This window comes from Melampsora larici-populina (genome assembly GCF_000204055.1).
Source record: "Melampsora larici-populina 98AG31 unplaced genomic scaffold MELLAscaffold_60, whole genome shotgun sequence".
Taxonomy (NCBI): Eukaryota; Fungi; Basidiomycota; class Pucciniomycetes; order Pucciniales; family Melampsoraceae; genus Melampsora; species Melampsora laricis-populina.
The window spans coordinates 22,137-164,353 of NW_006768824.1; the positions used below are offsets into that span (position 1 = coordinate 22,137).

At 40.2% G+C, this 142,217-nt stretch overlaps 27 protein-coding genes across 27 annotated transcripts in view; 11 read left to right on the top strand and 16 right to left on the bottom strand.

The window, feature by feature from the left end:
- Positions 1-7,257: 7,257 nt before the first annotated feature.
- On the top strand, positions 7,258-9,655 carry MELLADRAFT_111950 (uncharacterized protein; the record flags this gene model as incomplete). Its single annotated transcript, XM_007416355.1, has 5 exons — positions 7,258-7,303; positions 7,485-7,691; positions 8,105-8,196; positions 8,350-8,641; positions 8,949-9,655. The coding sequence occupies 5 exons, from the start codon at positions 7,258-7,260 to the stop codon at positions 9,653-9,655; spliced, it is 1,344 nt and encodes a 447-aa protein (XP_007416417.1).
- Positions 9,656-10,231: 576 nt separating this feature from the next.
- Positions 10,232-11,762, bottom strand: MELLADRAFT_111951 (uncharacterized protein; the record flags this gene model as incomplete). Its single annotated transcript, XM_007416449.1, has 4 exons — positions 10,232-10,249; positions 10,360-10,457; positions 10,544-11,106; positions 11,248-11,762. The coding sequence occupies 4 exons, from the start codon at positions 11,760-11,762 to the stop codon at positions 10,232-10,234; spliced, it is 1,194 nt and encodes a 397-aa protein (XP_007416511.1).
- Positions 11,763-13,929: 2,167 nt separating this feature from the next.
- On the bottom strand, positions 13,930-14,664 carry MELLADRAFT_111952 (uncharacterized protein; the record flags this gene model as incomplete). Its single annotated transcript, XM_007416448.1, has 1 exon — positions 13,930-14,664. One exon carries the CDS (start codon positions 14,662-14,664, stop codon positions 13,930-13,932), a length of 735 nt encoding a protein of 244 aa, XP_007416510.1.
- Positions 14,665-18,309: 3,645 nt separating this feature from the next.
- On the bottom strand, positions 18,310-20,904 carry MELLADRAFT_39835 (uncharacterized protein; the record flags this gene model as incomplete). The annotated part of the gene is made up of 8 exons (XM_007416447.1): positions 18,310-18,451; positions 18,561-18,711; positions 18,815-18,908; positions 18,990-19,099; positions 19,179-19,267; positions 19,351-20,607; positions 20,692-20,704; positions 20,784-20,904. 8 exons carry the CDS (start codon positions 20,902-20,904, stop codon positions 18,310-18,312), a joined length of 1,977 nt encoding a protein of 658 aa, XP_007416509.1.
- A 2,417-nt stretch (positions 20,905-23,321) lies between these two features.
- MELLADRAFT_75787 (uncharacterized protein) lies at positions 23,322-24,312 on the top strand (the record flags this gene model as incomplete). Its single annotated transcript, XM_007416356.1, has 3 exons — positions 23,322-23,646; positions 23,759-23,897; positions 23,996-24,312. 3 exons carry the CDS (start codon positions 23,365-23,367, stop codon positions 24,052-24,054), a joined length of 480 nt encoding a protein of 159 aa, XP_007416418.1.
- Positions 24,313-26,022: 1,710 nt separating this feature from the next.
- MELLADRAFT_111955 (uncharacterized protein) lies at positions 26,023-28,017 on the bottom strand (the record flags this gene model as incomplete). The annotated part of the gene is made up of 6 exons (XM_007416446.1): positions 26,023-26,432; positions 26,752-26,790; positions 26,861-26,899; positions 26,983-27,021; positions 27,095-27,431; positions 27,508-28,017. The coding sequence occupies 6 exons, from the start codon at positions 28,015-28,017 to the stop codon at positions 26,023-26,025; spliced, it is 1,374 nt and encodes a 457-aa protein (XP_007416508.1).
- A 1,614-nt stretch (positions 28,018-29,631) lies between these two features.
- MELLADRAFT_93689 (uncharacterized protein) lies at positions 29,632-34,272 on the bottom strand (the record flags this gene model as incomplete). The annotated part of the gene is made up of 24 exons (XM_007416445.1): positions 29,632-30,044; positions 30,131-30,169; positions 30,248-30,499; positions 30,574-30,612; positions 30,682-30,720; positions 30,800-30,838; positions 30,913-30,945; positions 31,024-31,059; positions 31,142-31,180; positions 31,259-31,297; positions 31,374-31,409; positions 31,485-31,520; positions 31,604-31,615; positions 31,721-31,759; positions 31,839-31,874; positions 31,951-31,986; positions 32,070-32,081; positions 32,187-32,225; positions 32,303-32,323; positions 32,415-32,450; positions 32,534-32,572; positions 32,662-32,700; positions 32,776-33,700; positions 33,778-34,272. 24 exons carry the CDS (start codon positions 34,270-34,272, stop codon positions 29,632-29,634), a joined length of 2,769 nt encoding a protein of 922 aa, XP_007416507.1.
- A 1,023-nt stretch (positions 34,273-35,295) lies between these two features.
- MELLADRAFT_79269 (uncharacterized protein) lies at positions 35,296-38,266 on the bottom strand (the record flags this gene model as incomplete). Its single annotated transcript, XM_007416444.1, has 7 exons — positions 35,296-36,009; positions 36,068-36,249; positions 36,323-36,718; positions 36,805-37,162; positions 37,270-37,658; positions 37,743-38,122; positions 38,193-38,266. Coding segments are annotated over 7 exons (2,074 nt in total), but the record flags the coding sequence as incomplete, so codon positions are not given.
- A 3,045-nt stretch (positions 38,267-41,311) lies between these two features.
- Positions 41,312-44,185, top strand: MELLADRAFT_67914 (uncharacterized protein; the record flags this gene model as incomplete). The annotated part of the gene is made up of 1 exon (XM_007416357.1): positions 41,312-44,185. One exon carries the CDS (start codon positions 41,312-41,314, stop codon positions 44,183-44,185), a length of 2,874 nt encoding a protein of 957 aa, XP_007416419.1.
- A 1,775-nt stretch (positions 44,186-45,960) lies between these two features.
- On the bottom strand, positions 45,961-46,511 carry MELLADRAFT_111959 (uncharacterized protein; the record flags this gene model as incomplete). The annotated part of the gene is made up of 2 exons (XM_007416443.1): positions 45,961-46,222; positions 46,285-46,511. 2 exons carry the CDS (start codon positions 46,509-46,511, stop codon positions 45,961-45,963), a joined length of 489 nt encoding a protein of 162 aa, XP_007416505.1.
- Positions 46,512-49,304: 2,793 nt separating this feature from the next.
- MELLADRAFT_67915 (uncharacterized protein) lies at positions 49,305-52,295 on the top strand (the record flags this gene model as incomplete). The annotated part of the gene is made up of 1 exon (XM_007416358.1): positions 49,305-52,295. One exon carries the CDS (start codon positions 49,305-49,307, stop codon positions 52,293-52,295), a length of 2,991 nt encoding a protein of 996 aa, XP_007416420.1.
- A 584-nt stretch (positions 52,296-52,879) lies between these two features.
- MELLADRAFT_111961 (uncharacterized protein) lies at positions 52,880-55,263 on the bottom strand (the record flags this gene model as incomplete). Its single annotated transcript, XM_007416442.1, has 7 exons — positions 52,880-52,936; positions 53,019-53,485; positions 53,709-54,215; positions 54,285-54,431; positions 54,505-54,555; positions 54,863-55,027; positions 55,113-55,263. The coding sequence occupies 7 exons, from the start codon at positions 55,261-55,263 to the stop codon at positions 52,880-52,882; spliced, it is 1,545 nt and encodes a 514-aa protein (XP_007416504.1).
- A 1,692-nt stretch (positions 55,264-56,955) lies between these two features.
- MELLADRAFT_111962 (uncharacterized protein) lies at positions 56,956-58,458 on the top strand (the record flags this gene model as incomplete). The annotated part of the gene is made up of 2 exons (XM_007416359.1): positions 56,956-57,409; positions 57,521-58,458. The coding sequence occupies 2 exons, from the start codon at positions 56,956-56,958 to the stop codon at positions 58,456-58,458; spliced, it is 1,392 nt and encodes a 463-aa protein (XP_007416421.1).
- A 1,038-nt stretch (positions 58,459-59,496) lies between these two features.
- MELLADRAFT_73209 (uncharacterized protein) lies at positions 59,497-62,615 on the bottom strand (the record flags this gene model as incomplete). The annotated part of the gene is made up of 7 exons (XM_007416441.1): positions 59,497-60,227; positions 60,301-60,481; positions 60,560-61,273; positions 61,445-61,789; positions 61,903-61,965; positions 62,057-62,180; positions 62,240-62,615. The coding sequence occupies 4 exons, from the start codon at positions 61,669-61,671 to the stop codon at positions 59,919-59,921; spliced, it is 1,431 nt and encodes a 476-aa protein (XP_007416503.1).
- A 1,314-nt stretch (positions 62,616-63,929) lies between these two features.
- On the top strand, positions 63,930-65,530 carry MELLADRAFT_111964 (uncharacterized protein; the record flags this gene model as incomplete). The annotated part of the gene is made up of 4 exons (XM_007416360.1): positions 63,930-64,005; positions 64,091-64,548; positions 64,791-65,171; positions 65,513-65,530. 4 exons carry the CDS (start codon positions 63,930-63,932, stop codon positions 65,528-65,530), a joined length of 933 nt encoding a protein of 310 aa, XP_007416422.1.
- A 2,786-nt stretch (positions 65,531-68,316) lies between these two features.
- On the bottom strand, positions 68,317-69,893 carry MELLADRAFT_79270 (uncharacterized protein; the record flags this gene model as incomplete). Its single annotated transcript, XM_007416440.1, has 2 exons — positions 68,317-69,648; positions 69,751-69,893. One exon carries the CDS (start codon positions 69,622-69,624, stop codon positions 68,791-68,793), a length of 834 nt encoding a protein of 277 aa, XP_007416502.1.
- A 1,224-nt stretch (positions 69,894-71,117) lies between these two features.
- On the bottom strand, positions 71,118-72,265 carry MELLADRAFT_93694 (uncharacterized protein; the record flags this gene model as incomplete). The annotated part of the gene is made up of 4 exons (XM_007416439.1): positions 71,118-71,150; positions 71,240-72,080; positions 72,165-72,199; positions 72,263-72,265. The coding sequence occupies 4 exons, from the start codon at positions 72,263-72,265 to the stop codon at positions 71,118-71,120; spliced, it is 912 nt and encodes a 303-aa protein (XP_007416501.1).
- A 1,634-nt stretch (positions 72,266-73,899) lies between these two features.
- Positions 73,900-77,080, bottom strand: MELLADRAFT_67920 (uncharacterized protein; the record flags this gene model as incomplete). Its single annotated transcript, XM_007416438.1, has 8 exons — positions 73,900-73,939; positions 74,035-74,190; positions 74,272-74,524; positions 74,617-75,983; positions 76,010-76,212; positions 76,303-76,381; positions 76,432-76,787; positions 76,868-77,080. The coding sequence occupies 8 exons, from the start codon at positions 77,078-77,080 to the stop codon at positions 73,900-73,902; spliced, it is 2,667 nt and encodes an 888-aa protein (XP_007416500.1).
- Positions 77,081-80,108: 3,028 nt separating this feature from the next.
- On the top strand, positions 80,109-80,921 carry MELLADRAFT_73211 (uncharacterized protein; the record flags this gene model as incomplete). Its single annotated transcript, XM_007416361.1, has 2 exons — positions 80,109-80,276; positions 80,359-80,921. One exon carries the CDS (start codon positions 80,460-80,462, stop codon positions 80,724-80,726), a length of 267 nt encoding a protein of 88 aa, XP_007416423.1.
- A 1,377-nt stretch (positions 80,922-82,298) lies between these two features.
- Positions 82,299-84,750, top strand: MELLADRAFT_93697 (family 27 glycoside hydrolase; the record flags this gene model as incomplete). Its single annotated transcript, XM_007416362.1, has 12 exons — positions 82,299-82,466; positions 82,557-82,648; positions 82,769-82,888; positions 82,987-83,044; positions 83,113-83,171; positions 83,238-83,348; positions 83,419-83,562; positions 83,612-83,723; positions 83,801-83,897; positions 83,975-84,095; positions 84,175-84,538; positions 84,619-84,750. The coding sequence occupies 12 exons, from the start codon at positions 82,299-82,301 to the stop codon at positions 84,748-84,750; spliced, it is 1,578 nt and encodes a 525-aa protein (XP_007416424.1).
- Positions 84,751-85,080: 330 nt separating this feature from the next.
- MELLADRAFT_73213 (uncharacterized protein) lies at positions 85,081-87,140 on the bottom strand (the record flags this gene model as incomplete). Its single annotated transcript, XM_007416437.1, has 9 exons — positions 85,081-85,397; positions 85,548-85,614; positions 85,700-85,714; positions 85,875-85,885; positions 85,986-86,050; positions 86,124-86,180; positions 86,259-86,391; positions 86,508-86,574; positions 86,666-87,140. The coding sequence occupies 8 exons, from the start codon at positions 87,005-87,007 to the stop codon at positions 85,570-85,572; spliced, it is 735 nt and encodes a 244-aa protein (XP_007416499.1).
- A 20,230-nt stretch (positions 87,141-107,370) lies between these two features.
- On the top strand, positions 107,371-109,157 carry MELLADRAFT_67924 (uncharacterized protein; the record flags this gene model as incomplete). The annotated part of the gene is made up of 5 exons (XM_007416363.1): positions 107,371-107,765; positions 107,838-107,917; positions 108,052-108,413; positions 108,472-108,751; positions 108,838-109,157. 5 exons carry the CDS (start codon positions 107,371-107,373, stop codon positions 109,155-109,157), a joined length of 1,437 nt encoding a protein of 478 aa, XP_007416425.1.
- Positions 109,158-113,127: 3,970 nt separating this feature from the next.
- Positions 113,128-116,559, top strand: MELLADRAFT_111972 (uncharacterized protein; the record flags this gene model as incomplete). Its single annotated transcript, XM_007416364.1, has 4 exons — positions 113,128-113,671; positions 115,210-115,438; positions 115,527-115,690; positions 116,333-116,559. 4 exons carry the CDS (start codon positions 113,128-113,130, stop codon positions 116,557-116,559), a joined length of 1,164 nt encoding a protein of 387 aa, XP_007416426.1.
- Positions 116,560-116,716: 157 nt separating this feature from the next.
- Positions 116,717-117,955, bottom strand: MELLADRAFT_67926 (uncharacterized protein; the record flags this gene model as incomplete). Its single annotated transcript, XM_007416436.1, has 2 exons — positions 116,717-117,061; positions 117,290-117,955. The coding sequence occupies 2 exons, from the start codon at positions 117,953-117,955 to the stop codon at positions 116,717-116,719; spliced, it is 1,011 nt and encodes a 336-aa protein (XP_007416498.1).
- Positions 117,956-134,748: 16,793 nt separating this feature from the next.
- Positions 134,749-135,513, bottom strand: MELLADRAFT_73214 (uncharacterized protein; the record flags this gene model as incomplete). Its single annotated transcript, XM_007416435.1, has 2 exons — positions 134,749-135,055; positions 135,135-135,513. The coding sequence occupies one exon, from the start codon at positions 135,422-135,424 to the stop codon at positions 135,197-135,199; it is 228 nt and encodes a 75-aa protein (XP_007416497.1).
- Positions 135,514-138,136: 2,623 nt separating this feature from the next.
- On the bottom strand, positions 138,137-139,972 carry MELLADRAFT_67928 (uncharacterized protein; the record flags this gene model as incomplete). Its single annotated transcript, XM_007416434.1, has 2 exons — positions 138,137-138,267; positions 138,373-139,972. The coding sequence occupies 2 exons, from the start codon at positions 139,970-139,972 to the stop codon at positions 138,137-138,139; spliced, it is 1,731 nt and encodes a 576-aa protein (XP_007416496.1).
- Positions 139,973-140,341: 369 nt separating this feature from the next.
- The window catches only part of MELLADRAFT_93702 (uncharacterized protein), a gene marked incomplete at both ends in the record, with an annotated part of 2,250 nt that continues 374 nt past the window's right edge, over positions 140,342-142,217 (top strand). The window contains 9 exons of the mRNA XM_007416365.1: positions 140,342-140,569; positions 140,661-140,774; positions 140,861-140,942; positions 141,031-141,168; positions 141,258-141,334; positions 141,440-141,555; positions 141,646-141,722; positions 141,771-142,075; positions 142,154-142,217. The exon at positions 142,154-142,217 is cut by the window's right edge and continues 374 nt beyond it. Of these exons, the coding sequence (XP_007416427.1) occupies positions 140,342-140,569; positions 140,661-140,774; positions 140,861-140,942; positions 141,031-141,168; positions 141,258-141,334; positions 141,440-141,555; positions 141,646-141,722; positions 141,771-142,075; positions 142,154-142,217 (1,201 nt within the window). The remainder of the gene's footprint in view (positions 140,570-140,660; positions 140,775-140,860; positions 140,943-141,030; positions 141,169-141,257; positions 141,335-141,439; positions 141,556-141,645; positions 141,723-141,770; positions 142,076-142,153) is intronic.

Below are 142,217 nucleotides of genomic sequence, written 5' to 3' on the forward strand. Positions count from 1 at the left end.
AAAAGAGAAGACGGATGGGGTGGAAAACGGTTAGGATAATAGAGTGGATGACTACTTGCGCAGTCACGGAGGGGGTCACGTGACAAATTACAAAAATTTGGTACGAGACGAGTTCCTCCAAGGATTACACATGTAACCTCTCTCTTGAGTCCAAATTTGCTGCTAAGACCAATCTTTGAAGCACATTTTTGGCAAGAAGGGATTAACTCCCTCGGGGAAAAAAAATTGTAGTCTCAGCGCAAGATATCAGTGCACAAGTCCTCTAGTTGGACTATATCCAAATCCTCGGCGTGGAAAAAGGTATAAGGACTTGAAGCAAGCTCCCTGCCAAACCCAAATCTCTGAGGTTATGGAGCGTACACATTTGGCGTAAGTCCCTTGCTCGACGCCTCGCGAGGATGCGCGAGTGTGGGACTTTGTTAAGTTTATGACCCAATTGTTGCAATCGCCAACCGCCTGATTTCCAAGAACAAATTCTTACCTTGCGTGTCAAGATTTTGAACAAAGTGAAGCAGATAGTTGAGCGGGAGCCAACAGTGACTGGGCTAAGCTAACTTAGCGCTTAGAGACACCCTAACTTAGTGATTTTTGCACACTATATTAGCGCCTGAACTGTGATGATAATAGGGACTGGGCAAAGCCCTGCAAAATTGCAATTCAACCGTAGTTGAAAGCAAGTTGCAAACAGTTAAGCCACTGTTCAATCAATATGAATTTTCCTTATTTTTGTTAGTAAGCTTTATGGCACTAAAAAAAATAGGGTGGCACACAGCCATGACCCGCCCTAAGACAAGCTGTCTATTCAAATTTGCCCCCCCACCTCAGGCAAAAGCCTATGGCAGAACACTTCTGGATAGCCCAATATACCTTTCACAGGTTGCTCTGGCTTTGGTTTTGATGAAATCATCAAACGGTTGGGGCTCTTGGGCTTGCAGGAGAAATTGTGACACCCCCTGTTTGTATAAATGACTTCGGTCAACGTCCAGGCAATTCATGCGCTTATTGAGGTGGCTAAATCCTCTGTCCGTCAAAACCTTGCCCAGTCCCTAATATATATCAACATACATCATACATACATACTCAAATATTAAAGTTGAAAAAAATGTTGTGTTGAAAGTGGGTTGTACAACACTACATGGACCTTGGCAGTCCCCTGCTCAGTGCTAAGCTAAGGCTGTTCCGAATTTCCCTTGACAAGTCAAGCTTGACAAAGTCATGATTTTGCAGGAGCAATTCTTGTGATGTATGTAGCCAAGTCCCTATTGAAGATTACAAAAAACACCTTTTTTTCTCCAGGAAGTTCAATGCCTCTTGCATCAAAAGAAAGAGTGATTCTCTGAGTCAAATTTGTGCTTGAGAAGGACATCACATGTGTAATTGACAGTCATATCAAGATCTTTGAGACAGTTTTTAGGCAAGATTGTGGGGTCAACTTCATTGGGACAAAAATAGTGTACTCCAAGTGCAAGAGGAGTGTGCACATCTTTGATCTTTCAACCATATAGGAATCATTGGTAGGGAGATAGGTAGAAGGATTGCAAGGAAGCTCCTGAAAAAAATCTTACAGTGACCAATGAGTTTGTGCAAGTTTGGCATAAGTCCCTCACTGGCTTCGCTTCACCCTTGCAAGGCAAGCATGGCACTTTGTTAAGTTTATTGATGGGTCTGTGCTAAGAGCACCCACTATGGTTGCAGTAAAGAGGTGATTTAATGTAACTTTACCACTAAATTACACACAGGTACACTATGGGCTTGTTTTACACCTGCGGTCCCTACAACTGCGTCTAATTTTGAATCACACTTGTTCAAATCTACAAAAGCTTAAAACTTGATTTATCGTAAGATGTGACACTTCCAATTGGTCAACTGCCATCCAATGATCCATCTGCATCCATCCAAGCTTGTTAAGAGTAGCTGTTTACTCTGAACTTGCTAAAGAAGCATTTTTTTTGAAAAAAAAAGTGCTCTTGCACGATTGATTTCACCAAGATCACACAAGAGGCAAGAAAGCTTGTTGGCTCAGTTCTCATTGTCACCAACTGAATACTTCATTTTGGTTCTTCCTGGTCACCAAAGTGATCATCAGCATAGAAGTGAGCTGGGTGAGGTGTGGTAAGATACTATAAGTCAACTCATGGTTTTGCCATAGTGTGTAGAGTGTCTTAAGAATGCATTATTGTAGCTGAATCCTATGTTACATCATCCCATAGTGGATTTCATGTGGTTAACAACTTAGCTATAACACACATGATCAATTTTTGCACTCAGGAACACAAAATTTTTGATGAATCACCCTCATGATAGTGGGTCACCTAAGCTTCTTAGCTTTAGCACAGCTATGCACATAATGAGAGTTCCAAAAGCCTGTAAAAGTACACCCCAGTGCCATACACATGTAGGTTGCTAAGGATGTGAGGTGTCAAAAAGACTCAGAGGGTGACAGCTCAAATTTGAGTAGAGTGGGTGGTACAAACAGAAGGAATCTTTTTCCTTCTGTATTCATACTACCACACCATCTCACCCCACATTCTCCTCTCTCAGCACCCTTCTCCATCTTTTCACCCTCATAGGACTTTTTTAACCTTAACAAAGTCCCACACTGTTGCTTGCAACCCAAGCCCTAGCAAGCAACTTACACCAAACTTACACATAGACCAAGGTCAGGAATGAGGGTTTGACTGTGGATGTCCTCACAAGCTTTCTGTACCTTTTGTTTACCAAGCAGTCCTGCTAGACCCATAATGAACATTGTGTGTGGAGGTCTTGCACACAATGTACACTATTCTTCTCCCAAGGAAGTTGATTTCTGCTTGCAAAAAAATCCTTCAAAGATTGGGTCTCAAAAACTCATCTAGGGTTCAAGAGAAAGATTACATGTGCTATCTGTGGTTGAGATGTCCTTGTGTTCTTTCTTATGCTTATTGGCTGGTTACTGAACTTTAGCATGTTTGTCCTCCGACTCTTTGGGAAAGTTGACCACCAAGGGTGTTCTTTACTTGAAAGACAATCTCTAAGACTGATGTGGACATACATACCATGGTAGTTGGTAATGCAAGTGTGTATTTATGTGATTCTGTGTACTTACTTTATGATTGTTGGAATCTTTCAGAGCTACCACTTGTTTTTGTTTTTCAAATTCATCCTTGGATTTAGTTTCTGCTTGACAACACTTAAAATCCTTTTGGTTCCTGAGTGCCTGGATTTTGAACTGGTACTTGTATTTTCTTGAAACAGCCTTTTGAGAATCAGTGGGAGGTATGATCATTGAATACTGACAGCTGAGTGGGTTTGGGGACTTTGACAAGGATTTGGGGGTATTGGCTTGGGGCAAGAACTTGGAGCCTGAGGGGTAACAAAAACAAAAACTAGAAGAAAGAGAAAGATGGTGTCAAGTACTGTCGGTGCTTGAAGAAAAGGCTTCATAGGATCAAAGTTAAATTCACCATACTATAGTTATCAAAGCTATCCAACCATACTCTGGCTCATTCAGGAAGGTAGGGGAGGATCTGGTTGTTCCATGTGTTTGCTGGTCACATTTCATACAAAAAATGACAGTTGTCAGAAGAGTAGGTGTGTCAGAGGAGTGAGAAATGATTATAAAGGATACAAAAGGATGCTATAGAATGGGATTGAGTGCAGATAACATCACTGTGCCAAGACAAAGGCACTTAGACCTGATGTTGGAGTTCAATTGATACTTGCACAATACTCAATACTACATGGGGCCCATGATGGTATTGTACTTGGGCCCCAACTGTCAGCCCTGGGTACATATGTATGTACCCAAAGACTAACTTGTAACATAGATAACCACCTTTAAGACAACTAATTGCATGTACATAGGCCTTACAAAACATATGTAACTTGTAATAAATCATACATACATCCTAATTACATATACATATACATTTAAAAACAATATGTAATATGTAATAAAACACTAATGACACCTCATAACTCAGTGTCAAGAGTTAAAATGCTTATACTAAATAAATTACATAACACGTATATGTAATTATGTAGTATTAATAATAATCATAACTAACAGTAATAATTAAGCCCTAAACCACTGTAGTGATACAAACAAATATCACTACAGTTAGGTTTGGAGAGGAGAGTATATAAGCTCCTCCTCTCTCAGCCTTCAGAGATTCCACCCCAAGATTTTTATTACACACTACTTTTAAGAACAATTAAAGTTCTACTGAAGAAACATCAAGAGTCTTATAAATATAAGACTAGTGATATCTTCATTTCTTTAATCAGTTCCTTGATTAAAAGTAAGGAATTCCTTCACCCCCCTGGATCCTCTACTTTCCCCAAGTAGAAACTATTTTAGGTTGGTGACCTTCCAACAACCCAAGGCTAGTGACCTACATACAAGTACTTTCAGGCTGGTGACTTTAAGAACAACCAGAGTAGTGACCTTCATCTCACTCTTTAATCTGTTATATAAAGATTAAAGGAAGGTCTTGGATCCAACCTTCAATAATTATAACTTTTACATATTATAATTATAAACCTCCTTTTAAGGAGTCAACTAACTGTAGTCTGTCTGGATTCATCCAAACAGACCAGTCTTCTTTTCCCCTCTTCTTCTTTTTCTATATTTCTAGTTGTACTTACATTATATTTGAAATATAATTAATCAATTACAAACTATAAATCCCTACATTGCCCAATTTAGTGAGCCTTGAGTACTCATCAGAGCACCCAACCCTCACACCAACACAATACCTGGTAAAGTACCTGCTTAGACATCAACATACATGTGGATCAGATACTGATACTGAGGCTACAGCACCCACTGAAAACTATGATACAGGTACAATACCAATACTGGTAGTGTATTTGTGGCAGCATTGATCCCAATTAGCTTCCCAAAGAGGCTTATCATAGTGACTCAGAAGAAGCACATGATAATAATTTGGATGAAAATGAAAATACACAAAGGATTTGCATATCTTTTGCTGCAACAATTAGGGATTTGGCTCCCAGAAAGAACACAATAGCCACTCTGTACAGTCCCCTCTATTACTAAGTGATTTATGTAGTCATTCAAGTTCTGCAGTTGTGGGGCTAGGGTTTGTCCCTGACCCAATGATTACAATTCCTGGGTGTGGGGGCGTGTACAAGAATGTAAGTTATTTGGTTCTTCTTGTTTATCATATACATACATTGTTAATATTTTTGTTCAACTTCAAAAGTGTCTTACTGTGTGTTAACTTGTAGCATGACCCAAAGTGCATCTTGGATAAATTGATTGTCAGACCTGAGTATTCTATATATTTGGATTCTCTCAAAAAACAGAAGACTATGGTAGACAAGGACAAACTCCCATCTCCTATGACCACAGAATTGGTTGTCTGGATGTTACAGTATTGGACTGAAGCATTTAAGTGCAAGAGTCTCACTATTGCTACTAGTACCAACTTAAACCCACTTCTTTGACACTGCTTCTTTGAAAAAACATTTGGTCCTCAAGATCACAATACGGTGGAGACCCTTACAGCGTTTACCAAGGCGTATGAATCTTACAAGACCAAGCATTCCAAGCTTGATTCCAAATGATGGTATCAATTTCAAGCAGTAAGGTGCCATCTGTATGTCAACTCTTCAGCCATGAACCTCATACTGAGTGTACAGAGGAGCTGAAGGGGTGTCTGGATTGAAACTGTTCTTCAACAAGGAGAGGATAATCAGGCTATTGATCCAGAATGTGTATTGCAATAGTGGAAAGTAAGTCATTGTATATCTAACTCATTGTAGGACCCCAAACATCATTATCCAGTCCTTGTCTGAATGGCACATGACTACTTAGCAATCCCAGCTTTGTCAACTGCTGTGGAGAGGTCCTGTTCAGCGGCTGCTGATGTTTTCTCAGCAAATTGAGGTCAGTTTGCACCACAGACCATTGAGCAAAACACTGGTTGCCTCTAGTGGCTTTATGAAAAAGTGGAAATGACCGGTGATTGGATTATTGTGGCTAGTGTGCTAGCTGAGAATGCGGCAAAGGGAATTATACAATGAAGATATAAAATGAAGAGCTTTGTAGTACCAGTAATTTGCAGACTGTTTATGATGGACTGATAGAAATTGAAATTTTGATTGTTGATGCAGAAAAGTGCTGCTGCCGCTTCTAGTGGTTTTGTGTATTTTTTTGCAAGCTAATTGACTTAGCTTAGCGGGTTACACATTTGAGAGCTAAGCATTTCTCTTAGTGTTAGTGGGGCGCGCTAAAAATTAGTGTTAGCAGCTTTTGTTTTAGTGGAGCCTGGCTAAACTAAGGTAAGGTCAAAAACATTTCTCAGCTTAAAGCAATTGAGAGTCATGGAATGATGTCTCGTTAGAATGCAGGACACGTATTACTGTTTGTGCATAACACTTGAGGTTTCTCTTATTTCTTTCTAACATCATGACATCATAATGTGTTTGGTTGATTCATATAGATACAACAGTACTCTTCTTACTTTGTTGTTCTTTTTCTCATCAAACTCATCATCAGATTTTCACAATCTTTGTTTACTTTAGATTGTGATTTCTTTTTGATCATATCAGTCTCTTGCGTAGACTGACATTAGATCATCAATCTTCTCAGATTAAGAAATCTCTACCTGTAGATCTCATTAAAGCCTTAGCAAGCCACCACTGGTTGAGCTTGCAAGAAATTTATGTCCTTCTGCTGCTGCAATATTGAAGAATTCATCAATCAAAATTGCACCAATTTCCCCAAATGATAAAGGATTGGTGGGAGGAAGGTGAATATTGATGCAAAATAGGCAATAATGATTGACTTATCATCTTTTTAATCCACAGCATCACACTGGACAGGCATCAGTCAAGAATCACAAGTCTCAAGAGACTCTTGTAGATTATTATCCATTGCAAATTGTGCAAACCTTTTGAAGGTTGCGTACTTCAAGAATAAGCGTAGTAATATCCGGATCTCTCATATGGAATTATATTCATCTTGCAACTTCATCGGAAAACTTACTGTCACCTGCTTGACCAATTTTGCCTGCAAAACTCGAGCCAATTGGTGGGGAATTTGCAACAAGCTTTTCTGAATTGACTGTAGAAGAACACATTGGATATCAATAGGTCAAAATATCTAGTAGCTGGCTTCCCTGAGCCAGACCCCTAGGTTGAGTCAAGGTGAAAAAAGGTCTGCTCTACGGCTGATGGGAAGTAAATCACAGTGGATGGGTGTTCAACAGGATGTCTTTGCATATGAATTTTCCTTCATAAGTTTACTCCATGCCAGATCAAGGGCGTATTCCATACCATTTAGCTTCTCTCGACTGTGAGTCTTGACCATTGGTGGGCTAGCCATGCAAGAATTGTGTTGGGTGTCTAGACGGGCATGCACTCGTGCGGGATAGTGCAGACTGCGGGCTCGAGATATGTGTATGACAAGAAATGTTTTTTGTGGGAGTTTTTTCATCGATACCTTGAGATGACTAGTCTCGTTCTTCTTAATCAAGCCTTTTCTCAACTCAAGCCTAAAGCTCGACCCAATCGCTTCCTCTCGCGGCCACTTGATCGTTACAAACTAAGCCCTACGCAAGTTGACTATCTTAATCGACATCGATATCTACCTCGAACTGAGAAACGACCAAGACCTGCCAACATGAGTCGCGCTAACAGTCCACCTGACCAGCTCGAGGTCAATTTTCTTGGTACATCTGCTGGTACGCCTACTCTTACGGCCTGTGATGAAGACCGCAGTATTTAAAGGCTCAGATTAGCGTCGCGTTCTTTGTCGCAGGAAAGCCAACGACGTTCAGGAACCCTTCTTCTTTGGCTGTGCGCATGGATGGTGACATGTGATTTTTCAACTTCAACTTCCGAACACACGTGGAGTAAAAGACAAGTCGCGTTATTGATCGCCCCATCATCCTTACAGTTGGATGTTCGATTGTGGAGAGGCCACGACACACCAGATGATGCGTACAACTCTCAAGGCTAGCAACGTCAAAAAAATATTTATTACACACCTCCACGGTTCGCATTTCGCTTCAGTATCAATGATGTGCACCAGTGATTGTGCTGATCTTGACTACGGCTCGCTTTCTTGCGTAACTCTCGCCAAATACCTCAACAGGTGATCATGTTTTAGGGTTGATCAGCTTTTTGGCTCATATTAGTGATCGAATTGATGCAGACCTGATGAGCGAAAACCAGCATCCTTTTTCAGTGAGGTGTTGTGGCCCTTCCTTTTTCTCATTCTCCACTAGCCCATTACCAACACTTACAAGAGACCTGCTTCGCCAAGCTGCATTTAAGTGCATTGTCCCCCTTTTTTGCACACACAGCTAACAAGTCTTTATCTGTGTATGCCTTGCACAGAACCCGAGTGCATCAATCGAGATTTTTGGCCCTTCTGGTATCCGTGAATTCGTTCGCACCAATCTCCGTCTTACACAAACTCATGCCGCTCTCAAAGTAAAAATCAACGAGCTTCTACGTCCATCGCGAGATCGTGTTTATGGTCCCTCTCAGAGCAAGCCCGACGGTCGACTGTGGCACACTGAAATTCTCGGAGAAGATATCTGGGCTGATGAGGACGGGGTTTGGAGAGATATTGTGGGAATGGATGAAGCAGGAGTGAGCGTGGGTGCAGCACCAATCGCACACCGGAGTGCGTCCACCAATACATCCATACTGACAACTTTTCCATGGCATCATGAAGCGCCAGAAAATGTGTCCTGATCGATTTTTTCTTGCTTCTGTTTTATATTAGTTGATTGTGTAGGGTATATGCTGGTCGAAGCCAATCGAAGAGAAAAATTCGATATGTCAAAGTTGAACCCGATTATTCGGGAGCATGCTGATGAAATCAAGCAGATGGGCTTCAAAGGCAAGCCATTTCATTGATTGCCTGACCAACTATCGAAACCGCTACACGATAGAGTCTGATAACAATCTGGAACATGATTTATCTATAGCTCCCCAAGCGATCTTGAGCAAGCTTGAGCAAGATCGTAAGCCCATTACATTCTCCAGCGGTGTAACTCTTGATCCTCCTAAGCTTTCCATTCAGGGCCGCAAGGTGGTGATCCTGGGTGATACTTCGGATCCCACCCCAATACTCGCTCTCACGTCCAAAGATCCTGATCAAAAGATTGATCTCCTGGTTCACGAATCTACCGGCACCTCTGTGGTTGATCTTAACCCAAGTATCATCTCAGCTTCAGATACAAATGAGGCTAGTGTGGCACAAAAGATGAGGGATAGAGGACATTCGACTTCCTTCATGGCCGGTCAGTTTGCCCGTCAGATCAATGCCAAACGGATGGTGATGAACCATGTTGGCGGCAAGTTTCCCAGTCCTTTGGGATGTGTTTGCCCCAGCCCGGAACTCGCTAAGATTTCGGAATTTCCTCGGGTTGATCGGGGTGAAAGAGAGTCATTGACAATATACGATACTTGCTTAAAATCAACGGCTTCGGGTCTTTGGAAGACATATGAAGAGATGGATGACGAACGTCAGGGCAAAGTATTCCAGGAGGTCAAGTGGATTGAATCGGTGGCAGCGGATGCCGTGAATGGGTGGAAAGCAGGATGTGGGAAGGAAAAAGATGAAGTAGACCTTGAAGTGGTGGTTGCACATGATTTCTTGCAGGTGAAAGTACCTAGGTCTGATCTGATCTGAATCAATTTGAATACCTTACATTTTGATTTCCTCCTTGTTGAGTTCATTTGTGGCATATGTAATAAATAATGCGCTTCAAGAGAAACAGACTTGCAACATCGATGCTTATCCTTTGTCTGTTGGTGAGACTTGAGGTAAATCTTGACGATCATGACCTTCAAATAAATTTTTGAATCGAGTAAGAACGCGGCAATCTTCAAGACTCCCCTCAATTTTTTTTGCTACAGACAAAAAATAAACTTTGTTATCCGGTCTTGAGCCTGTATCTCTTGAAGTTGATCATTTATTGTGTATATGGCATATTCATAAAAATGATCAACCTCATATCCAGACTTGAAACTGAATCAACTTTCAAAGATTCCTTATGCTAAGACTATCGATCAGAAGATATGTACAGGCAGAAATAATCAATGTGCAATTCCAAACATATCAAAAGAAAAGGATATCAAAGCTCATAAACAACCAGACCCATAAGCAACTAAAGATACAATACACTAAAACTACCTAAATTTCATCATTCCAAGAGGTACCAAAAATGAAACATAATTCCATTCAGCTAGAGGAGGATAAACATCATCAAGTAACCTGTTTTGACTAAAATATTGATTTTTAAAAGGAGTTGCAGTAATTAGGGTGAACACATATACCCAAATGATAGGATTTGGAATGTATTTTAATATCATTGACTCTATAATCATACCAACAGGTTGTAACATGAAATATAATAATGAACCAGGAAATCCTGAGCTGTTAAAGAAATAGTGAGGGTTTGAATGAGGTGATCTAGCCACAAAATGAATAGCTAGCAAAAAAAATGCAATCAATATTGGTTTTTTATTGAGTTGTTCTGAGTCCTGAAAGTCTTTATGAGAAATGAATTTGACTTACCAAGTTCATGCATAATTCCAGAAACCAAAAAACAACCAAGAAGTCCAGCAATTTTTTGAAGTTGCTTATTAAATCCCAGAAATTTAAATAATTTTGAAAACTGAATTCCACCTATAAAAATAAAACTTCTTCTAAATAATTGATGCCAATGTAAACTCCATAAATCATTTAAAGAATTAGTTAAATGAGGTGAATTATAAAGAGGTAAAAATAATTTTAAATTATAAGAAGTTTTGATCCAATTTGGTAATGATTGATTAAAAGATGAAATCAAATAAGCCAAAAGTGTATAATAATTATATGATATATCTGTTATTGAAACTATATAAAGTCCAAAGGCGAATGTAGAAATCGAGTCTGTAAGAATTCTAAATACTAAATGATTTGGTAATCCGATAGAGTCTAGAACTTTGCTGATTGAACCGATATCTCTGATATATACCGAGTACGCTACTACAGCGACATGAACAATGTGAACTTTCACCAAGCGCTTGAAGACTTCCATGGCGCTACGTGTGTTGGGTTGAACATGGCTACCCCAACCGTATTGGAATCCCCGAGCGCTATATCAGAATGCAAGGAAAGATAGTATCATGGTATCAGAGCCCACCCATCCGCATTCGATATATATACGGACCACGGTAGGGAACAAAGTATAGAAATTTGAATGAGACTAGAAGATGATGATGAGAAAAATGACGAACGAGAGAAATTGATCAACTGTCCAGATATACCAACTTTCTAAAGTGAGTTGATCAGAAGATTTCTTATCATTTTCAATCGATTCATCAGCATCATCATTCTTTTTCAATTTTTTAGAATCATCATCATCTAAATCAAATTCATGACGGATTTGATGAATTTTTTTAAGTTGATGATCATCTGCTAAACCCCATTCTAAACTTTTAAGTGATAAATGAATTCCAAAACAACTAAAGAAAAAATTAAAAATTCCACTCTGATCCAATGGTTTAAAACAATAATCTATTGAAATTTTTAAAGATGACCAGAAATTGATAGGAGTAAGAATTAATCTTATTAAACGTAAGTTTTGATTAAATGCAAGTTGAGGATGTAATAATGAACATTGAAAAAAGAGTAAGAGTAAAATGGGTATGATCGAAAGTGATGGAGTTTGACAAGTGATAGGTTGTTGAGGATTTAAGAATGTTTGAAAGACTGAGTCATTCATGATAGCTGATTTTAAGCGTTCTATCATCTCGATGCCTAAGGAAAGATAGAAAAGATGAAGAAGTTTGATAGCTGTGTTTGAGCTTTCTATGGCGTGTTCGAAGTGATCACAACTTCACAAAAGATTGGATCCAGTTAAAATGCTGGATGTTGATTGTCTATCAAATTGCAATCAAGGGAAGCTATATCAACCTTTGAGATTCAAAACATGGCCAAGGACGAAAGAGGAGGGATACTCCTGTTTGATTTCTTCAAAGTGATCTTATCATCTTGAATAATCTAGACTAACCCTGTTTGTGGATGTGATTGTCGATTGATATCTTCATTGTTCGCCAATCTTTATTTCTTCAATGATCAAGGAGAGTCGAGTCACAAATTTTAAAAAAGGGGTGAACATCTTGAAATCAAAATACGATCTCTCCTGGCCGATCCTTGCCTATGAGGAAATGCTTTCAAGTTCCGGGTGGGAACCAGGATGAGATGCATGTCAACTTGCATAAAGCATTCATTTCTGATTTTCCAATGGTTGTACATCAATCACCAGAAGATGAACACCAAAGCTGCTTTCTCAAGTGATTGGTCAGATCAGAGTATGTACATCAAAGTGTTTGTGGCCATCAGTCATCACCTCAGCGATCACCTTTTATTAATCATCATTTCGACTAACATAAAAATCGACCAGCGTAAAACAACTTGTGTGTATGAAAGCATATGCTTGGAGCATCCACAGCGGTCACCCGATTATGCGAGCTCTGAAACAGACCCCGATCCTAATTTTTCGATGTAGAGTGAAAAAACACCTCACACAGCGGTGTACCTAAAGTAGGGGGGCGAAACTCGATTGAGTGATATGAGAATGATTATGGATTCCATGATTATACCCAATCATTCCTTGAAACTTCTCCGGTCAGCCCAGAGGAAACAAAAGACATTTGAATTCAACACATCATGGATCCTAACTAGCTCATTGCTTTTCTTCACAAAAAGAAAACAATCGGTTTTAGGATGAATAGATGAATAATTTGAGATTTTCTCAAGTTGTGAAAGATTCCAATGAAATTCATCCATTTTACAATACGAATAAGAATAAAAACCAATCTTAAAAGTATACAATCTGTGCATAGATATTCAGGAAGAATGATCAAAAGATTGGGTGAAAGGTTTGAAGAGAGTTAAATCAGATCGATTTAGTGATAAAAATATATATCATAATTGAAAGTTTGTTCAATGTTTTGATTTTTTTGTTGAATATTTGATAAGTTTTATAATATTTTGTCTGTGAATTTCAAATCTTATATATCAAGTTTGAAGAAATCTTTACAAGAATAGATGTGTAAAAGTATAGAACCAGAGGTGATTTACATAAATGTTTATAGGAATGATATGATTTTTGATTGGGAGGTATCAAATCTTGGGTAGATTAAATATGACTATCTCTTCAAAAGGAAATCATGACCAAGTCCAGAAGTCTTGAAATGTACATATTGAAAGCAAATGGGTTTAAGAAGATCAGATTTGCAAGAACAGATTCGATAAGTGCGATGCCTATCTAGTGTTTAGCATATCATCTCAAGGGGGGATGGTCCTACTTCAACAACACTAAAGTGACGTTTTCCTAGGTTTGAGCCAAAAAGGCGCGATAAGCTCATTTATTTCCAGGTAAATGGTAGGTCAATTTCAAGGTCCATTCATTCTTTGACATCTCATCTCAATAGACAACATTTCATATAAAAAGACACTAATCAATAAACCAAACCCAATCCGTTTGGAAGATGTTTTTTTTCTTGGTCAAATCAAAGAATCAAAAATATTTATTCGCAAGTATCAAAGAGTTATATGAGCTCTAAAGGAAAAGGCTTTGAAAATGAGCCACAAAAGGAATGTATCAAAAATGCATCTCTGAAATATTTAGATCTTTTTTGTACTTTTTGAATGTCCTTCTACAAACAGATTTCATCTACATCTTAACTTCCTTCGATAGGGGTTACAATTGACGCTTCAATCGCTGTTCGAATGGAAGAAGAGTCAGTAAGACGAAATGTTCAGAAGATCAATTATAGATTGACTTACTTTTTCTTGTTAATCAACATCGATCCACATTTATACCTCCAAGTAAATCATCAAAACCCAAAGAAACACCCCAAAAATAAAGTCTTATTTGAACTTTTCAAAAACACAAGCAGACTACTCACCAGCTACGCCTCAACTCCAGATTTAGTACCCAGATCAACGTCTTCATCAGAATGAAAAGCACTCAAGTCCCATTCGGAACTTTCATCAGCAAGGGCCAGCTCTTGATCTCTAAATTTTAGTAAAGCTTGAGCGATTTGAGAAGCAGAGAAATCAGAGTCTTTGGGTTGAGAACTTGGAGTGTTTTGAATGAAATGTTGATGATGAGTAGGAATGTAACCGTTCTCAAAGATCACCGCATTACGTCTTCGTCGAGTGGGAGATGTACCACGAACAACTGAAGGAAGTCCGTCTTCCACAAAGATAGCATTGCGATTCCCAATCAAGGCCTCATTACGTCTTCTTTTAGCAGGAGATGAAGCAGAAGGAACGGAAGGAACGGAAGGAGAGGAAGGAACGGAAGGAGCAGAAGGAACTGAAGGAACGGAAGGAGCAGAAGGAACGGAAGGAGCAGAAGGAATAGAAGGAGCAGAAGGAAGACCATGTTCTAATAAGACGGCATTGCGTTTTCGAGAACGTCGAATGAAAATTTGGTCAAATTCTAGAGGAGGATGTTCAGGAGAGATAGGAGTGCTCTGAAGAACATTGTTATAGTTGAGGTCTCCAGGAGCAGAAGCGGAAGGAATTTGAACATAATCAATATAGAGAGAATTGGAGGATACCTCTGAAATCGGAGAGAGAGGTATTTGAGACGAAGGATCAACACGACGAGAGCGACTAGGGAGATTAGGATGAGTCATACTGAGGTTGATGGAAAAGTGGGATAGAAAGGGATTTGAAGGTCGGATTGGAGAAGTATGGAAATGGGTTGTTTTCGAGTATGATGAAGGATATGGTTTGAGTGGAAAAGGATGATCACTTTTGGGTTCAGGAGTGAACCAACCTCATGTCTTTGTACAGTCATATGATCAGCATCTTGGAAAAAATATGCTAATGAAGAATATGATACATTTTGATTCGCTTTTTTGAAAATGCGCGACCAAATACAATACACGAGAAAAAATTTCGAGTTTCTTCTGTTGAGTATTTTCTTAAAGATGCCGCGGGCAGTTTGAATTTTTCTCTCCGTACTGGTTTTTTTTGTTCTGCTTTGATACATTCGCAATGAAACGTAACCAGATACTTGAAATCTTTCCGACATTATCTCTCTACTGATCGCTGATACGCGCCAAGTCAACATATCTGGAATAGATTGATGTTCAGTAGCCTCATGAGCTCCTTGATACAATGCACAAGAAGAAAAGTTTAAATTTCTTCTATTGAGCATTTTTCTAATAAGATGCCGCGGGAAGTCTGTAATTTGCTCTCCGTACTGGGTTTGCTTATTTTGTTTTAATTCATTCGCGATGGAAAAATCAAACAAATACTTTAAATCTTTCAAATTTATTTCTTTAGTGATCGCCGAGACGCCCCAAGTCAACATATTTGGAGTAGATTAATGTTCAGCGGCTTCATGAGCTCTTTAGATTTTTCAATCAAACAGATTTGCTATACAAAACCACAAATTGGTAAGTTCCTTCCATTACTTCAAACGACCTTTTTATGCCATACCACCCCCCGGAAGACGCGTCACTGTATGACCTATGTTGGCGCCTGAACACTTTTGTGCTTCATCCCGTCTTTCTAACAATGGCGATAAATGTTTTATCACAATCGCAACTTTGTGTTGAAGACTTGGTCTGGCATTGATCCCCATTATTGTCATTTTCTCTACGGTTTTTGGTTGGAACGTACAACACATTGGGCCTATCCAGTATTCAGTCTACTTACCAGTGGTCTACTGAAGGAAATATTCTCTGCTATGGCACTGTCTAATGACAAAGTCTCTGGTCGATGCAAAGTGAATGTTTATTGCATATTTTTGTGGATTACGTACGGCCCCGGGCTCTACCTGAACATCTTTAACAAGAATAGCTTTTCTTCAAGCTATCCAAATGGTGGGATTTTTTTCTTTTCATCATGTGCAAAAGGTTTGCAGCTTCCCCTCTTCACACCAAAGTGCTTCAATGGGATGGATAATTTATGGATTCTTGGCCTCTCACCTCCAATGTATCTGGAGAATATCAATCTTCGGTTCTTTTTTGGGTGTGGCCTCCTTCTGATCATTCAAGTATAGCATGCATCCGCCAGCTGTGGTGGCTTCATAGAGATGAGAGCGCTGAGTAGCTTTGTCTGCGATGTTTAAAGATTGGACTCGATGGCACATCACGACTGAATGACCCCAGTAACCTGCATCTCATCACACTATCACCTTCTGATAAAGCACACCGAGCTACTGGGACATAGTGAGGGTCGTGCCTTCAAGCTCCACGACTAAGTACTGCTGACGTTTTTTTTGTTATCGTAGATAGACGTGTTCATGATTTGTGAGATCCAAGTTCCTTATGACAACCATATTGTCTTTTGAAGATTCTCAATAACCTTGGAAATTCCCAACATCTTGACAAGCCAGAAGATAAAAGCAAACATTTGTACCTTTAATTTCCTGGTATGATGTTACATATCTCTTGTGAAATTGTACATTTCGATGTGAATTGTATGACCTCTCCGGATGCTCTTCTTGGTCATCCATTTATTTCAGTGCGGTAGTTGAAGCGCTCGATCGAGCAGTACGAAGTGACAGTTGTCATGTTGGTTGAAAAACCCTTTCATCCAGTGCTCTGGGAATTCCAGTGCAGGCCTCTTCGTTCAAGTGGACAAAATTTGGATCTCCACTTGTACCTCTGTGTGCAACAATCCCTTGCTCGACAACCCGCGAGGAGAGAGCGACTCTGTTGAGTTGAGCGGAATCCCGAGCCGATCCAGGCTAACGCGCAAACAATACATATCAGGAAATGGACGCGGATTCATGTGGGTAATTCATCCCAAGCTCATTGATCTGATAAGCAACGCTTGACATTAGCTCATCTGTGGATGATGGATGCCGGTGAACTCCTGAGTCCTGGAGTAGTCAAACGGCTGAGAAGGGCATTCAGTCCTGGCAGCTGCAGGTTCAAGATCAAAAGAGCGTTCCGCGGGTCCGATGATAGCGATATAAAGGAGATTCTCGGTTTCGTCGTGTCTTATCAATCGCGTTGTACCACGAGGTGATCTTCGCGGTTTCTTTGATTGATTGGTTTCCTTATGCTCAGGGTCGAGGTGGTTTTAAAAAGTTGAAGGAAACCGAGGAAAACTTAAGTGAGCGAGGTAGGAAATCAAGAAATCACCCGGGTCATCCTAGATCATCACTTTGGTCAACAGGGTGACTTAATTTTTGACGCAAAGATCAATCAACTCAATTGAAATCAAAACTGCTCAATAGTTCATGCAAGACTACAATTGGAAATTCTACCTACATTTTTATCATTGAGATCCTTTATGTAAGCCCCTCTTCTAACATGGCCACATGTGCTTTCTTGAGGAGGAGCTTTTGACTAATACCCTGGCTTTGGATTGAGCACAGCAGAATTTCCAAGTACTTTGAATTGAAATCCAATATGAGGGCTCTACATAGACATCATCTAACCTCACAAAAAAAATCAACAGAGATTCTTATAAATTACCTTGTACACATGCTTGTGCTGGTACCATTAACACCACTTTACTTGAGAAAACTGACACAGCCAAGCAGTTGTGTTTTGCAAAACCTGGCTCTTCTTCAATACAGGATCTACTGGCATGCTTGATCTGTTCAAAATCACTTGCTCTTGAAGTACAATTTACTTGCAATCCTCAATTGTTGACATGATCAAAGTGGTACAAGGAAACAAAGAAGCCCTTGAGCAAGCTCTTCTAGTGTATTTGTGAGGTTTCATGATGTTTGGAGCCCTCATACGACTGATTCAACCCGATGTACATGAAAATCTTACTGTGCTCAGGCCAAACCCAAGGTTTGAGTCATAAGCCCTTCCTCAAGAGATCAGACATGACCACATCAGAAGAGGCAACTCAAACTTAATGAAACCAAGAGACATTCTTAATCAACTTGTGTATCCATAAAACCATCTTTTTCCAATTCCTCAATGAGGATTGAAAAAAATTGTATACTAAATTCATAGGAATGGAGAAAATCAATCGGGTTAAGGATTTTATCAAGACATTTTCAAGTCTTGAACTTTAAATTGGTATAAAAGAGCCTCAACATTTCATAAATCTAATGACTTCTTTGAAAAAAAAAATCAAAAATCAAAATCCAATTCCATATAATCTAAATCCAATTCCAAAATCCCTCTATCTCAACCACCACCACCACCACCACCACCACCACAAAAAAACTTTTCTTTTCTTTTTTCAATTACAGAAAGAAGAACAAAAAAACCACATCAAAAACCCAATGGGGAAAAAAAAACCGTCCGCCCGCCCGTCCGCTCGATTGATTTTTTCTTGCTTTCTTCTTTTGATTTTGTTTAATCAAGATCTTGAGTTCCACTATATTCTTTTAATCTTTCACAAGCTTCTTCCCATTGAATCTTACAAAAACATAAATCTTCTAAAACCTTTAAAACCTCATCAATCGAACCAATCAATTGTTTAGTAGAATCTCTTTCTCTATTATAAACCAAAAAAAAACCCAAAATTCATCATCATCAAAAACTAACTCCATTTTTGTTTTGGAAAGAGAAAAGATTTCTTTTTTTTGGTTCTCTTTCTCACTTACCTTAGAGTAACGGTTTGATTTTTAACTGAACCGAAATCAACAGTGATCCCAAAAGGTGTACCTAATTCATCATTTCTTGCATACCGTTTACCAATCGATGCATTCGAATCATCTACCCGATTAGCCAATCCCACTTTCCTAAGTTTGTCAGCTTAAAAATTCCCCAAAGCCCCAGACCAAAAAATATCACATCAACTTAAACCAATGTGATTTTGTCTTTCAATCACTCAATTCAATTCATCCTGGCCACTTACAAATGATCTTTATGATCGGTCTAAAGACTTCTGTACCACTTAATGGAACAATCAAAACTTTAATAGGTGAAATCGATGGTGGTAAAGAAAGCACCTATTGTTGGGTCAATCAAATCAAACCAGACCAAAATCAGTTTTCCAAACCTAGAAACTCATCAATCCCACATCAACTGACTCCTCTATTAATATCTTCTTCTCTAGTCCAAAAGGTATGTTCTAGAAGTGAGTATAAGATCCTTCCGATCCCAAACGAAGGTTCAATCACATTTGGTGTAAATTCTCTTGCTATTCGAAACCGTTGATGAAAAAGAAAATCATTAATTGAATCGGTTTTAAAACCAGAAAGAGACTCTGATTCACTTACTTGTTTCTTTGAATGTCCTTTTTTCAATCTTCAACACATCAGATGTTAATTCATATTCCTTTCCATTTGATACTTTGACTTTGGATGAACTAAATCCAAAATCCAGAACCAAACCAAACCCGTCAAATTAGTTTCTCAAGAAATCATCTCCTTTAAAAAATGAATCACCTACCCAGTCGAACTTAATTCATTTCCAATACATTCTAATCTTTCTTGATCCATTTCCATCATACTCTCTTCAATCGGTTTAGCATCCTTCTTAAACCTAGGTCCAAACAATTTCTTATCAAACACCGGTACGTTCTTTTCAAACTCAATGCCTTCTTTCAAAGGTTCTCTAACGACTAATTTCGTTCCGGTCCTAATCGAATGTACCGTTAGATCATAAGCCGATCGATCTGCACATCCAACACATTCTATCCATCCATACGAAGAAAGGATTTCAGCATCCCAACAATCGGTAGCATAATGTGCCATCTCATTATCCATATGTTGTCGAAACCTCAATCGAGAATCATCAATTCCAATCTTAATTAAAAATTCATAAATCCTAACTAAAAAATAACCAAGTGTTTGATTATCTATAATCTTTTGTTCGACTGCTTTACCCACTTGGATTTCTAAAATTTCAGATTGACCATTTGATTGAATTCCTTTAGTTAATAATTTAAGTTTTGTGTTGGCAATCGATGAAAACTTTTCATGATCTTTTGATTTCGGATCTAAGAAATGTTCCACTTCGGCCATTGTAAATTCACGTACTCTTAATAAACCTTGTTTAGGTGAGATTTCATTTCGAAACGATCGTCCAATCTGAGCTGATGCAAATGGTAATTTTCCATTATTAAAATCTAATAATCGATTGAAATTTAAAAAATGTCCTTGAGCTGTTTCAGGTCTTAGATATCCTTTTAATTGACCAGTCGGACCGATTTGAGATTCAAACATTAAATTAAATTCAATAGGTGTTGAAAGCTTATTACCCGTCTCTGGTGAAGTGATCTGTTCTGACTCGATCAAGTGACCTAATTCAGGACCCGTAAAATTATCAAGTTGTGCTAAAAGTGAATGATATTTCTGTACGATCTCATCGGTTAATTTCACCGGTGCTAATGATTTTAACTTTTTCTTCTTGTTTAAGGTTTGTTCGGTTACATCGAGTTTCGAACCACGTGCTTGTAAATCAGAATCTAATCTAGACTTAATGACAGCTTCTATCAAATGATCAGCTCTAAAGATATCCCCTGTAACAGTATCTCTGACCATCCAATCCGAAAACTTATCAACATGTCCTGATGTCTTGAGCACTTCTGCTGGAGTGATACACGTGGTATCTAATTCTAACATATCTTCTTCTATAATAAAATGACGTCGCCATTCATTTAAGATATTAGATTGTAAAGCTGAACCTGGTGGACCATAATCATAACTAGAATCAATCGATCAAAAGATGTCAAGGTAAGTTGAATAGAGTTTTTGTTTGAGAAAAAAGCTTTGGTTTTGAAAAACTTACAAACCTGCTACACCTGTTTAAATGAAAAGACATCAGATTGGTTAGCGAATTTGAATCTAGATGAATGAATGTGTAAGATGAAGAAGATTGACCTCCATAGTTTTCAAAAGCAGGAGCATAAAAGAAACGTTTGATGAGTAAACCTTCGATTTGAGTACGATCGAATGGATGAGCATCTTTTTTAATGATGTGTTGTTTTGATTGAGTTGTCATTTTGGACTTGAAATGGTTTCTTTTGATGGTTAGTCTTGGTTGAGAATGAAGAGTGGATGGAATGGATTTGATGATCGAATTGAAATTTCGATTCATTGACTTGTTGACCGATTTGATTAAAAAAATCAAAAATCAAATTACAAATCACTTTAACTAAAACACAGTTTGCAATCGAAAACTGTAGTTTGATCGAAATTCATCTCAATCCAACTTGACTGATGGTCGTGATGGTCAACAAAACCAACATCAACAACGACAATTCAAGATGAGTTTTTGGAAACCAGGAACAGTAGCACCAGGTAAAGCAAATCTCTCTCAACTTCAAACCATCATCATACTAACCATCAATCCTATCAATCCAGGTAGCTCAATCGATAGAACCAACGATACTCATTCATTCATCCTAACATCTTCCATCAAATCAAATCTTTCATTACCAATTCATTCAAATCGAACTTCGATCTTATATTCCATAGAAAAATATCCCATCAACATCATTATTGGTCAAACAGGATCTGGTAAATCAACTCAACTCACTCAATTCTTATACCAAGCTGGTTGGTCTTCTCAAAACCAAAAGATTGCTTGTACTCAACCTCGTAGAGTAGCGGTGATTAATTTGGCTCAGAGAGTGGCTCAGGAGATGGGTGAGGGGTTAGGTGATTTGGTGGGTTATACCGTTCGATTTGAAGATCTTTCGAGTCCGACCAGAACTAAAATCAAATGTAAGAAATTCCAAAATCGAGATTTGATGGGATGAGTTGTGAATTGAAAATTCATCTGATGCTTGTTTTTTTTCCCTCTTATATTAGATTTAACTGATGGGGTGCTCTTTCGTGAAGTTTTGATGGATCCACTCTTAAGCTCTTATAGTGTGATCATTATAGATGAAGCACATGAAAGATCAACTTATACTGATTTATTATTAGGAGTCTTGAAAAAGTCAGTTCTCAGAATTTCCTTCTCAAAAAAGAAAAAAAAATCACATTTGAAAACTGATGGGTTTTTTGAAAAAAACAAAATAGAATTCAACTCGTCAGACCTGAATTAAGGATCATCATTTGTTCTGCAACTATAGATGCAGAACATTTTCGAGATTATTTTAATTATAATCCTACACTTAATCTTCAAGAAGATAAATCCAATATCATTAGTATAGAAGGTAGAATGTTTCCAGTCGAGATCGTTTATAAAGATCAACCTGTAGAAGATTATCTTTCGGCTGTGGTTTCGACGACTATGGAAATTCATTTAACAGTAAGTCACTTTTGAAACACAATCAGTGGGTTTAAGACTTGAATTTGACTTATAATAAACTTGACTCTCTGATCTTGATCAAAGCAACCAAAGGGTGATATTTTGATTTTCTTAACGGGTAGAGAAGAGATAGATGAAGTTTGTTCAAGGTTATTAGAAGAATCAGATCGAATTCCAAGCTTAGGTTTGAAATTGAGATCGATTCCGTTTCATGCTGGTTTGAGTTCAGAAGAACAAGCATATGCATTCGAACCACAAAGATCAGAGATTCGTAAAGTCATTGTGGCTACGAATGTGGCAGAAGCTAGTGTGACCATTGATGGGATTGTTTATGTGATCGATTCAGGTTTGGTTAAAGTTCAGCGGTTTGTCTAATCTCATCAATTCATGGTTTTTTTTCTTACAAATCTTGATTAATTGTTGAAAACTTTTTCAACTTTTTGATTTGATTTGATTTTTTTTAGGTAAGGATGTATGATCCTTTAAAAGAAATGGATGTTTTAACCATTGTACCGATTTCAAAAGCTTCAGCCATTCAAAGATCAGGAAGAGCAGGACGAACCAAAGCAGGCAAATGTTTTAGATTATATACCGAAGAAACCTTTCAAAGTTTACAATCTCAATCTTCACCTGAGATTTGTAGAATCGAATTGAGTAAAATGATCTTAGAACTTAAAGCTTTAGGGATCAAGAATGTCGTTAGAGGATTTGATTTTGTCGATTCTCCTAGTAGTTTCTTCATCGAACGTGGTTTAGAGTTCTTGGTCGCTATTGGAGCTTTGGATCTTGAGGGAAACTTGACTGAGGAAATCGGTTTGAAGATGGCTGAGATGCCGATTGATCCTATGATGGCTAAGATTGTAAGTGGGCTTTTTTCTTGATGAAACGTTTGAGCGGTCGGATTCATCTTTCGAGATATGTGATTGATATTTCTCTGTTTTTTACAAAAAAAAAGTTATTGAATTCCGAAAAATTCGGTTGTTCTGAAGAAATTTTAACAATTGCTGCTATGACTTCAGTTCAGGTAATTAGGTTCAATCGATTGATCTATTTTCCTGTTCCAAATCATAACCTGATTCTCAATTCTTAAACACTAATGTTGATCTCCACATTTCTGGCGGGGGCGGGGTGATCCAGAATGTATTCATGATCGGAGGAGAATATGATGTTGAAGGAGAATTAAGTAAAAGGAAGTTTACAGTGATGGAAGGAGACCATCTAACCTACCTAAACGTTTATAATGCGTTTTTGAAAGTAGGTAAATCGACGGCTAAATGGTGTCAAAGGTATAGATTGAATTTTAAAGCGTTGAGTAGAGTGATCAGTATTCGAAACCAACTTGGGCAATATTTAAAAAAGTTTGGAATTAAGTTGGTGAGCAGTGAAGATCAGCTCATGGTTAGGAAAGCTTTGGTGAGTGGGTATTTTAGGAACTTGGCTAGGTTTAATTTGGATGGCAGTTACTCTAGTGTTCGAGATGGGACTGTAAGTTTTTGTTTTGATTATGTTTCACTTGTTTTGGATTGGATTGGATTGGATTGAACTGATTGGAGGTTTGGTTTTTTTGGGGATGTTTTGGGCGGGTGTTTGGATTCAGATCTTACATGTTCATCCTTCTTCTGTGATGTTTAATCGGAAACCTGAAACTGGTTGGGTTATCTTTCATGAAGTCATGGAAACTAAAAAAAGATTTATAAGAGATTTAACTGTGATTGAACCGGATTGGTTAACTGAACGTAAGTGAAATGGATGATTTGGTTGAAAAGATCTAGTTGAAATTAAATTGAAATTTGTTTTCTTTTTTTATGAATGGATGAATGAATGAATGAATTAGTTGCTGGACATTATTATCAGGTTTTGGATAAGAAGGCTCGGGTTGATGGTTCGAAATGAAGATTTGTTTTGGGGGTTTAAAGAGTTTAAGATAAGTATTGATGTGTACATATATACCTCAAGCTCAAGTTATATATATATGGTTTGTATATGATTGGAATTAGTGTTAATATATATATATATATTTAGTTGGGTATAAGATTTGATCTTTTCAAAAAAATGAGATGGTATGGAGATTTAATTAAAGAAATCAAAAAAAAAGAAATCAATCAGTTTTGGGTAAAGAAAAAATGGGAAATGAAGTTGAAGTTGAATATGATTTGTAGACTAGGAGAGAATTATGAAGATTTATGAAGGCTTGAAGGCTTGAAGAGGAACTAGAATTTTGGGATATGTGAGGTGATCTTGAGAAGGTGATTAACCATAGTTGGTCATCAAGAGGATGGTTAAACTTGAAAGAAATTGAAACTTTCAAATCAGGTTAAGAATTTGATTTCAATGGCTTAAGGGCACGTTCACTTAGGGCGCGTTCACTTAAGCAATTTCTGGTGAGAAATCACATTCTGCAAAATTTAAAGTGTCTATTTGGGGGTGTATGTTTCATTTTTGCATTAAAAATTTTACAGAATGTGATTTCTGGTCAGAAATTCCTTAAGTGAACGTGCCCTTAAGCAATTTCTGGGGAGAAATCATATTCTGCAAAATTTAAAGTGTGTACATATTTGGTGAAGCATGTTTCTTTTTTGGATTAAAAAATTCACAGAATGTGATTTCTGGAAGTGAACATGCCCTTAAAGTCAACCCATATATGTACAACATCAATTTACACTACCTGGAGGTAGCCTGCCTTGAAGCTTGCCAATGGTGGCTTGATGAATGTTTTAGGGAAAACCCTATTTAACTAGAGAAGATGATTGTAAAACATAAGCTACCTATGATGTAAGGGTTCCAGTAGAGGTAGCTTTAAATCTATAACACTTTATAAAAGGCTATACCACACACAGACACTGTACTTGCTCAGTCCAGCCATAATGGAGATGAGGTTTAGGTCTCAGAGTGGGATTTTTGGTGAGACATGTTTTGATTGATTTCTGGTCAGAAATTGCATTCTGCAAATGTCTTGCAGTATGGTTCATTTTTGCATTTTAAAATTTACAGAATGCATTTACTGTCCAGAAATTGTTTAAGTGAAGGTGCCCTTAATCTGTTGAATGATTTGATTCTTCCTAAATACAGAACATTTTATCCATGGTCCTCAAACCTATGCAAAAATTTGTGCAAGTTTTGTACAAGACATCAATAGTTCTTGCACTGATCTTGCATGTTGGTCTCATATGGTTTTTGTAAACACAATATGTAGTTGGGGTTGTCAAAAAATTCAATGCACAAGATTGGTGCATGAAATCTTGCACGGATCTTGCACATTGATTTTGCATGGTTTTTGCACAGGTTTGAGGACCTCAATTGAAACAGGTTAATGAACTTCAGGGCCTGATCAGTGTCAATCAACTCAATTGGCTGTATGAATGTGATAAAGATGATATGAGTAAAGACCATCTGGTATCATTAGATCAAGAGTGAAATGTTTGTAACATGAGGAATGAGTTTAATAAAGAATAAATTACAGATGATGAGATGAAAGGAATTTTATACATGATTAATCAATCAAATACTACGTCATTGAGAAAGTATCTCCAATGAGTAGTAAGTAAATGATTATGAGATGGACAGATGAGTTTCATATCTAGACACAGGCAATGCAGGGATGTAATTGAGGACATAGGAAACAAGTAAAGGCATATGTGGTGTTCTCTTGATTCTTGTCTAGTATGTAGAACAATTGGCAATCTAATGATGATGATGATGATGATGATGATGATGATGCAAAAATTTATGTTAAGCAAGGCACCAATTTTCTGTGAGGTCTTCCCTTGTGATAAGTTGATACACAAGATGTTTGAAGAGATTGGAGTGATATAAAGAAAAAGTTGAGTAGAGTTTGATCAAAATCTTTTGAATTGGTCATTTCTATCTTAAGTTTTGATCCCACATCTTAAGCTGTTGAGCAACATTAACTTGTAGGTCTTTCATCTTTTCCTCGTGAACGTAATTTTTGACTATAGGTACATCAAGCTTGTTCTTCAAAGTAGCCAAGAAACGATCATAGCCCTCTCTGGTGGCTGTCTCCAATGGGTTATCAAGTGCTTCCCTAAGAGTTTTATAATTATGAAGATGATCTATTCCAGATTTTCTTTTTTCAATATCATAAAGGATTTCCCAATGATTAGTAAATTTTTGTAAATGTTTTTTGACTTTTCCTGCCAATAAAAAATTCAACTTGAAAACTTTATTAAAGATTGTGTTCCAATTTTCTCCCCTTTGAATTAATTTCCAAGCAAGCTCAGTGATGGCTAATTGACTTTGATCTAAAGAAACACCTGCATAGATGTATTGGATTTAAATCATTCTCAGATTTTCTTTGATGTTGGGAAGTTGAACTTGAATGTAGACCTAACATTCACATACCTATCGGTTCTGCCGAAGTTTGAGATGTTATTATTGATTCTTTTTTTGTGCGAATAGAAAAAATAAAGAGGAAACTTGTTGAGTATTAAAACATGATAGCGCCTTGGAGGGATAGCAAACATACCACGAAATGTTGGCCGAGGAACTTGCTCAAGAGTAGTGGATATAGGAGATCAAATTCAGTAACACCGCTCTAAAGGATAAAACTTGAGAAATGTTTAATGAGCTCACTTTCTACCTGAGATTGTAATTCAACAGGAGGATGGTAATCTGATGAATAAAGATGATCAATTCAATAAAATCATTTGTTGCACTTCAAGGATGTTTCTAGATTTCTCACCTTTTGATGAAGCTTGTACTCCTTTGAGCGAAAGGTTTTCTGATCAACGAATAAATCAGATTAGATTGAGGGCTTTCTGATGATAGGTCTTTGAAAAGTTATCCACAATCCAAAGGACCCACCTTTCAGCGCAGCTTGTGCCTTCGTAGGAACATGGTTTTCTGATCAATGCACATCCAAGTTAGTTGGCCGCATAAAATTATTGCGCTTCGGTACGGTCTGTAGAGCCCTCACCTTTGAGCGAGGGTTGCGCTTCCTTAGTGAGAGAGGTCAGATGTTTAACTAGTGGATTGTCTTGAAAATCAATCAAAGCATCGTGATAGATTTCGTCATCCTCATTTGAATTGTGGTGCGGAATCTTTGTCGCCTGATTAGCCATCGATTCATCAAGATTGCTTGTCATCATATCAGGTATTGATCTATGAGTCGTTTTCGTCGCTTGATCGGCTGTCGATTCATTCCCTTGATCAGCTATTGATTTATCACTGGGTGAAATACCATTTGAGCTCGAAGACTTTGACACACCAGTATGCGATCTGCTTTGAACAATATTACGAAAGCTTCTTATGGTCTATTAGACATGGCATATGAGTTTCACCTCAGCGGTCGTCGCATGGTTATTTCATGGATCAAAGAGAATTACTAACAGATTTTTGGAGCGAAGAGAAGCCTTTCATTATTCTCTTCCACCAAGATTTCAAACTCGTACATAAGTGAATTGACCACCATGAAGTCTTCACTTTATCTAATTCTTTTCCTTTTCCACCAATTGGGGTGGTAGTTGACGCGCCAAACCTTTCTAGCTGCTCATCGCCTAGTGGAACCTCACGATTCAATCCTGACACGAAGTCTCCCTCTGAAGGTGTGATTTTCTTTCTCCCAAGTTCATCAGATAATGAACCTTTAACTTGCAATGGTGAAGTACTTGGAGATGAGTGAGACTTGAGCGTAGTCCGTAAAGATCCAACAGAAGCCATTTCCTTGGATTCAGGTATTGATGATTCTAGTGCCAAGTGTGTGACAGCAAGAGCTCGTCTCCCAAATTGGGCGCTGGTATTGTACTTCGCATCTTCTGTAGGTATACATAATGAGCTGGCGAAATATAGGTTCCAGAAAATGAGAAAAGTTCTCAGATGCAGATGTCTTCGATGATGCATTGCTGATGATGGGAACTGGATGACCACCCGCGAGCTTGGTATGTATATTTCGTAAAGGCAAATAGATAAAAGCAACTAAAGAGTGAACTTTGACAAAAACTTATCCCATCCTGAGTCCGAGAATCCGTATGGCAGTTTTGCGGAGGAGATCATGCATGTATCCCAAGGCTTTTCACGCAGTCCCAATCCTCAACGCAGGGAAGACAAAAGTGATTCCAGCGTAAGTTGAGCACATGTATATAGGAATTCAATCACCTCGATGAAGCTCAGTAGGTGTTGTATATACACTGCGTTGACATCTTTAACAATGCACCATGAAACGTTTGGACCGGTGATACCCACATCCATCGAGATTCCCGTTCAGATTTCGCGCTTGCGTGTATTATACCATATGAATGCTCACTACCACTATGACAGCCATCGGCTTGCGTATCCGCCCGCAATGAATAATCGTCCCATCGTCAGGTGATCAAACGAGATGAGGACTGTGTTCTTGACTGGAGATCTCAGGCATGATGATTTCTGCGTGAACTAAATCATGAGTACAGTCACGCAGACAAGGAGGATATATTACAGGTGATGAAGATTTTGAGGAGTGAAGTGTACAAAATGAATTTGTGAAAAGCGAATGAGATCAAGATTTGACTTTAAATGTAGAGCAGAGAGATTCAACAGACGATTCTCACGAGGGCCATTGCCGTCCTAAAACCTAAAACCAATCATTGACAAAGAAATGGCTGGCCCTCAACAATGTCTGGAACTTGATGCCAAGGGCGGTCAGCAATATATCCAGATATGCCATCAATTGCACAGCGTTGGGACAGACTGTGAGGAAGCCTTGATATGTCTTTTACAATTCAAGGCTTATAAAACTGTTTATTTTTGATGTATGCCTTGCAGTCAAATACAGGGAGCGATATGGAATAACTTTTATGGTTTGTTTTGGGTATCTTCCAGGCCTATGAGCCAATAAGTCCCAGGCTGATATTTCTAGTCAGGCATCTTTTGATTGTCTGTCTGTAATCATTTAAAAATTGTGAGTTTTTTGAATATCTGATAGCTCCTAGCTATGTACACCATATGCTTTAAAATATGTGGAAGATCTCATCAGGTCAATCAGCTACAACATATGATAAAGCCGATCTGGCCAAATACAATCTGAATTCTACTGGAATAAATATGAAATATAGTAACGACAGTTTTGGGTTCCATAAGAGAATTCTATACATGATCAATCAAACAACTGCTAGGTCATCGACAAAACTTTACCAATGAGTAGAAAGGGAATGATTATGGGATAAGAGACTAATGAGTGTGCTATCATAACACAGCAGATGCTATCAATGAGTATATAGAAACCGAGCAAAGGGACATATATTTTCTGTTCTCTCGATTAGTATTCAGTAGAACAATGGAAGATGTGATGCTGAGATTGCAAAACTACCGAATGACAGTCCTTCAAAGATAGCATGTTTTATTGGATAAAGGTACAATTTTTCGGTCTTCAGGCGTAGTTTTCGTGAGGGTTTTTCTTAGTTTGTGTGATACACTAGATTTCGCATGAGATTGGAGTGATTTAGACTTGAAGTTGAGCGGGGTTTCTTCAAGTTTTTTCTATATTTTACTTTTGTCCCAGTCCTGAAGCTGTTTGGCGATGTTTTTCTGAAGCTTTGTCATCTTGTCCGCTGTTGTGATGGTTTTGACGAAAGTTTCATCCATCTTACCCTGCAAGGTAGCTATGAATATATCGTATCCTTTACGGGTTGCCGCGTCCGAAGGTTTATCAAGAGCTTCCCTGAGAGTTTTAGAATTTTTAAGATGGTCCACCCCAGATGTTCTTTTCGCAATTTCATATTGAAGCTCCCAGAGGTCCGTGTACTTTTGCAAGTGCTTCGACCCCCTTCCCGCCAATCCCAATGTCCAACCAGGATATAGTTTTTCAAACACAGTGTCCCATTGCTCTCCTCTTCGCATCAGTTCCCAAGAAATCTCAGCGATTGCTAATTGACTCTGTTTTACAAGATAAGCTGTATGGGCATTGACGTTGAGTCATCGTTAGATTTTCTCAAATGATGGTAAGATCAACTTCAATTTGGATACACCTATCACATACCTTTTGGTTTTGCCAAACTTTTAGCTGTCAATTCTGTGTCTTTGTGGGCAAAGAGAAGAAAACGTGAAGATATGAGTGCTAACATAACACAGAGCGTTGGAGAGATAGGAAACATACCACGAAACGTAGGCCTAAACACGTTATCAACAGCAGTCGATATGGGCGGGGTGCGAGTTGATGTTTTGGTGGCAGCTGATGATGGGTTGGATGCGCGGACATTCGAAAATGGCTCGGCTGTAGATGGCAATGGCTTGGCGGAGATGGCATGCAATGATGCTTCGGGGGTATCCGAGATTGATTTGGAGACGGGGGCAGCCAAAACTGGTGCAAGGCTAGCTGGTGATGCGTCGGGATTTGGGGAATGGGTTCCTGATCAAGCAAGATATCATAATCAGTAAAACCATTCCCACCAGAAGAACCAGGAAAACCTTCCAATGACTCACCTTCTAGCGGAACTTGTGGTACAGTGGGAGGATGGTTCTCTGATCAATAAAAAATGACATTTAGTTAAATGATTCTTCGCTCATGGAAGCTGTTTGCAGGTCTCTCACCTTTTGGAGATGCTTGTGCTTCTTTGGGCGAGAAGTTTTCTAATCAAGAAATATAAATCAGCTCGGCTGGAAGGGATTCAGATTCGTGCATTTGGAAATGAAGTTTCAGAGTAGCCACCTTTTAGCGCAGCTTGTGCTTGGGCAGGATTCTGGGTTGCTGATGAATGAGCCAATCAAATCCAGTTAGGTCAGTCGAATTGATTGCGCTTAAAAAAGTTCTCGAGCCCTCACCTTCAAGTGAAGCTTGTTCTTTCGTGGAAAGGACTTCTGATCGATAGAAGGATCAAAATCCGTCAGATGGCTTCAGATTCTTGTGCTTGAAAAGGTCCTCAGATCACTCACCTTTTGAAGCAGCTTGTTCTTGGACAGGGCGGGTGTCTGATGAATCATCAATAAATGGATTCGATTCAGTATGATCATTGAAAGGGTACGCAACAAAAATTCATTCTAAGGCCCTCACCTTTCGGAAGGACTTGCGCTTTTTCAGGGGAAAGTTTTTCTAAATAACGAAGAAATGAAATTTGATCGAGAAGGATTCAATTTCCTGCAATTGAAATTGGAGATTTGAAGTGTCCACCTTTTAGCACAGCTTGTGCTTCGGTAGGTATGTGGTTTTCTGAAAAATAAGCAAATCAAAATTAGTTAAATCAGTCGAAATGATCGCGCTTGAAAAAAGGCTCTTGAGCCCTCACCTTCAAGTGAAGTGTGTTCTTTTGTGGAGAGGTTCTCTACGCAATGCATAGATCAAATTCCGTCAGAGTTCCAGTTTAGTATGCTTGAAAAAAAATCTTCAGATCACCCACCTTTTGAGGCAGCTTGTTTTTCGGCAGGGAGGGTTTCTGATCAATCATCGAGAAATGAAGACAATTCAGTATGATAATTCAAAGTGTATGCAATTCAAAATCGATTATGGAGACCTTACCTTCGGGAACAACTTGTGCGTCTTCAGGGGAAAATTTTTCTGAACAACGAAGAAATCGAATTGAATGGAAAGTGGTTCAAATTCCTGCATTTAGAAATGGACTTTCAAAGTGCTCACCTTTCAGCGCAGCTTGTGCTTTGGTAGGGACATGGTTTTCTAATTGATAAGCACATCAAACTTAGTTGAGTCAGTCGAAAGGATCGCGCTTCATCATAAAGGGTTCTCGAGCCCTTACCGTCAAGTAGAGCTTGCTCTTCTGTGAAAAGGTTTCCTAATCAGTAGATATATCAAATTCCGTCAGAGGGTTTCCGATTGTTGTGGTTCAAAGGTATATTGAAATCACTGACCTTTTGAGGCAGCTTGTGCTTCGGCAGGTAGGGTTTCTGATGAATCATCAAGAGATGGATAGAATTCAGTATGATCATTCAAAGTGAACGCAGTCGCCAAATGCTTCTGAAGCCCTCACCTTTCGGAAGAACTTGTGCTTTCTCAGGGGATTTTTTTTCTAGACAGCGAAGAAATCAAATTCGATCGAAAAAGATTTAATTTTCTGCAACTGAAATTGTAGTTTTAAAGTGCCCACCTTTTAGCGAAGATTGTGCTTGGGCGGGTGCATGGTCTTCTGATCCGCAAGCAAATCAAATTTAGTTAGGTCACTCGAAATCATCGCGCTTGAAAAAAGGGTTCTTGAGCCCTCACCTTCAAGTAAAGATTGTTTTTCTGTGACGAGGTTTTCCAATAAGTAGATACATCAAATTCTGTTAGAGGGTCACATATTCTTGTACTTGTGAAATGTATTCAAATCACCCACCTTTTGGGGCAGCTTGTTCTTCAGCAGGGAGAGTTGCTGATCAGTCATGAAGAAATGAATACAATTCAGTATGAATGTTCAAAGTGTACACAATTAGAAATTCCCTATAGAGCGCTCACCTTTCGGAAGACCTTGTGCTTTTTCAGGGGAAAGTTTTTCTAAAAAACGAAGAAATAATATTCAATCGAGAATGGTTCAGGTTCCTGCACTTGAAAATGAAAATAAAAATTGATCTGTAAGAGCGCACCTTTTAGGGCAGCTTCTGCTCCGGCGGGTACATGGTTTTCTTATCAATAAGCAAATCAAATTCAGTTGAATCAGTCGAAATGATCACTCTCGATAAAATTTTTTGAGCCCTAACCTTTGAGATGAGGTTGCGGTTCCGTACTAAGAAAGGTCTCATGTTCATCCGGTATATTATCTTGGAATTCACTCAAAGCATCGTGGAATATTTCGTCATCCTCATGTGAATGATCATGCGGAATTTTTGTCTCCTGTTTAGCTATTGATTCATCGTGGCTTCTTGTCGCTTGGTCAATTGTGGGTTCGTGAGCAGTGGTTGTCCCTTGATCAGCTATGGTGTCGAGAGGAGCTTTTGTTCCTTCTTCAACTGCGGATTCATGAGGAATTTGTGTCGCCTGATTAGCTATCGATCCATCATGGCTTCTTGTCGCTTGCTCGATTGTGAGTTCGGGAGGAGTGGTTTTCCCTTGATCAGCTATGGTGTCGAGAGGAGTTTTTGTCGCTTTTTCAACCGCGGATTCATGAGGAGTTGTTATCGCCTGATTTGCTATCGATTCATCATGATTTTTTGTCACTTGTTCAACTATGGGTTCATGGGGAGCTGCTGTCCCTTGATCAGCGATGGTGTCAAGAGGAGTTTTTGTCGCTCCTTGAACTGCGGATTCATGAGGAGGAGTTGTCGCCTGATTTGGTATTGATTCATCATGATTTCTTGTCACTTGTTCAACTGTGGGTTCATGAGGAGTTGTTGTTGTTTGATCAGCTATGGCGTCGAAAGGAATCTTTGTCGCTTGTTCAACTGTGGATTCATGAGGAGTCTTTTTACCTTCATCAACTGTGGAGTCATGAGGGGTTCTTGTAGCTGGATCATCGATAGATCCATGAGGAATTTTTGTCACGTCATTCGCTATTGTGCCATCGAGAACTTTCGTTCCTTCATCGATTGTTGATCTATCACTGGGTGAGATCACATGTGAGCTGGGAGACTTCGATAAAACAGTATATGGTCTGCTTGGTATAATTTTACCAAAGCCTCTTTTGATCTATCAGACCAGGGGATGCGAGGTTCACGTTAGCGGCTGAACATGAATATTCCTTAGAACAAATGCAAATTACTAACCGATTTTTGAAACGAGCTGAGATGATTTATCACTGTCTTCCACCAAGATTTGAGAATTCTGGGTAATTGATTTTTCCACCACGAAGAGTTCAATTTATCTAATTCCTTTCCTTTTCCACCAATTGAGGTGGTTGACGCGGACTTTTCCAGCTGTTCTTCGCTTCGTAAGCCCCAAGGATTTAATAGTGGGACCGAATCTCCTTCCAAGAGTGTGATCTTGTTTCTCCCGAGTGAACTGGATGATAGAGCACTGTTCCTCAGTGATGAAGTAGTTGGCAATGACTGAGACTTGAGCATAGTCGGTAACAAAGAGACCGCTTCTTTGGAATCAGATGATGATTCGATTGCCAAGTGTGTGGCAGAAATTCCTCGTCTGCCGAATTGAGTGCTGGTACTGTGTTTGCCATTGTCTGTTGGTATAACTAATGAGCTGGTAAAATATATGTTCCAGAAGATGAGAAAGTTTCTCAGATGTAAATGTCTTCGATGATTCATTGATATTATTGCAAAGGATTGAGTCTATGAAAGAGCGTAAAGTCGGTGCGGGTCACTGGATGTGTAAGATTGAATATTTTGAAAGATCAGAGAAAAGGAACTAAAGAGGTAACTTGGACAAAAACTTATCCCATCGTAAGTCAAACAAGTCTTGTGATATTGTGGAGTATGTCATGTTGTATTCGAAGCTTCTTGACGCGTCCCAATCCTCAACCCGGGGAAGACAAATGTGATTCCAGACTATTCGGGACGTATGTAGGAATCCAGTCTGGATGAAACTGATGAAACTCGGCAGGTGTTGTATTGACACCGCGTTGGTATCGTCAGCAATGTGCACCATGAAACGTGGCGACCGGTGCTACCCACATCCAGATGTCCATCCATCCAGTTCCAGTGTATAAGATATAAGACCGCTCACCGCCACAGTCGTCGCGCACCCGCCCACACTACATGATTTTCGCATCGCTTGGTGATCGAACGATTACGAAACGAGTACAGAATTCTCGAGGATTCCCAGAAGTGATCAGGAATAATGATTTCTACGTGAACTATCCAAGGAGGACCAGCTTTGAGGAGTTTCCTGGAGTTTCACAACCGTAGTGTCATATCCTGTTCAGGCACTTGGTGGTTTGTGGTAAGTCGGCGAGATAGATGCGGGATTTTACGTCCCACCGTTGGAGTCTAGACGTCACAAATTTTGGGATAATCGCGAATGATACTGGAAGTTGTTGTGAGGATTTTATAGCTTTCGACACTTTGAATGCACCGGTTTGTCTGTCAGATTTTGTTGTATTATCCATCTTGTATTCCAAAGCTGACATACCTCCGTTTGGCGCGCATGGTCCTCTTGGTCTCAAGCAGGTCTTCCCCATGTATTTACAACTGAGGGGAAATGGAACAGATCATGCTTGGTTCTTGTTCACCTGATCAATTGGAACAGCTTGAGGTGGCCTTGAAGTTGCGCTTTGCACTTAAGATGTAGAGGTTTATGCGTGGTTTAATATGAAGGGCTTATGAATGTTTGTGTAATTTTATTGATAATTACTGCAAGTAGATCTCAGTGTTTCCCATGAAATCACAATTCAAAGTCTTTTCCTGAAGAAATAGATTCAATAGAAAACTGGCTGTCAATGAACTAGTAGAACAGTGTGATTTCCTTCAATCACTTCCAAAGCAAGTAAAATCATGATTAGGAAGCCTAATGCTCAAAGGCAACTACACCAGGTGTTGTTGGCGAATTTGCTACACACTAATTTCATGTTTTTCAAAAACTTCTATTTAATATATCACTTGAATACATTCAAGATAAGGTGTATCTTGTTTTCCTGCCCGCTGATAAGGAATGGGGATAGTAGTATGATTGGGGTAGTAGATCAGTATAACTTGCTTTTGATGTTATAGACCATAGATGTGATCAGATTGAGGAAACCAAAACCGATTCTCTAAGGATCTTCAACAATATCTGATTTTTTAGGCTTTGGCTCTTCCTTGTTAGTAACCCCGGACTCAGACTTAGATCTTGCATCACGAGACTTTGACTGTAGCTTCAAGTTTTTGTGTCCATCATGTCGTAGTTTCTGACCTTCTGAAACAATCGCATTCGAACTTGAATCTTCGTCTACTACAATCCCTAAGCCTTCCTCAGCGGCTAGAGATACAACATGCTCGAGAGGTACGAATCCATCGTGATCGACATCGAGTTTATCGATGAGGACTTCGATCGCTTCATCCGATGGTCTGTTTTAAACACATCAGTTACTTTTTCTGCTGATGCGAGAGGCTGGGTACCACTTACCGATGTTTGATTACACCAAGTCCTTTCCGTAGATCATCGACACTGATGTTTCCGTCTTTCCCGATATTGATCTGATGCATCCTGTTTCCAACTTGAGTGTCGTACTCTTCTAGTTGAGTGTCAATTTCGTGAATCATTTTCTGGATACTCTTGACCAGTCCTGCGGATGCGGTGTTCTCGGGCTATAATGGATAGTTGCAAAATCAAACGTATGAAGACGACAACAGTCTGCTCAATTTCAAAGATCAAACTTACATCCTGTGCTGCCTCTTGATTCTCTTCAACCAATTTCTTCAGTTCAGTTTTCTCATGTAAGACACTCGATTTCGCACTCAAGATTGATAGAGCTTCTCCAAGCTCATGAAGCTGTTCAGATGTCATTCTGACGTTGTCAGGATCGACTGCTTCGGCTTCTGATTTACTTTCAGGTATCTTATCTAAAGCAACCTCGACCACTTTTTCCATCTTCTCCAATTCTTCAGCCTCTGCCTTTTGACTTCTTTCAAGTTCACGTTGAGCCTTTCGTGCCTCTTCTTCTCTTAACTCTTGTTCGCTTTCATCTGCAATAAGTTCTTCCTGTTCTTCCAAGACCGCGAGACGTTGCTTGTTGGTCACCGTGTCATGCGAAACTTCCAGTTCAGCTTCGTTAAGCTAGATAAAGTCAAATGATTAGCCTCCGGTTAGTTTCGCGCGGTGACACATTTGACTCAAATGACGAAGATAGCTAGAGCACCCACCAAAGTGTCTGGAAGACTACTCAAGGCATCCTTGAGGCTCTCAAGAGTACTATCACCCTTTTCACTATCACCGCCTCGGTTGAAAGCAAAGGCTCGACCAAGGATCAAAAGAGTTGCACTAAGTCCACGGTGAAGATGTAAATCGATCCACTGTTCTAATTCCTTTCGAAGTTCAGCTTCATCTACGCCCATTGATCTTATGCCACGGGATTGACATGCATGTCGCAGCTCAGTTCCCGAGAGCGATTCGATTCCTTCGGCATCGATCAAGGCGTCATCTGCTGCTAAATGTCGCATTCGGTTACGGATCGTATAACGTAGGAAATTATCAGTTCCGAAAGCATTGATGTTCATATACCTAATTCCAAAGCAAAGAGTGATTCGAAAGATTCGGGTTTAGCTTAGATGACCGTGAAGATGAACCGAGCGAGTGGAATGACATGAGATTTGAAACAATCGACTCACCTGCACATACTAACGAGTTGAGGACGCGAAAGATTATCAAGGGTGAGATCGTCCTCAAACAATCGAGCCACTTTAACCACATCATCCATACTGGGTTTTTCTCCTGTACTACGAACTTTTCTAAAGAATTCTTTAAATTCTTCAGTTTCTTTGACTCTTTTACTCATTCCACTCTCTCGTAAAGTTTCTTGTAAGAACTTGGCCATCTCGAGTCTGACTTTTAACAACTTGCGCTTCTTCTCTAGTTCTTTAGATTCATCTCGGAATGTTGACGGTAGCATGTTGGGGAACAGTTTGAGTGCAACTGGTAGTAAAAGTTCCATGAAAGGAACGATGAGGAAGACAGAGAACGGGATCAGCCGTAATAAGTCGGTTGTAGTCCGTTTAAGCTGTTCGAAGGGGCATAGACGATATAATCAGTGATCTGCTGAGCTGCTGACTCAGGTTTGGAAGCCTGATGAAAAAATACACACTTGTCGTTTCTCTCTACGTGTCAATTTTTTGCCTCTTAATAATTTCATTTGATATTTTGCACTCAGTCGGATTTCCTTTCCTAAAAGCTTCGTACCATGCCAATAATGTGAAGCTTCTGTTTTAACTTTCACCCATATCTTTTGCATTCGAGTTTGATCGGAGGCAGAAGGACGAGAGACAGCTTTCTGAGATGAACTTTCATCTTTCTCTTGATTCGCCGGTGAAGAATTGAAACGAGATGGAAAGACGAATGAGTCGATTTTTTGAAATCGATGTTGAAGAAGGGGGGAATGAGAGGAGGCGAAAAGGAGAGATCGAGACGAAATGGGGGATTGGGTGTGAACCCAGTTTCGTGGTTGAAAGGTTGAAAGTGACTGATCTAAGATGAGAAGTTCATTGCTTGTGAGTATCAGGTCAACAGACTTCATCGCCAGGCCAATCTCACTTACGCCGATTTAGCAAGAGACTTCCATTACGATGGATTGCGAGAGGTGGTAGCCGTCGACAGTAGATCGCACTCATGTTGGTACGAATGAGGTGAGTTGTACAGTCACAGTCAGAAGAATGTCTGATGTTATCGAAAAAGTTTTGGCCTGAGAAGCCCTACATGCAGCCTGTAGGGTGCAGTTTCTGACTCGGATCGCTTATATCGCCAACCTCAATTTGCAATCCTGCAGGATTGCACCACAATTTGAGCAGCATTCAAAACTGCGATCGATATTGCAAGCTGTTCAGTTTGACAAAAAAATGCTGCGGCCACAGACTTTTCTCGATCACAAGCAAGCCTTCGTGGTTCCCGGCATCAGGCATAATTTTAGAATTGCGGATTATAGCCTTGCAACCCTTGCTCACAGCTTTCAACTTGAACCTCCATAAAGTCCCAAAGGTTTGCTGTTGATTCTTGCTATCAGGCAAGGAAAGAGTCAAGACTTCCGTAGTGCAATGAACACATCTCAGTGTACTGGGGCCCAAATTGCCTTGGTCCTACAGCTGAATACTCAATGGAGTCCATCAATCATATTTGACCACTCACTCCATCCAGGGCATATTCACCATTCTCTAAACATCCGATCAATTCACCTGACCACCAATCGTGACAGGAAACATGATTGCAACTTGACTACCTAAAATAAAAGTGTGAGCCAGATCCTTGAATGATAATCCTTGTGACCACAAACACACTCCCCTAGATAGCTAGATGATAGAGAGAGTGGACACCTCAACTTATGGAAGTTGAAAGCATATGCGATGCGTCTCACGGGCCAGTGGCGCTGACCCTGTTTTAGCGTTGCGCTACTCTCTTTGTTAAACTTATCAAAGTCCCCCCCGCCCAAGTAGTCAACGGCTAATGTCCTACTTTTCAACGCACAACAGCAGAATTTTTGTTCATTTTTTGTTTTTGCCCATTATGAGGGTCACAGACCTCATCAAATCTTGCTTCCAGCCGCAAGGGTCTTCATTTGCACCTTGTACATGTCCTCATGTGTTTTTAGCATCCATTGTATTGATTGAGCTCACTCATAAGAGTTTTGAAAAGTTGTAGCGGGACCACCAAATTTCATACAGGACCCCTAAAGCGTGCTGATGTCTCCAAAAACCCGGTGTCCAATAACCTCAATAGCAGCAAGTCTATGCACAATGAAGATCTGAAACCGGAACCAGAAGATGAGATTTCAAGGAAGCTGTGCGCTGCAGGAGGTAAGATCTTATGCGGTGTGGGATCCTCAAAATGGGCCACAACAAAAAGTGAAAATATTGCTGTTGTGAGTTGAAAACCATGACATTAGCCGTAAGTCCCTCCCTTGACTACTTGGGTGGGGGGGACTTTGATAAGTTTATCTCTTTGTGCACCTATGTGAAACCGCTCCAGCCAAAGGCTGGGCCCATGAGACATTTGCATTGGGAGTCACCCCTTGGGGAGGACCAACAACAAATGAAAGGGAAAAACAAAGCAAAAAGCAGGAATAGAAACAATGTCTTTTGTGGACATCACTTGAAAACCACATGGAACCAAACAGACAAATTGAGAGGGAGAGGGAGGATACTCATAACATGCTGGAGAAAATTATGGGCTTATCATAAAAAATATTGAAGAGAATTTGAATAAGAGATTGTTTTTTCATTATCATTCTGTGTAAAGGGATTTTTTTAAGAGACTTGGAGATAGATGAAGCATAGAGAACTAGAAATTGAAGATGGAACAGAACAACTGGCTACATGCCTTCTTTTAGGGTTTTGTGAAATTACGTAGGTATGTGGGTGGGTCGGTTTTTGACAAATCTACACCTGGAGAGATGTAACAAGGTGGAGGGTTTTACTTGCAAGGAAAAAACTGCCAATGATTCAATGCCTGAAGGATGAAACAAAAGGCAACACAAGTGAGAGGTTTGTCTGCTTAGCAGTGGTAGGACCACAAAGTTAGACAGGGACTTACGGCTAACCTCAAAATTCACATGTGAGATCTTTTGGGCAGATAGCCCAAAACACTCTTGTATTATGAAGCCCATTTTCCTTATTAGAAACTCCCTTCTCCCTTAGTCCAATGGTACTCACACAGGTGACTTATAATTTATCTTGTACCACTTAAAACAACAGTTTGAATGTTTGCAAGGGAGAGGGACAGGTTAAGTTCGTAGGATCATGCTGGGTGGACAACCAATACCTTTCAAGCCCCCAAACCTAACTCGTACACAACCTGTGGTTGTCCAGTTTCAAGTTTGGTTTTTTTGTGTAATTTTTATAAATTTGGACAAGTTGTTTGTAAAAAAAATCTTTGTAAAACCAACATATTGTTAATTTGGGACACCTAAATAGTAAAAACCTTCAACTTGAAACCCCCTAATCTAAGAGGGAGGCAATATTAGCATATCCTTCTAGCATTGCATAATCAAGAGCGCGCCTGTGACACCCTTCTTGCCATATCCCACTTGATTAATGACACCCATCACAATTACATATTTCCAACAGATAGAGGCATTTTTGTGTCAAAAAGAACTCTTGAGCTCTTTTGTTTTTTTGAGTTGATCAATTCATTATATCAGGGGGTTTAAACTTGAAAATCCTTACATATTTTCACTCTACAACAACTTGCCTGTTGTGGTAAAATATGTGTAAATTGTTCAAAGCAGGACACCTTTTTAGGTGTCCTGAATTGAAAATACATCTGTTTGACAAAGATAATCTTTATGAACAACTTGTTGGAATTTTTAAAAAATATGCAAAACAAATCCAAACTTGAAACCCCCTATTGGCTTAGAAGTTAGAGCCAAATGGTCTGGGTGACACATTTGAGACATGCTTTAACTAATCTTCCAATTAATTTGTGAAATGATTTCACTTCATCTGTGTGTTGGATCCAGGCACTTGAAACCACCCCTGTATCAAACTGACACATGTAGTAAGCTGCAAGATTATGCATCTCAGCCTCTACACCAGGCTTTTTTGATACTCAAATAACACAAGGTGCATTCACTTCCATATATATTGGCCAGAGTCTCATCTGTTTCTGATAAGAAACACTTTCAACTTGAGTGCACCAACTGGACTACCAACCATCACCCTTCCAAAGATGACTAAGCCTTGGTTTCTTACTCTATTGTTGAAAGTGTTTCCATTGAGCTCTGCTTTCCAGGCTGGGCCCACAAGATCAATCATCACACATGGAGTTGAAGACAGAAGTAAGGCATTGACCTTTGAAATACCACCAGGGGACAATATTTTTCATGATGGTGAAGTTTTGAACTTTGATGAAGGGAAAAAAATTCAATACCTTCCTCACCCTAGTCCAGGTTTTTTGGAAGGAAATGGCATCAAATTTCTTCAAGGGAACCAGTACTGGGATACAAACATCATGGCAAACCTTGGATCAGCTACAATTCCACCAATCCAGCCCCATTTGGGAGACCAGTTTGATTTGTTTGGTGGAAAAGAACTTCCTATGGGGGACAACCCAGATTTCTTTTCTGAAATTGAACATGATGTTCTTTTGCATGGTAATGGACAAAGTAGGGGAATTCATCAAGATGAGCTTATTGAGACAGCACAAAATCCATCTCTTCCCAACCTTATTCAGCCTACATTCCAAGATCACTGCCAAACCAAATCTCATTCTTCAGAGCAGTTCAATCTGGTTAGTGGAATTGAGATTCCAACATGGAATTGGTATCACCCACAAGTATTTCCTGAAACAGAAGATGGAAGCTGTTTGAATGGCAGTGGGAAACTTATAGGAGTCCATCAAGATGATCCAATTGAAATAAGAAAAGATCTGATTATTCTTCACCATGATCAGCCTACTCCTCATGATCACTCAATCTCAACCCGAGAGTTTGAAAATTTCATCAGAAATCATGATCACTCAATCTCAACCCCACAGTTTGAAAATTTCATCAGAAATGATCATCACACATCATTGGGTCAAAAAACCCATCTACCACTACTGGGAGCAACACCTGCATCAGTAGAAAACTTTTATCCAATTATTGACTCTAACCCCTTTTTTAAAAAAGAAAGAATCCTTGAAACATCATCACCAGCTATGCACCACAGTCACACACACAGTTTAGACACACTGGATAATGCTTTGGTTACTGCTCCAGCTAATTGCATCCAACCCACTAAAGACCTGATGGACAACAATACCCAAGGGGATGAATATGACTGGATGAATCTGGAAGATCCCCAGACAGATCAATCGATATCACACCATATACATAACTGTGGTTTGCCTAAAGAGAATCAATCCCCCCTCCAAGCACAATATAATACTGATAAGAATGACAATATTTTGAATGGGGCCTCTGGCTTGGGTGACCATGCATATATAGGTAAAAACCATCAATATGAACCTGTTGGCTTCCATGAAAGGCAATTGTCTTCTAGAAAGAGAAAGTTGTTGGATATGCAGATTAATCCCCATGATATACACAGTGGAGTTCAGGTGAATTCAGCCGTCAACACTCAAATCAAAACTTCAGCACTAAATCCAAGGAATATATACCAATTCAAGATCTCAGACCCATTGCCAGAATTCAAAAGCCCTTTGAAAAAAGACAGAAAGGGAGTTTTAACAAGATTACCCATCAATCACAGTAAATTAGGTACCAAAAGATATTTCAAATCAAATATCTCATTCAAGAAGCTGGGAATGAATGCAATCCACCTTTTCCAGAAGATGGGTAGTTTCAAAGTAGATAATGATCCAATTCTGTGTTATGAAATCCCTTTTTGGTTTCAAAATCTGAGTGAAAATCTGAAGAAAAACCTTCCTGGAGATCATATTTTGAATGTGAAAATTGCTCAGGCATTGAGAAGTGGTCAATCAAATGTTACAATGAGTTTCTTGGGGCTGCTGATGAGTTATGTTCGCCATGGTGTAGACATTGCTGTCCAGAGAGATATACTGAGATATGGATGGGAGTTCATAAAGTGGTTGTTTTCCAAGTGGGAAAAAATACATCTAAAAGAAATCAGCTTTCAAGGAAAGATCAAGGATGACAAAGCATTTGATTGTCTCAAACCTCAGTTGTTATTTGAATACTTGGCATCCAGCTCTTCACTTGGAAGTATCAAGCTCCAATTGTTTACCTCTTTGGTCAAAGAATGGAACAGTAATCGCCCTACATTGAAGCTTCCAAGTACAGATATAGGCTACATGAATCAATGGGCTCTGGGTGTTTATGATCCAGATCTTATCATGCAGGGTGGATTTTATTCAAGAGCTGGGATAGGAAACCTTGCCTGGGAGGAATTGCAATTTCCACCTCAAGAACAAATATACAAGGAAACATTCCAAGAAATATCTTGGCATTCAAAGTTTCTCTCACCTGCAGGATTTCAGCTGTGTCAAGATGTCCATATATTCTTTAGCCCCTTGCTTCGAAGACTATTAGAAATTTATGATACAGTTTACCACATTCAGCTTGATACATGTGGAAGTATAAGGGAAGAAGTTCTCAAGTCTAGAAAGCAACCTGACCTGCATCAATCAAACATGTTAAAGATTGCCAAGGCTGTGAGTATGGCAGAGTATAGAGTGACTGTGGGAGTTATAGGGATAGTCAGATTACTGTACAAAGATGTTGAATCAGAAGATGAGCTCAAGACCATCACTTCTAGTGCATGGAGTTTTTTGCAGCAAGAATTCAGTAAGTGGAGACAGCTGGACTTTGGCAGCCAGAACCTTGGGAAGTTATTTGCAGACCCAACACCATCATTGAAATGTGGAAAGTATTGGTCAGATATGGAATTAACTTTCAAGCAACTCTGGTCATGGCCAAAGTATTCTAACGACCCTATTCCTCTCCAATATGTAAGATACCTTCTACAATCCTGGACTGCTATGTTGAAATATAAGTCAGCCATAAGTCCCAGTGGAGTAACTTTCTCATTGAAAGAAATAACTGATAGAGGATTTTCAGAGTTGATCAAGGTGATTACATAAGGCACACTCAATTTGTGTGCACTGACCTGTCATCCTACAATCCTATGAATTCCAGAAGACATAATCATAGCAAGGAGATACAATCAGTTTCACAATTATTCCATGTAAATTCAACTTATGCAGTCTTTCAAACCTTTTTGCTAGAATATTTATCATCAAAGGAGGTCTGGAGAATTCACATCACTCATTGATTTTTAATCATCCCTGACTACTTAAAAGCTCCAGTGAATCACCCCAAAGCTCAAATTCACAGCTATATGTGTTGTACATTCAAAAGTTCTGTTAATCAAACCAAGATCATATATTATATGTATCACTGCATAAACTATCTCAACTTTCTCATCTTTGAACAAATATGCTTTGAAAATTATTGATGTCTTTTCTCCTTTTTTTCAATGCACTTGCCTTTTGGAAAGCTCAGAGCTCTTCCTATGCCAATTAATAAAGTCTTACTTTGGTCCTATTCTGTGTTGGTGAGTTATTCTAGAAATTATATATTACTTTGCTTCAAAATTTGTGTGTATAGTTTCATGTTAAACTTGTGTGATCCATCCTTCTCATGTCTCACATATGTCTGCTACTAACCTATAATATGCATACTAAGCTATAATCTGCATAAACATACTTATCACTTGACCAATTCATCTACATAAATACCACATGACACAATATGGAACCCCCATTTTTCCTTTCTTGCTATCCAAAACCTTGGAAAGTTGTCAAATACAGAGAACTCTTGTGGTCTGAATTTTCACCTGTGATACCAATGGTCTCAAACCTGTCCCTATATTGAGCTGGATCATGTACCAGGCTCTTGCAAGCATCATCAAGAACACACTGTCAAATTGATTCAACATAATCTCCAGAGGTATGGGTCTGGAATCTCCCCAGGCAAACCAATTCATGTCGCAGTTAACACCAAGATACATTAAGGTCTCTGGAATCTGTTCCTCCCAGAATCTGTTATCCAGTCAAATAAAGATACAATTTTGTCCACCAATTTGGTATCCCAGCAGGGACTGTAGCTCTGCAATCCGGTACAAAAGGTGTCCACAAAGTGCACTGTTTTTCAGAGCTATAAAGCATTAATAAACAAATGAAGATATCCTGTGAAATATCTTACCATCTATTCTTAAACTTTTATCTGTACCAAACCTGGCTTGCAGCACTGCCAAACTTATTTTGAGCAGTGCAGCTCAAATCTGGCTCTCCCAAATTGAGTAACTTTGAGGGTAGTGATGAAAAAAATCAAGAAATTTAAGCAAGTGACAGCAGAACTTGTTTTCAGCAGTGCTCTACAGCGCTGCAGGCAAAAAATGAGTAACTTTTTTTGAAAGTGATTTCTTTCTTGATAAATTGTTTATAAAAGAGTGTAAAGAAACATTAAAATAATCTAGTATGGTAAAAGGATGTGAAAGACTGTAAAGGGAACAAAGGAAAATAAACTCAATTGAAATAAAAAATTGACAAGTGAGACAAGACAATATTAAAAACAAGACTGTCTAGGTTACTCTTTGATGGCTTTTAAAAACTTCCAAAAAGAAAAAAAAGCTGTTTGATTTCATAGAATCAAAGAATTATAAGTCAATCAAGATCAAACAATAATGACTCTTAGCTCCTTTATTACTTTTTCCAACAATCTAGCCTATGTTCATGTGCAATACCAACCCCAATACCAACCACACCCACTTGTTCATTCATATTTCAATTTTTTGACCTCTCAAATACCATATCTAACCTATTAATCATTCCAATTCCAATTGACATTTCTTTAATCAATCCAGTTTTTTGATTTCATATTTACCTTGACCACCTTTAATTAGTTTCCACGTCTTGAAGTTGCTATCCCAAGAACCAGAACAAAATAAATTACTAAACAATAAACCTGAAATCAATGTAATCCTTCTTGCTTTTATAATACTGTCTTGTGTCAGTTCATTGATGCTCTCTTTTTCAGTCCCATGTGCTAATGGTTGGGGAAAGATTGCTTTCTTTTCATATTTACTCCAAAGTGACATTGAATTACATATGCACAAACTAATCTGCAATCAGTTTTGGTTTTAAGAAGATTCATTTTTTGAAAATGGGTTTTCACTTACCCACTATCACTTCTACTTAAGAATAAAGTATTATTGATCATACAAACACAATCAATAGAACCTTCCACAAAACATCTAGATGGATATTTGGTTTTCTTTTTCTTTTGTTTAATCAAATCAACATTCTCATTCTCATCATCACGTTGTGGATCCAAACCAGCTCCATCAATTATATCTTTTAATTTACTATTTCCACCACCACAAGAGACTGATTGAGATTGATCCATGATTTTCCAATTGCTACAAGTTTGATCTCTACCACCCTTCTGAGACTGATGTTTCTTGACTTAATGATGATGTTGATTGGATTTGATATGGCCTGCAATTGGTATGTGAAATTATTGTAAGCTTGAGGCTAAAACACTTTGCACAACACTTTCTAGGGAGATGTGATGCATGCCTGGATCCAATCCTTGATTTTTGCAATTTCATACATGTGTTTCAGCTTGAGTTTGCCCCCTGATATATATTGCACTTTTCCTATGTCACCAGCTCCTTTGGCAATTCCGAGTGTCTTGAAAAAGAAGTGGGCTGTAGGAGGTGAAGGTACAATTGGGTGTGATCAATATCTTGACTTGCATGGGAGTCAAAGGTCCATTAGGGGGTTTCAAGTTGGCCAAAAAGTGCCTAAAAATGTTTGTACTTTTGCCTCCCAACCCTTGAATTTTCATTCATTTTTTATAGAATAAAAACTAGAATGCGCTTCTTGGGAAGGGCTTTCTAGAAGTTTTTTAAAAATTTGAATATTATAAGCTATGTTTTTATGTGGGGCATTTGAATTTTAGGCATTTTTTAACTTGAAACCCAAGTGGTCAGCAGAAAGCACTGCACCCAGATATGTTGGGGCCAGATTGTTGACGGAATGCAAAACCACCAGGGCCCCAGCTCCTGGGGCAATGGAGCGGCTGCGCCAAGCGGTGCAAGCCAGATTTGTCTGTACACAGTAAATCTCACTCTAAGCCGTTTGATCTTGTTCCTTGGTCCTTTGTTGAGCATTGAAATTTGTTTTTGTGCATGGCTTATGTTCATTCTCAATTTGGTTGATGAACTGGACTTGCTGAGTAATACTTCAGCTACTATAGTCTTCAAAAACAATCTTTTTGTCCTCTTCACTTTGTACATGTGGTGGTATTTTCTGATTGACAAGCACACTTAATTCCCCTTTCTTCATCAAAGGGAGCTGCACCTCAATATTGATACAGATTCAATACTTAAGCCTGGCCTAACCTTTCCCACCATCCAACCTGTTGCATAGACTGTGAACTTGGAATCAAACTATTCCCTGGAATGTATGCCATGAAACAGGTGCCTATTAAAACTGCCTATGCATTGAAAGATTTCCCTGATATTGCAGAGTTGTCTCTGTAGTCCATTTTATAGAGTGAGTAGAGTTAAAGATGCAACCATGCAAGTAGTGCAGTGATCACTATTATTTGTAGGAGAGTGGGGTGGAGGACTGAATTTCATAGCTCACTGTCAATCCTTACATCCTTTCTCTAAAGGCACCCTGTGAGTCTGCCAAATGGTATCCCTCTCTCTCTATTCTGAAAATTTCCATATGTTGTATTCATTGGTCATTGATATATTCAATGGAATTCCCAATGCAAGTGACCCTCGTTTGCAATATCTTCCTATCTTTCCTATTAACTTCTACCTGTATACATATAGTAATCTATGCCTTGACCCATGATGTTATTCTCTCCCCCTAACGGTTTCAACACTGTTTATCATTCAACATAAGCTCAATCCATTTAAACTATGCTTTGGGGCTAATACAAGAACTTTGCCAGACATATTCTCAAAGATTCTTAGTTCAGTTAAGGCACTCAAAGTAAGTATGTTGTGCTACAAATGCTACCAAACATAGATTCCAAGGGGTAATATCATTTAAATCTCATCTTTGGCAGGGAAAGTGACATTTTGAATGATGTTTGGCAAATTAGGTACTTCAAAATGTCATCTTCCCTGCAAAGAAAGAAAATCGAACTCTATGTCCTGCTACATATGGAGCACAACACACTTACTTTAAGTACCCTTGCAATGAATGCTGTGACCTACTTGGCACAATACGTACTTAGTCACTTATGTACATAGTCATCTACATTATACTTTTCTCCATGCAGAGGCTTGTATCCCCGTTTAGCAATCTATCTGCATCACAGGAACATCTTCAGCACTTGTCTCTTGCATTTCCATGTACGCCAGTCATAACAATGACCAATTCAAGAAAACCAAAAGATCCTTATAACAAATATGAGACATATTATAACAGGACCCAGGAATGCTTCTAATGAAGTTTGTGACAAAAAATTTGGAACTTAACCTTGAATTTGAGTGTTTTTGTCAATATCAGGCAAAGCTTATGTCAAAATAAAGCATTTGTACCTTCATTGTTTGTGTGGTGACACAGGATTGAAAGCATGATTGCACATATTGTTTTCTTGTTTCCCAACACTAGTATTGGTCCTGGTACCACAAGAATTGGCCACCATTGTAGTCCAGATTCAAGTTTTGTGATTAATCTATCAAAAAGTGTCTCCATACTTGATTTTCCCAAGAACCAGCCAACAGTCAACATGGCTGTGTATTAACCCAGCCCTGTGCCTGCACGTGAAAGGGGCCAGATCTTTTGTTTTGAGGCCTGCACAAAAAAAAATTGTCTGGATGTGGTTTGTGACAACAAACATTGCAATCAAGATTTTTTGATTTAGCCTGATTCAAGGTCTCAAACATTGGAAATTTTGTCATAAATCTCAATAGGCCCATTCCTGGGTCCTATCATAAATAACATTTCAATTCATTTACAATACTCATTTGTTTACTGAATTCAGATACTTAAAACCTGTCCCAGTATCTAGGCAAAATGTGTAGAATTGCCTCAACAACAGACACAAAATATCTCAAGTGACACATGTAAGGTGTATTCAATTCCATGTTTCTCTAGATTCTTGTTTAAGTCTTATCAAAACCCTTTTCAGTTCTTTGTCTTCAAAAGGGCCAAGTATTCACCGGCATCAAAGATGAAAAATTCTTGGTTTCTTCTTATATGTTTAAGTCTGCTTCCATCAAGCTTTGCATTCCAGCCCATCCCCATTACATCACTCATCACACATGATGTTTCAGAGAGCAATAAACTTTTGAACCTGGATGTCTCATTGGGAAAGAACCTTTTGCACAATGATGAACTCCTAAACACCAATATGGGAGACAATTTTCACAACCTTCCACCCATAAACCCCAAATTATTCAAAGGACATGATATAAACTGGCTACCAGGAGACAGTGACTGGAATTCAAGGATCTTGGAACCTCATGAATTGGCTACAATTGCAAGTGTTGAGTGTCATTCTGGAGACCAATACAATTGTGAAAGTACACAAGAGTTCCCCACTTGGCAAGCAACACAATCATTTACTGCATTTGATAACGGATATCTTATGTGTGTTAATGGACAAAGTACGGAAAACCATCAAGCTAATCTTATTGGAACCACAGATAGACCTTTTCCCCTTTATTTGAATCATCATACATCTCAATATGACTCAATTTCACAACTAGAGTTTGAGAACTTCATGACCAATGAATTGCAGATATATGATCATCACACATTATTAGGTCAGCAAACACAGGCCCCTCATGTGAGGATCACACCAACATGGGGTGACAGCTTCCAACCAATGATGCTAAAACAGAGGCCTTTAATGAACCAAGAATCAATACTTGCAACACAATCACCAGCTGTGCACCAGAGTCACACATATGATGTAGACTCACTGGCAAATTCCTTTAGCTTTGATCCAGTGCATCATCTACAAAACTCAAACAACCTGATGGAAGATGATTTCAATCAGTATGGATGTGGCTGGAAGGGTCTGGGATATCCTCAGATAAGCCAATTCATCACACATCCAGAAAGATTGGCAGCAGACATGAACCATGTTCATACAGCTTATTGGAATAAGCCATGGAATCCTTCGATGTCTGAATCCATCAATCAACTGGAACATACTAGTACTACTAACCCAGCGGAGGATAATATTCAAAGTTACAGATCTGCTTTGATAAATATGGAAGATCCTCAGCCTGGTCAATACACACCACAAATCACTCAAAACTATATTTCAACACCAGAAGATTTGCAATCATGCCACAATCAATATCCCCTCCAGGCAAAAATGAGCACTGATACACCACTTTGGAATGAATTGTCCCAGGTAGTGGAACAGGGATTTGAAAGCATGAGCAATCAATCTGAACCAGATCTAACCAATGAAAAGAAATTGTCTTCTGGAAAGAAGAAAGCTTTGGATTTGAATAATGGAAAAAATGATATAATCTGTGGAGGCCTGAGCAATCAATCTGAACCAAATCTAACCAATCAAAAGAAATTGTCTTCTGGAAAGAGGAAAGCTTTGGATTTGCATAATGAAAAACATGATATAATCTGTGGAGACCAAAATACCTTGGAAAGCTCTTTGGCACACCCCAATGATAGACTTCAGGCCTCAACATCAGGAAGTATCTCAAGGCTTTTGGCAAATGTAAATTCTAAAAATCAAGGCGCCAGTATCAATCATTCAGTTGATGAAGAAAAATTTAATGCTAGGATAGCTAAACAGTCACGCAGGCAGGAATCAAGAGATGCAATGCAAACTTTACAGAAGATTGGTACCTTCCAGGTGTCCAGAACTCCTAGCCTTTGTTATGAAATTCCCCTTTGGTTTTATAATATGAATACCAATCTACTCAAAGACCTGCCTCAAGATCACATTGCAATTAAAAATGTTTGTCAAGCTTTGAAATGTGCCCAAATCCATGTCACAGCAATTTTCTTGGGTATCCTGTCTGTCCATCATCATCATGGAGATGATATGGCTTTGCAGACAGATATTATGTGGCATGGATGGGAGTTTTTGAAAAGGTTTTTTTCACAATGGTACACAATAAGTCTCAAAGATATAAACTTTCAAAGCAGTCCTGGGGATAGAACATCTCGAACAACACTTCACACCAATGAGGCAACATATCTGTTGGAACCTAATTTTTTATTAAAATACTTGGCAGATACCTATGGACTCACAACTATAGCAATCCAAATATTCACATGTTTGATATATGAATGGACCAAGTATGAGCCAGTGTCACATGATCTTCCCATTGATCTAGAGAAGGTGAAGCAAAAATCTCTGCATGTTTATGATCCAGATTTTATATATAGACAAGGTGGATTTTACTCAAGAGCTGGGATAAATAACCCAGCATGGGAGGTATTGCAATCCAAAAGCAGAACAAGAAAGTCCATGTCCCAAAATCACAAACACAAGACAATGGAAGACCTCTTCCAGCAGGCAGAGTTTCTGTCCCCTCAAGGTTTTGATATGTGTCATGATATCCACAAATTCTTTGGATCCTTACTTGACAGATTATTAAATTCCTACAGAACTCTTTACCACTGTAATATACCTATAGTCACAAATGAAATGCAAAGGATGTCACAGTCCAATGACATACATTCAAATATACATAAGTCAAATCTGGAAAAGATTGTTCAGGCTTTAAGTATGGTAGAGTATAGAGTGACTGTAGGATTCATAGGGCTTGTCAGGGCACTTCACCAAGATCATGTTACAGAAGATCAACTCAAGATGATCAGTTCCAATGCATGGAAATTTTTGAAGGGAGAATTCAACAAGTGGAACCAACTAGATTTTGAGGGAAACTTAAATGTCTTATTCACTGCACCAGAAGTAGGATACAAATCTGATAAAGATTGGCTGGATACCCAAAAATCTTTTCGAAGACTTTGGGAATTGGCAGGATTGGCAAGAAAGCAAATCCCAATTAAATATGTGAAATATCTTCTAAAATCATGGACCTCCACACTCTCAAAGGGAGTGCTTGGAAATTCAACTGAGCTAGGCTTCTTGGCAACAGAGGTTTTTGATAGAAATTTATCATTGCTGAGTAAGAAGATTGGAGGGATAGGATTGCCAAGAACCTGGTACATCTGATACTACAAATTCAATGCAGTGAAGCTGAGGAGAGATGAAACACCACTTTATAGAACTCATTGCTATGAAATTCTAGCTGTACTAGTAGTGATGTGTGCTCCAACTTACAATTTACTTTCTAATTGTCTACTTTGCTACATTGTATCTCCTTTTGTGAGTGCTTTAGGAGTATTTCATGCTTCTTTGTTTTTTTGTTTTGACCTACCAGTGTCATTAGACAAGATTTTATAGATTCACAGTCTAGCGCTTCATTCTTGTATTCAAATTCAAGCAAATTGCTATTGTTTTTGTAATTCATGAGGGGGTTTCAAGTTGGGCTTCTTTGGGAGATCATAGTACACACTATCTTGCGAAAACTCTTCAAGTAGTCTGAATGTAAAACCAGGCAACTAAATGAATTTTCTGTTGAACTTGTCATACAAACCTTCTCCAGTTTTTCAAAACAATCATGAAGCCATTTTTACTCACACTCTGGCTGACACTATCTCCACAAACATAGTAGATACAAACAAAAGACAGTAATCATATTTTTTAAACAATCAGTGCATTCACTAAAACTTTGAAAGCCAAAGTTGACTTGAGCATTAAAATTCATTGGTTTCAGCCAATTTACATCCCGCTTCAATAGACATTACTTCAATCTGAAAACAAGCAGCGACGCAAGTCAGAAATTGGTCAGCTCTAACAAAAGAACCACAAAAGAAGCGAAAAAGCATCACGTACCCCGCTGAATCTCGTATGATCTGGTTTCTTGAGAAGAGGTGAAGAATTGTCAACAAGTAAAATAAACCTACGAAAATGATTTCTTAATTTTTTTCCAATCACCAACAAAGCCTTTACAATTTCTTTAATTTCAGAATTCACATCATCAAAATAATCATCTTCATCCATATCATCTTTTCCAAAAGTTTCATTAAGTAATTGAAATCCGATTTCAGTAGATAAAACAAATTCTTCTAAAGGAAGATGAATTGAATCATTCATTGAACGAAAACTATCTAATAATTCCATCGAATCTTCTATTGGAATTTTGTCTAATTCATGCGATTCTGGTGCTTCCATTCTTGGTAAAAAGATTCGTAAAAATGGATTGATCTTATTTGCATCACGTAATCGATAATAAATTTTGTCTTGTTCTGTTTGTTCTGCTGATTTGATTAAACTGCACAAGGTTGGGATCATAATTGCACCTGAATTCACAGTAGGAGACATGGCTCAATCAGTTTAACTTCATAAAATCTTGAATCAATTTGATTTGATGTTCAAATACTTGCCTGCCTTTAAAATGGGCTCTACCCTTGGAGAGGGACTAGAAGCGCCATTTCCAAATTCTGTATATCAAGACATTGACAAGCATTAAGAGCAAAGTCAGTACGGTATCCAACAAAAATTTGTGCTAGTGGAATTACTGACCAAGGAATTGAATTCTAGGTCGTCGTTGAGAAGTCATCTTGTATAGCGAGGACTTGGCTTCATCAAAGATTTCTTCAACGCAGGCTCTATGAAAGAACACACAAGTGAACTCCTCTGAAGCATAACTTTCAAGCCATTCAGATGATCGGGTCGGAGGATCACCATTACTATTCAAAATGCATAATTCTAAGGCGTCCATCTCACATTTTACCGACCAATCCATTTGACCTAAAGACTTTTTCTTCCCTTTCTTACCTTCGGATTTACTTAAGGTGCTAACCGGGCCCAATATTAACACTTTTGTAGTTTGTTTAAAGTAACCAAGCCAATACTCCATGTTCCATTTGAATCGATCAGCACATACACTTTGAACATCTCGTGATCGATTTCCCATATCAAGCAATTCCGCCATCAATTGATGTCCTATTTTATCTCTGTGCTTTATACGTTGTGCTACTTTGGCTTCTTCTATACATCGTTGTTGGGCTGCATTTGGCTTGCGTGGGGCTGTTGAAAGAACGTCGTCTAATTAGAACAGGTGAAAAATATTTGAATCTCGGTTTTGGAAATCCTGACCTATGGCCGCTTTACCAAGCTCGTTTGCTCTTGGCGTATTTTTAAATCGATCTGTTGATAACTTGTCGGCGGGACGGGGTGTTACTTTAGCATTTTGTGATCCTAGATAGTTTGATGGTGGTTGGATTGCTGTGAATTTGACCGGTGCTGTTGCAAGGAATTCCTCACATCAGAACAGACAAATAACAAAGGCTAGATCTCGAGTTGTGTAAAAACGGACCGTGAATCTCTTTAAGCTTGTTCGATGGTGTCGTATCCTTAGTTTGTCCTACTGATCAATTTTTATTATACCCAAAATCAATGAAAACTATAAGATCTTATCTTTAAATCTATGAATGTAAGATAATCAAATATATTATCATCCTTACCGAAGCTCTTTCTTGGGGCTTCCCGTCCATTGTTGTCTCGAAGCATACGACTACTTGAGCCATTCGGACCGCATATAATTTTTTTGATCTTCTTAGCCATCGGAGACACCGTGTCTTACGAGTCCGAATGGAAAAATTCAATTTCATCAATAATTAATCTCAAAAGTCAGATTTTAGAAGATGAAAAGTTGAGTATAGAGAACCACATACCTGGACTTGATATCGAGACACTAGACGCGGAAGCCGCCGAGGAGACTACTTCGGTTCGATTTCTGGCCCACTCTGGCTCTAATTCATGAAGAGGAGTAGGTATCCAAGTTCGACCCGATCTGAGGGTCTTTTGATGTCGATTATCACTTCCCTGAGGTGAGAAAGCTGATCAAAATATTGTAGCCAGGAAACATGATTTTTGATCAGTGATCCAATCCACTTTGTGTTGCTGAAAAGCAGGGCGACCTACCAGGGGGTGACTCAGAACCAGGGTCGAGTTCTTGGGCATGATGCCCGTCGTTCAATTTCGCCCTTTTATGATGCCTACTGTCTTCTGGAGCTTGGGGAGTATATGGTATCATGACCGATTGGAACACAGCAGATTTTTGTTTACCATTCATGATATCAAGTTGAGAGCTTTGGTGCGTATGAAAAGTCAGTTATCGAGACTCAGACTGTAGATGAAAAAGTTCGTATAGTAGGATGTGGGTTGAATAAATAGAAATCAGAAAATCCTCTGTTACGAATACGATCGACTCAGAAATGAAGATATCATCGATTGAATACTACTTATGGATGTTATGGGCTCAGACTCAGTTTGAGAAGCCTTTCTTGGGTAAACTCAAAGACAATCGATTGTTGATACGTTGATGTTCAAGTTTACAAAGTGAAAATGAGTCAAAGTTGATGACAACTTGATGAACACATTCAGACTCATGCTCGGACCATTTCTCCACAATCTCCCATATACCATGAATCTTATTCAGATCTTAAACTCGTCACCCAATCAAAGGGTCTTTAGGCTGGGTCTGGCTCATCCTCATCACCTCATCATGCTTTCTGTTCAGTGTTCATCATCCTCAAACTTCTACCCTTTTTGTGACTTTCTCTATCACCCAAGCAAATCGAGTTCGATTTGTGCAAAACAAATCGATAGACACTCATAAACCGGGTACATGGTGAAATTATAAATATACCGTCAGCATTTCATCACAACAAACAAGATCGCACCCTTATGTGACATTTCCAGTTCAAGGGTCGAGCACGGGTTGGGCTTCTGCATGATTTCGAATTCCGGCTTCTGACCTGGTCGAACCCTCTTTGATATAACCTCATTGTGAACCCATTGAGCATTACCATAGATGGCTTCAAGAGCTCGACATGTGTTTTCGTGTCTGCCTCTATCCTAAACAATCGATACAGCCTGCTTCGAGTCCATCGGATGCAAATTCCAAGTTATGTGATCTCAGAGTCAGATGTGCTTAGAATGAAAGAATATTGCATGACTCCGGTTATGTGCAGTTTGTGATTATGGGCTTCGACGGCATGGATAAGATTTGGAGATGGTAAGGTAAAGAATGTGGCTTTGGGTTGGGTTTGGTGACCCAGATTCCTAATCGGATCTGAAACTCCATCCAATGTTGTTCAGGAAGGTTGGCCAGACGACGGGCTCCGTTTGATAGTTTTGACAACAACTTCAATTCACCTTTGCAATGAAATTCGTACTGGTGGGAGTTTGTCATGTGGACGGTAATTCTATTTCCTCTCTTACAGTCACGGATTGATCCGAAGGGTTTCTCAACTTCTCAAACATCGCACAATTGTAGCTGAGTGACTCGAACCCTTCGAAGAACCTTCTTCATCATGGTCGAGAAGGTTTTTGTAACAAGTGATACATCAACTTTTGTGGCGCATGGTGATCATTGACACAATATTCTTCACCAAGAGCGAGATCGCGTTGGAGAACAATTCCCAATCCGCATCATCTTGTTTTTTTGTTTGCGCGACCTCCAAGTGACGGATCACCACGATTTGGGATTTCGACTTCAGTCTGGTGTCGTTTCACTCACTCTAATCCGCTCGACGAGGTCACTTGACAATACCCCCTCAAAATCATTAAGAAAAAGAGGTTTGGAAAGCAAAGTTCGTCTCTTGGACCCATCACTAATTTCTTTCCTCTTTTTCAATAATTTTTATCAACATCAGCTACCGATTGCACCGCATGATATGGCTCAATGCTCACGTTAGATATGCAACTTCACAGGTTTCTAGACTCAATTCACTCATTCAGACCCCGCAGCACCCATACCATCATGAAATATGCTCAGATTGGCCAAAATATCCAACCAGTGGATCTCACTCACCAGCTACAAAACATAAATCTGGCTCGGCAAAGGTACCCAGATGTTGCGTCGATGTTGCCTGATCTTTTTCGTCGGCAAACACCTCCTAGACCCATCACCACTACTGCATCTCCTACCACAGCCGCCACACGCCCAACGAATTCCCAATCTGCCCCTCCCAATTCCCAACCTTCCCCTTCAAGTCCAACAAATCCAACTTCATCACGTCCTTCTCAATCGGCTCCCCCTCCTCGTGCTAGCGCTTCTCCAGCCTCTACTCCAGCTTCGGCAAACAATAGAAATGGTGCTCAGCAAAACCCAGCAACTGCCGCCCGTCCTGCTCAAGTTGCTGCACCCTCACCACCTCAAAGCTCTCAAACCAGCCAGCCAGCCAATCCTCCTGCAGTAACAACGCCTTCAAATTGTAAGCATAGATATTCTTATGTGTATTGAGTTCGGTTCAGAGCTGTCTGACTAGATCATGATGTTTTGTCTGTCACTGATCACATGTGATTACCCTGCATTACTCAAATAGCTTCTACGCGTGCTAGTCCTTTGGCTCCTAGACCGTCCAATAAACCTGGGAGTCCGCTAAAGCCAGGTTCAACTGCCAAAACACGTAAACCACCAGCACAAGCTGACAGCAAGAAGAATTTGATGATCATTGGTATCGCGTGTGGGGTTGGAGTTTTACTCGTGATCATCGGGGTGATTATCTTCAAGATGAAATCTAGTAAGCGCCAACAGCGGTCTTCAGTCGAAGGAAGTCAACAAGCCTCCTCCCAATTTCAAACATCTGAAGGTCCATATTCAATGGATTACATTCGGCCGCCTGGAGAAGCTCATCCTTCCTTCACGAGACCGCCACCAACGTCCAACATGACTTATCCTCCTTTGCCGCCGCCGGGGAAAGTTTATCCAACCCAACCGAATCATAACATCTACGCTCGAGAATCTATGGAATTCTACAATCCGCGACCTCCTCCACCCATTCTGCCAAGACACGAGTACAATCCACATACGACCGAAAAGCAGTGGCGTAGGGAGCCATCGACATACGATATTGATGGTTACTATCATGCGCCGACATCAATTGCCAGTCCAACCGGCCAACATATTGATGCAAGATACACAATAAATGAACCGGAGTATGATGTGATGCATCCAGATGAAAGGCCCTATGATCCACGGTACACGCTTGATCGCAGAGGCAAGTTGAAGTATGCAATTGAAGAAGACTCTTCTGTAGCACCAAGATCAAGATATGACTCAAACTACTTTGGAAGAGAATATCGACAAGAGCTAGAGGGATCAGATATAGATGCTCAGTCAAGGTACTCGTACTATCCGCCTGAGCACCTAGAAGTACCTCATTATACCCAACCTCGTGGTCAGGCTCCATTAGACCCACCAGGATCATCAAATTATTACAACAACTCGTTTCGAAATCAGACGAGACTTCCATATGAATGAGGTTAGATTATTCATAGGGCGTAGTATTCTTATTTAACACTTTTGATTAGGAAATCACTCCGAAGCAATAGAACACCTCCAGCCATCTTGATTATCACACAGAGGTTTCAATCTACTTCAAACTCTGCGAATCTTCCAAATTTCCCCCAAAAAGAGACCTTCGAAGTGGCAAAAAGCGAGACCGGAAAGTCGTATGCAACAAACGACCCCTGATTTCCCCTCAACTTTGGCTCTGCTCAGTTGACGACCACTCATAGAATCGGACAAAATCATTCAAGAGAAAAAGTTGCCTAAATTGGGATCTCGAAAGCTTGAGATCTATCGGGAATCACTAGATTCGCGTCAAACTGATCATTCATACTCGAATGTATCCGAAGTAAGATCTAGTCTCTATACCTTGTTGTTTTTACATGAGCACTGACCAAGCTATTTTTCATTTGTTTGACTACTGAATGATTGGATAAAGTGATGTAGAAGCTTGTTGAAGACTTTAATCCCTTCACCAACTCGGATATTGCGCCTCTAAAACCTTCCAGAAGACTCGGTTTCAAGATGCCCCTTACCATGCCTTACGGACAGGAGGGGATTTTTTAGACTTTCCCAATATTTCCACTTCTCTTCACATCTTTGTAAGTGGTATAAATCTGAAGTGACTGCAGTATTCTGCGCGCGAGATCCCAATGAGTTCCTTCGCAATCTTCAACAATATCTTACAATCATATAAACATGAAATAAAAACCTCATGAAATCTTCATTCTCTTTGATCATCATCATCATATAACATTTCAATATATCCTATTTTTATTATCTTTTCATCCTTTCATATCACTTTGGATTGTTTATATCTCCGGATTACTACAAGAGACTCATTCTTTTTTGATTATTATCATGACATTTTTTTTCTCAAATGAGAACAGTCCCTATTGAAATATGCTAGATCGTTTCTACTTTTGAGACTCATCTGGATAATCTTGGAAATTCTTTTGCGGATTTTCAACACAGAGAAAGAAAAGCTTAAAAAACAACTTCCCAGCTTATAAAAAGCTCCTACCTGCAACTTTGCTTTACATGAATATGGATAACAATTAATATGGACGGCAGGATCGAACAAGAGTATGGTGATTGAAGCCAAACACGGCTTCCTTGACCTATGACGTGGTCTGATAAAATCGTGGTCGATAAGTATTGTAAACGATTCAAGGTAGAATGATACATGCTAATGATGGATGGTAAAGTAAACATATTTACAATGAAGAGAGACTGAAATGAAGATATGAAATCAATGAAAAGAACTCATGTGCTACGCGACGTTCAGAATTGAGACATATAGACCCCCCAATGTGATTGCAATCCGATACATTTGACAAGATCCAGATTAAGTTGATGCAGTTTCCAAAAATTGATTGTAGTACATAGACAATGAAGATGAGTCTCTCAATCGCATAAGAAGCTTAGTGTTTCTATGAAAAACTAGACCTCTGTGAGCTGGAATTTATGTGATGCAGTGATGATGTTAATGATTTTAGCTTCAACCAGATGTCTTTCCTTCCATTCTCGTCACTAGGCCACGCTAGCCCTGCCCGACATAGTGCACGTCCAAGGTTTCCAACTTCAACAGTGTGTTTGATGGGTATGATGCCCCATCCTTCGTAACCGTGAACATGTGAGTTGTGCCATATGTTTAGCCCTTTCAGCTGCTGCATGTCACTTAAAATTCCCTCTCCCGTTGAGCCTATCCTCAAATTCAACTGCTTCAAATTCTTGCCAACCTGTATCAGATCAATAACACCGCCGTCATAAGTGAATTGTGCATCTCGGTAAATTATGAAGTTTGATGCAGACCTTTAAAATATCTTCGCACTCCCACCAGTCCATTTCCGGATTAGGAAGTGACTGGCGGCCAATAAGACTGAATTTTGATAGGCTTGGAAGTGCTCCGACGAGCTTCAGAATATTCCATCTGTCCACGCCTCCAGTAACATTTTGTTCGTCTATGATCCGACAGCCAGCATCTACGTGTAATCTAAATTCAATGATGCAAGGTTAGATTTCATCAGCTCGACAAAACTATGCGCTTCCACCGTAGTCACAAAAACTCAACTGTTCTAAAAACGGTGTCGCACTTGGAAGACGCTTTAGTAGCTCAAGATCCAAGACACAATCCAGTCCGAAATGAAGTGATCGAAGACCTGAAAATTCTAACGCTGAGGTATTTAGATGATCAACTAGAGGAACAGATAACAAGCTCGAGCGGAGTATATCGATGAAGCGAGAAGAGTCTAATCGAAAGCCCCGGCAAGAAAGTCTTTGTAAAAGCGGATGATGATTCACAAGGCTAAGGAAGCTTTCCTCGACTGCGATTGGCGACGGGCCATTCATATGGCGACAAAAGGTAGCCGAAGGGGTCGGGATCGTTACTGCGCTGAGCTCACTTAAAGAATTCAATCGGGGAAACACGACTGCAGGACTGAGTAAGCTCGGTAGCTGACTAAGACGCAGCGAGGATAATTGGACGACGTGTGGGACAAGTTGATGGATGGAAAGAAGAAGATCTGAGATTGCACAAGGATTGGTGATCTTGATGATTATTTCTCGAACGTGTTGGCCATAAGGGATATCTTTGTGCCCTCTTGGAACGCGTGGCGGCGGTGAAGCGGCTAACAAATGCGTTAGGCGAAGAATATATGCCGAGTAGACTTCATCATTCCGGTTCGGGACCAAAAGCTTTTGAAAGTACAGCGGGGTACTGAGATGAAGCCAATGACGGGATACAAGGCGAATAGGGGCAAGGGCTTTCGACCTTTCTTCTACATCGCTGCAAAGAAGAAAATCACGGCGAGCCAGAAGGATACACGCGGAGTGCGTGACATTAACATGGCGCAATTTTTGCCATTTGATACCAGTCCAATAATCATAATCAGCATCTATCGGTTTTGTGTAGAGACCAAGTGGTCTGTCCAATTTTCAAGACGAAAATTATACGAACATCAGCGTTTCTACTTCATCCCTCCAACCCAAGTGGAAGTGGTCGACTTCCTCGTGCCGGCAAGCAGATTCAATCACAAAGGAGAATATCCGAAACCATACTTCAGTAGGTATCCGTTCAGACTCAAATTTACCTGACAATTTGCTACTGCTGGCCGGTGACGTCAGTAAGGATTTCTCCCGCTTCTGATCGCATGATCGGGATCTGTTGGAAATCTTGGTCGTCATTTTGGCAGAGGTCTAAAACTACAGCTCAAAGTCTAATCAGAGAATATAGAAGAGGTACTCGAAATCCAATTCAAACGAAGTGATCCAGGAGTATGAACCGCCTATCGCTATTGACGCGCTAGTGGTAGGAATCGGATGTTGGTGTCAGAAGCTTGGTAAGGTACAACTACTAGGTAATCTCTTGACGAGCTCCAGGAAGACTGGCCAAAACAAATAGGTGCGCAGACTCACGAAGTGCAAATGAACGGACGAAGTGGCTTATGATCGGGAAAGGCCACGAGCTTTAGTGGCGTTCTGCATCCAGAAGTCAGAGATAACAACAAACTCCATGCATTAGTCACACGAAGCATAAGGATGAGTCGTAATCAAATCCTTTTTCACGCACATCGCGTTTTAAAACTTGGTTGAGAAGCAAAGTCAACTCTGCAGTGATGATGTGCTGACAGGTTTTTTCTTCTTTCCAATACGAGGGGACGTGTCACAGAAATTCAGGCTAAAGGCAAAGGTGTCTGTGATATCTTGAGTTATAGGACGATGATGAAGAGCAAGAGATCAAAAGGCTGCTCACGAAAAAACTTGTTGGCTGAGACCGCAAGTCTGGGCAGGTAGAAAAACTACTTTCAATAAACCTTTCTTGATGTGGCCTTAGGTCAATGGTAGTGATTTCGAAGACTGGAAAAGCGCGTGCGTTTAATCAGATTATTGGACTCTGATTAGAAAACAGAAGGGTAAGATGAGACGATAGTTGTCGGATATTATACTATGATGAAAGGAAGATACAAAATATGAACAACGATCAATTGCTGAGTGATTCCAACGAAAAGAGTGAAATAGAGTGAGACGTTGTGCATTCAAACTGTAAACTGAAAAGTTCTTCGACTATATAAACGGAAACACTATCATCTTCCAAATGGAAAGATAAAACTTGCCCTGTCAAAGTTGGGAGGTGTGGTTCGTAATTTACTCAGGAATTCCACCTCAGCCTCCATCTTGGCTCGGCTTTCCATCTAAGGAATATTTTCACTTGGATTTTCAGCTCAAAGATTACCTATCCGCCTTACTTTGATTGTTCATGATCTTTTGCTTCACTTTTTGAAGGTCCAACCCGTACCTGCCAGCTCGGAAATTCATAGTTCACACCAATGTTCCGTCTGGTGGCACACAGATTAATTGTTGTTATGTGTCCAAACATTCCGAATCAAGTTGGTTTTCCCCTCAAGGCTGTTGATGTCCTCAAGTGCCAAGTAGGGTTGAGCCTGGTGCCCCGGGCGATTCACGGGCGATTCAAGGACAGAGCCCATGACTTCATCCCGCCTGTCACACAGACTCAAGTGCTCCGAGAAAACCCCATCGACTGTCAGGAAATGACTTGTGAGATCGCAATTTGCAGAAGAAGTTTCATCAAAAGCTCAAAGCTATTCAATTCCCCACGTATCACCGATTCCCGTCGCAGCCAAGCCACGGTTTTCAATTACGAACTCACAAGCGCGTTCGTTCTCTGAGTTGCCTCCTCCGGATTTTGAGCGCCGTAAGCTCTCGCCGATTGTCCTTAGAGTGAATTTCTGGATTGATGTCATCATCATTCAATTCTAACCACGCGCCAGAATAACCCGCATCCCATGGTAAAGTGTCTGCCGATCTGAGTGCGTCATGGGCTGTTTTGAGTGCAAGAAAACTCAGCCGTGTTCCGGCAACTTGAAGCTATGTATGTATGTATGTATACGAGGTGCGAAACGACTCATGGTTGAGGATGTTTTATGCCCATTATACCTCACGTCCCGTCCGGCGCGACGAGACATGGTCTACACGAAGCGATGTTTGCTTGATTCACTGGATCAAGAATCAAGAACAGTCGATTTTTTGACTCTTTGAACATAAATCTTATCCTAGTGTGTTATGCGGTCGTTGAAACTCCAAGACTTGTTGCTTTCTCTCATCACTCGTTCCTATGAAATACATACAAAAGAACTCCACAGACGTCACAAATCTACATCGGCTCTTTAATTTTCTTGTGATACTCTTCGTGTGGCTTTACAAGTCAATACTACCAGACGGGAACCCACAGCGTACATGACTTACGCAATCCTCAGCCTTTCTTTTAATTTTTACTATCATTTAACCGGCTTTACGTACGAAGGGCATAGACGATCATTCCATTTTATTTCTATTTTAATTTATTTGGTAAATTGCCGCGGGTGCATACCTATGCATACGTCTTCTTTAGTCTAATTGAAACTTGGGCATCTCATATATGCGCAATGTTGAAGCAACCGAACCCGAATCCGAATCAAAAGACGAGGGTCAACATTTTTAAACCCCAGACATTTACCTCAGGTATGTGCACACTTGTTTGGCTTGCAAAATTTCGACTTCGAGGAATGACATCTTATTATTGCAATCTTTTCGTTTTTGGGGTCAGCCCCTACAGCCCCTACGTTTCCCCATAATGAAACCAATCCCCAGCAAAACAGAGGGAACCGGGCCTTGCCTTTAACCCCAAATTCTAGCACTTCTCCAGTTGAACCAAACCATGAGGCAACTACCAAATTTCAGGGAGAAGAACACTTGGAAGTCCAAGCACCACCGCCCGTCTCAACTCTCCCGGTCAAAGTAGTGGCTGCAATTGGCGTCATCTTGCTACTTTTGTCCTGCAGTCTTCTAGTCTATAAGCTTATTCAAGATTGGAGAAGACAGGAACCATCATCAAGGGACAAAACATCAATGGATATGGATCAAAATGGAACTCAAGGAGCAAAAGGCAAAATTTTGAGTCAACAAGGTGGCACCCAAGATTCAATATCTAGGCCCAAGGTGATACATCTTGGGAGTCGTGTACTCAAAAGAGATACTTATAGATCCCAAGATAGCTTTGGCTATGTAGGTTTGTTTTTGCAAGAATAAAGGTTGTAAAAAGAACTCGAGCTCAAACTTACCAACTTTTCATCTTATTCCATACCTTTCAAAAGCCTGATGAAAGACTATTTCTAAGTCAACATCTCTCACAAAGCAGGTCTGACTGGCATGATAATATGAAGTATTATATACACCCTCCAAGATATGAGGAAACACAGGAAACTATTGAATCATATCACAAAAACCACAACCCTGATGTCATACAGATTCCACAAATCCCAATCAACTTGGACACACCTGGATTTCCTGGTACTAGACTTAGAAGGAGTTTTGTCCTAAATTTCAATCCATACCACCATTGGGAAAGAGCAATGAATCTCCAGCACAAAGAGATGAATTACTTTACTCAAGCTATGGCCTCAAGTTCAACCAACAACCAATTCTACAATGAAAAAGCCCTTCCACCCATCCAAACCAAAACATTAGCAAGTCACCAATGCATCAGCATGAATGAAAATCAAGTAATTAGAGATGACTTGCTTCTAATACCACAAAACCAAGAATTAGAAATCAGAACCCAAAACTTGCACAATGAACAACAGGCACTCAATGAAGATATATTTTTTCTTGAAAATGTTGAGCAGAAGGTTGACTATGTTGACAGCAATCACAAATTTCTTTCTATGCATTCAAAATATGATGTCATACTCAATACATGTGATCAAAGCAGGAAAACATCAAAACACAAGTCAGTTGGCTCAATATAATGGTACATAGCAAAATCAAACCTTCTTGAAGGCTCTTCCTTTTCAATTAAACCTTAACAGAACCTCTCAAATCAATGAAATTCAAATACTTGAACATAGTGGGTTCATCAAAGATAATGTATTTTTGAGATAAATCATATAACTCATTGCTGCATGTTCTGTGTATTCACTTGCTAAATTAGAAAACACACTCTTTGGTTTGTTTGGATCATCTTCCACAGATAAGTGAAGCTCTATAGAAATAAAGTCCCAATCAGTGACCTTGTGATATCCCAAAAGTTGAGAGCACAAATGTCTGCAAAACTTCATGCATCACATCAACCAAATTTTGAGTTTGTGGCTTATTGTATCTGGTCCATCTTAGGTAATGTCTAGAACATAACTCAACAAAGACTGCCCACAGTCAAATTGACCCCTTTTGGCTTAACTAAGTCCCTTGCTGACCCTAGTTTGAGCTGGCCAGTACAGGTCAGCAAGGGACTTAGTTAAGTTTGCCTTTTGGTCACCATGGCTTTAACATCTTGACAAACATTGATTGTGGATTTGTGGAACTGTTGAGACTTTTATGAGATGAAGCTTTTTACCCAATCCAGGTTTTTAATTTGTTTTGAATGAGGTGGGAGAATTTTGCACCAAAATGTTTACACCAAGTTGGTTGGAAGTAGCTGGTGAAAAATTCAAAAATACCCAGCCTATTATTGGATTTTATACCAATTTTGCTTTTTTCAATTTGGTGTGAAATAATCGGGTGTGAATAATTTGATGTAAAATTCAGGTGCCCGGCCGGACTTGTAATTTTACAGCTTATCTTTTACACTGCATTGCCTGGTGTGAGAAATTTGGGTGTAAAAATCTCAGACCCCAGGCAATTCTGATTTTTACGCTGAGCTCTTTACATGTATTTGACTCAGTGTAATTGTACCTGGTGCAATTATACCACTCAGTGGGGGGTAATGTGTACTTCTTGTAAGATGTAGAACAAAGCTTTAGCTCTTTACATGTATTTGACTCAGTGTAATTGTACCTGGTGCAATTATACCACTCAGTGGGGGGTAATGTGTACTTCTTGTAAGATGTAGAACAAAGCTTTAATTTACCATCTCCAAATATCAATCAACCTAATCCTGATACATCTAATACTTCCCAATTTGAACCAAAAGAAGTTTGAATTCAAGAACAACTTCAAAGGTAGGCATGTTGTATAAACACCAGGTTAAGTTGAGAATGAGAATGATTGGTATAAGTTGGGTTAAGGATGCTGTCAATTGAGGATGGTGATGAAGGATGGATGGTGAGTCAGAGAAAGGTGGTGGGATGGATTTTCAAGTGACCTGTACAGCGATTTACACAGGGGTTGATTGGCAGGAAAGTTTGAAAAAGAAATCACAGAATGCAAACAAAATGTGATATTATTGCATTCTTGGAAATCAATGAAAAAAGACTTCTTATAAGCATTATGTGATTTACAGAATGCTTGTGAATAAGAAATCAAACATACTTCACAGAATTTGGTTTCTTGACTTTCCAGAATGTGAATTTTCACAAAAAAGCACTTGAGTGAACATAGCCTTAGGGTTTTCAGTCTAGTTTGCCCTTGGACTGGCCACATAATGCAGTCACCAGACTCACAGTGTGCACTGCAATTATGTACCTACTGATGAAGCTGGATAATGCAGGCCAGAAGACAAGGTATCAGATTTGGCTTCAATCACTCCTGTCCCCACATCACCTTCTGTTCCAATTCAATCTCATCTGAAAAAACTGGTTCCAGCAATGTTGGACATTGTAAGAGAAAAAGTACCGCCAGTCAAGACTGTCCCAACTCATCACAACCTCAATCAGCACCTGTGAAGAACAAGAAACAGAGTACAGTTATGGTTCTTGATGAAAGTTATTTGATCTATCTCACCCCTTTTTTAATACTAGAGACTATGTGAGCATGCCTGAACCAGTTCAATTGTCATATCACTTCAATTTTCAACTCTATTTTTGATCATTCAATTCAAATGCAACAACCAAAAACAACATGTAGTTCACCACCCTCATTACCCCTACTTAAAACCTCAGTACTCAGGTCTACCCTATTTCAAAGCTTTTGACTCTAACTTGAAACATATTGAAATAGTGTATTCATAACACACTGAAGGATGTAATAAGTGGCAGTCTTACTTATAGGAGAATGTAAAATATTCCCTTGTACTTGGATCCCTTGCTTGTGACCATCTCGCAGTATCAGGCACATCTTGCCTGTGCAAATGCACCTTTTCATCTGTGGCAGATCTTATGGTGCCTAGTTGTGCATCATTAACAGGCAAGATGATTCAGAAGCTTGTAGGAGCACACAAGTGGTTGAAGTCAAAGAGATCACTATCCATTACTTTTTCTGAACCTGAAGCTTATATCCTAGCTTACAAATCTTCTAACACCGAGGCTAAGAAGTAGTTTATGCTTTCTTCAACTTATTTCCTTTTTCTATGTCCCTTGATAATTTCTATTCATTTTTGATTTTCTCACTTTCTGTTGTCTGCTAATCCACTATACTATCCCCTCTCTGCCTCAGATCATGTGGTAGATACAGCTATGTAATCAGAAATAGCTCACAAAATAAAATAACAACTGTCTTTCCTTTTTCAAAAGTTTATGTGTGTTCTCTCTTTTATCCATTGGACATCATCACTCTGCCATCCATGGTATAAGTGATCAAACTGGTGTTTTAAAAAATTGACCATGCTTCTATGTGCTACCCAAGCCAATGTTGACCATAGCAAAGCAATATGACATGTCACTTTAGGAGGTCATAGCAACCAGAAAATGATAACAAAGTGGTTTGGTCTCTAATAATAGTGCAAGTTTTCTGCACTTGTAAAAATATCATTTATAGTGCAGCAGAGGAGAGTGTGGTGGTATTGTGGCTGTACTGTACTCAGTATATGCTTGGAGAAATACACTTCAGAAGTATGTAGAACACATGATTGATGCAGAGAAACATGAAGAAATACAACAGTGGAAGAACCAACACAATTTTGCTGATGACAAAATGACAATTTTGCAGATCAAAAGAACTTTGCATGGAAAGATGCAAATGTATTGAGAGTTTTTGAGTTAAATACACTTGAAATAATATACTTCATAAGCTGGCCACACAAGTGATTCAGAATGATAAAAAGTTGAAACAAGAGTAAGCTGCCACATGGTAAGATGAGAGTTTCATAGGTAGAAGGATCAGATAAAGAGGAATGCTAGAGGCAGTTTTAGGGTGAAATGTAGACACAAACTTGACACAGTGGTTAATATGTTGTGACTTTTGATGAATTTTGATGCATTTGTAAACCCAAAGTGAAGGTGTTCATGGTAGGATTGGCTTCAAAGCTATAGGTGATTTCTAAAATTGGTTTAGGTGAGATGAATAAAGCTGTAGTATGTTTTACATTGAAGACCCATTGATGAAATTTTTATCACTCTTGCTTAAGTCTTTAGATGACACTGATATGTAGATGTATTATTTTGACGTTGACAAATGTGATTTCATGATCTTCTCCAACTTGTCTACCCGTTTGACAAGTATTTCGTGATCTGACTTCATCTTGTTGTCCATTCTATTTGAATTTTGATTAGATGATTCGTTGTTGGAACGGCGTCCTTTTTCAGATCGCCTTGGTGTAGTAACATTTGACTTAGGAAAAGAGTTTGGTGTGAGTTGTCTTCTATCGGCCTCAAAACCCATGCTTTTATATACGACGTCGTAGTTGAATGGTTCCGAATTGTATAAGGACCCAATAAGAGGTTGTAAACTTTGGTCTTGGTTAAAAGAGTTTAAGAATATGCAGGCTGCCATACCGGTTGAGATTGTACCAAAGTCAGGTAAATCAGTCATATAATCTTTGACCAGATAAAGAAGATTATTAAATTTGTTCATATGTTCTCTGATTGAAGTTCCAGGATGATATCTAAGTTGATGTAACTCTTGATGCTTCATAGAGAATGTTACGACACATGATACACCACAACTTTTACCAAGTTCATGAAAAGTTTCTAAAAAACTTTTATCAGCATTGAATCTCAATACGCTATGGAGTTCAGATGATACTATCCTCCGAAGTAAGTGGGATGCCCAAGCGTTGCGTTGACGAAATTCGGCAGTTGATAGATTGCTCTTCGTCCATTCTTCATCTAGTAAACCTTCATAACCCTTGCTAGCAAGATACATCTCAAGCCTGAACTTCCAATCATACCAGTTAGTCCTTTTGAGTCTCATTGACGGAGTTCCAAAATCATCATCATCATCTGAGCCTGAGAGGTTGATTTGTGGGTGATTTCTTTGTGATCCGGACATCGCTCTAGTTTGTCTTCCTTGAGTCTGAACGTCATTGTAATATGGATGGAGTGAAAACATGCAAAAATAAAACGCCTCATCAGATTCGAAACAAACTGGAGGGACGGAAAGCAATTGACTATATACCTACGCTTTGCGGTTCAAGGAGCACCTCCTAATCCAATATCAACGAGCGTTTAACGCCGGGGTGACCTGATTTCTTTGTATTTATATCTTCTCGTTTGTCGTTTTCTTGGCTAGATAAGTATGCTTCAGATCCTGATAATGAAGTTGGAGAGTGATTATGTAGTGTAGATGAAAATTCAAATTGGCCTCTTTTGCAGAATAAGGCATGAATTCGGTCCTGGCCACATGGGACAACCCCAAAGAGGGCTGGGCCCGAGCTTTCACAGCCCACTAAGAGATCAAACAGAGACTCTACCTTCCATCTGAGATTGGGGAAGAGTTTACGCTGATGGAATTGTCATTGAATACCCTCTTCCTTGCTCATTCAAGGATAGAACGGAGTCACAATTGCAGTCACAGTGTCACTGATGTTCTTATCTCTTACCAAATGAAAGAGCTTTTGAAACAAAGTGGTTATTGCACAAAAAAACAGAAAGAGGTTACGTCGGATGATGAGTGCTTCGATATTGACTTATTCAGAATATTTTGCCAATGAGACTAATTTATCCTCAATTTCTTGATAATAGTTGCAGGTCACTTGTTACTTACTTTTTGGAATATTGGGAATGATAGGTACTCAGAGTAAATGATGTAATTGTTGGGGTTGTGTTTGTGAAGGCAACATCATCTTATAAAATAGTAATCTCACATCATCTGGTAGCACGTCAACGTGCACACACCAAAAACATTTCATAGAGGAAGGATAGATGCTTTGAAGAGGTCTTTGGATGCAAAGACCCATTCCCTTTGTCTAGGTGCTCAGAAAGCAAGTTCAACAAAGGGGTGCTGAGCCTGTCACTGAAATTCAACAAAACTAGAGAAACTGTTCTTCGCTTGTTTTTTCGAATCCCTTCGTGTGTGCACATCGACGTGCTACCGGAAATTATACACGGTGATAGTAATCTCACATCATCCTGTTGACCATTCAATCCAATTACCATTTCTTTCTCTTTACCTCATTTCATAAAAAAAGAATAAGTAGAGAAAAACAAACCAAGATAATAAGTTAGCAAAGAAAAAATCTATGACCAAAGAAATCTTTTTCTTATTTATAAATATAATTTAGAGATGATCAACTTACAAAAACTCCAACATAAAACCCTAAGGTGCCCTCATTAAAGAGATCAAAATAAATATTAAAACAATGCAAAAAAAAATCTCCCAAGAATTACAATACTGAATGATCAAAACATCATACAACATAACAAAAAACACAAAACATGAAGCATAGAGGAATGCATTCAAAAAGGGTATGAAATCATCATTTTCTGAAACACCTTGCATTGAGTCAGACACGCATGCAAAGATAGTATTGAGAATTATCAGAATCATTGGATGTCTTCTGTAGCTGCCTGATAAGCCTAAGTGTGCAAACCAAAGGAAACAAGAAGACAGATCAGTATTTTTGATCATGATAACTTGCAAAACATAAACCTCAAGTTGGACTAACCTCTTTATCACCTCTGAACCCAAGATAAGCCAAAGCAACAGTGATCCAGAAACAAACAGGCATCCCATACTGAGACAAAGCCTCAAATCGAACTTTAAGTTGACCTTTAGTGCTCAAGTTAAACATAGACGTTTCATCCTCATAACTCAAGACGTTTTCAACTACTGATGATGATCCAGGTCTTGTACAACAAAACGATCGATCGGTTTCACCAAAAAAGGAAATCAGACGTCCAAATGTGCTTAGAGGGATTGAGGGTGTTAAAGGTTGTAGTAAGAAATCGATTTCCAGAGTGGCTTCGTCTGAATTTGTTGAATCAGGAGTAGGATGTGTGTCTAAACTAATTGAATCTTCTAGGTTTGATAATTCTGATGGAAGTCGTAAGGCTATATGACTACGAGCCGTTGTAGGTTCATCCTCAGATGTTGGATCGCCACGAGAATCGGGTCGGTCAGCAAACGTTGAGGATGAGACGACGATTTGGGGTGCGTCGAGATCATGAGTGGTCGTCGAGGTACGCTTTTGGCTGTGACGGTTATTCGGACGACTCGTTGATCCAGAGTTGATGAAAGGATCAGAGGTTCGTAATGGACTATTGGAAGTGGTTTGTGAGCTACTAGAGGCTCTTGGTGACATGTTGGAAGCAGTCGGAGGCCTATTGACGTCTGTTGTAGGTGGTGAACCAGATGTTGAAGTAGATGGAAGGTGAATCGGACTGAGTCGAAATATAAATCGGTCTTCATGAGTAGGTCCACGTAGTTTCAAAGGTTGCAATGCAATATGAGTACGCGGATTGGTGTAAGATGGTGAACGGATAACGAGGTACCATCCTCGAATCGGTCTGAAGGCGATCACGAGATTTGTATCAGCTTCCAATGTGTTTTGGATTCGTATTTGTAAAGGTGTAAAACATCCTCAGACACACTTGTGAATCGTCCAGAGCACTTGGCCTGTAGAGTCCTGTGAGAAGACGTTACTTCAGCTGAATTTTCTAGTTTTCGGTTATTATAAAAGCTTACGTACCATCACACTCTCCACGATTTCATCATCAGACAGGGTCCGTGTCTGAAGGCAACACAAAGAACATCATCAGTCCAAAAACCCACATCCACACATTTCAAATCAAGTGTGAAAAAAAAAGTCTACTGCGTGTTTAAGAATCCATATGAGAACATCACACGAAGGCGCACTCGTTGAAGATTACCAAGTCGCTTGATAAATAAATTGAGATTAGATGGCTACTCAACAGTTCTCCATAAGATTTGTCCTGATAAATCAGTTACCAATAATAATCTTCTACCTAGATCCAGTTCAGAGCTATCTTTTGGGATGGGTGTTGCAGAGAGGTATCATAGAAAGAAAAGCGTTTGTGATTGATAAAGGAGACCGATCTCGGTAAGTAAGTGGGATAAGATGGTTAAGAGGATGACGAGAGAGAGTGACTGACGTTGAGACCTGATACTGGACCACTTGGACTGAAGGATGTGAAAGCATATAGTGAGATTTGATGCTTGATTGAGTTTCTTGAAGGACTTGTTTCTTGGTTCGATTGGTTTTGATGAGAAATTGAGAAGAAGTCAAGTCAGAATGAAGAGTGACTCAGTGGTTAACCGTTCCAGCGAGAAACCGAAAACAAAAAAATAATCGAAAAATGAAATTACTCGTGACCGGGTTTCTTCAGAAGACAATTATCCGTCTACGAGGATACAAATTCAATTCAACACCAAGATTCCCTTTCACTCAAGATCTCATTGAATCCCAGACTATTCCAGGATATCAAACTCACACAGCCCAACAGAGCTAACAGAGCCCAATAGTGAACACCGCCTTTATGCATGTACACAGAAACCCAGTGAGCTCCTGTCAAGGCTCTGTGTTGCAAGTGAAAACAGTTGAGTTCTTTGATCTTCATAGTTTTTATACCTACATATCATTTGAGGGGCTAGGGAGTAAAGGTCCCCATTTCATACCTTGAACAGACCCATATAAATCATAATCCTGGAGAGTGGATGTTTCAGAGAACAACATTGGGAGAGAGTTAACTCAAGGCAAGGGAGATTGTAGAGCAGAAGAAGCGCTTCAATTTGGCTTGTTTGTGGATATTTCAGGTATACTTACTATGAGTCAATACCAGAGCCTGAATTCTCGTGGTATCTACCTCTTGCTATTCGAAAAAACTGGAGTCAAATTCAACGTGGAGAAAAGTAAGGAAACCATCTTGTATCTCCAGAACTTATCTTTACTATACAGATTGTGATTGCTGCATCATGATCTATTGTATGTTCTAAAGCTTACACAAATTCTTACCAAAGACCATGAAGATGTGATTATGTCATTTGGTTTTATAAAAATTGTTGGCAGAGACAAGGTGGGTGATGATGACTTGAATCTGATCTTTCTTGGTTTCTGTTATGGTGAAATCATCGTTTTATGTACAGATATACTTGAGCCCATGATGATCTTCAATATGTACTCAAGAAAAACTATTCAGACCAAATTTGATTTCAATTCCTCGGAACAAAATTATGATTTTTATGCTTGGATGTCTGGTGTACATATATGATATAAGTTATTAATTTTTCAAGACGAAAAAGAAGAAGATTTTTTATAGATTACAAAATACGTATGATGATGAACTCAATAAGTTTTTTTAAGTGAATTCAATCTAATCTCTTTCCCATAAAATCACCAAAATACATCCTAGAAAGTATTATCAAAGAAGAAGAAGATTAAATTTGGTGATCATGTTTTTTAGTTTACAAAAAGAAAGAGAAAATAAAATAAAGTTAACTTACGTTGCTGGTCCCATTTCAGGATTAGCTCTTCTATAAAGACCGAATTTAATCGAAGTAGAAAGATTTCCCATGAATCCAGTAGCATTATAAGTTAATAAATTAATACCCGAAAGTGCATCAAAAGCTTGATATTCAATTCTACCTTCATTACCATACCTAATCAAACAAAAAAAAGAAACCAATAAGCATAAGTCATAAGATTGTTTTTTTAAAAAGATAGTCAAGATTTCAATTTACTTTACTATCATTTGATGTTGAATTAATCGATGAGAAAATTGATCAATATCAACATCAGTACAGCCACTTGAACATCTAACCGAATCTTTCACAATCGCTTTTCCATTCAAAGCTTCCAGTGTGACTACCGGTCCACTTAATCCTCCACCTCCGCGTGTTAAAAGTTGCCATAGATGAAAGAAAGTAGTCGTGGTAGTAGAAGTAGCCAGGAATGCCTTCCAGCTGTATTCCCATGTACTTGAATCTACTACTCCTATATATTCAAAAGACCAGCAAAGATTTATCATCAGCTTACAATCATTTCGATAGGAAGAAACAAAAGATATATGAAAAAAAGAAACAAACCTGCTACATAGACTTCGATTCTTTGTCTAGCAGTAGCATAAGAACCATCACCTAAATGTTTATCTACATCACCAGATAAACTCATCCTATAACAATCTTGAATTAAATTCACACCAATCAAAGAAAGATCACAACCACCATGACTAAATTCACCAGAAGATTGCCATTTGGTCATCAAACCACCTTTACCAAACGATTTATCAAAAGAACCACTGGTAGAGTTTGTTTCAAATCCATTCGTATATTCGGTTTTGATTTGGGTGATTTTGTTGGATAGGTTTATACGACTTGGGATAAAGTTTGTTGATGAGGCTGAGAAACTTCCGGGGTTTATGTAGGGACTTATTGATCCTCTTTTACGTGATGCACTGGTGTTGTCGTATCTGGTGATGATATCTGATGGGATTGTAGGTTTTGATGAAGGGGTTGGGATAGTAGATGTCAGAGATCCACTACTGGTCTTGGGTAAAGATGCACTTGAGGATGAGGATGATTGGGATGCACTCTTGCTCGTATTAGAAGGTAAAGGTAGGATAGATGATGTTGGTCTGGGTATACTTTTGCTCGTGGTAGAAGGTAAAGGTGAGAGGGAAGACGACGCTTTGGGTATACTCTTACTTGCACTATAAGGCAAAGGTAGGACAGAAGATGTCGCTTTAGGTATCCCAGTGGAAGGTAAAGTTGACGAGGAGACCTTATTGATAGAACTCTTCGACGGTGTTGGTACGGTTGGCCGGGGTTGAGTGGACGTACTTGGAGAGGGAGCTAATGAGGCACTAAGACGAGATGGAGTATTTGTAGCTTTCGAAGATGATACAGTCGAAGGGGCAATCTTACTCGAGCTCACTCGAACTGGTGAGCTCGAAACTGGACGCAAAGAAGTAGTCGGCTGCGTCGGAGATCGACTTGAGGACATGACAGACTTGATAGCAGAGCTTGGTGTTGGCCTCGGAATCAAAGAAGTGGAAGTCAAAGAAGTGCTAGTTACACGTCGGGAACTTGAAGAAGTGATCGGAGGGGTTTGCTTATTGGATGAGACAGAAATGGGTGCTTTAGAAGGCTGTAAGAAATCCCGAGTCAGAGAAGGGTGACGAGAATACGTTGAAGGCAACACTTTAGTTGATGTCTGCGATGATGGAGACTTTAAAGGTCCTGGCGCTGATATAGTAGCAGGTGGCTTGGGGGAAGAAGTAGTACGAGTAGCTGCAGACGAAGTAGAAGAACGAGACGGCCTCGCAGGTGACGATGACGTCGAGATCACACTGGATTTGCTTGATACCGGTGATTTAGAAGACACTGCTCCGGTTGGGCTCGTAGGCTTTACGTGTTGAAACAAAGGGATTTTGGTCGGACTCGCAGTGCTCAAACTCGAAGAAGTTACGGAAGAACTGACAAAATATAAAGAATGTCAATCATATGGAGCATTGTTTTATTTGAAAAATCAAGTAAAGCAATACTCAACCCTCCCTTCAATCTTGTTGTCGAATTCTCATTCGAAGTAGTTGTGGCTTTCTTTTCAGTAGATGAGCTGGCAGCAGGTTTCGGTGTAGACGCTTTTCCAGTCGCCGCGTTGGGTAGCTGGCGGGGTTTGAGCCCCTGTGAAGGCATTACCGACGCCCATATTTGAGCAAGTACTTTTTAGATAGGAGTGACTGGAGAAGACGCGAAGGAAAGATATGCACTTACATTCGATTTCGGGGTGATGTTAGATTTGGAAGCTGTCTTCGCTGATGATTGCGGTTTGGAAGACACTTCGCCATTTGGTCTTGCAGACTTGCCATATCGAAATAGAGGAATTTTGTTCGCAGCACTTACACTAAGCGACGACACCAGCGGATTAAAAAAACGCAGAGAATGTTAATCATATGAAGCAATATCAAATTTAATTCAATGAAAACAATACTCAACCCGTTCTTTGATTCTGTTGTTGAGTTTGATTGAAAGTTGTTTGCTGAGGTGATTTGACCAACTGAGGGTACACGCTCTGTGTTAATGTTATAGCGCATGCGATTCTGAGCAGGCGGATTTGAAGAAGTTGCAGGGTTCTTGTCACCAGATGAGTTGACAGCAGTAGATTTGGCTTTTTCGGTCGCCGTACTGCGTTTGTTGAGAGTGATTTGATCGAGACTGCCAGACTCGCTGTGATTGGCTGCAGATGAGGCGGATCCGATCTGAAGAGGTTTTATATCGAGTTGCCATTAGTATATGTTATCTTCCTGAGACTAAAACTTTTCACGAAATAACAACAAACGTTGAGTGGAAAAAAATCTGGCATTTGACCTTCCATCCGGTCAAACTCTGCATCTGAAATTGAACAAGGCTCAGGCTCTGCGCCCAAGACTTTATCACCATCAGAAATAGTCTCATTAGCAGAGAGTATCGCGTTTGCTGAAGCCCGAAGTAGAGCTAATGTTAAGAGAGCTGGAGCCCAAGGGAAGTATGATTGTCCTTTTCGAGTCCACATTGAATTTGTAAAGAAGGATGAAAGTGTCGAGAAAATAAAAGAGTCAACGAAGTGGGAGTCAAGATGTTCAGTATACCTAGGAAAAAATGTGTTCCAAAGAAGCCTCTAACGAGCTGATTTCATGAATCCATTCATCGTCCAAATCTGCTCTCCATTGACAGAAACAAAAGGATATGATCGACTTGGGCTCCATAGGCAGAGCGTGCACTGAATAGACAAAAGAATTCTGATTTATCTGACGCCAGATTCGTCATACGAAGAGCGCAGTTATTGTAAAGATTGACCAATTGTAGACTCCTTCACATTTTATCGTAAACTATATCCGTATGTCGGTCAAGATCTCTCGAAGATCTCAGTGAAGGAGTTTTTGAAGGCTCAATTGAACAAAAGATAACCGGTTTTGTGTGGATTGATTGTGACAATGGAACTTTTTCAGTGTTCATGAACAAATTGGTATAGCGTCAAGATACACACATTGAACTTGGCAAATCAATGCCATGGAAGCTGCTCAAGAATGTCATAGAGTCTTCTTTTCGACGATGTAAAGATATATCTTTCCACCGGAAAAGGGAGTTGAATTATGATTTGTCCGCTTCAGCCTGAAACATGCCCGTGAAAGGGAAAGATAGCATGCATTCGGGTCCTCGAACGCATTGAGCGCAGCTTCGAGAGTAGATTAACAATCTGGATCCCCTCAGCATCCATTGACGTAGAATCCGGGATCAAGCAAAGTTTCAAATAATCTTTCCAGTATGTCGATCCCGGTACCGACGATCGACCCGGAAGATGCTCCGAAATCAAATCAAGTTCAGTTTGGATTCGGAATGGAGTATTTAAAATGGAACTAACAGGAACTACTTGACTTTTCACAAGAAAGGGTCATCATCAGCTCAGCATTTAACAAATCAACACTTCAGATATCAAAATTGTCAAATTTATCAAAACATCAAACTATCAATCTAACATTCAACAAGATGACTTCTTCATCCGACTCATTACCATTTGTCTTGAAAACCAATTTACATCCAGTCTATCATCATCCAATCTTACCACCTATCTCAGCTGATTCAATCTTAACTAGTCTTCAAGGTAAGTCTTTTCAAAATATATATATGCCCTCTATACCAATGATCTCATTCAATGTGATATCATCTCAAGATATACCTTGAAGTTGAGGGTCTGTAGCATCGACAAATTGCTGCCATTCCAATATATCAAGGTTCAATTCTAATCCTCATTTTGCTTTACTTCTGCATTCACAGCTTCGACTAGATCTTCTTCTTCTAAAAGACCACGTTCACCTTCACCCTCACCTTCACCTTCGAGCCCTTCAACCCCTCAAACTAAAATTCAAAAATTATCATCATCATCATCATCAATACACTCACCGCATCATCTCAATATTAAATCAGATACCCTTTCTCCATCTCCTCAACTCTCAACCTTAATTGATCAATCTAACCCGCATACCCTTTCCAGTGAATTACAACTGTCTACTTCAATCCCAATAGACTCACCTAATCTTTCTAATGTCAATCAGCTCAACTTCAAACCCGCTGTCTCTTCCATCGATTCGATTCCTCAAAATGAATGCTCACTCTCAAACCTTATACCACATCACAGTACCGATCAACCCCTCCTCTCTCCTTCAAGAAACCTCATCGAACCTGAAAACATACAATCAGACCCACATTCTCTTTTACCTACACTTGACTGTTCTAATCCACTCCCATCTTCCGAATCCTTAAATCCTCATACCATCAGTCTTGCGGTAGAAATGTCCATGGAGCCGGCTATAACACCCTCATCTTCACCTCTGTCGTCACCTCTCTCATCACCTCCTTCCATCGGACCTACCCACACCCCTCAAGCCGCACTCTCTCCAACAGGTCATCTGGCGAATCATCAGCAACCTTTAGATCCTCAGGAACATCAGATCCAATCATCATCCTCGCCACAAAAGCTCTCATCACATACTTTCCAAATGCCTACCTTCTTGAAGCTCACACCAAGTAAACCGGCATCACCTCTTACAATCCCATACTCGCCATCATCAACTCAAGTTGTACGGGATATACCTCCATCGACATTACCAGGTCTCTCAGCCTGCCCTATAACATACCCTACCTCCCTATCATTCCCATCTCTCGACCCATCTGTTGAACATTTTCCAAACAAGTCTACAATCCTACAACAAGAGGACGTACCCAAATCACCCGACGTACAAAGCTCATTGCCCGAAAACCCTCCCCAAGAAACTCTTCAGACTACTACATCTACTTCAATCAATGAAACCACACCTCCAAATCTCAAAAACTTTAATTCTACTATCAAATCTTCACCTGGATCCATCAATCGGAGCAAAGGATTCTTCTCACGCGCAACAATGAATGAACGACCAGATGAGATGAAAAATGTCTTACCTAACTCTATTGAACTTGGATATCTCTTTAAATCTGGATCATCTCACTTATGTCCTCCTGATAGATCACCTCCTTTGAGAACTTCTCCAACTAAACCATTGATCATGGAGTCTACTACATCTGCACTAAATGTGAGTTCGATGTTCTTTGAATCTGACTAAATGAAAACTGGAAAGTAAGATCAGAGTGCTGATGATATATTCTCTTTATACTATTCTATCCTTTCTTTTTTATAGTTATCTGAAGCTTTGGTAGAATTACAGTCAGAGAAAGAAAATGGAGAAGGATTCTTGACAAAGAGACCGACCAGAGGATCAAAAATCAGTCAAAGATTAGAAGCGATGAAAAAACAAACCAAACGAAAAGCTGGAAGAGTGGAAAGTAGTATCCCCATTTCGAATCCAACTGCTCCATTAACGATCTTTAGAGAAAGTAATCCAAGACATTTGAAAAACGATTCTAATCTTAAATTATTAAGTGTGACTAAACGATTTACTTCTTTGAATGAGAATAGAGTATGTGTTGTGAAAGTGGAAGATTGGGAAATGAAAAAACCTAGACCGACTTCTCCAGTTAGTTTTAGTAAAACTTGTCGAAAGTATATCAAAGATCATGATGAGGATGAAGATGAGGATTGTGGGGTTAAAGATTTAGGGATGAATGAGAAACCTGCATTGAGGTTTAGGAAAGTGAAATGGAAGAAACCTTTGGCTGAAGATGTTGAGATTGTTGGAAAGTTAATGGAGGTACCTAAAAAAGGAATCTTAGTTAAGGTTTGTGTTTTCATACGTTGGTTCGGTTTGAACTCGTGTTTGATAACTGATCTCATGAGGTTTTCTTTGATTTCTTGATTAGAAAAATGAAATGAAATTAGATTCAGATGGGAATTTAATAGGTGAATCCAAGATGAAAATCTTACCTGAATTTGTAATTGTAAAAAGAAAAGTTTGGTCAAGATGAAATCAATCTTAAGGATTGAAAATGATGATTGGTTCTTTTTTGGTTTTTTTTTTCATATTTTGGGGTTTTCTTTTCTCGTTTTTTTTTCTTGTATTATCATTGTGTTTTTTTGTGTTTTCTGTAGAAGGAAAGTAGTGGTTTTGGTCTTGGTGGTGGTAGAAATGTATTGGGTACTTATTGTATACTTTAGTATCTCTTTGGTTGATCTTCTTTTTGTGTGTGTGGGTGTGTATGAAAAGATTGGAGTTGGATATCTACATTGATCAATGGGTTCATGGTTATTCTTTTTTTTTCAAGTTTGTCTTTCTTACTTGGATATTTTTGGTTTTCTGTTTTTCTTTGTTTTCTTTTTCTTTTTCTTTTCTTTGGTTTTCTTTGGAGTTATATACATGTGATCAAGAGGATTCTTGTTATAAAGTTTGTTGTTTTGAAAGATTCTTTTGCAAAATGATACTGATATATACACATCAACAATAATTGATTCAAGTCTCATGGTATGAAGAATGCTTTGGTCTTTGCAATATTCTCTTATCATGATTGTGATTATAGATTATTCTGGTTGTTTATTTGTGATTTAGAGGTGAAAGGAATCACACGCTTGAAAGGTTTTTCAGTTTTCTTTACTTTTTTAAGGTGCTGTGAGATCATAAATAAAAAAAAAAAACAAGAGAATAAGTTTTTTTTGTGAATGAAGTAAGAATGTTTATTGGTCAATTTTCACTGTGACTCTTATCAACCATCAGAGCAAAACTTCCTCAAATGGTTTATCAAAACAGTTTAGTCACGTCAGATGTGAAGATAGAGAATTCAAAATTGGAAAGTGATTGTGATCTTGAAGAAGTTGGCCACTTACCTTTGTGGCTCTGCCAAATTAAAGGCTTTGGTCAAGAAGGGCAGTCACACTCCTGCTGGAAACAAGTGCTATGACATCTATTCTCATAGTCCATTCCCATGTTATTCGATCCCTTACAAATCGGCATACATCCAGACTCATCATTCCTGGGTTCTGCACAGTGGGGTCTCACAGCAGCGATAAGCTAAATGACACGGCGGGTGGACATATTTAAGGGAAGATTGATTCTTTCCATGTGGTCAAAGCCATGGGAGTAGAAGGTTTTCTCTTTTTTCTATCCCTGTCTGAGCTCATTCGTGTCCCCATGCCAACAAGGCATCCATTTCTCAAATTTAGCAGACGCGATACATACATGCGCCACGATGAACCTGGTTGTGAGGTTGTTTTCAGGATATAACAACCCATCAGCGTTCCAGATGTCATTGGGATGATATTGAGAATCATTGTCAGATGACAGTAGAGGGTTATTGACTACTCGCTATTCCACTCGGTTTTCCAATCTTGCGACTCACTTTGGTTTACAGTTTTTTCTTCCCATTTTTGTATTGACCTCGTAACTTGTGAATAAACCATACCTTTTCTCTTTTTGATTAGAAGAACAATCTCTTTACCTACACCAACAACGCTAGGAATCTATCCACATCAAGATCGATCAGTGGCCCGAGGAACGGGTTAACAAAGACGAAACCTCAAAATCAAGAACATCGACCTTGAATTTGATTAGGCTTGACGTTTTGAAGAGTTTTCCTTCAGCTTGTTGAATTCCTTCGAATTTCAAAACTCTCGTTATATTTTTTATACCTCACGGGCTCGACCAGTACACCGTTCTTGAAGGAAATGCTGAAATCATTATTAGCGTTAGCATTTTTGGCAAATTCCAGTTATGGACTTAAAAATAAGAGGGGCATAACTCGTGAGTAGCTCACCCCAATTACCATGGATGTAGAAACTGAAGGTGTTGTAACTCTTCATCTTAGCTACCATGGGGTGGAACTCAGCAGTAGCATTTGGTTGCGGAATTGATGAAAAATCGATGCGACAGCAAGTTGACCTCATGGAATCAAGTGGATTACGAGATTCGGGTTACGTGACTTTCATTCTGGGATGTGGCTGGCAAGCTATTGACAGAGCCAAAGATGGAACATTCGCAGTGAGTGACCTTCGTACCTCACCCATTATCCTATGCTAACTTTACAATCTCGTATTTCTTCGTCTTTGATCTGTTCTTCCTGGCAATAAGGCAAATCAACAAGCTTTTCCGAGCGGAATGAATGGGATGGCTAAATACGTTCATGGTAAAAAGATGCAGTTTGGACTGACATCAACTGCGGGGTTAGCAGATTTCACTTGTCTTGTTTATTAAATTCTATGAGGTCTGGAGTAGATCCCCAGAGGGGTTCCTTTTACATTGTGTCTCTCAAATATTCAATATTTTGCATGACTGTCTTTTAGGGATCATCCTTGCGGGACCAGAGCAAAAGCTCATAGTAAGATGATAGGTTCACGGAATCATGAAGTAGCGGATGTCAAGACATTTGTTGGTTGGGGAATTGATTTCTTGAAGATGGAATTGTTCGTGCACACTTTCTTTAGTTTTTCGGTGGTTTTGAAACTACTTCCTGTTCATAAGCTAACTTGCCATCCTAAATCTATATTACCCTTTGGATCAGCTGTTGGGCAGACAACCCTCATACCCCGGTGGATTACAATCCCAATTTTAGTGTCAAGGTGCAATTCTTCCACCATCTCATTGGTTCTATTTGTTCAATCAATCTTACATTCCATCTTCCCCATAGGACCGCTTCAAAGTGACACGAGATGCTTTGATTGCTAGTGGTGCACCTGTTACTTATGCGTAAGCTCTGCATTGGTCGTCTTAGGTGATGAGGAACTGATCAGTATCTCCTTTGTCTATAATCAGCATATCTGCCTGGGGAATCCAAAACCCATTATCGTGGCCGGTGAAAGATTATGCTAATTTGTGGCGGATAGGAGACGATGTCGCTGGGGCGTCAGATACGTGGAGTCGCGTGTTGAGTGAAACTTGAAATATTCTTTGCAGTTCTGAAAACTCGAACTTAACTTCTCGCTTACTTGTTCAGCGTACGCACAATCAATCAATTCGCTTCCGAAGCTTGGGCCAACGAACCTGGAACGTTTGCAGACCTTGATTTATTAGAAGTTGGACAAGGTGGTTTGACAAGGATTGAGGTTATCACTCAGTTTACTTTTTGGGCAGCAGCGAAGTGAGCTTCCATTGTTTTCAGCACATGATATTTCATCTTCGTCTTCAAGCTCATCTCGTCATCGGAAACACAGATCACCTTTGATCATTTCCACAGATCTCACTCGTCTAGATCCAAGCCTGATAGGACACTTCAAGAACCCCAAACTGATTGCTGTCAATGTATGTACTTCTTGATGATCTGCGTATCATCAGTCGATTTGACGGTACCATTATTCATATGACTTTGCGATCAATAGCAAGACCCCCTTGGAGCAAGCATCAGATTAAGACGACGATACACTGATCAACATGACGTATGGAGTGGACCACTCAAAGACGGAAGCGTCGTAGTCGGTGAGTCATGAGATCAACTTCATCAATAATTCATTTGACTTGCCGGAGCTTTGAAATCTGACTTGATCTATCTCTAGTGATTGTCAACTTTTTGGCCGATACGCTTTTGATCGATTTCAACCTCGCGGATCTGGGCCTGTTGAGTGCCAATATAGTCGACCTATGGACAGAGGACGCCCTTGACGTATGGAACACGACGTAAGATACTCTTTGATAATTGATGAATCTTTTCAGACTCAGCGGTGCACCAACTGAACTTCTCTATCAACACCATCAGTATTCCATTACAAACCTCTACTCATGGTGTCCAGCTGTTGAAGCTTACTGAAATGGTTCCCAAGCCACCCGTGAAATATCAAAAATATCCTGCCATTGGTCCAAACTGTGACCTATACGGGATGGCCGCAAAACGTGTGACAGGGACCGGATTAGCAGTAGCCGGAAATGTTGGAAAGGGAGCATATGTTCAATGGCACGACGTCGATGGAGGAGACCAAGGAGGAAGAAAATACGTTACCATTGATTATATCATGGCCGATAGTGAACTCGTTATCAAATCAGATTGCCCGCGTTGTCGGGAAGCCTATATCACTGTGAATGGCGGACCTGATGTCAAGTTGAACTTCCCAGCAAGCGGAAACGTAAGTTGATTTTGATACTACCTCACTTGAAAGAAGAGGAACTGACAAATGACTTTTTCTTCGCATGGCCATATCATCAGTCTTGGGATGATGTGTATAGAGACTATCTTCTAGAAATGGATGGCTTCACACCAGGACCTACTAACAAGATCAAGATCTCCAATGGAAATGCCTTGACTCCGGACTTGGTCAACATAGGAGTTCAAATATGATTTCATTTGATTAGATACAAGATTTATTGATACATTACACATGGACGTAGATAGATTCAATTATTGCTTCACGAGAGCTGGTTAATCATCAGATTCATTTCTCTCTTTTTTCTTTCAGTGTATAGCTTACAATTTATCAATTTGAATCTTTTTGTGTACACAATCACCAAGAGAGATTTCTGTGAGCATTTTAGTTTCTTTGTGATCCTGGCTGATCCAAGTACAAAGGCTGAGCGGATGAGATTTTTGAAACCTCCACTCTGATAATAGAGTTTTGCCAGTATGACGATTCTAGCTATGCAGTCTACATGCCATGGCATATCTGAAAATATTCTGAGCCAAATTTGAATTGCGAGATCGATGGCATTCTTGCTTAAATCCTTCTTACAACTTAGATCTCCACAGTTAATCTGGGGTCAATACAAAGATACTTTCAACATTCTATTAAGAGAAAACACTTGATGAAGATCACTAGTCATACTTTGCATCCGATAAAATGAAACATGTGAGAGATAGTGTTGCAAGTTAAACACAAAAAGAACGAGTGTAAAAAGTAAATGAATGCAAAGATTTATGAACCCAGAAAAAAACAGAGTGGAAACACCAAGGAACAGGTCTTCCGTCAATATCAGTAACCCACATGAACCCTATCAAGAACATTTTAATCACAAAAAAAAATCGATGAAATCAACACAAAAAACTCGATGAATCAACAAAGTATGAAATTGATGATAATGATGTGCAGCTTGAAGGGTATATCGTGCTAGATTCCTTTTGAACATTGCTGTGCGGCTTACCCCTATCTTTTATTCGCATCAATCACATTAAAACTGCGGTGTAAACAACACATTTATCGTTCTTTGTCTGCAATGAGGTGCCAAACAATCCGAATTCAGTCAGTTTTTTATCAATTAAGAATTTGACTCGCATACGATGAACAAATACTAACCCAGAGTGGCGCGAACTGCAAAAGGATATCGAATTATAAGTGTTGACAAATTAACATGTCCAAAAAAATGTAAACAATAAGTTTTTTCAAAGGAATGTCGTTCATCAGCGACTGTCTCACAAAAGATGTACTAGTACGAATAAAGACATGATAAGATGTGAGATTTATGACTTACGTAAATTGAACCTGATCGATAGAAGAACGATCAAAATTGCAAAGGAAAGCAGGTAGGTTCTATTAGGAACATATACAAGAATGACGATTTGTATAAACAGATTGGACAAACAAGAGTATGTGCTCATATGGGCAGTTTTGGTGACTCGAGCAAAGGTCTGTCTATCTGAGTTCGGTCTGGAAACGGAGACGGTGAGACATTAGAATCACATTGGTAAAGACCAGGCCTGACTATTGAAAGTGAACTTACTGTACTTTGACACCGAGGTCCCATTTGACAAAGCAATCACACGAAACCGGCTGTCCACTACGTGTTTAGTGGATAAGATCATAAATGATGAGCTTCCCTGAGTCTTACAAGCATACATCACTACAAAAGGCTGACCTTGTAATCGCATTCGTAACATGCTGTCTGATTTCTTTAGTTTTCTTTCCATTCTCGCCATAAATAGTGTCAAGAAAGTTATGGTGTAAGATGGCTGGAGCTAATACATCCTCTTCTGAGTCTATTGGCAAACCTATTGCCATGAAAACAAAAAATAAAACAAGATGCCAATCAGCTTCTAATCTTGTTTTACCTACCCACAGCCTTCTCAAAGCTCCGAGAATGGTAGAAGATGAGATGAAGGCTAACCAAAAAATCTCAGGCATTCTGGTCCAGTGTAAACTACCTTATGGGTATGCCTTTCAAAGATCAAAAACTAACAGCGTTCATATAATTTCAGCTCACGTTACAATATGTATGATTTAGCTGTCCCAAAGACCAGCAAGCGAAAGATGAAAGAAACGAACCTGTGAGTAAGTTAAACTGAACAAAGATAGTTGTTCCTGGAATGGTCCCATTGCAGATCCCAAAGCTTCAGATACCGATGTAGCTGGTGTCTTCCCAGTACTTCCAGCTTGAACCATGTTGGGCGGAGACCCCGTCATAGTAGTACTACCCATTGATGACTCCTTCCTCAATGCGCTTTTGAGCTGTCCTACTATTGAACGTGAATGCTCAAGACCATGTTCGACTGCTGTTCGACTCAAAGTCTGACTGGACCCCGAGGCTCTGCTATTACGGCCTAGCAGACTAGAGAACGAACTACTGTGTCGAGTGGAATGAAAGAGTTGATCCTCGTGCGCACGCATTCGTGGAGACTCATTGGGGAGAGAGTCGCGCGGAAGGCCACGCTGTACTTGTCGCTTGACGGCCAAAGCAGAAGAAGGAGATACACGAGGTTCAAAAAACTCATTCGAACCCAAGATTTCGCCTGTCACGTCCTGCATTTATATTCCAGATGAAGCGAGTCACAATGATAACAGTATTTGTCGAAGATTTCAAGTCAACCTTCGTACTCGCATATCATTTAGAGAAAGATCAAAAGCGTACCATCTGACCTCCAAACCAAACTGCAATTCAATAAATCACGTATATGTGTTAGCAAAGGGTCACAAGACATCTTTACCCCGTAGAAAGGTGCTTGTACTCACACATTAACTCTCCCCTCGAATCAAAGAGCGGGACAATGTTAAGGAGACAATAAAACGGACTACCGTCTTTGTGATAGTTGAGTATAAGCTCACAGCATGCTTTGCTAGTAGCAACTGCATCACGAAGATAGGGTAAGCCTCTACGAGAGTTTTGTTGAAAGAATCGGGGGTTTCGACCGATCACTTCATGTGGCTGGTAACCAGTCAACTCACTATATGTAAGGACAATTTTGAAGGATAGAGTGGTTAGTTCGTCAACCCCAGAACAGGAGAATGGAGTGAAAAAAATCTTGTACGTACACAAAACCGCGGGAGACCATGACAATTGGGTTATCACTAATGAAAATCAGACCAGTGATGTCAGCCAGTTGACAATCAGCGTAAGAAAAATCATACATTCTATAGTGCAAGTGACTAGTAGAACATGAAAAGGTTTGATAACGAACTTCAGCCTTGGGTTACATAAGCAGAACGAGTCGCTTGATTCAGAACCAGGTTCACGGCCGATTGAGATCTGAGTTTGTTCAATGAGCTTAGCATGAATAAATCCCTGAATCAAAGACCAAAAATATTCAATCAAATATACCAATTCAATAAAAAACGCAAATGGATGCTGACTTGGAATTCATTGCAATAGAGTGATTTCAAAAGGTAAGCTGAAGTTTGACCTAACCCACTCTCCAGAGTAGCGAGATGCGATAAGTTCATAAGGGCGCTCTCGTTGACATGCTTAGGGACCACGATACTGGTCTCTGTTCGTTGAGTATGGTATAAGCCTATATATGATGATAGAAGAGTTTCATTTAGCTAACAATTGCCCGGACGCCTTCAGCATCGCAAACTACGAGACTCAACTATAGAGAGACATGCTATAGTCCCGTACGGTCTTCACCAACGCGTCAGCTATTCAAGATGAGTCAGCTTTCTACACATCCGACCAACAAGCTCTGATCAAATAATCGGGCATACCCCGTGTTTCATCCAGATATCTATCCAGTTTAGCTAGACCAAGTCTGTTGAGATCGGCATCGGCAGAGAGCCATGCTCTAAAACAATCTCGACCAGCTTCCATTGTGACAAGTGATTGGAAGGCACGAAAGTCGAGGACGGAAGCAATGAGACGATGCGCATCTGCTGTGATGTGATTCTTTTCCGGGGATATATAAGTTGGTGTAGGGGGTATACTAGAAGAAAACGAGGAAGAGACAGTGGATATGGACAATGATGATTCGGTATCCGGTAATGAAGGGGGTGAAGTGAATGGAACGACAGGGATCTCTTGTGTGGTTTGGAGATAATTTGGTTCGCCAAGCAACTCAGGTGATTGGCTATCGAATCGCATAAGAGTTGCAGATCATAGAGGTCATGACCAGAAGGATCCATTGTCGCAATGCAAAATGTGAAGTTTACGCCATGGAATTCGAGAGAAGATATCAGCGATTGATTTTCACTCGAATATAAATTACAAAGATTTCAAAGGATTCAAGCAAAGGTACGAACGTCATGTACTTGTCCTCATCCGAATGGACAAGCTCTGCCGCCCTGTCGGATCGAATGGTAGGGAAGGGTTGAAGTGAGGAGATTTCCATTTCTTGAACAGATCGACTGGGCTTATCAAGGCCACCGGCCCAATTGGAGTCGTGTTTAGACATTGAAAGGGCAGATGATTTGCGTGATATGTTCAGTGGAGCGGTGGTGTCGGATGGCATGGTGATAGCGCGGGTACGAGCTTGATGTGGGTCAGAGCTGTCAGAGAGCATGCCAGGAACTAAATGAACTTTGACACCAGAGTAGGAAGTTCGGGTAAGCTCCCGACTGAAATCTTCCTCCGAGGCGTGAATCGAGCTCGGGTTGGAGCAGCTACGAAAGCCAGAGTCGCAAGGGGAACCAGATTCAGTGGAAGGCGATGATGGAACTGGGAAGAGGAGTGCTGGAGGTGGTCTGAAGCAAGAGTTGGAGCTCATGCTATTAAATAAAATAACAAATTTGAATGAATGATGAAGGATAAACAGTCTTAAAGTGTGATCAACATGTACCCCGGCGTTGACGTAAGGGTGAGGGGGGAGCGAAGAAGTAGAAAAAAACGAAATAAATAAAAAAGGAACGCTTTAGGTGTGGGAAAGTATAGAAAGCACACAAGAAAACAAATCGCCCAGCACTGAGCAGGTGTCGCCCAATGGAGTGAGAATATTTGTATTTATTAATTGCTCGGTGAAATTTTTCGACCGGAATCCGCTTTCAAGATAGTACACAAGCTTTGAATGGATAATGAACGTGAGAATGATATCAAAGCTTATATGTAAAAGGCTTGCAATTTATATCTTCTTTGTTGTTCGCCTATAACTTGCTACTTTGATAGATTTGTGTCGCTACCAAGAGGTGTGGGACCAACATAAGTTGTGGTACAATATCAGACCGGAGCAGAGGTGGATTGACCAGTTGAACGATGAGGGAGCACGTAACTATAGTGGGTAGTGCCTAAAAGCGTGAAATCGGGTATTTTGAGAAAAACGTTTATAAAACCCACAAAATCGATCCAATTTTGATGCCGAGGGCAGATTTGGAATCCTCACATCAATAGCAATCCAAAATTGTATTGAACATATTGTTTGTAACAATTTTTACAGTACTAGAGAAAGTTATTTTCACACAATGGAGTTTTTGATAAATCAGCTTTTTGGCCGGCCCGACATTACACGCTTTTAGACACTAGTACCCACTATATATTTAGAAAAAACAACGGAGTTGAACCAAAGGTTTGTAGAGCGAAGATGATGTGAAAATTCTCAGATTCGTGATGTGTCCTGAACAATTCTCGACCGGACTTCATCCGTGAATTTTGGCGAGCTCAAGCTGCAAGAAGAGACTTGAAAAATATTCTTCATGCCCACGCCTTTTCCAACCTCGACTAGGAGAGATTATGTAACTTCATGGAGCTTGCTGATGTTATCCCTTCGTTCACACTACGGGTCAACAAGTTGACAGGTGTGATATCCCTTGATCATCCTCCTAGAGGTCATCGCGCGGATGACTTGCATCACCATGTCTTTTGGGAGAGTAAAAGGACATTCATAAACTCTTAGCTTGAACAAGCCCTCTCTGCGCGGCCACGTCCGCGCGCCTCGCAGAGGGGCTTGGGACTAATCGTGAGTTCCTGGCACGGAGACTCCACGAGTTAAGTCCACTTATGTAGTTTTTTGCTTTTTCCTGCTTTCCTCACTGATAAAAACAACTTTACCTTGCAGGAAAAGTTGTTCATATTTTTGTTCTACACATCCTCATAGCCTCATTGTAGACAACTATCTGATGCGGCCAGAGATGTGGCTTTAACATTCTTACAACACCCGCCTGTATTGTGGTCTGGTTTCAGTGCTTTTTGTACGCTAGTTTCTGCCTGCGCCAAACTCACCAAATGTTTTGCACATCCTTATGTTTAAATCACGTACGATGCGAATACAGGCTGTACATTCATTTACATATGGGACATAAGAGCTTGAAAACACAACTCATGATCAGGGTGATGAAGTAGTGATAACCAGGATATCATGATGGAAACACATGTGGAACAAAAATACGAACAACTTTTCCTGCAAGGTAAAGTCGTTTTTATCAGTGAGGAAAGCAGGAAAAAGCAAAAAACTACATAAGTGGACTTAACTCGTGGAGTCTCCGTGCCAGGAACTCACAATTAGTCCCAAGCCCCTCTGCGAGGCACGCGCATGTGGCCGCGCAGAGAGGGCTTGTTCAAGCTAACATAAACTCCAAGAGCCTCACGGGGGTGAGCTTGCCACACATGTAACGCAGTGACAGGTGTCCAGTATAATGTACCCTTTCGTTATATGCAATGCAAAATTGGTCCTGACTACTTACAGCTACTAAAAAATGAGATGGCAGTTTTCAGCCCAATGTGTTGCTCCTGGACTTTACTTCAAAGTCAAAAACCCCAATTTGACCGGTTTTTGATTTGAAACCTTAAGTATTCATCCTGTCTAACTGTCTCTCTTAAGACTCATGACTGACACAGTTCTAGAAATCACCTGTCACCTCAATACTGCATATGTACTATTCATACATTCCATACTCGCCTCACCGGAAAATGGACCGAGATGGACCGCACCCCAGTCCATCTCAGATCAACTGGCAGGCTTTCCACTCTCAAACCCTTCAACCCTTGTCTTCGATACCAACCACGATTTCCTCGTTTTTCTTCCCACAAGATTCTCATCAACAAACCTTCATCATCCCTTGCGTTCAATACCAACCACAATTACCTCGATTTTTCTTCCCACAAGATTCTCATCAATAAACGTCGTCGAATTCCATCAAAGCCAAACCTTCACGTATCAAACAACACTCCTTCCTTGGCTCAAAGCCAAACCTTCATCATCCCTTGTCTTCGATTATAAACACATGTTTCCTTGGCTTCAGTTTCTTATCCACGGTCGGTCAAGAGGTTTGTCTTCATTTGCTTTCGTAAACATTGATTCAAGGTTTTTGATCGAAGTTTCCATTTCACAAACTTTCTAGCCATTTCGAACAAATCTCAAGGCTGTTGAATGACATTATACCGCTGGCTTCAAACTCGTATCAAGCATTTCTAAAGGGTACTCCAACAGTATCAACTCCTCATCAAACCGTCATTCTACTGAGAATCATACCTAGCTTCATTGATTCAAGACCACTTGGTGTCATCTTGGGATATCAAAAATTGAAATTATCTTTGATTGATTGTGTCGCTCAGATCAACGGGCAGGCTTTCCACTCTCATCAATCAACATTGGCTCAGATCAACTAGCAGGCTTTCCACTCTCATCAATCGACATTGTTGGATTCCATCGAAGCCAAACCTTCTCGTATCAAACAACACGCATTCCTTGGCTTCAACTTCATATCCACGCTAAAGAGGTTTATTTGTGTTGGATAAACAGATTAATTCATCGTTTTATATCAAAAATTCTATTTCACGAAGTTTCTAGAGCTTCCTCGATTCAAGATTGCATGGGCAGTTCTCTCTCGGAATCAAAAATCAAATTCAGTACCTCGATTGTTTTCACCTGAGCCCAATTGTTTTCAATATGGGCAGCAGTTTCTAAAGCTGTAAAGTCACCTCCAACCGTCTCACTTCCACACTCTCCTCAAGCCACTATCACCACCGGTCTATCAATTTTAATCACTATCCAACGTTTTATCCCTCACATTAGCCTTTCTAGTCTAGTTAGTCTCTTCTCAATTTGTTTAAAAAACCCAGGCTTGGCTTGAATTGATGAGACTTCTTTTGTTTCGATTCTGATTTCTGCGACTTGTTTGAAAGATTACTTTAACATCATATAGTTAGTTTCTTCTTCTCTTCATATTATCTTGAGCTTCAAAGTTGACCAACTATCGATTTTTACTTTGATTTCAGAAATGTCTGTTTCACCACACGTATCGAACACCAGCAGCACCAACCCATTATCGGGTTATGTTAACGAGTGTAAGTCATCTCTTGAGTTTGATAAATATATGATTGACCACTCACTGACGTCTTTCTCCTTCAGTGTTTGAGACTCCTTCAAACATATTTGAAGGGGATGATGCACCTGCTCCCTTCTCTCAAGGACCCTTGTTCCGCGAGGGAACTGAAAACAGGATCAATTTTGACAGAAGACATCAGGTAACGATTGCAGTCATCTTCAAAATCCATGCTTCCAGTGAGGTCAATATCCCGGATCCACTTCCAGCCAGGGTTCCAAGTAGCAATAGCCGCAAGATCGGTTTCAGCAAGATCGGTTTAATCGATTCAAAGTTGTTCAACAATGGTGACCCAATCATCCTCATGCTTTGTCCTTTTGGCAAGTTATGTGCAGAGCTTTGTGAAGAGTATGCCCCGCGCATGAAACATCTACTTCTAACTAGCGATCTGGCCCCTTTGGTACACTGGAAGGGAGTTGTTGGCCGTACTAAAGTAGATCTCCAGGGCCACAAAGGCTGGTTTACTTTTGTTGATCTGATTCAAAAATCGAGAAAAAAACATGGTTCAATCATGATACTAAACGATAATGAGGTAACCAAGGCTGCAAAGGACGCCAAAGTGAGTTGAATCAATCTTTCTCTGATCTTTTCCTTTTCGTCCATATCTATTTCCCTCCACTCACTGATTCCAATACGTTTGACAGGTCAGTGCAGCCAAGAAATTGATTGCTTCGGCTGCTGGACCGACTGAAGGCAGTGAAGCCTTGGAGGTTATGAATGTGCGCTTACAAGTCAGTCTTTCTTTCTTTCTTTTCACTGTTCTTCTAGCGGAGCTGATGTCTTAATTTCTTTCTCAGGCCTCTGAGAAGTTGGTACGATTGCATGAACTAACCGCGGAACTTTACCGCAAGTATGCTGAGCAGTCCAGCTCAGGTGATGGAGCAATCCTTGTTGCTCCTTGGGATCCACATTTTCATTACCGCTTCACACTCAGAGGCGCTGCCATTTGGGCCCAATCAGTGGCAAGTCCCATCTTTCCTCTGATGATTCCTTTCCTTGATCAATACTCATATTCCTTTCCATCTCATCTCAAATTTTAGCTCGATGACATGGCCACCATGCATATGGCACCAGACACCTCCGAATACCGTGCCGAAATGAAGAAATCCCGTGTATTCCATCGTTCCATGCGTGTTCACGACCGTGTTCAACAGCGCCTGGCGGCGCGTAGAGATTCAAGGTCCATGCGCTCCTTTTTTAGTCCCCGCCCCCCATTGACTCCCACTCGTCCTGGTGGCAAAGCGGTTATGCTCGTAATATCCGACTCAGAACCTGAGATTGATGTCAAGGATGTCAAGCCTTTGAAGTTGAAGCCAGGCACATCCAAAAAAATTGACTGTGAGTATCTTGATCTAATTTCGATTCTATCTCAACCATGTAACTTACCATCCTTGTAACTTACTATTCCTTTAGCCTCTTACATTTCCAACGGTGAAATGTCCAATCAGGATGTGAAGCCAACCATTCTGAACAAGAAATTAAACTTACCTAAAACCCAATATGGTACAAATTCCCCCTGATTGTGTTCCCTTGTTTATGTAGCTTACTATCCAACACCCAATTTCAGATTCCATCTGGCTTTTGGATACCTCTGCTTCCGATAATGACTCATCCGATACTTCAGATGGCATTGAGGCAATCGCGTCTCACGAGGCGGCTCTAGAAAACTTTCTCTACCGCAGTGGAGTGGCACCTGAAGATACCAAAACCCGCTTTCTCTTGGCTGAAGCTGGAGTGGAATCGTGGACTGACTTGATACCCTCCATCCAAATGACCGAAGCTATCTTGATGGCCAAAGGTATTGACCGCAACATAGCTGGTCGTCTCCTTGCACGCGCCCAATCTCGTTACTGGCGAATGACCAAGTGTAAGTGATTCCCATAGCTTCTATCCCACTGCTTTTGAACATCTTTGCTGATTGTGGTAAAAAATTGGTACACCAGAGTGACTTTCAGTCCGACAAACAATTGTTTTCCCAAATCGAGTCTCTGCTTATCGTCTTAACAATTGTTTTCCCAAATCAAATCTCTGCTTTATTTTCTTAACCATTGTTTTCCCAAATCGAGTCTCTGCTTTATTGTCTTGAATACAGCCAGCTGTGGGATCTCTTTTTCATTTGTTATCTAAACAGGTAATTCTTTTATCTTTCAAGATTTCTCCCAAAAAACATACGAAACACCAAAAAAATCAAAAGTTATCTGTTATCTTTGTTATCTTTCCAGTTATCTCCCCCCAAAAAACATACAAAACCCCCGAAAAATTTCTTTCTATAAAACTTTAACTCCTTTGAAGTTACTACCCGATAATCCATTTTTGTGTGTGAAAGAAAATATCCCCTGAAAGTTGTGTGTGTGATACTGATGCAGTTTTGAAATCAATATTTGATTACCTGTGTCCACCAAAAATTTGGGTTTTTTTTAAATCCAAACAAAATCGTCAGTTTTGATGATTTGTGAGTTTTGAAATCAATATTTGATTACCTGTGTCCACCAAAAAATCGGGGTTTTTTTAAATCCAAACAAAATTGTCAGTTTTGATGATTTGTGATATGGTCATCTATTTGTGACATGATCATTTGAGAAACTGAGAAATCCAAAAAAAAACTTGGATTGGATTGATAAAGAAGCAACATCAAAGCATCAAAAACAAATGGGGCATACTTCAAGTTATACAAAGACTATTGATGATACCCGGGAAAATATTCAGTGTGGTCTGTGACAAGCAACTACCCCAGGTGGTCCTAGACAGATAGAGCTCCAGCTTTCCTGCTGAAATAAAGCTAGGCACACACCTGGGAATTGAACCCAGGAGCACGCTTTGCATTTCCCCTACAGAAGAGTGGATACCACCACTACATGCAAGGTGGTGACGCCGCGGGTGCGGCGTTGCGCTGACCCCGGATCGACCCCCCGCCTTTGCAAGACCCCCCCCTTGGGTTTTGTGCGGCGTCACCGCGACCCCGCATCCGCGGGGTCAGCACTTTGCATGTAGTGCACTCAACCATAATGACTTGTAGGCAGGGGGGCTTCACATCATTTGATCACTATTGCAGTATGCAATAGCTACTCAAGCAATCGCTTGATCAAGATCAAACTGTCCGATAATCTTCTCAGATGATTAAATGTGATATGATGCGAAAGATCAATTCTTCCTCATCATATCACATTTAATAATCAGAGCAGAGTCTTTATGTGTTGTTTTGACTCGAGAAATTCTCAAGACTATGATATATAATCATGATAATGATTATTTATCATCTGTATATTCGATCTAAGAGATGGCTACCAAAATAATAAATTTTGACGGTCAAAAAGTTTTTTTTTTTCATTTCTTAAAGAAGATAAGCAAAGATGGCATAGATTGGAAAGACAAAGAAAAATAAACTTGCGTTTCTTAAAGAAGAAACAATTTGATAGGTTAGATTAGAGAGACAAAGAAAAAGAAAATCACATTTCTTGAAGAAGTTTGATAGGTTAGATTAGAGAGACAAAGAAAAACAAAAGACCAAAGGTACACATTACAAATACCCGCAACCTCGGAAGAGAGACTCCGAAAGTGAGTCGGTTAGCAAATTCATACAACTTTGAAAGATTCCAGCAATCTCCTCTCGGTCATTCAAAGCATTTTGGAGGACTTGAGATCTCCTCAACCTGGCCTTCAAAATTGAGAAAGCTTTCTCAATTGGATTTAAGTCCGGGCTGTAAGCCGGAAGATATAAAAGCCGCACTCCTCGGGCCTCACAGAGCTCGGCGACGCGGCCGTTGTGATGGATTGGTGCATTATCCAACACCAACACAGAGTTGCGAGCTGGCCAGGCATTCATTGCTGGTAACTAGTTGGATATTCAGGTCATGATGAGTATCATGGATAAAATGATATAAACAAAACATTAACTTACAAGATCATGTTCTAAATAGTCCTCAAAATTGAGCCTTGAGTAGCTACCTGATTGGATCTTGAGTGCGATTACACCATCCAACGAGATTGCAGGTAAAACTGACCAACGAACTGCTGTGGTTGGCCTCTCAAGGCGTGTAGTTCTTTGTCCAACAGGAGCTCGTGCATATTCCCGATACAACCGGCGCTTTGTGATCGCACTTTCATCTGGAAGAATGAAGGGATGATAGCGCCATCATCAGAAAAATAAAATATGGTTGTTAAAGGTAAAGTCAACATACCTGTGAAGACCAGACATCTAGGGTCGATGTCTTGAACTGTCTGTATGTAAGCTCCCCGTGCGGCTAGGGATTGATTCGGATGCACCGTGCGGCCCTTCTTCCTAGTCCAGGCCAATCGGTGACGTAGCTCATTTGAGAGAGTCATAGTGGACAAGCGGATACCAAAAGTGTCGAAGATCTTTGATTGAAGCTCGTCCAAGTAGAGGGTTGGGTCGGCTTCCAGTGACTCAATGAGAAACTGGCGTTCTGCTGGTCCTAAGGTCGTTGCAGGACCTCGAGCCATGTGATCGACAGGATTTGTGACCACCACTCGAGTGGTACGGTAAAGATGGTACCAGTGCCGAACAGAGGTAAGGGAAAGTTCCATCCCAAGGGAAGTCAAGATATCGCGAAAGTTCATGCCTCGCAGGACCATCCAGACCACCACAAGCTTGACATTGGCGCTATGGACAGGCATCTGGTTGGATTTGAAAACAAATTGAAAAAATCAGCGTGAAGATGTGGAAAGAGAGGAAAGGGATTTTATAAACCTCACCTGGAGGATTGATGAAAGAAGAACAGGGCGACAAAAGCAATGGAACTGAGCCCCAAGATCTGAAAACAATCGGTTGAGATAGGGATAACGATGGGGAAGGAGACCTGGGGTACAAAAAGGTGAAAGAAAAGATACATACATACACTGTACATCTTCTTTCGGTGATTCCTTCGAATCGCACGTCAGTGCTTGTCAAAATGAGTGGAGAGGGTGAGTTGACAGTTTACTCACCACCAGAGCGGAAGCAAATTTAGAAAAAATCGTTTTGTCCAGGTTTTAACCCCTTTAAAAACATATCCTTTGGTGGTAAAAATTGTTGATTTCTGCCACGCAATCCTATAACGGCTGTAATACCTTTCTGTAATGACAATCCCAGCAATGGCCACAACCGTATTGTATGAGCCCCATATGCATACCCAGCCATCCGTGCAGCATCTACATATTCATTCTCACTGAGATGATCAATATCTTCAGATACTGTAGCAGGGCCTGCTCCATTCTCGTCAGCATACCTAGCTGTTTTGACTGCCATCTTGCTTGCTGTGATGCCTTCATGTCCTGGACTGGTGTCCAGTGGAGCTTGAGCTCTACCGTGTCCCGTAGTTTTTTGATCAGCTTCTTCACAAAAGCAATAAGACATTGTGCTGATTGTGGCCAGATCAGACAGTGTATCACTCTTAATGCAAACTGATTCTTGCTAAAAAGCAACAGGTTAGTTCCTACATTATCCTCTTGCAATAGTTGTGTGAGGAGGGTCTCATCACTCTGTTGTTTGGGAGATTATGAGACTAATTGTGGTTATACAAAGGGTTGCATGAAGGGGTCATGCTTGCTCCATCTGTGCCAAGGGCAATGTTCAATATTCTCCTAAAACCAATTTATTTGCTTGATTTTGAAATTCTTGAAGCATCTTTGTGCATGTGGATTGGTTGTGATTTGTAAGCAATATTGTAGAAGAGTATGTGCCAATTCTGTGTTCACCAAGGCCAGTGCTGAGCAGTGCTGTCCTTAATAACACTGTGTCTCTCACACCATGTTCTCACAGCCCAACAGATAGGGGTGTGTCACATGGTGGTTGAATTTTGAGCTTTCCAAAAGCATGCCTATAGTGGGGGTGCTGAGGCCTGCCTCGGAGGTGTTAAACTCTTGCCAAAAACCAAAAGAAAGGTAAAAAACACCCAACAACATTAAAGATAGTAAAAATAGCATCTTTTGTATTTCATATCTATTCAACATAGTCTGAACGTGCTGACATTGAGTCTGGTGGTGGTTTGTTGATGTGTTCACTTCAGCAGACATCAATAATCCTGTCCATTGCTTTCCCAGTTCAATGGTAGCTTGGTTCCACTTGGCTGAGGCTGACTTCAACAAGAAGGATTTGACTTTTGGCATGATATGGAAGTATTCTATGGCTGACAGTGACTTTGAAATTGGGGATGTGTAGTCAGTTGAGCACTTTGAAATGTGATTTAGAAGATTTATTGATGCTACACAAGGATTTTTCACCCATAATCACATCTTAACTGGGTGGAATAGACCTAAACTTACACAGTAAACATTATATATTTCCCCCAAGTGGGAATGGGAATATGATCAAAAGTACAGTCACCATGTCTGTATCCTTGTAGCACGTTGACGTGCACACACCAAAGCCTTTTGATACATACTTGAAAGACACTTTAAAGAGGTCTCCACAAAAGGCATGTCTTCCCTTTTTCAATTGGGAGGTTGACACTCAGTTGACCCCAACTGCTGACAAAGGATCCCACAGATCCCATAGTCGAATGATCATTCAGAAAGCGTGATCAACACCAATCTCAGTCTGAAGCCTACCACAAGATTTTCTGATTTTTGTCAAAACTCTCCGTGTGTGCACATCAACATGCTACAAGGATACAGACATGGTGAGTTTGTCATAAAAAGATCTACCACTGTACATCTGAGCTGTGAGGAGTCAGCAACTGTTGGGCTGGCTCTTCACTAAAAAAGGTGAAGAATAGTCAAAGATTTAGTCTTCACTTGATACACCCAAGTGAAGACTACAGTTAGTTGACCTCTAAAGAGAGGATTTGATGTCAGTGGGATGGCTGAGTGATCCCTCTAAGAATCTTACTTGGAGCTCTGGTTGATCTTCCAACTCTGGAACCTGCAGTACTTTAGACTCTTTTGAAGAGGAAACCTTTGTAAATTCCAAGCTTGTTCTGTTAGCTATTGATCCCACCAGCTCAGAATATCACTTGAGGTTTTACAATAACCAAAATAAAAGTAGAACTAGATAATCAGATACAACAATATCACTGTACTCAATATTCTTGTTGAAGAATCAAGTAAGATGTGATGAGGAGTTGTGGAATGAGAATGGGTTGGTTTCTCTTCCAAAGTGGGAAGAGGAGGGGTTTATACATCCCAAGACATAGGTGTCAACTTGTGGTTGGCACTTAGGTTTGATTGTCCTTGGGTTAGGGTTTAGATTATGTCAAGCCTTATTGCTTAAGTGACTCTTGATACTGAGCCATGAGTTGTAACCATTATGGTTCTAGACAAGTTACATATATTTACATATGTATTACATATATTTACATGTGTGTTTGTTAGTCCTGACTCCTTGGTCCTGTACACAGGGCTCAGGGCTGACATGAGCCATAACACCCACACTACATATGTGCATCAGGCTGAGTAATTGGGTGTCTATCATGTACATACAGGTCTGCTCAGCTCTCTGCTCATCTGAATAACTAAATGATATGTGATACACAATGTAAATTTTTCCAGTTTCACAAAATCATCCCAAAAATTGACTACATATACCTCCATAGCTACTCAGGCAGTACTCTGGAAGCCATTTGACAGTAACAGAAAGTGTGTTACATGAAGTTAAGTTAATGAAATTACCCCACAGCTTTGTGTCAGTGTATGTAGTCAATTTTTGGAATGTTTTTGTCAAGCAGAAAAGTTTTACAGTATGTAACATATGATTCAATTATCCAGATCAGCAAATAACTGAGCAGGTCTGTATGTACATGCTAGCCACTCATTCACTCAGCCTACTGCACATATGTAGTGTGGGTGTTATGGCTCAGGTGTGCATTGAGAGATCCTTTTATGACAAACTATAATCTTAATCATTTTCCCACTCCTACTTAGGGAAAATGTTTAATGTTTACAGTGTTAACATGGACAGACCAACCTCAAAATTGGACCTAAATGAGCAGGCTTTTTGCACCCTGCCCACAGGTCTGTGACTGGAACCATCAGAGAGTGAGTCAGACATACACTGCCCTGTGGTGCTGTGAAATGGTTGTAACTCACCATACAATGGGGCTCACAGATTCCATAAAGCTCTGAATTATCTGTCTTTTAGGAGCTTTTGACTCCTGGCTTTCAACTATTTGAATCTGTTTGGCACCCAAGAGGGAATCATGGGACATGTCCCACAGGATTCTCAGGCCTTGGCAGGTGCCTGACATGAGAGAAAAACTACATGTTGAAGCTTGTCAAAGACATCAACTTGTGCACTGAAAGTTTTCTGCTTGCACATTTCCCCCCTTTGCCTTCAAAACTCTGGACTTGATATTTTTGCTTTCTTCATACACATCTTTTTTGTTTTTCATCAAGCTATGCTGTTTGACCTCATTTTGTACATGTGTTTTTTAAATATTTTTATTTAAACACCCCTTTACTTTTCCAATCTCTTAACCCTTTCATTTGCCTTTATTCATGTTGCAAGTAAAAGATTTTGACGTAAATGATCTAACACCTTTTATAAGGTGAACACAAATGTTTCAGCTTAATGTGTTGACGAGACACAGCTGAACAAGTAAGATAAAAATAGAGCTCGACGCTCACAGACCTTTTATAAGGTGAACACAAATGTTTCAGCTTAATGTGTTGACGAGACACAGCTGAACAAGTAAGATAAAAATAGAGCTCGACGCTCACGGACCTGACGAAGAAGAATAAAAGACTTTAGAATATTTTCCTCGACCAGTCAAAATACAAACACACCTTTTATAAGGTGAACACAAATGTTTCAGCTTAATGTGTTGACGAGACACAGCTGAACAAGTAAGATAAAAATAGAGCTCGACGCTCACGGACCTGACGAAGAAGAATAAAAGACTAAGAGAAAGAACACCACCAGCAAACATCACCAACATTATTTAAACACAAGTTTACACTGGGAAAATGTAGTATTTTTCCCAAGTGAAAAATGATTGACCTGAAGGACAAAAAAAATTGAAAAAGGTGGAATTCTGCATTCATTCTGCATGTGCATTAACACTGCATTTTTCTGCATTGATGCTGCATTTTTTTTCATTAATGGTGCATTAATGGTGCATTTTTATGCATTAACATAGCATTTTTAATTATTTTTGACATTAATTCTAATCATTTTGCATAGCCGAAAAATACTACATCTGTGCAAGTTTAGTAAAAGTCGAATAACTGAGTTAGAAAAATTAATACCCTACCTTTAGAATATTTTCCTCGACAAGAGGAAAAAGATTCTAAAGGAGAAAGACAGTCAGATATATAAGAAAAACACTTCAACACAATCACACACATCAAATCAACAATCATGAGAAAACAAAAAGAAACACAATGACTATCACAACCATTCAAAAAAACTTTTCCGACTTTGAGTTCAACTTAAATCATCTTAGCTTTCACCCCTTAAAGTAATCAATGTTTACTTTTACTTTCTAGCTTCAGTCAACTTCCATCACAATACCCAAGAACTAGTGACCTTCTCACGAAATGAATTGTTTGAATTAGGTGTACACAACTTGTAATTTCTTGAACATAGTCGAGAGAAACCTAACATCTAAATTATTTCAACAGCAAGTCTATCTGATTCCTATCAACAAGTTTTTCAAAGATGGAAGGCCAATGAAAAACATGCCATGTTTTTTGAGCAATATCTATCATCAACCCCTATCTCATCAAATTTCATCCACCCTCTTGTAATTTGAATTTATGCTTGCTTGCAACATGTTTATGCTCTTTGATTTTAGTTGCTCATTTACCTATCTTGAGTTTATCCTTTTTTCTTCTTCCACTTGCTGTAATCTCTAATGTGGTGTGGATCACCCAAATATGAATGCACCATGTAACTCTTGCTCACTCACTGCCCCTTTAGATGCTCCATACCACCCCAAAAGCAACTATGATGTTGTGTGTCAACCATGAGAGGTATTGATAAATACCTTCCACTAGGTTAAGCAAACTATCTGACTAATAACACCCCTAATACATGACATACCTATAATACACAAAGAATAAAAATCAAAATAAAAACATTACACCTCAACACTTGAGTTTCAAGAGTGAATATTATAATAAGGATCCAATTACAGGAATCAATCATGTTTGAACCTTGACTATTAAAGAAAAAGACTTCATTCATCTTGAATTACAACAAGCCATCATCCAGATCTTAAAAATTAATGGCACAGGTCTTGTACAGGCATAAGAATCTCTTAGGTAGTTCTTGAAGTGATCTTGGCAAGTTATCAAAAGGATCTTGTTAGCAGGAAGATCTTAAAAAGTCATTAAAATTCACTTGACTTGTTATTGAGATGATTTTAACCAATTCCTACCCATGTGCCCCCCAGTTGAACACTAGCTTTGTGTTGCTCATGAGATATCATGATGTTGTTATTCTTTGAAGAAATAACATGGCTCCATCTAATCATACTCTCTCATTACACTCTGTTTATTGATCAAAATAGCATTGCTGAAGAAAAAGATTGTCACAAGGGGTACTCTCCATAAACCTCATTTATGCTTGTAGGAAGATATGCAACATGTGGAAAAGGCTGGTGGTCTGCTGTACAGGTCTCTGCAATTCTTTGTTGCTAAGAAGTTGTGCTTTTGATTTTCTTCACAAGAAGCATATACTTATCTGAGTTGAATCAACAGATTTCCTGTTTAAAGTTTATTTATGATTCAATTTTTGGCATCACTATTTTAATGCTGACCAAAAACAAAATCCTCAAAAAATGTTTTTCCCATAAACCTTGGTCATCCCTGTAAAAGGCTGTGCAACCCCTAGCTAATTCTGGTGGTATTTTTTACGGGTCTGTATGTAGCTGGGTTGCTGAGATATTGTGATTTTTATATCCTTCTGGGGGCAATTTTTAATAAAGATAGCCTTGATCCTTGGTGGTATTGACTACAGCCTAGGTGTGGATCCAACTTTGCTCTTGCCAGATGGCCTTGAGACCTGGTTGTTTAAATTACAGCCTGGGAATGTGGATATGTTTGCTCTGTATGATTGGCCTTGAGCCCTGGTAGTTTTGATCAGGCTTGAGGTCAATCAGCCAGAGCAAAGATAGCAGTGAGTATTGTGCCCAGGCTGTAATATAAGCCACCAGGGCTCAAGGCTATCTGGCAAGAGAAAAGATGGCCCTGTACCCAGCCTGTAGTCAATACCACCAATACCGCAACCGCTCCGCACAAAAGAGCGTGTGCGGAGCGTGTGCGGAGCGTTTTTGGCCTGCGCTACAGCCCATACTCTGCTGTGCGCAGCCTGCGCACCGCACCCAGGGGCGGATTTTTCCTGAGCGCAGCAACCCGCTACGCACAGGGCCCTGACCCGAGTTGCTCCGCTCATGAGCAGAGCAAAACCCTGTACCCAGGGGTACAGGGTTACCCAAAGTTACTTGGACACCTGCGCCAAACTGCCTCGCCAAACTTCTCAACCATACTTCACTCGAAACATCAAATGGACGGTGGCGAAGGCGCATGGACCCATTTTCGAACTATTCTGTCGACCCCCTGGACAACTTTCAATCGATGGTCAGCTTGTGGTTCGTTTTGCAGAGGTACTTTCTTTGTATTTATGAGGTATGTTCCGTTTCCTTGATTTCCTTCTCTAAAATCAATCTCATCCTTTTTAAATTGAATCCTATTAGTTTCCCTTTCTTAACCATGCCTGCTTCCAAATCCCACTCTCTTGCCTCAACTTCCAGTAGCCTCCAGGTACCAGGCAGGTCGTCGAGTCGAACTCTTCGACCACCAAGCCCGGCTCGATCCCAGCCTGGTTTTGTCATCCCTCCGAAAGATTCTCGTACATCCATAGCTGTATCACCAACTATTTCACATCAATCTGCTTCACCACGACCAATGTCTCTAACTATAAAACAAAAGGAAGTCCATCCAAAGGCTAAGACCACATCAAAAGGCAAGGTAGGTCAATATTAGTCTATGATCACATTCAATTCATACATGTTGCAGAGCTAACACTTGATATTTGATTGAATTTCTTAGAGTCGTTCGTCAATCAGCAAACATGCCCGATCCCCATCAGGCAGCCCATTGAAAGGTACCTCCCCTTTGGTCAAGAGAACCAAAACGAATGTGAGTTTCTTTCTCGGTCTTCACACTCTTTCCTCTCTTTGTCAAGTCCTAATCACACTATCATCGTTTCATTTAGGGCTTTGAAGTTCCTGAAGGCTGTGACTTGTCTCAAGAGTCAGACATCGAGGTTGTCGGGTCCAACCACCAGATTGGCTATAATCAGGTAAGATCCATCAACGTGAAGGATCTTCTTAAGTATTTCTACCCTCCTAAGGTATTGGTCTTTGTTTAATGATGTTGTTTTTTTTAAAGTAAACTGACACTTTCTTTTGTAGGGTCTCCAATTCCAGTGCCGCTGGTGTCATGGTACGTATAGTAAGGGGAAGACCTCCTATTACGGCTTATGGGGTCACCACGACGGCAAACCAAATCGACCTGCGTGCACAATGCGTCATAAAGCCATCAAGGCTGGTGTCGTCCTGCCTCCATCCTATGTGGAAACGATTGAAGCTGGATCCAAGGAGAAGACAAACTCTTTGGATTCTTACTTCAAAGGACCGAAGTTCACACCCGACTTGATGAACATGACACTCGTACTGTGGGTTGTACGTCACACTCTTCCTTGGGCCCGTTTTGAGGATGCCGCCCTTTGCGCGGCTTTTTATACTGTCAATCGCGGTGCAGTGGTCCGATCGAGAACCTGGGCAGCCCAGCAAGCGGTACTGCTTCATTCTTCATTGCACGAAAAGGAAATCAACACGGTTAAGGTAAGTCTATATTTGTTTTCTAAATCTCCGTATTCTGTTGCATCATATACTGATCAAACTTGCCTTGATCATAGAATAATCAAGGCAAGTTTTCTTTGGTACATGATGTATGGACGACTAAAGGCAACCGATATGCCTTCATTGGAGCAAGTGCAAATTATATCGACAAGGACTGGCATTATCAAACAACCCATCTTACTCTTAAGATGGTTGCTTGGAGGCATTTCGGCGCGCTCCTAGCAAGACCGATTGGGAAATTTTTGATTTGTCACGGACTACACAAAAAGATAAGTGTTTCCTGTAATTTATCTTTTTCTTCCCTTTTTGCTTTGTCATGTTTTCTAATCTCTTTTCATCTCTTTCTTACATGCTCTGTCAGACCACTGACAGTGGCAGTAACAACGGACCGATGGCCGCTGAAATGCAGTCTATGTTCTTGAACGCAGAAGATCCGACTTTTTGGCAAGCCTCGGCACATCACGTGCGGTGCTATGCCCATAAGCTCAACCTCACAGTTGGGCATGGGCTCAAAGCGATTGGTCAAAAGGTTAGTGTTGCGAAGCCATGCGTCCCACTTAACCAGGCTCTCCCTATCCCAACGTTCGAGGTCAATGATGGCAACAACGAGGTTGACATCGACGATGACCAATCTGATGACGAGGACAACACCGGTCTTCCTGACAAGCCATATGGGGTAGATGAAGTCGAAACAAATGAAGAGCTGGTCTTATCTGGGGTAGCTTGTGAAGAGGATGACATTGTTGCGAATGCCCTCTCAAAAGTAAGTCCTTCTTTATCTTATTCATATCATCTCCCCTCCTGAAATTAAAACTTTGACTGTTTTCAGATCGACACTGTCAGTGGCCAGATTGCCAGCAGCGCAGCCAGGCGATGCGACTTCAAGTCATGTGCAACTCGGATGGGTTACAAAGGCCGCATGCTCAAGCGGCCTTGCAAGACACGCTGGAACAGTCACTACAAGAGCCGCAAGGTAGCCACCTGTACGTTACTAAAACGACTGAAGTAATCCGACCCGCCGGGGATCGCTACCGTCCGAGGGGGTCCGAAATGAATCGAAGATGCATCTATTTTCATGTAGATACATCTTGGTTCACGTTGAAATTCTGCTAAGTACAAGTTTTACATATATCCCCAACCAAGCCATGGCTACACCAAACACCCCTCACCACACCACACCACCCGCCACCATTGAGTTTTTCTCACCACCATACCACCAACTTACCCCACACCCCTCACCACACCACACCACCCGCTACCATTGAGTTTTTCTCACCACCATACCACCAACTTACCCCACACCCCTCACCACACCATACCACCTGCCGCCATTGAGTTTTTCTTACCACCATACCACCAACTTACCCTGCTTACCACCACCACACCAAACTAATGATTCGAGTACATACCAACTCTACACCACCCGCCGCTATTGATTTTTTCTCACCACCATACCACCAACTTACCCTGCTTACCACCACCACACCACACCACTACTTCAAGTACATACCACGTGGACCACGTACCCGGGACAGCATACACCAGATACAGCATACAACACAGCACCGTGTACAAATAAAACCGCTGTTGCAATCAACTCGGACCAACCACTACTCCAACCTCTGCCCACACAACCACCATCATCATCACCTGATTATTATCCACCAAGCTTCACCATCAACACCCACCCACAACATACCACGCTTCTCAATGCCTTACGCAACTCGTGCTCGTGGTGGTGGCCACGTTGGCACAAATACACGACGTCGAACTGATTCTTCAACATCGCGTGACTCTCCCGATCCTGAGCTCAGTCTTGAAGACTCTACTGAAGATGAAGAGGAAGAAGACGAAGAGATACCCACCAGAAACAAGCGCAAGAGGAAGACCGTCCAACTTCCAACCATTCACAACTTCCACGAACTCGGTCTTCAATGGGGACAAGCACGCGCTGACCGGATCCTAGGGCGTCAGCGTCATCTCAAGACACGAGTTTCACCAACGACCCTTTTCGAGGCTCAAGCGCTACAAGCTCAATACAACCTGGATAAAACTATGCTTTGCATAGCTGTGGGGGTCAGCCGGCCTACACTCGATGCTGCGTTGTATGTCTGTATCTTCCTTGTTCTGAAAAGAATATATCTTCAGCTAACATATCTTCCTACCTATCTCTCTAGAAATGAAGGTCCTCTCGCCCGTGAACCCAACAAATATACAAACTTCCAGACATACAGTATTGCAAGCACCACTACCCCTAGTAAGCTCGACTATCCAGTTAAACTTGTTGTACTTGTGATTTGTCTTTTATTTAATATTGGTAGTGTCACTTGATGGTCATCTCCGTCATCTCCGATTGCCTTTACTTATTTAAAATCTACCTCTTTCATGTAGTGCCTCCCAAAGGACAATCGGTGGGGTTCAAGGAGCGCAACCAGATAGTTGGGCAAACATGGTCAAACTTCAGTGACGAAGAGAAGCATATCTCTAGCCCGACAGTATTTGAAAAAATTATCCAGGAAGTAACACGAGAAGTTCAACTGACTGAGTTGCCCATCGCCCCTCCAAATGACTTGGATACTTCCAAAAACTTAACTGCCGAAGAAAAAGCCATCTTTATACCTGTATTCAAACGCCTGGTGAACATGAAACCTATCAAACGGGACTTTAAACATGGACGGCTATGCAGACATAGCGGAAAGGCACATTTACTTGAAAAAGTTGGAATCGAAGAGATTAACAAGGTCGTTGAGCAGGTATGTATCTTTGATTTTCTCCGGTCTTTGTCTAACTCAACTGATATACTCTGGGCAGCTTCGCATTATCCATAATAAATTCAGGTTTCATTTTCACCTTCTTGTGGCGTCATGGAATCCCAACACGTCAATGACTCGGGCGCTGTATCAAGACGAGTTCACTTCTTGTGAGCATTGGGCCAATCATGCACGGACCGACTTCCATTTGCTCAAACGATTTGCTGTTGCATCGACTCAAGCACCATCCACTGCCTTAAAGTCAAAGACGAAAGCAACCAAGTCTACTCCTCAAGCTAACATTAGAAAAGAACTCATAACACGTCTCAATGGTCTTGTTGGTCAGTTCATCTTTTCATCTTTGCCGCATTCATCTCTCTTTCATTGGGTCCTGTCACTGCATTGACATTATACAATCATGTAACAGAAGCACACCTTCCAGGTGGCCGCCAAGTCAAATCCGACACTCACCCTCAAGGCCCAAATCCCCAAATCACACTACCAACAAAGAAGTTCCGCTCCGGTGTCAAACTCGCAATCCTCCGTCTACCTGGTTTGAAAGTTACCGACGAGATGCTTTCAAAAGGTGCTGCAGCAGGACAACTGCCAGATGCTCAAGTCAAATTGTGGATTGAAGACATCACCGCTAATAGGTACTTGGTTGTTAAATCCAACGTTACTTGTTTGACATCTCATTCCCCATCGGACCAAGATGGCGTTGCCCCGGTAACTACACAGGCGGCCTAACTGCAACTGACATTCAAAATCACAGATTTGGTATTTTTTTACCTCATCTTTATAATCTCCTAGCTTGATCGGGTCTTCCTCTCTCTCTGAAGACACATATTATCCTTTGTTCATATTATCCTTTGTTCTCGTGTTTTACTGCAATTCAATTACTCATGTATTGACAAACATAGGATTACACATTTATAAACAATCTTTATGGTATGGCAAATTCAAACTGTGAAACATGTTTTTAGACCATGACTGAAAGATAGCACAAGGGAGTACCAACACATCACGATTCACCAAGGTTATTTTTCCATCATCCACCTTATCAAATTCAGAATTTATAATCCTTTCTTTCCATTCCCTGATCAATCATCTGTTTATCTTGCTTCGCCTGCTGACTGCCTGCCAAACTATAACACTATAACCGCTCTCAGACCCCTATTCACACCCTGACTTGAGGTATGAAAAACCAGATGAGGTAAAAATACATGAGAAAAAGTACCCCCATCAAATTTTAAATCAACATGGGGTTACGTCAGGTCATGTACAGTTTTTTCCCAATTGCAAACAGAAGCAGACCAAATTAGGGTAAGTCGTAATTGGTATCAAGTGTATCTGAGAGTCTGACACGCGCCCAACTGCTTTTGTTCTTCCACTTCCACTCACCCACACTCGACCCAGCCTCAACTAACCGCACGGACCGCCCAACCAATAAATCAAATTAACTCCTTAATTCAAGCGGTCCACCTTTCACCAGTTTGGTTTATTCCATTACATCGGGGGTATCTTCCTTTTCAATTCTTCGATTGCCACATCTATAGCTGATCAAGGCTTTCCATCTCTCTTTCAATCATTTGGACATCTGTTCTGCCTCTTCTTCCTCGTCATCTTCGGTAGAGTCTTCAACACTGAGCTCAGGATCGGAAGAGTCATGCAACGTTGTGAATCCAATTATTGACTTAGGTGTTTTGTTGTTTGATATTCAAAAATAGTTTATAAAAGCCATCCGAAATTTTCCACGTCCCGAGTTCCCCAAATCTGATCCGGACGGCTCGATGTATTACGAATGAAACTATCTATGTCTTTACGAACTGATTCAAGTGGGAGCTTTTCACTGTTCTTTAATCTGTAATTTTCTATTCACCTTTTAATTTTGATTCTAATTACTGACAACAATCAGCTCAATGACCGGTTTGAGAAAACCCATTCAATGAAGCCATGCAAATGGTACAAAGGTTTACATCATCTTCAACCCCACATTTCCAGACGGTATGTATTTGTACATTCCCTTGTCAGTCTGATGAAATCTCCCAACTTTCGCCAAGGTTGTCACTCAAGTTTATTTAATCGATTTTTATCCATTAGGACTGTCAAGCAACCTGTTGTTTACTGCGATTCAATTCACGTGGAGAGGGTTGGACTAGGGTAAGAGGTCTGTGCATCAATATCACTGATACCGCACACTCTTACTCTCATAACGTTGTCAAAATTTATAGGGTACAGTATGATCTTACACTGATGAGTCGTGCAATCTGAATATTTGACTGGAAACGGAGTGAATCACTTTTTTGGTAATAAATCAAAGGGAAGGAGGTATAAGAAATTATGGGTTGGATGTAGTTGTTCTTTGCCTTATATGTTCATGACAATATATCCACATACATGTCCTTAGTCGTTAAACATTTGCTGTCAAGATCTGAAATTATCCCGCTGTACCTCCTGCTTCCATTTTGGACTTGAAACGATTTCACGCGTGAGTGTACAGTAAAGTTTTGCCAATAACAACGAACAAAGACAATAGAAGCAAGCTCCCCGCGCCTCAAAAACCCTTCTGTGAGCAGAAAAATTTCATGTACAAAGTGATTGTCAAATATGGGCAACTCGAAAGGTGAGATGAGGTGAGAATCCTCCTCAAATGTGAAACATGAGTAACAAACATATGGGCAACTCAAAAGGTGAGATGAGGTGAGAATCCTCCTCAAATGTGAAACATGAGTAACAAACTTGAAATGAAAGTACCCAAAATTGATGTCACGGAGAGCTCCAAAGAGTAAGAACATATATGGAAGAATCTGATAATAACATTATCATCTGATGATGTGACAAAAGAATTAGTTACAAATGAACACAAGAAGACTCAGCATATGAGAACAATAGCTGTTTGCTGATAGACAGAAGAGGAAAGGGTTGAGTATCTGTGATACACGTAGTGTATCAACAAGGACCACATCCTTTGGTTTTGAGGGAAAGTGCCAATTCGACTTGAAGGTAAACTGAGACTTCCAACATGGATCATGACCCTGCTATGTATATCTAAAATGGCCAAATCGATCAAGACTGCACCCACCGTCAATCTGGGCAATTGTCGGTGGTAATAGTAATGGCAAATACCGCGCAGGTGATAAAAACATTTCTATGACTTTGAAGGTTAGATATAAACAATAATTATATGATATAATCAATAAAATAGAAACCATGAAATCATGATGTTGGTGATCTCTTAAGAAAAAAAGGGAACATAACCGAGAGGAGAGTTTCAGTGTCTTGAAAGTAATATAAACCGTAGAGTTACAAACACAGAAGGTTAAAAAGATCAATATGAAGAAGATCACGCCTGAGCAAATGTCTATAGATGTCATGGAAGTGTAGAGATCGGAATTTGTATCCTAAAGGATAATCAGTAATGATGGCATAGAGCAGCACTGACTCACACATATTCAATTGGTCACAATTGTGAATCCCTTCGCTTCACAGAGTTCCTTTGCCTGATTTATGACTTCATACTAGATGATTCCCTCACTCGGATCTTCAAAAAAATCTATTCTTCAGTACTTATTCTCCTTTAGGGCAGTGTTGATCTGATCAATTCATATGTTCAACAACTTCTTTGTTGGAGTCCTTTACGCGTTGAATGCTGAATCCCATTTTTACTTTTAGGAATACAATTGGTGTAAGACTTTCATGCAAGTTTCAATTGCTTATTGATAAAAACTGAAAGAAGTGACTAACCAGAGATATGCGGATTTATAAAAGTCTGAATTTTTTGTAGCCAAAAACAAATTTTGAAGGATTTCTTCTGTCCAATGTAGTCATGCTAAGCAAATGGTCAACACAATAATTGACTGTTTACAAATATCAATCATGAGAAATTGAAACATTTGAACAAAGACACTTTCAAAAAAATCAATCACGATTTCATTTCAATTTTGTACTCTTTGTAGGATAATACAAGATCCTTGAGTGTTTTTCTTTTGTTGACTCAATTGAAAATATTATTGTCCTTTAGGGCAGTGTTGATCTAATCAATTCATAAGTTGAACAATTTTTTTGTTGAAGTCCTTTAGGCGTTGATATGCTGGATCCCATTTTTACGTTTTCATAGCAAAAGCCAGTTTCATTCAAATATCGTAGATTACGCGAATATAACAAACACATAGCATCATTTGCTTTTGCCAACTTGCAATCCACTTACACCAGACAAACACCTATGCGTTGGGTATCTACAATAGGGATTAAAGGTTTACATTTGACCATATTACGAGGCATCTTAGCACATGATTATAACCATTTGGTCATCAGTGCTTTTCATTTGTGATTATGTCATTACAATAACAGTAGGTTTGTTAAACTCAATAGATATTAAACAAGTTACTAGAATGAAGCATTTAATTATACATACTCCGATCACTTATGAAAGAGATCAGACACAATAGCTTGATGAAAGTCATGAACCCTTATTACCCAATGCCCCATTCTCAGAAGCTGGATATTGACCAATTCAAGACGCTAGAGGCTAGTTCAGTTTACCTGTATGCAATGTGCCATATTGGTAATTGACAGAGTCTAGTCCATTAACAACCCCCAAAGGGATATAGTATAGCATTAATATTAATTTTCCATTTAGTAATCAAAGCCAGCAATTGACTTACTATCCTCGAGTCACACCTTATCTATCTTTGCTATCCATTGTCATTCATTACAGATGCCGTCCAAACCGTATAATCGGCCTCTCAAGAAGATCAATAAAGATCCCAGACCAGTGACCACTCGTCAGCGCGAGTTTGTAGAGCAGAAAAAAAAGAACAAACTTCATATTGGTAGTTCTCGATTGGCTACGCCTAACCGCGGGCCTGAACCAGTTCCAGATTTGAACAATCATTTAGACTATCACAATGAAGATGACGAACAAATGGATGATGATCAAATCATTAACCTACCCGGACCGATGAATATCGAAGAGCAAGAGCTGGAAATCCAAGAAGTCAGTGATAATGGAGATTCTGAATTCGATAGTGATGACGATATTATCTCGGGTCTTGCAAGGGTACACTACGATGAACGTCGGCTACAACAAGAAGTTCAATGGACCGAACAGTGTGCGCTTATGCTTACACCTTTTCTACGATGCCGCAAATTGACCTCAAATTGGGGTCATCTAAGACGTTGGAATGAGGACTTTAAAAGACCATGTTCGTGTTCACAACGTCGGTTACGAACTACCTCGGTCACTCTGGTGGATTTGTTGAGTGAGTTGTGCTGGTTTCTTTACTTATAATGTATTGATTGATAGATACATTATTGTACATTCAGCTCGAGATATTCAGCAAGTAACCTTTTGTGACTGTGTGTCAGATCCTGTTCGTCTTGTTGAAATGGGTTATATTGGAGCGACCCCAGTACATCCAAAAACCGCCTTTTCAATACGCTTGCTCAAGCACTTCCACGTTATTTGGAAATACTGTGCAACACGCACTCAGGGATTTGTACGAGGGCTCGACGAGATACTCGATGATATCAGCCCCCCCATCGAGACCAAAAGTGGTAATGTAGGCCTTTTTGCTAGGTTTGCTTATCAATTACGTTGACTTTTTTGTATTCCTTTTAAATTCAAAGCCGAGAGATTGGCGAGAACTTTTCACTTCGGCTCTGGACGCATATAGGACCATCCTGACTAGCATCCGCAAGCAGGAGTTTGTTCTGCTAAAATTCACCGCTATTGATCACCTAGCAGCAAATTGTCCTAGGTGTTTTGGACCGCCCGAAGGAAACACAGAAGCCGACGAGCCAAATTACATAGTATGTATGGATGGGAACTTTCAGCATCGCAGGCACGCGGCTGCAAGTGTCCCAATTCCTGGATATCAACCGGAAACCCCTGAGTTATTTATGAATAGCTGCATCCCAGAAGAAGCCGGTCAAAATCCACAGGGGCCTGCTAATGATGAAGAGGTGGTAGGTGTCAATTCCATGTTCTCTTTAAAACTTGCCAACAATCTAACTTTTTATTATCAACAGCATCCTTGTAGTGAGCAACATACAGCCGCGAACGACGTGCGAGGAAAGTCTCACTGGGGAGGATGCGATGATACAGGTCTTTTTGGCATGGGATGCCGGCATGATCACACTCTGCGTTTCATTAACATCGTACAGAGTGGAGAAAAGTATGTGTTGAAATCAACTCCTCTGGTTGGATTTCGCTTTCAATTCCCTCCTAGTTTAACAGTGAAATCTCATTATGTAGAGCTGTCTTTGGGTTATCGATGATCGATTGGATGTTGAAAACAGTTGCCGAGGTCCGCGGTGATAGGAATCGGGTTGGATTCCTATATGATATCGGATGTAATGTGGAAAAGGGGATTCTGAAAGTGAGTGTGTTTTTTGTTTTTCTCTTCAAGAATCGAGTTTTTTGGTTGGTTCTTACCTTTCTGGCTCAGCGCAATCAATTCGCTACCAAACGTGAGCAAGGCAGGTTGAAATTCGGGACCAGCGTATTTCATGCCTACGTTCATGAGTGGGGTTGTCAGTTGGACTACAATCCTAGACTGAACAAAGGTTTCGGTCTATCGGACAGGGAAGGTATGGAGCGAAGATGGTCAGATTTGTCGCCACAGATAAGACCAAACCGGTATGCAACTGCACAACACAGATTGATTAGTATTAGTTTACGCTCAATTCATGGTAATGAAGTTTTAAAAGGTAATGCAGGTGAGTATCCTTAGTATTCTCGATTTCATCTTGATTTGGCAACTTGTCTTATTAACATACTACCTAATCCGTACAACAGTCCGATCAATTCAAAGGCGAGGCAAGGAAGTCAAGAAAAGATTCGATGAAGCGGAAGCTGAATTGGCAAGCATACTTGCTAGATTTCCAACTCATACCATAGGACACCTGGAAGCGCAGTGGCTGAGACAGAAGGAGATACAAAAGAAAGTCATCAGCGAGAGTGCAAAAGACAAGTGTAAGCAGGTGGAAGTATATATTGCACTTGAAGAAGAACTACTTGAGGCACGGTATGTAGCCTAGTGACACTCCAGTAAGGCGTAACATCAATCTGATAGACTGCTGAATTACCAGTGATCAACTCAAGAACCTCCATAGCACAAGGAGAGCGGCACGTACTGAAGAAGAAAGGACCGAACTCCTAAGATTACCTCATACGATTGTCCTTTTGGAACAGAGGGCTAATGATTTTGCTACAGAGCTGGGGGTCGCAAATCTCAATCGGCTGACAGATGCGTCAGGCAAGTTTTCATATTTTTGGAGTTAGATTTAACACTGACAGTTATTTGTTATCTTAGATGATGACAATCAAGCTGGCAAAGGCAAAGCTCTACGAGGCAAAGGTTGGAGTAGTTGAAAATCAGAGACGAGCTCATCTTCAATTAGGTCATTTTTGTTTCCTGATTGCCGCAAAATATTTTGTATTTATCTTATGCTTCTTTCTAATCTAGGAACATCGTATCAAGCTCGGATCAACACTTTAAAGAAGAAGAAGGGGGTCCTATTACGAAAAAAGTACAACACTTATAAGCGGCATGTGACCAGGTATAATCAACAGCGCAGGAGGAGAGACGCATTACCTCTTCCATCTTTTGACAAAGTGTCTTCAATGCCAGTCACTCATGCGTTCTGGGATATAGGAGGGTTGAGTCATCCTGAGGAAGAGTGGGCTACCAATGAATACACACAACAGGGTATCAAAGCTTACTTACTAAAGAGAGCAGCAGGCGAAGAGCTCAGGCGTATTGCTAGAGAAACTCGTCATCTGATCCGCTGGGCACTTGAGTATCAAGAGAGGATTGATAGCATACAGGTAGAGATATTACGCACACAGGGTAAGTTCTTCAGTTTGTTTTACATGTATCTGTCAAATTGCGTCTGTTGATTTTTCTTTATCGTCGTAGATACGACCAAAGTAACCCGTATGGAGCACTTGTATCCGTCTTTGGCTCAAAGGGCTCGCCGTTTATGGAAAAAATGGAATCAAGGAATGGAGGATGCGATGGTATGGACAGCACCATACATGGTTGATCGAGCTGATAACTCGGACCAAGACTTGCTTGTCCGGTGGAGACTTATGAAAGCAAGGACTCAGATGGCAGATATGCCAGTTTTGATTGCCGAAGAATGAAATCTAGTTTGAACAAGCTCATGTTTAATTCAAATACTTGAACTTCCTTTTACATTCTATATGCATTGCATTTGTTTACTTTGAGAAGAGCCAAAAAAAGAGAAACCAAACCTCTTCAAATACAACACTACGTAAGAAAAACTTTACAACAAGAAGTTTACGACTTTTTCGACCGACTGCGAGTAAGTCTCGAGGGCATCTTTGTTTGTTTGTCTTGTTGTGCCTCTGTCTCTGCCTTGCGGGCTCGCTTGCGAGTGAGAGGATGTGGGATTGCATTCGGGCTAACCACATTCGGTTCAGTTGCAGTGTTTTTGCATGGTGGTGAACACTTTAGATCGGCGGGATTAAATCCATAGGTAGGAGTTTGATTTGTAGGCATCAAAGGTGAATTAATATCACAAGCCGTGAGAACACAGGTGGTGGCTTGATGCGAGGGTGATAGCGAGGGGGTATTTGAAATTTCAGCAGGGAGCATGTCATTTGATGTTTTATCGATTTGAGTCTAACAAATTGGGTTGTTATCAGTCAGCATTGTACTTGTAATCAGCTTGAAAGAAAACATCAATACATCTATCTGTTGGTCTTCGACTTTGTTTTTATCCACATGGCGACTGTCATCCTGGACTTCAGAATGGCTTGGGTTGGACTATATTGGAAATGATATTGTGAGCTTTGATTGGAGCATATCTAGAGATGGTATATCAATGTGAGACAGTAAACAATAACTTACTACTGTGTTGAGTAAGCCTCCCATACCTACTGAATTGGAGTCAGTGTTTGCCTGAGTTTGAGTTCCAATGATAGCACCCAGTTTTTCAGTTGTTGAGAGAAGGTTGTCAATCTGAACGAATAAGAGTTGCTGTTGTTCAACAGACAGTGCGAGTATCCGTTGAGAAAAGGTGTGAATGAATGAATGGGTGGTAATATGAGCCGTTTGTGTCTGGGTCGAGTCAAGTTGAGTTTCTTTGAGATCTGGGTTATCGGAGATTGTTGAGATTAGCTCGATCGATGGTTGGATAACGTGTGGCTCGATAGAGGGTTGAATATTGAGATTGGGTGGATGGTTGTGAGTCGTATTCAAATGGGAAAGCGTCCAAGACTGATTTTCGGGGTTATATTTAGCCTTGAGTTGAAATGGGCAGTTGATTTTCAAGGACTTTGATGTTGATTCTTTAGGTGGTTGCTTTGTAGCTCTGGGTAACCCACTACAATGACATACATATTTGATTGAGGTCCTTGCGATAGACGAGTTACGAATTGAAATTATATAACCATGCTGAGTTGCAAAGTTCTTCACATATTGGTTCATCGATTCTCGCTTGACATTGTTGAGTGTGGTGATGGGAGGTGGGGCGGGTATATCAGTGTTTGGAGTGTTGGTTTCAGGTGATTCCATATCTGATTGTGATCTTGAAGTGAAGGATGATTAGAACACGCTCAAGGAGGGTAGTGGGTGGTATGGTGGTGAGAAAAAATCAATAGTGGCGGGTGGTGTGGTACCGTGGTGGTAAGCAGGGTAAGTTGGTGGTATGGTGGTGAGAAAAAATCAATAGTGGCGGGTATTGGAAGTCATTTTTATTTTTCTATCTTAATTGTTATTCTTTTATTTTTCAGGTAATCGTCAAGACCTTCAAACGTTAAGACTGAAATTCAACATTTACTTATTTAGAAAACAAATGAAGTAAGAGCTAAAACGTACATCAAAGGGTTAAGTAGATTGGCGAGAAGAGAACGGGTTGGGATGATTGCTCTTGTATGCAGGGATGTGTGGACACGTGACGCGTGATTTTTGTCTTCTCTCTTTTTGATCATTTATACTCTTGTTCTCTTTTGTCCCCTTTTGATTTTTCTTTTTCCCCACCGTTTGGGAAAAGAAAATCTAAAGGCAATGTTTTTCTATTCTTATTATTATTCGAGTCAGACTCTTTCATTAACTATCAATATTTGCTTTTTCATTTCGCGTTTTCTTTCTTTTTAACTTTTCAATCTTCTACTAGTCTTTATCTCTTTTTACAAACCTTGTCAGGTTTGCTTTTTATCTTTGATCTCTTCGAGTCTCGTCAACTCGCTGTCGAGAGGTCTCATATTGTCTTGTTCTGTTAAAGGTTTGCTTTTTATCTTTGATCTCTTCGAGTCTCGTCAACTCGCTGTCGAGAGGTCTCATATTGTCTTGTTCTGTTAAAGGTTTGCTTTTTATCTTTGATCTCTTCGAGTCTCGTCAACTCGCTGTCGAGAGGTCTCATATTGTCTTGTTCTGTACTTGAAGTAGTGGTGTGGTGTGGTGAGGGGTGTGGGGTAAGTTGGTGGTATGGTGGTGAGAAAAACTCAATGGTGGCGGGTAGTGGTGTGGTGTGGTGAGGGGTGTGGGGTAAGTTGGTGGTATGGTGGTGAGAAAAACTCAATGGTGGCGGGTGGTGTGGTGTGGTGAGGGGTGTTTGGTGTAGCCATGGCTTGGTTGGAGATATATGTATTACTTTTGCTAAAAAGGAAGCCCGGGGTGAAAAAAATAAAAATAAAATGTAGCCCAGAATTTCACCGCAGTCACTGCAGTGGGCATATGTACAGCAGCAGACACGGTCAGAGATTTTGCAGGTGCAGCCCCGCCTCCAATCTCGACCAATTTGATTCAGCTCCTTCAAGAGAGCCTGCCAGCAACCATAAATTTTCATACTTGTCTTCTCAATGGGGTTCCGTAAATATTCAGCTGATATCAAAGTGCTTGCTGTTCGCTGGAGTCTTCAAGGAATTCCAAGATCTTTAATCCGACAGCGACTCAGCAAGCGGATTTCTCGCCGATCCTTTGGCCGATGGATCGAGCTCTACAACCTAACTCGTGCAGTCATACGCGATCCCAACACCTACGAACGCCGTGGTCGGCGCCAGCACTTGAATGCCACGGATCGCAAATTCATGGAAGAATTGGTCCTCAACCAGCCAGCACTTTTCCTCGACGAGATTCAAGAAAAACTTTACAATGCACATGGGAAGATGCCTTCCATAAGTACCGTTCATCTCGAACTTATGAGCCGTCTTATGATAAGCTTGAAGAAGGCCTGTGTCAGTAACGCTCGGAAATCCCTGATGCCAAAATTGAAATGGATGCGCGATATGATGGGCTATCCATCCAACTTCTTAGTTTTTACAGGTCAGTCCAATTTCACTTTCTATCTCATATCTTCTGTATTGAAATCCTCTACCTGCTCACGAATTGCAGACGAGAGCGCAGTCTGTGGACGGGATCTACTACGAAAACGTCAGCGAAGCAAGATTGGAGTACGCACCACTCGCAAGGTTCCTAAGATGCATCAAGGACGGTATTCCCTCCTTCCAGCCATCACTTATGATGGCTTGCTGGCTCTTTCAGTTCTTGAGGGGCCGGTGAATCGGAAGCAATTCGAGAAATTTTTGAAATACAGCTTAGTATGTGGTTTTCCCTTTACTTCAATAGCCATTGTTCCAGACTGACCTCAATCCAATGTACAGCTTCCTCGCATGAATCGATTTCCAGCAGACAATAGTGTCTTAGTACTGGACAATGCCTCAATCCATCGTGGTGGATCGATTTCTGACCTCTGTCGTAAGAGAGGTATGTCTAATCTCATCATCTTTCCTCGGTCATGTTTTCATTTCACTGACTCAAGCGGGACAAATTAAACTTTAGGAATTCTTCTTCGTTACCTACCACCATACTGTCCTGAGTTGAATCCGATTGAACTCGGATTCAATGCCTTCAAATTTGACCTCCGAAGATCACAAGTATTGGCGACTAGGACTAACCCAATTGGACCAATACGAAGGGCTGCCCATAAGACCTTTGGACCCGAACTATTACCTAAGTTATACCACCATTGTGGTTATCGCACATTTGATGAAGTGCTCGATCGTAGAATGGAAGAAATATGATACTTTTCAGCCAATGAGGTATGAGACATTCGTTTGTAGCTTTCAAGTTGTTTAGCTCAGTGGATTGATTTCCTTTCAAATCATCTTTTTAGCTCATATGATTCATTTCCTTTCAAATCATCAAGATCGGCCTTTTCATGGACCGAGTCTTTCTTTGGTGCGACTACACTTCAGGGAATCCTTGGATGAAGTTTTAAAGAAATGAATTTAAATCCAGATCAACTTTGGTTTAAAGAACACGTTTATGGCTCGAAGATCTTCTCGACAATAGTGAATTCGAATCGATCGATCTCAAGTTTATGACTTTCTTCTTGGCTTACAAGTCTTCAAGGAAATTGATTGCTTCACTTGGCTTTGGTTTTTCGATTTCATTTTCACTTTATCTTTTGATCGTTAACTTCGTTGGACTAGATGGGATCACAGGGATATATTCGGCTTATTGGAAACAATCTTTGGTGCGACTACACTTCAATATGAGTTACATACGTCAAATCGATCAGCTTCAGATCACATCTAAATCTCCCAATCAAATTGAATCGATCCAAAGTCCTCAAATCCAATCCCATCAGTCCTGTACATTCAAATCATCATTCATTTCAAGAAACTATCGAACCAAATCAAAGTGATTCAATCGGTGGATCTAGTTTTGTCCTTAATTTACATACTAGTAGAACTATAGTAGAACTATGATTGTCTAGAGCACACTTTTGAATGAAATTTAAAAATAACAGTTTGCTCTTTTGGCTGAGCCCGATATACATAAGACACAACTTAGGTGGATCTTTAGACATTCAAATGGGCTAAGAGCACCATCTGCTGATGAGAAAGTTGGAAGAAAGTTGTGATTAAGCTATTCAAATGGGCTAAAATCACCGTTATCCTTGTTTTGTTGAGTGTGATGTAAGAAAGATCAGATCGAGCTGAAAAATTGACTCGATCCTAGGGCAAAAGATACACATCATGTCCAATCAAGAGTCAAACTTGATGTCTTGAAATCATCCAGATCGAGCTTAATTTGAAGCTCGATCATTTGAGTCTAATTGTCTTTGAGGGCACAGATAGAGCAGGATCGAGCTGAAGATTCAGCTCGATCCTAAGACAATCAAAAGTCACTTGGTGGCGACTTCAGAGGGAGAGATCTCTGTCTCCAAATCACCATGACCAAGCTTTGTTTGAAGCTCAATCATGTAAACTGGTGTGAGGCAGGGTCAGAGGACCATGATTCTAACAAATGGTACGGTTATATTACTTTTAAAACTGTAGTCTTAATATTACCCACTAATCACAACAATAGAGGGTCAAAATCTAATCAGTAATGTAAAGCCAGGATTAAAACATTGAAGTGCGCCTTGCTTTCCGAGCGGTACTGCGTTCACAGGTCCTGTTACTTATATACTTCCGAGAATCTAAGTATAGCATAGTGATTGAAGCCTTGGACAATCCATGTTGAGCTAGATCCGCTCGAGATAAATGTTCTTCTGTGATCATTCTATGGTCGGTGATTTCCGCTTCTTTTAAAATCTGGCGAATGTGGTCTTTTCTATCATCTGGTAAAGTGCAGAACTGAAGGAATCCTTCGGTTCCATTTGCGGCGGCGGGATCATATGACAAAGGTGAAGATGACACATGAGGAAATGATTCGGGTGTATTCTTTCGTTTATGAGAAGCATGTGGAGTTGTAGGTGGCTCGACATCGCCAGCTAGTTGCTTTTGAGGTGATCGTACTGCTTCACCAATGGCTCCCGCGAGGCTAACAACAAGTTGAGTGATAGCGGCAGGGGTGAAACTATTGGATTCAGACTTTTCAGTTGATGAAGCGGGAGGTTTGTTTTTGACCTTCTTGCTGAGGTCATACTTGAAATGGGCGGGAGGGGTATCCATGCTAACCTCATCTTGGTTCTTGCAAATGATACACCCAAAAGTCAGCTTACATAGGTAATGAAGAGAGGCATTCAACTTACTCGTAGCCTAGCCCACTCTTCTGCTTTATCAAGCGTCAAAACAAAGTATTGAGTGGAATCGGTTGGATCTGTCACAATCGGACACCTTTTGTGGTAGCGACCGTCCATCTTGTGGTGGTCAAGAAGGTCACTCGCAAACTTGTTCTCGTGATCGCCAGCCGTTTGTTCCATATTGTCTGATCCACCGTCAGACTTTGGGTTTGAGATCAAATAAAGACACATCAGTCTAGTTTGAGAAAAGGAGTGGTTAGTAGACCGATAATCTCACCTCTTCAGAGTCAAACAAATCCTTGTCGATTCCTTGTTTCACCTGAAGCTTGTGCTTGCGCTCAGCTGAAGCCACAATTAGCTCGGTGCGAGCAGCCTGAAGAAATTCAAAAACAGATGAGACATAATGAGACCCCCTGGCTTGAGATAGGGCGGACTCACTTTTTCAGCTTGAGCTTTGACCTTGTTTGGATGAGGTGCAAAGTAGCTGATCCCAGCTTCCCAACCTGGAAACACAGCTTCGCCCTCTTCGACCCATTGTTGAACCTTCTCTGAACTTAAATGCTTTCAAGCCTTAAGAGTCTTTGGGAAATCAGAATGTGATTTGATGTACCAAGTCCACACACCAGGGTTCTTCTTGCTATTTGATGAAAGCTTGATCAATTTTTCAAGGGACTGCTTGTTGTCCTTGGCAAATTCAGCGCATTTTTCTTTGAGTTCCTCCAAATCAAATTGCTTCGAATTCCAAGGGATTACACATTCAGAGCATGAGATCTGTGAAAATCCTGACTTAGCCGTCTTGCAAGGAACCCAAAATTCACACTCGAAGTAGAAGTGATATGCAGTGTTTTCTTCATCGTCTTGTTTATTGTTGATATTGGGCTGTGGGCTCTGTAAGATTTGGAATAGTCAAAGATGAGTATGTTGGATAATGGACATGATAGGTGGAAAAAAGCTTGAAAACATCACCTGAACAGTCACAGAGTCCGGGGAATCAACATTGACACCTTCATTGGCCAGTGGATTGGATGGGGAGGAACAATCAAGAAAGATTGGGTTGACGTGCTGATCCTTTGATTTCATGATTGAGTTCTGAAAAAGAATGAGTGGTAAGGGGATTGGCAAATTTGGGATAGGCAATGCGGCTGCTCAAGCTCCAGGCCCACCGCAGTGACTGCGGTGAAATTCTGGGCTACATTTTATTTTTATTTTTTTCACCCCGGGCTTCCTTTTTAGCAAAAGTAATAAAACTTGTACTTAGCAGAATTTCAACGTGACCCAAGATGTATCTACATGAAAATAGATGCATCTTCGATTCATTTCGGACCCCCTCGGACAGTAGTGATCCCCGGCGGGTCGGATTACTTCAGTCGTTTTGGTAACGTACAGGTGAAGGTAGCTTGCGAGGCCCAGGAGGTCAGTAACATCTCATCATTGCTCATTCATTATCATCAAGTATATCTAATCGATGTTTGTGATGACAGGTCATCAACTCCATGCTGTCTGCTGATCGCAAGGCACAGTTTTTCAAGGGGGTCACCATCTCACCAGCTGAATGGCATGTGGTTGAATTAGTCAACAAGGTTTTAAAGGTGGATTCTTCTCTCTCTCTCTCTCATCACATTTCTCCCGATATTGATCAATATTTAATATTTATCCCACTTAGACCTTTGTCGATGCCACAGCCCGAGTCAAAGGTAATGGCCCAACTGGGTGTATTGTCCTGGCCGAATATAAACGGGTCATCAATGAGCTCACCACCCTTCAAACCGATGCGAAAGACTTTCCCAGCCTACTGGTTGCAATTGATGAGATGGTCAAGTGGCTTGGCAAGTATCAGGAAGAATCACTAAACTGTGATAGTATCATTCTCGCTACTGTCCTTAATGCCCGATTCCGGGGCAAGTTCTTCAGCGTCCACTATCCTGAATATGATTCCTCAGCCAATGTTGCTATTGAAACCGCTTTCAATACGGTCTTGGAGGAAAATCAACATCAAGAGCGATCACCATCACCTGATCGGAGCAAGGAGTCTGCTGAGCCTGAGGAACCCGACACTTTTGATATATTTGCAGCTTCAAACACCACAACTGACAAAGTCTTCAATTCTGAACTCGAGGACTATCTGCAAGGGAAGTACCCAATCGCCAAGGACCAAACCACTCTCGATTGGTGGAGTGTTAGTTTAATTTTTTATTTTTTATCGTTTTTCCATTCATGTATATAATATACAACATGTTTGCTAACACCTTATTTTCTGTCACAGAAACATGAATCCCACTTTCCAATCCTTGCTCAACTAGCTCGTGACTATTTGTCTGTGTCAGCCACGTCGTGTGCGTGTGAGCGTACTTTTTCCGCCGCGGCCAACATTTGTACCCCGTTACGTGGATCAATGCACCCTAAGACCATGGAACGTCTCGTGGGTTCCCAAGCCTGGTTGAAGGAAGAGATCGTTCCAGGTGGAGATTTTGAAGAAGCAATCGAGGCTTTTCAAGCTTTTATCAATAGCTCGGCAAAAAAAATGAAAAGCATGGTAACAAAACAAGATTCAGAAAAAAAGAAGTTGTAGTGTTTTTTTCAAATGTTTTTGTTCTCTTTCTTTTTCTTCCTTTTTCTTTTCCATTATATTGGCCATAGATATACATCACTATGCTTTTAAAAATGTCATCAAGTTTGTCTTTTTTCCAAAAACCAGCCGATGTGCGCCACTCATAGCAGTGTGCGTAGTGGTGAAACCACTACGCACACCGAGGTAAGGAAAACAAAAAAAAAGGTGATTTGGCGCGCAGCGAGATTGAGCGCAGCTCTGCGCTCCGCTCCCAAAATGGGTCAAAAACCTGAGCGGAGCGTAGCAATTGCGGTGTTGATACCACTAAGACTCAAAAGTCACAATATCTCAGCAACCCAGATACATATAGATGTTATGATCTCAACTATGTAACGAGCGGTGAAAGGCCCAACAATACATGTCACAGATTAGAGCCTATGTTGTATACTATCCACGTTGTACACATCTCTCTTTTCTCTTCATCCGACAATCTGCATACCAAGCCTTGAACCTGGTGGGAAGACATCACTAACCCTCGTCCCAAGACCCCAACCCCAGTCCTAACATATTGTTGGATCTACCATCGACGAGCGTTGCAAGAAATCAGATTCAAACAGAACCAGAAGAACTTAGATTCAGACTTTCGAATTTTTTTCATACCAGACCGATCTAAATCCACCGACTGAATACTGCAAAGAATAGATAAACTCAGAAATTAAATAGAACTTTATATTAGATAAACTTAGAACTTCAGAACCCCAGACTCAATCTCTTTGACAAACCCGGATCTTCCAAACCTAGACCACGTTAACACCCGACAGAACACGCTACCACGTCTCCCTCGTACAGAGCCCCCACGGACGACGACGTCGAATCAAGTGACTCGTACACCAGCGTAAACCGATCACTACCTGAACTTGATAATCTTGTTGTTACCCCGCAATCAGTCGCATCGGATCCTGAGAATATGGAAGAAATACAACGTCAGCTTAATAACCTTCAAAATTCTTTAGCCGAAGAACGCCAATTGCGCGAACAAGCCGAAGCTAGAGGTAGACAAGCCAAAGAGCGTCTTGAAGCTATGATAGCGGGACGCACTAATGACGGTGGTAACCCTCCTACGACTCCTCACCCCGCACCTGCACAACCTGACCCTCCACGTGTCCTAAAGGGACCTAAGGTTGCAACGCCCGATAAATTTAATGGCGCTAGAGGTGGACAGGCCGAGGTGTTTGCCAGTCAAGTACAACTGTACATGATGGCCCACCCGTATCTATTCCCTGATGATCGTTCAAAAGTGGTCTTCACCCTTTCCTACTTTACCGGTACAGCGAGCGCTTGGGCCCAGACATTAACTGCAGAACTGTTCGATCCCAAAACTGCCCACACTGTCACCTACGAACGCCTCGTCCGCAACTTCAAAGCGATGTTTTTCGATACCGAAAAAAAATCTAAAGCTGAGAAAGCGATCCGATCCTTAACTCAAAAGTCAACTGTAGCAGCATACACTCATGAATTCAACCTGCACGCAGCCAGTACTGGATGGGAAACCATGACATTGATAAGCCAGTACGAACAAGGCTTGAAGAAAGACATCCGAGTGGCAATGGTACTAGCATCTGAGGAGTTCACCTCCATCGAGCAAATTTCAAATATTGCCATCAAGCTCGACAACAAGATTCATGGCTCAACTGACACTTCCCTTACACCACCACCATTGACTCGCGACCCGAACGCCATGGATATATCAGCATCCTACACTAGACTGTCCGATGAGGAAAGAACCAGACGCCTTTGCACAGGAACTTGTTTTCGGTGCAACCAACAGGGTCACATATCACCTAACTGTCCTACTCGTCAAAGGAATGATCGTAGTTTCAAAGGAAGAGGAGGGTATAAGAGTAGATTAGCAGAATTAGAAGTCAAGTTAGCAGCTTTAGGTGGGAAGGGAGATGGGGAAGGTGATCAAGGAGAAGGCACTAGCAGATCAGAGGCATCAAAAAATGGAGGCGCTCAAGCCTGAAGGTCGTGCCTAGCTTGAGCATTAAGGATTCATTAAGTTTGATTGATTTAGGAGCTAATAACATTGTAACATGCAATTCAAGTGATCCACGCATATTTTTACAAGTCCTATTATCTATGACCCATGAATCCCGCGCCACACCATCTGAGAGAGCCCCTGCTCGTTTCTTAATTGATTCGGGCGCTACCCACAACGTCCTAAGTGAAAATTATACACAAAGTGCAGAATTTTTTCACTACGCATCACCCACTTCTCGAGCAGTAACCGGCTTCGACGGCTCGAAAACTAGCTCATCTCACGAATTACAACTTATAATTGATCACGACTTCAACCCGACACCTTTCATTATCGTTAACATCAAGAATACCTATGATGGCATATTAGGAATGCCTTGGATACGACTTAATCATCACCGTATTGATTGGAAAACAGGCTCAATCCATAACCCACGAGTCTCAGCTGCCTCCTGTACTATGGAGTCGTCAAGTCCGGAAACACCCTCTCAGGACACAGAGTTGGAACCCAAGAGGGACGCTAGGAACTATGACGAGGGGATGTGCTTTCCGAAGATTGCATTAACATCCCCGCAGAGTGAGTTTGATAATTTTTCTTCCTCCAAAATTGCATTAGAAGAGACTGGCAAGCAAGATCCTCCCTTGAATAAACAGAGCACCACGATCAACGCCGCACACCCCGAGGACCACATCGCGACTGTCAATACAGTCTTGTCAAATCCGCAACACACCCCTATCAGCCCGAGTGAGGAGCCGTTGGGGCACGCTAGGAACTTTGACAAGGGGGCGAGTATTTTCCCAAATACAAACAAGCCCCCGCAATGTGAGTTTGATAATCCTCCTTCTCCAAACATTCCCAGAACGGCTAGCAAGCTTTGTCATCCCTTGGATTACAGTACCACAGCCCAAATCAATAGTGCAACAGCCTCATGGTCCACTTCAGCACGACTAGCGGCCGAAGAAAAGAAGAAATTACCAACCAAATCAGTCGAAGAACTTGTACCGTCATGCTATCACCGGCACTTACAGATGTTTATGAAGAATAAAGCACAAACTTTACCACCTCGACAAAAATATGATTTCAAGGTTGACCTCATTGAAGGAGCACAACCTCAGGCTAGTCGCATCATTCCACTCTCTCCCGCGGAACAGAAGGTACTAGACGAGATGATAAAGTCTGGATTGGCAAATGGAACAATTCGAAGAACCACTTCACCATGGGCGGCTCCCGTTTTATTCACCGGAAAGAAAGACGGCAACTTACGGCCGTGCTTTGACTACCGTAAACTCAACGCCTTAACTGTCAAGAATAAGTATCCACTCCCACTCACCATGGATCTGATTGACAGCCTCCTTGACGCTGACGAATTTACGAAACTCGACATGCGCAACGCTTATGGGAATCTCAGAGTAGCAGAGGGTGACGAAGACAAATTAGCTTTCATCTGTAAAGACGGCCAATTTGCACCTCTCACGATGCCTTTCGGACCAACAGGAGCGCCAGGGTATTTTCAATACTTCATGCAAGATATCATGATAGCTCACATAGGAAAGGACGCTGCTGTATTTCTAGACGATACTATGATATACACCAAGAAGGGACATAGTCACGAAAAAGCAGTGAATGAAATACTTGACATCTTCAGCAAGCACCAACTATGGCTCAAACCGGAAAAGTGCGAGTTTTCAAAATCTGAAGTCGAATACTTAGGGCTACTGATCTCTCGAAACAAGATAAGAATGGACCCCACGAAGGTCAAAGCCGTATCTGAATGGCCTGCTCCAAAAAACGTCTCTGAACTTCAAAGGTTTATTGGGTTTGCTAATTTCTATAGAAGATTCATAGGCCAATTTTCAAAAACCACACGACCACTACACAACCTCACGCGCGACAAGACACCTTTCATATGGGACCTTCAATGCGAAAAGGCATTCAACAACCTGAAAACTTTATTCACATCAGCACCAATATTGAAAATTGCAGATCCATACAAACCTTTTGTATTGGAATGTGATTGCTCTGACTTTGCACTAGGAGCGGTTTTATCTCAAAAATGCAACAAAGATGGTGAACTTCATCCGGTAGCATACTTGTCACGATCATTGGTACAAGCTGAGCGCAACTACGAGATCTTCGATAAAGAGTTATTAGCAATAGTAGCATCATTTAAGGAATGGCGCCACTATTTAGAAGGAAACCCACACCGCCTGGACGTCATAGTTTACACAGATCATCGTAACTTAGAAACCTTTATGACTACCAAGCAGTTGACTCGACGCCAGGCCAGATGGGCAGAGACTCTTGGTTGCTTTGATTTTCAAATCAAATTTCGCCCAGGGAAACAGGCCACCAAACCAGACGCATTATCAAGAAGACCCGACCTTGCACCGGACGAGAAAGAGAAGCTTACATTCGGACGACTACTTAAACCTGATAATATAAGACCTGACACTTTCACAGCTGAGCTATCTAGCCTCGAGTCCTTTTTTGAGGATGAATCAATTCAACTAGAAGACGCCGATCATTGGTTTGAGGTGGATGTTTTAGGAGTTTCAGCCAATAATTCACCGAACCCAATACTCAACGACAGAGAAATCATCGATCTTATACGAGAATCAACCGCTAAAAGCCCGAGACTTGTAGAAATCATAGAGGCAGTGAATAACCCTATATCATCGAAGCTACGTGATTTATTCTCAAGATATAAGGTGAAGGATGGCGTACTATACCATAATGGTCGAATTGAAGTACCAGAAGACGACAACATTAAATTCCAAATATTACGCAGCAGACACGACAATCTCCTAGCCGGACACCCAGGTAGATCAAAGACACTAGGACTGATACGTAGGTGTTTCAGTTGGCCGTCTCAGAAGGCATACGTTAACCGCTACGTTGACGGCTGTGATTCGTGCTTGAGGACCAAGACAACATCAACAAAACCTTTTGGAACACTCGAACCCCTACCTATACCGGCGGGCCCCTGGACGGATATAAGTTACGACTTAATCACAGGATTACCACCATCCAACGGTAAAGATAGCATCTTGACGGTAGTAGATAGACTGACGAAAATGAGTCACTTTATTTCGTGCAGAGAAACCATGTCTGCCAAAGAACTTGCAGACCTGATGATCAAGTTCGTATGGAAGTTACATGGCACCCCGAAAACAATCACTTCGGACAGGGGCAGCATCTTTGTTTCTCAACTAACTCAAGAACTCGACTCAAGATTGGGGATACGACTACAGCCATCAACAGCCTACCATCCTCGGACGGACGGACAATCTGAAATTGTCAACAAAGCTATTGAACAGTATCTCAGACACTTTATCACATACCGACGGGACAACTGGGACGACCTATTGGCAATTGCGGAATTCTCATACAACAACAACAACCACACATCGACAGGAGTATCACCTTTTGAAGCAAACTACGGATTCGAACCAAACTTCAATGGCATACCCTCGACAGAACAATGTCTACCAGCAGTGGAAGAGAGGTTAAAGGTCTTAAATAATGTTCAAGAAGAACTGACCGAGTGTTTAATAATTGCACAGGAGAATATGAAAAAACAGTTTGACAAAGATGTACGACCTACACCCAAATGGCAAATCGGCGACCAAGTTTGGCTGAACAGCAAGAATATTTCAACTACGCGGCCAAGCCCTAAACTGGACCATAAATGGCTGGGTCCCTTCAATATCTTAAACAAAATTTCACGTTCCGCGTACAAACTGAACTTACCACTTTCCATGAAGGGCATACACCCAGTATTTCACGTCTCTTTACTTAGGAAACACAACCCGGACAGCATAGACGAGAGAAGACCGCAAGAAACTCAACCAATCAAGATTAGAGAGAATGATGAATGGGAAGTCGAAGAAATATTCGACAGCCGCAAGAGATATAATAAAATTGAATATTTAGTTTCATGGAAAGGATTCACAACAGAACACAATTCATGGGAACCAAGCATTAATTTAACAAACAGCAAGCTATTAGTAGATGAATTTAACAGAAGGTTTCCAAATGCAACGGACAGGCACAAGAGGACACGGAGAAAAAAGTGAGAGGGTAAGCTTTTTCCCACTGGGTTTTTTAACGCTACCCGGGGAAGAACGCAGAACTTTCAAGAGGGAGTTTGGGCGTAAAAGGGGGGATACTGTTATGATCTCAACTATGTAACGAGCGGTGAAAGGCCCAACAATACATGTCACAGATTAGAGCCTATGTTGTATACTATCCACGTTGTACACATCTCTCTTTTCTCTTCATCCGACAATCTGCATACCAAGCCTTGAACCTGGTGGGAAGACATCACTAACCCTCGTCCCAAGACCCCAACCCCAGTCCTAACAATAGACCCATACAAAATACCACCATAATCAGCTAGACCCCGGGTTTGCACAGTATTTTACAGGTATGAGCAAGATTTATGGCATAGATGTTTTTTGAGGATTTTGTTTTTTGTCAATATTAGAATAGCAATATCAAAAATCAAATGAAAAAGGAATGTTTCTCAATGGGGTATCTGACTAATCAACTCAGATAATTAAATGCTTCTTTTGAAGAATATCAAAATCATACTTTCTTTACATGTCCCCACACCTAGGAATTGTAATCATTGGGTTTGGGACAACCCCTGGCCCGCCCCTGCAGAACTTGAATGATTATGTAAATCACTTGGAGGGGACTGTACATTAGACAAACAGAATTTGCCACATGTTGCACATGTTTCTACAAGGATCAATAAGGTTTACAGGGCAAATGTTTTATTGGTGTTTAATAAGCATTGGAATAGTGACACTGAATATTGATCAATAACCGGGGTTTCACAGAGTAGATTAAAGTCAACATAATCATCAGTTTTTTTAGAATCACAACACACAATATCTTAGCAAAAATTCTGCAAACTAGGGCTGTGACCTGACCCCAGCCTCAGCCAGTCAACTGTGCCTGACACTTTCTTGGAAAGAGGCATTCCCTCCCCTGGGGCACCAAAACAAGCTGAAAGTGATTCCAAAAGCCCTGTGGGCGCCCCAATGGCCCCAATGGCCCCAATGGCCCCAATGGCCCCAAATGCCTGGCTGCCTGGTGGCCCATTGTTTTTTGGCCTGATAAATAAAGAAAATGATGTCTATTTTAGTTTTTATAGCTCTCTTGACATCCTAAGTAGGTGCACACAGGTTGGATAAAAAAACAAGACACTTAATCCTGCATCACCCATCAAAAGTTCCCCTTTCTGCCCTTGTTTTTGCACCTGTAATTGATTCAAGGTGTGCCCTGATTGGCCCTGAGTGCTTTTTTTTAAAGTGTTTTTTGGCTAAAGTGCATATAACACTAACTAAACAGTAATATACAGGATTAGTACACCTTAAAAGAGCGGCCATCTAATCAAAAACAAGAATAACAATTGACTATAAGAGAGGATGACATCTTTGAATCAAAGCTTTCAGCTTTTTGCTATTTTGACGTTTTTATTTTTCCTGTTTTTTTTTAAAAAATCCATCTTTAGGCTTTTAGTCCACCCGCAGGAAAGCGATGGACCCCCATCATCAGAATCTAGTTTGACTAGCAACTTTGGGTCTGCTCAGGGCTGAGCAACGTCCCAGGGCTTCCCTGTCACACTCAGGGCCGGGTCACAGCCTTACTACAAACACACTTGTACACCACAAGGACATGCTGATGTCCTAGAGACGTCAGGATTTTTTGCAGGGGAAGGTATATCCTGACAAAACTGATCCAAGGAGCCCGGGTCGGAATCAAAATTTGCGACATCCCACGGGCTTCCAAGGGTGTTCTTATTTAAATGTAGGCCCAGCCCGGCATCCTGAGTGTGTGCTGCGGACGTCCGCATGCACTGACATCCAGAGGACAGCCCAAACGGGGGTGCCGACGGAAGCATATGATCTCAGACAATCCCGATGTCCTTCCGCTCAAAAGCGTCTTTGTGGTGTACAGAAACCCCTGATCTTAGCCATATGTTGTACAGCTGCCTATGGGTATAAGAAAGTTTTATAGGAAATATATGCTTGGGAAGGTTTTTTACTTCAGCATTGGAGAAGTGACACTGCATATGAATTGATGAACACAGTTCCACAGTAAAATCTACAAGATTGATTGAATTTTTCTGAAACTGAAGTTGTAGAGGGTGAGGGCTTCTTCAAGGCACTTAAGTAGATTGAAGACACACTCTACCAGGCTATGTCACAGTGACAATTTCCATGCTCAGGGGTATCAGGTATAGCCATGGCTTCAATCAGGCTCAAGGCTATTACTTTAGAGCATTGAGCAGTGATGTATCTGAGCCCTCATCCAGTGTCACAGCGTCATCAAGCAGCTTGATGTAATGACAAATGCAGAAGGAAATTTTAATATTGATCACCCAATAATCTTGGCAGTTGAATTGAGGAATCTAGTGGGTTTTCAAGGGATTAGTTTATTTTTTTGTTGATTCACTTTTGAGATCTTTCTAAGAGTTTGTGCAAGAGCAAATTGAGGAGGGTATGGGTGGTGCCAAATTTTCATCTTGCAGAATCTTTTGTAACAAAATCATTTTGGAACTATACATGTTTGAGAGTTTGTGTCTTTTTAGATCCTGAATAATCAGAGGTAGATGATTTGAGGAAGGCACTGGAGATAGATACACATCAGATTATGCTTGTAATGATGAGACCAATCTATTCCAGGAATGCAATTCACAAATCAAACCGATTATGCTGAATTTCCTGTCCTCTTCATAAACATTGGATCACTGGTTGAATGCACACTGTGAGTGTCTTCTGATATGTAAAGCTTGTTGAAAATTTCGTGAATAAAACTTGATTGAGTTTTGCGGACAAAAACTTTAGATAAGCTTGCTTTTTAAAAATCTAGTTCAACAACTTGACAAAAATCCAGTGATTCGCAAACGTACAAACAAGTCCCTTGCTTCCTCGTGAAGATTTGCACTCTAAACTTATCAAAGTCCCCCCGCCCGCCCGAGTATGTAGTTAAGGGAGGTTCGCACTCAAAGCAGTGCAGTCTGAAAGTCAATTTGTTTCCTCTTGCCTTAAGATTCCACAATTGACAAAAACTGATGAAATCTACACAGCAAAAAAAGAAGTTCAAACCAATCAAAAACCCAATTCATGTCCACCACTTCTTAAGTTCTTTAGACAGATCCTTTCTTGATTCACTTTACAGTTCAAAAAAACCAACTTTCTATCATATGTAAAATAAACCAATCTACTTATTCTTTTTACAAAACACCCTATGCGAGCTCTCAGAACTTAGAAGGGACCTCTCTTAAACAATTCAAAACCAAAACCCACCATGTCTGTTTTGAGGTAGCATGTCGACGTGCTCACACCAATCAATTTCCGTAGAGGGTGGATATAACCTACAAACAGGTCTGAGAGCTAAGCATACAATTGCCTTTGTCAAGAGGGTCAGACAGCAAGTGTGTTAAATGGGCTCCTTTTTTCATAGTTCCATTGACAAATGGTACATTTTTGATTGTCTATTATTATTAACAAAGGATTTGCATTTTCTAGAGACAAATTGAATAAAGATCCGTTCAAATTTATTACACAACTCTCCGTGTGAGCACATCGACATGCTCATGGGGGACGGACATGGTGACCTATACTAGATTTGATATAAGTGATTTCAAGGGCTTGAAATTGAGTTCATTGCTTGAATCTTAGATTGATGATCAACATTTGCTAAGGTGATCTGAGACCTGATAACAAACAGAAAAGAAGATATGTACCTGTAGTAAATTGCGATACGTAAATAAATACAAAGTTGAATAACCCGAAAAAACCTACGGATTTAAGAATAGAGAACATAAAGAAAACAACAAGTTATATATTTTGGATCTCAGATTGATGATTTATAATTGATATATTGTGTTGTTGATTTATTGAATTTTTCAAAAGTATTATAAATCACTCCTAAAAGACTAACATACCTCAAATCTCCATATTATATTTTAAAATTATGAACAAAACCCTTTAAAACATTACTATGTGTTCATCTAATCAATGACAATTGGTAAATGAATTCCTAAAATAAGATATATAATTCAAAATTTACTCAGTCATGTTAACTGAATCCCCATGTAAGATAGAAAAAAAACACTGACCATCTTACCTAACGATCTACATTCATCTAACAAGTCTTTTAATTTGCTTTTGCCGATCATCCTCAAGTTGAACTTGTAATAGATGAAATTGATTTAGATTTACGTTCAAGTCGATCAAGATGTCCATGAATTTCATTTGACAATTTACTTAATCTTTCATCTTTCATGAGATTAAGTTCAGATGACAAATCAGTATACCCAAGAGATTTTTCAAACCACTTCTTAGCTAAATCCAAACCCGGTTGGTTCGAAGAAGATTCATATCGGATTCCAAGTAAATTAGAAGCCATAATAGCAGTCGTTCGAGCTTCAAGTCTAAGTTCTTGAAAAGGTTCACTTAATCTACCAAACGATTTTCGATAATGATTTGTTTTTTGAAAACTTTCATTAGAGTATTGTTCAAGATCTAAGACCGAATCAAGTGAATTGATAGCTAATTCACATAAATCCTTCATAGATTCATCTTTTAAATTCTTGGTCACATAACCTAATTCAGCAAGATAAACTTGGGCTAAAGCTTCTCGTGTCTTTAACCAATTCTTATGTAAGATCCCATCTGGTGAATTACCAAAGTGATGATGATCAACCGATTTCGTAAGGAATTCTTGAACGCGTCCTTGGAGATTATATGCTAAGTGAGTGTCCAATGAAACCAGATGGACTATAAACCTTGTGAGTGCTGTGATCATCGCCCGACTAGCTGCCGGTGAAAGAGATGAAGTAGCAGACGTGATGGGACTGGTTGTCTGTTGTGACTGATTGAGAGCATCTAAGGAGCTTTCGAGTAATAGTAATTCAGCTTTGAGGGGTTGATTTATTGAACCAGCTTTAGGATCGTCATCTGTCTGAAGGGCTTTAGTGTTCATCAAAAACCCAAACAATCCAGCTGGACTCTTGACATCCGATGATCCATCCAAACCATCCATCTTTTTCCGAAACAATTCACCATCACCCAAAGCTAAACCCAAGCCTTGAGTGACCGACCATATCAAGTATTGCTCAGCTGCTCTTCTAGCAGTTTCAGTCGCCATCGAATCGAGTGAAGGATCAATGCTCGAAAGTTTTAATCCAAGATCACCAAGCCGATTAGCCAGTCTCATTCCTTCTCTACACTCCCAAGAATCTTTTCCATCTGATCCAAATCGATCCATGACCCTCACACAAGCTTCCCAAAGTTTTTCATAAGTCTGATGAGCTTTTTGAATGCCTAAAGGTGTATTGATCCGTTCACAAACCAAAGCTAATTGTGATTCTAATTCGATGATACCTCTGTTCAGTATCCCATCTTGATGTAATTCCATTCCACCTTGTCTTGCAAGTAATAAAGCTTCTTGTAATCTACTTTCAGCGATCGCAAATCCCGAATCTACCATCCAACCATCACGATCGATAAACTGAGCGTCAGGTTGAGACAATGCACGTTTTCCAGTTTGCCAATGAGAAGCTACCCAAGCCGCTCGTATCAATGACCTAACCTGCCATCCGAGTTTCGGATCTGTACCTCCACCAAGATATCCAGCTCCCCAACCATCTAATTCTTCTTGCCAACCATAAAGCTGTTGATCTTCTCGATAAATTTTCGAACCGTTTTGACCCATAGGAAGTTCAAAACTTTCCACCCAAAGATGAACTCCTAAGAATCCAATACCTACTGTTGTACCAAGCCCAAGAGTCGTATAAATCAAAGTTTTCAAAATCCTTCCGATGGTATAAAATGCAACTTTCGCATCTGATTTAGTATCTGTTAACATCGCAATAGGTTCTTCATGATTGGTAGGACCACTATTCAAAGAAGCAATGATTTTGGTTTTAGAAGTTGAGCTCGAGTATCTTGAGTCTGAACCGAACTTTTGGAACCGAGTCGAGTTTCTAATCGAATTGGAAATACAAGGTATCCTTGGGGTATTAAAATGTCTAGAAGCTCGTAGAGCTTGTCCACCATGAACCAGGAAGCATCGGGACATCACTCAAAAGGGACTTGCTGATCCAGTTTAAGGTCACAAGTATGGTTGCCAATGAATTGAATAGGTTAATCCTAATACGAATGAATAAGTTTAGTTCAAGATTATTAGATATCATGGTTTTTATCAGATATTTTGAAAACCATATTCGAAAGAAACAAACTTGATAGCTTACCTGATTGTCCAATGTCAACGAAAGCAAATCAGATCAAACTGGTGTGGTCAAACAAACTCACGGGAGTGATCTGGCACCGATGATCAGTTGATCGGGTCAACATGTCGGGTAGTTTGTCAGGAATTGTGGTCATCTCATTCTCAAGCTTGAGAATGAAAAGTGTCCCCAAAAAAGTTCCAAAAATCTTGGGCATTAAGCTTGGTATTATCAATTAAGTTCAGAACCAATTCTAACAACCACAAATCACAAAATCCTAAACAAAGAAATCTGAATATAACCTCCCTTAACCTAAAAGATAATCTCACTGAATAATACTCAAAGAACCAAGATAGTATAATCAATTGGTTTGGTTTACAAATTAAACTTGAATCAATCAACTTTAAATAAACTGTGATGTATATATTTAGAAAAAAATCCTAAACAAAGGAAAATGAAATTACTTCAAAGTGATAGAATAACAAAACATCTTTCCTCAAACTTGATGATTTATCAAACTGATTCCCAAAAGTAAAGTATAGAAAAAAATCAATCCATAGAAAAAAAAAAGAACAAACCAATGAAATAAATAAGAAGAAAACAAGACTTGAAAATGGTGGTAAAAGGTAACAAAATCCTGATTAGAGTTTACTAAACCAATCCTTCTTTTCAAGTTCTTCTTTCATTCCAATTCCGAAACTGCCCTCTTCTTCTCAATAACATCTCATCCAAGAAAGATGGATGTTCAAGACCTCACCATTCCTTCTACATAAACCGCACCTCTTGAACCACCAAACTGATCATGTTGATACCTCCAAGACCAATTCTCTCTTGTTAAATCTAATCGAATCGAAAAAAAAAACAAAATCATCAGTAAATAAAAACAAAACTCAAATCCAATCCAACAAAAAAAAAGATTTACATCTCGTGATAGCAGGTAACAAAACAGGCGTAGATTTATAAGAATGTTTACCGGCTCCAGTGATGATCAACAAAGGCGAGTTTTGTGAAGGTTTCTCATCTACATCACCACCACCCGACCGCCCCGACCAAAAAAAAAGATAACAAAAACCTAATGAGTTCAAATCATCAAAAGAGAAAAGCAGAAGAGGAAAAAAAAACGTACGACTAGATTCCCAACGATTCAAAAAATCACGTGTGACAGCCAAAGCTTGAATCCTACTTAACCCATGCAAATCAACACTTCTAGCCATCCCAGCCGGACCAGGATCAAGAACGGTTCTTTCTCTCACTTTAGCTTTCCCAGCTTCTAGTTCCCAATACTTTGCTTTCAAATCATACTTTCGACCTTCTTCTGCATAAACTAATGCACCACCTCTTCTGCTCTGGATCGATCGACTTGTTTGATAAGCTTGAGCTGCTTGACGAAAGGCATGGTCTCGTAACTGACGATAATGTGATGCTTTTGAAATACAAGTTGTTTCTGATACCCGATGGATCGGATCTGTGCCCATTTGGTTTCGTGTTCCAACCAAGCTTCGGTTAGGTTTTGATGAAGAAACTTGATGAAATCCAGATGATTGATCCGATTCAATAAGTTTCTGATCTGATCCGGTTTGATGAATTGGTAAACGATGAAAAAGGTTCCAGATCGTAGTCCCTTCACTTATGAATAATTCATCCAAGAATCGTATCAAATCAAAAGCCGAATCAGGATCATTAAAAGTGACAACCAAGAATCGATTTAAGAAAAGTTGATCTCGATCAGGTAAGAGTTGTTGAAAAGTTTCCAAATTAGATGTAAACCTAACCAACTCATCTTCCGAAAAAGCTTTGATCAATTCACTTCTTTCGATAACCAACTTATTCAAAACTTCTTCTAATGCTAAAACTAAATTACAATGATGACGAAGATAAGCGGTTTTGATCTTCGATGGATCAATCTTTAATAAATCGGCTAAGAAATCTGTTTGACTGGCTAAGATCACCCATTTGTTTTCGGGAATCCCATTCGGTCCATCTTCTTCTGCTTTCTTTTTCGCTTCATTGATCCTTTCTCGTTCGTCTCCACGCATCACATCAGTTAGATGAATCGTTTGGAATCCTTTCTTGTTAGGTTGTGGTTTTCGTTTAGGTGAAATCTTTTTAGGAATAGGATGTGATCTACTCTGATCTAAGTTGTCTGATGTGTTGATCGTTTCGAATGGGATCGAATGAGTTTGTAATAAACTATCAACTGCTACTGATAAATCCACCAAACTTGTATCCGAACCTAATGCATCTTGTAAAACATCTATAGCTAAAGATGGGAACATACATTTCAATAAACCGATTGGAGAATCATCTGGTTTTGAAAGGTTACTGGATGTCTCTTGATCGTCATCAGAATTGATAATCTGAGATCCATCTTCAAGAACCGTCGTACAACTACTACTACTTTCATCCGATTCGAAATCCGCCTTAGATGAAGCTAAATCAATTTGAGTTTGTTCAAGATCCCAAGCATCTAAAACCTGATCCATTTGCCTATCATCTGTTTCATTTAAACCTAACCCGATGTTTATTTCTTCTACTGATTCTTGATGGGTTTGAACTTCTTTTGATAATCCAATCAGGATTTCTCTTGATGATCTTAATCCTTGTTCGGTTTCTGGATAATCTGATGAGATTGCATAGATTAAAGATGTATCTATGTTGGATGAGAATTCGGTCAAGAGGGTTTGGATGTTTGATGAACTTGGTGTTGGGTGAGTCGAACTTGACATCTTGGTGAATGAGTTGAGATTGATGAATGGTAAAATGTGAATAAGATGGGTACATTCCAGATCTGATGGAGTCTTTCTTTATAGTTTGTTGTTTGAGTTGGTTCTGACTGAGTTGAGATTTGAGGCAGATGGCTGATGAACTGATTAGATGGATCAGTCACTCTGAGGACAGACTCGATTTAGCGTGGTTGGATTAAAGGATTTCAGATTTAACTACTAAATTCAGCTGTTAAGTTCAGATTAAGTGACCTATTACCCTACCAGTTTAGTAGTATTGTCCTGCTGAGTTAAATCTGTGATTGTTTTTGAATGTGACTGTGACTGTGAGTGTGAGTGTGAAGCAGTCATTTGCTCTGATTTCCGATCAAAATGAGAAATCAACTCAACAAGTTCATCAAACCATTCAAACCATTCAAACCATTCTCATCACTACTACCTCATCAACAAATCAATCATACCAACCCATTCCATTCACATTCAATGTCTTCAAACTCAACATCGGCCCACCAAAGAACCAAGATGCTCAAGGCTCATCTCCATCAACCCATCCAACGTACCCTTTCCAGTGGGCCAGATCAGAGCCTTTCAAGTAAAGAGGTACGAAGAACCTCTCATTCATCTTATTCAACCATCTCTCGATTTCTGATCTATTAAACCTTCTTGGCTTTTCGAATGCGTGCACTTTTAGCCTTTGGTCCTTACTCACTCAGATGCCAATATGCGGATCATGACTCTCAATCGACCTTCGGTTTTGAATGCATTGAATGCAGAAATGATCGAAACCATCACTTCTCGTCTGATCGTGAGCCATCACAGAAGATTTTTTTTTTCAAATGTGTTTTAACTTTTAAATGTTAATTTTTAAATCGTCATGATCATCGGTGCTAGGAATGGGAAAACAGTAAAGAAGCTAATTTGATCATACTCAAGTCTAATGGTCGAGCGTTTTGTGCAGGAGGAGATGTAGTTTGTAAGTTGACTTGTTTGATCAAAACCTCACTCAAGGAAAAAACAAAAAAAAACAGAAAGCTAATTTGTTTGATCGTATTCGAAAATAGCTATGACAGAAGCTGTAGCATCAGGTGATCCCAAAAAAGAACGGATGGCAGCATCATTTTTTCAACAAGAATATGCACTAAATAATTTACTGGCCAAGATGTCCACTCCAGTGGTTTGTTTGATGGATGGAATCACTAGTAAGTTTTTCGAATGCGATCACCTTTAAAATTTGTAAAAGATCATGAGTTGACATTTAGAATTGATGGGTAAAATGGTTGATGTTTAGTGGGCGGAGGACTTGGATTATGTATGCATGTACCGTTTCGGATCGCAACTGAAAACACAAGAGTGGCCATGCCCGAGGTAAGGTAATACCTAACTTAACTTTTAAAACAGACCAGTCATCACCCCCCTCCCAAAAATAATGCCAAGAGTGATCTTGATTCAGATCTCTTGGATCTTCTTTAGACCACTATAGGTCTCTTTCCAGACGTAGGAGCTACCTTCTTTTTGCCTAGGTTGGATGGTGAATTGGGTACCTATTTAGGTTTGACGAGTACGAATTTGTTTGGTTGGGGAGCTTAGTGAGTTTTGATTAATCTGCTTTGATGGGTTATTAGAAAGAAAACCATCGGGTGATGAAATGTTAATGGAGTTTTGTGAATTCGATGTAGTCAAGCAGGTTTTGCATCTCATTATGTTCCTTCATCTTCACTTGGAGCACTACAAGATCGTCTATTAGCCATGTCAGGTGATTTAACTTTTGATCGAATCAATGATGCGATCAATGAGTTCTCAGCGGATTCGATCGATGGACCTTCATCTAGTAAACCTTACGAATGTGTGGGTTCACAACGACAAGCTATTGATCATTGTTTTAAACAAGACACAGTTGAAGGGATCATCATCCAACTTGAAGCTGTTGAGAATGGAAGATTGTTCTCAGGTGAAGGGTTAGAAGGATGGGCCAAACGAACTAAAGAGACAATCTTACAACGTAGTCCGACTAGTTGTAAACTTACTCTTATGGCACTTCGAGAAGGAAAGAAACTTGATATTGATGAATGTTTTGCAATGGAATTACGATTAGCAGTGACGTGTTGTGTAAGTATATTGATCATACAAAGTTTCATAGTAGGATTTTTGATATTGGGCTGACCTTTGGATTGGTTTTTCTAATAGGATATCAAATCACATTCCGATTTCGTCACAGGTGTGAATCATTTATTAGTGAAAAAAGAAAAAA